This window comes from Xenopus laevis, chromosome 6L (genome assembly GCF_017654675.1).
Source record: "Xenopus laevis strain J_2021 chromosome 6L, Xenopus_laevis_v10.1, whole genome shotgun sequence".
In the NCBI taxonomy this organism is placed as follows: Eukaryota; Metazoa; Chordata; class Amphibia; order Anura; family Pipidae; genus Xenopus; species Xenopus laevis.
This window is the reverse complement of record NC_054381.1, coordinates 65,569,011-65,713,189: the sequence shown is the minus strand read 5'-3', so window position 1 is coordinate 65,713,189 and position 144,179 is coordinate 65,569,011. Positions and strand designations below refer to the sequence as shown.

At 38.9% G+C, this 144,179-nt stretch overlaps 7 protein-coding genes and 1 long non-coding RNA gene across 11 annotated transcripts in view; 4 read left to right on the top strand and 4 right to left on the bottom strand.

Moving 5' to 3' along the window:
- The window catches only part of velo1.L (velo1 protein L homeolog), a 13,142-nt gene extending 3,935 nt beyond the window's left edge, over positions 1-9,207 (bottom strand). Inside the window, 3 exon segments of the mRNA NM_001089216.1 lie at positions 1-1,361; positions 4,506-4,664; positions 9,188-9,207. The exon segment at positions 1-1,361 is cut by the window's left edge and continues 538 nt beyond it. Of these exon segments, the coding sequence (NP_001082685.1) occupies positions 1-1,361; positions 4,506-4,656 (1,512 nt within the window). The 5' untranslated portion in view covers positions 4,657-4,664; positions 9,188-9,207.
- A 35,967-nt stretch (positions 9,208-45,174) lies between these two features.
- On the top strand, positions 45,175-70,116 carry LOC108719006 (kelch repeat and BTB domain-containing protein 2). 2 transcript variants are annotated; one of them, XM_041566138.1, is made up of 5 exons: positions 45,175-45,537; positions 56,273-56,390; positions 63,872-64,305; positions 65,430-65,595; positions 67,011-70,116. In XM_041566138.1, exons 3-5 carry the CDS (start codon positions 64,136-64,138, stop codon positions 68,541-68,543), a joined length of 1,869 nt encoding a protein of 622 aa, XP_041422072.1. In that variant the 5' UTR covers positions 45,175-45,537; positions 56,273-56,390; positions 63,872-64,135; the 3' UTR covers positions 68,544-70,116. The 2 variants fall into 2 exon arrangements, with proteins under 2 accessions (XP_041422072.1, XP_018123078.1); XM_018267589.2 differs by lacking the exon at positions 56,273-56,390.
- A 16,185-nt stretch (positions 70,117-86,301) lies between these two features.
- avl9.L (AVL9 homolog (S. cerevisiase) L homeolog) lies at positions 86,302-129,332 on the bottom strand. Its single transcript, XM_018267588.2, has 16 exons — positions 128,796-129,332; positions 117,873-117,993; positions 113,912-113,997; positions 113,022-113,093; positions 109,374-109,463; positions 108,967-109,033; positions 107,745-107,785; positions 99,861-99,899; positions 99,329-99,398; positions 98,665-99,170; positions 96,332-96,466; positions 91,846-92,065; positions 90,835-90,952; positions 89,742-89,795; positions 89,568-89,656; positions 86,302-86,792 (listed from the first exon to the last, which is right to left on the bottom strand). Exons 1-16 carry the CDS (start codon positions 128,898-128,900, stop codon positions 86,686-86,688), a joined length of 1,920 nt encoding a protein of 639 aa, XP_018123077.1. The 5' UTR covers positions 128,901-129,332; the 3' UTR covers positions 86,302-86,685.
- A 40-nt stretch (positions 129,333-129,372) lies between these two features.
- Positions 129,373-130,189, top strand: LOC108719005. The gene is made up of 2 exons (XR_001936127.2): positions 129,373-129,577; positions 129,845-130,189. It is a non-coding gene; the product is annotated as an uncharacterized LOC108719005 (long non-coding RNA).
- Positions 130,190-131,247: 1,058 nt separating this feature from the next.
- On the bottom strand, positions 131,248-132,792 carry LOC121394639. Of its 2 annotated transcripts, XM_041566136.1 has the most exons (3): positions 132,318-132,792; positions 131,836-132,090; positions 131,248-131,745 (listed from the first exon to the last, which is right to left on the bottom strand). In XM_041566136.1, the coding sequence occupies exons 1-3, from the start codon at positions 132,790-132,792 to the stop codon at positions 131,513-131,515; spliced, it is 963 nt and encodes a 320-aa protein (XP_041422070.1). In that variant the 3' UTR covers positions 131,248-131,512. The 2 variants fall into 2 exon arrangements, with proteins under 2 accessions (XP_041422070.1, XP_041422069.1); XM_041566135.1 differs by having other exon boundaries at positions 131,248-132,090.
- Positions 132,793-132,967: 175 nt separating this feature from the next.
- On the top strand, positions 132,968-134,967 carry LOC121394640. The gene is made up of 2 exons (XM_041566137.1): positions 132,968-133,435; positions 134,388-134,967. The coding sequence occupies exons 1-2, from the start codon at positions 132,968-132,970 to the stop codon at positions 134,841-134,843; spliced, it is 924 nt and encodes a 307-aa protein (XP_041422071.1). The 3' UTR covers positions 134,844-134,967.
- Positions 133,458-135,799, bottom strand: LOC121394638 (protein ANTAGONIST OF LIKE HETEROCHROMATIN PROTEIN 1-like). The gene is made up of 2 exons (XM_041566134.1): positions 135,046-135,799; positions 133,458-134,343 (listed from the first exon to the last, which is right to left on the bottom strand). The coding sequence occupies exons 1-2, from the start codon at positions 135,484-135,486 to the stop codon at positions 133,543-133,545; spliced, it is 1,242 nt and encodes a 413-aa protein (XP_041422068.1). The 5' UTR covers positions 135,487-135,799; the 3' UTR covers positions 133,458-133,542.
- A 3,873-nt stretch (positions 135,800-139,672) lies between these two features.
- Positions 139,673-143,351, top strand: lsm5.L (LSM5 homolog, U6 small nuclear RNA and mRNA degradation associated L homeolog). 2 transcript variants are annotated; one of them, NM_001093718.2, is given in 5 exon segments: positions 139,673-139,730; positions 140,381-140,476; positions 141,307-141,334; positions 142,441-142,513; positions 143,030-143,328. In NM_001093718.2, coding segments are annotated over 5 exon segments (276 nt in total). In that variant the 5' UTR covers positions 139,673-139,684; the 3' UTR covers positions 143,063-143,328.
- Positions 143,352-144,179: the final 828 nt, after the last annotated feature.

Here is a 144,179-nt window from a genome sequence, read left to right as displayed (position 1 = left end):
GTTGCAAGATTGTTTCAGAGGTATATCATCTTCCTTTAAAGAACCACTGCTTTTAATGGTTTCCTTCTCCAAATCCTCTGTGGTTTTTCGGAAAGTATACAAACCTTTCCTAAGAATATAATCAGGGACAAAGTAAGATACAGAAGCACTATCCAAAGAAGATCCTTCATCCCTAGATGAAAGTTCTTCTGAAGTAATGCTTAAGACACTTGTCTGTTTTTGCTTCCTTTGCGAAGAATAAACATCATAATCATAGTTCGCATCTATATTTTCAAAGCAAGCCAGCCATGTCGGTGATGGCATAAATTTCTCTATGGAATCATCGGTCCACATGTTACTTTTGTTAGCCAATTTCACCTCTCCATTACAGGTTGATTGATTTGCAATATCTTGCTGCTCTGGACATCCATCTGAGCCCTCTATAAGATCACCATTTGTAATGAGATTATGTTCATCAGAATCCTCAGGTACACTTACTTGTGGATCATCATAAACAGGACTAACTACTTCAACATGTTCCGTCACCATGGTTGGCGATTCTGCCTCCATTGTGGCCTTAACTTTCATAACTTGTTTTCCCTGTTTGCTGGTTTCATATCGGGGCTCCCTTGTTTGAACTATTGTGGTTTGGGTTTCTGTTTCTTGAACAGCATCAATACACAGTTTAGGAGGAAGTGAATTTTTACATTCATCTTTGTTTGAAAAGGCAACGCTCTGCACAGCAAGCTCCTCGCCTTCTGCATGAGGGCCATATAATACACCCTCACAAAAAAGATCACGCTGCACTACATTTTCTGGTAATTCTTTAACAACTGCCACATCGTATATTGGTATGGTTTCTTTATAAGACTTCCACATTTGTATGGCAGCAGGTGAACCACTTCCATACTCTATTCTTACCTCCTCTTTCTCATATGCATAGCTTCCTGGAGGCATGTTTCTGTATTGGGCTGAGTTGCAAGCATTTTTATGAAAGTCTCTTTCCTGTGTTGATGTTGCAGGAGACATGGACATCTCAACATTCTCCAGGTTACTTTCGTTTCCGGTGCTGCTAATGCCAGAAGAAAGATAGACTACATTTCCTCCATCACAGCCTTTACCGTCTGAACTATGTTGCTTTTTAGAAGCACATTCTTGTTGCCGTGGATCAGTCTGGGTTTCTTTGGTTTCAGTTCTTCTCCCAGGACTGCTGTAGTGCCTAAATCTTGTAGCATGGTAAAACATTGGGGAAGGCGGATGGGGGTTAAAATGAGGTCTTCTACTCATCCTAGTATTCATTTGAGGCTGGGGAACAAAATATCCAGGGTACTCATGGAGAGCAACAGAGTAGTATGGAAAATAGGGATTTCCACCTCTAAAGCCTAAGGAGAAGGGAGAAAAAAAAAAGCATTATTAATTAGATTTAAAAAAAAAAAACAAAAAAAAAAAAACAGTAAAGCCATAAAATAAAGCATTTAGTTGTTTTACCAGGTAGCACCTTGCCAAAATGCTTCTCTTTTTAGTATTCAAAACAACGCAAGGATGTTGGCAAAACATAAGATTTCCAAGTTAGGCATCAGGTTAAAGTATACAAAAAATTGAGGGGTTGTGGGTTAACTCTAAAGGCTAAGTTAAAAGTATGTTTAAGTGTAATGGAAGGGCTACTTACAATGCACTTCCCTGGTCCCCTGTCTCATAAGTAATTCAGTATAAATGCAAGTGCATAGGTTTACAAAACAGGGGTTTTTAATTACAAAGTTATGATCATAAAGTTGATAAGCCACCATACCACGTCAAGGTAAATCCCATATGGCAGTCCCTAACTTGTTTACCTCTGGTCATAGTATAAAGTATTTTACTTCTCCGCATAGTAGCATTACTTGTAATCAGTGTGTCTTGAACCTTGGTTTTAGTCTGAAGGCTAGATCCTCCCCTGCCAGTATGCGGCTTTTAAGAGAGAGATATTGCCCATCAGGTTAAAGTAAAACTGATGTAGGTCTAGAATTGTTAGGCAATTGTTAATCACAACTTGTAAGGAAAAACAGCAGCATTTCCTTAATTCTGACCAGGCTTATGTTACTCAAGTGCAGAGAGTCAGTTATGTAAAGCATGCTGGGCACCTGTGTTTCCACCTGTTATTTTGACCTTTACTACTTGGGTTATTACTTGGGGCTGTACAGTTTACAACAGTCTGTTCAGGATTTAGCATTGTGAAACCTGAAAAAAAATCCAAAAAACTGCCCAACACACTGCCTATGTCAAAGCCCCAACCCACGTCATGTCCCCACCCCATACATGACTGCTCCACCCCTTATGTCATCTGTCCACTTTTTGCCAAGGTCAAAGATAACTACTCTAATGTGCCAACAACTACTTAAGGGGACTGGTAAACACCTTTCAATAGCTTCACCCAATGAGATTTGCAATGAGATGATAGTGTGCTAGTAAACCAGCAGGTCTGCCCAGGGGTGCTTCGCCAATGAGGCAAGTTGAGGCTGTTGCCTCAGGCAGCAGCACCCCACTAGGTACCAGGGGCAGCAAAAATGCTGCTCCTGGTACTTTAAGAGCGAATTTTCAGGGGAGGGGGGGCAGCAGCAACTGCTGCCTCAGGTGGCGGAGGGGCCAGGATCGCCCCTGGGTCTGCCTAACAAAAGACAGGCCTGGTTCTTCTGTTTGTACACTGGAATGGGTTTATGAATTTGTAAAGTTACAGAGCACTGGGGTGGGGATAAAAAAAATCTGGTACCATATGTCTTGGTATATCTAGTATAGGTAAATCTAAAAACAACTGGACTTGCTGAGTAATAAATTAAGACATTTCACTACTCATCCGAGCAGCTTTTTCAGTTCAACATGAACTTATTACTCAGCAAGTCCAGTTGTTTTTAGATTTACCTATAGTAGCTATACCATGACCTGGATGAATGAAAATCTTCATAGTCATATGTCTTGGTAGTTTTAGTTCTGCAAGAACAAATGTGTTGTATTCTTGTTCCTGATAAAATGGTTTTGTATCTGCTTTTAGTTTGCATAAGTCTAGTACAGTGCACCAACATTTGCATTTAAAAACTGTGAGGTCAGCAAACACTGTCTGTGAGGTAAGCAAACACTACCTTTGTCACAGGCTGTTTTAGAACTATCACTATAAACCAGCAATTTTTTTTAGCTGTAGTTGAATAACCTGGATTATCAGAGTTAACATGTGATTTCAGTTCTTTGGCATGATTTATATGGCTTTTGCCTTTTTTCTATATCACTGAGGGTGTGTTAGTCAGTGTAAGAGGAGACGTGCCACACTTTCACAGGACTAACTGAAAAATTGACAAATTTAACATCCCAGAACTTAAACAGCAAAAAGGGGTGGTTCACATTTAAGTTAACTTTTAGTATGTTATAGAATGGCCAATTTTAAGCAACTTTTAAATTGGTCTTCATAGTTTCTTTATATATTTTGAATTATTTGGCTTTTTCTTCTCTTTCCAGCTTTCAAATGAGGATCACTGACCCCAGCTAAAAACTAATGCTCTGTAGGCTACAAATGTATTATCAGTACTTTTTATTGCGCATCTTTCTATTCACTCCCCTATTGATATTCCAGTCTCTTTCAAATGAATGCATGGTTATTAGGGTAATTTAGACCCTAGCAAACAGATAAATTGCAAACTGAAGAGCAAAAAAAAAAAAATTAAAATTGCAAATTCTCAGAATATTGCACCCTACATCATACTTTATTAACTCAGGTGACCAACCCCTTTAAGAATAAAATAAGGAAAAAATGCAAACTCCTGCAGATTTCCTTGCCTCTTCAAAAAGGTCCCTGCACAAACTGAAACATTTAGTCAAAGACTCATAAGACACATCACGTTTGTTAAATCATTCCAGGTGTGCCAGTTTTAATTCTACACCCAACTTAAGAGCAGTAAAATAAATTCCAGGAGGATGCTGGTTGTATTAATGCAAAAGTTATGTGAAAAGCTTAGGTTTTAGGAAAAAATGTTTCTATAAGAATGACAACAACATTACAGGAGAGTAGGGATGCACCAGATCCAGGATTAGGTTCGGGATTCGGCCTGAATCCTTCTGCCTGGCCGAACCCGAATCCTAATTTGCATATGCAAATTAGGGGTGGGGAGGGAAATCGCGTGGCTTTCTTACACAAAAAAGTAAAAGGTTTTCCCCTTCCCACCCCTAATTTGCATAGGATTCAGTTCGGTATTCGGCCAAATCTTTCAGGAAGGATTCGGCTGAATCCAAAATAGTGGATTCGGTGCATCCCTACAGGAGAGTGAAGAGAAATTTCTATAAACATTTCTATTAAAAGGAGAAACTGAATAGTGTATACACTTAGGCATTTCACCCAAAAACAAGAAATCACATTCTAAGCTTTCCAAAATGTTGTTAAACATGACTTCACCAGAGCCCCCATTAGAATGTTACCATATGCCATTTAATACTGCTCTTTTCATCAGATAGTAGATGTTGCCATTTTCTACTGTATAGCAAAAATACTAAGAATACAATCTTACCTGGTCCAGGAATGCAGTATGGATTGTACAACTGGCCAAGGTACCAAGGATTTTGGAAAGGTAGTTGTGCTGTTGGCTGTGCATAAAAGTAAGGCCTTGGCTGGTTTGTAGAATACTGTCCATTTTCTGGGGGAGGTGCCGTCGTGTTCATTTTTAAGGCTATGGAAGCAAAAAGTATATCTTTATCTTATTTTCAACTAGTACTAAAACATTTTTCTTCTGCTTTAATTTTTTTACCCATAAAATTAAGTTTTAAATACTGGTTTTGGATTTCTCTGCAGCAGCTCAGTAAGCCGGATCATTGATTTTCTAAATTGTTACAATTTGATACATTCATTTAAACATTTCTTAGAAGCAACTTGAGTTTGTTACATTCTCTTTATGTGCGGGGTTCCTAGAGTACCTTATGCTAAAGACAGAGAGGCAGGTTAATGAAACAGACCAGAATGTGCTAGGGTCCTGTAAGCTCCACTGGGTCAGGGACTGATAAAAATGATTCATTTCTAATGATAAAGCAAAATTTATACTTTGCATTGGAGCAATGGTCCAAAGATACTAGTCACCTGCTGGAAGTTTTCACTAGCTGCAAATAATCTCCTCAGAATAACTTTCCCTTGATGAACATTGAATTGCTGCATTTAAAACTCATGGTGCATTTGTTGCGGCTCGGTATCCCTCTGTGTTAACCTTATCATTTTACAAGACTCCAAGACAAGGGAGGTTCTACAGAATAACCAATTTATTTATTAGACAAAACATTGGAATCTTGGGAAGCTTGTCACAATGTCACACTTAGTATGGCACAGAGATCTTCAAATGTCATGCCCATTTGACCAAGTTTATATACATTTCACAGAGCACTCACTGTAAGGAAGATGTACACGAATTGCCATACATGGTCAAGAAAGTACTTACATCTGAGCAGCAGGGCCGGAACTAGGGGTAGGCAGAAGAGGCACTTGCCTAGGGCGCAAAGGCACAGGGGCGCCAGGCACGCTGACGCCTTCCCCTAGCTCTGACCGCTATGTTCAGAAGCTGTGGCTGAAGTTCTACGTAGTGTATGGTCTTCTGCGCACGGTCGCATTTTCTGCGCATGCGCACTCGCGATTCCTTGCCGCTCGCACACTTCTGTGCATGCACGAGCGGCAGGGGCAATGGACTTGGCCGGGTTGCCTAGGGCGCCCGACCGAGTAGGCCCGGCACTGCTGAGCAGGTGCAAGCATTACTGGAAAACATGTTGCACAAGTAACAGTTTTCTGTGCCAAACTGTTTGCAAGCCCTGTGGCCAACGCTACTAAAATATAACCAGATAGAATTGTATCTTATGTTCCTAATGGATGTTAACCCTTTCGCCTCTGGCAGCAGGGTCCTGGCGTTTGTGAACTCTGTTTGAGATCACTTTATAGGGGCCACAATTAACTCTCTTGCACCCACCTGGCTTAGGTTTTGTCTTATGCGTATTCAGGGTAGAAATTTGGTGCCATTATTTTATTTGTCCCTTTTTACAGACAATTTAGCCATTATTGGTGGTCCATTCTCCTTGTAAATTAAATTTAAAAAAAGAGAAAAAAACAACTATGGCTCTTGCCATTGGGTCTGAATAGCCTTGCCCCTTTTGCTTATATAGCTAGGTTGCTGCAAAGTTATTTAGGCTGTTACACATGGTGAATGGTCTCCTGTTTATCTGCCAATGCATTAAAATAATGAGAACTGTGCTTAGCTGCAGCATGTTATCATACCAGCCCAAAGTTACATAGGAGATTGCCAGGGGGAAAATTTCACAGCTCTATTCATTTTTTTTATTATTTATTTTTATATTATATTATTTTTGTTATTTATATAATCAAATTATAGTGTGCATTTTTGAGCGTTCCCTCTAAGTGTGCGCTCACACACAAATTGAGGCCAGTTTGTGAGAAAACATTTTGTATCAATCCTGACTTCACCGTTTTTAAAAATTGCACACACAAAAGTTTAAGAATTTTTTTGCCCACACAGCTGAGGAAGGGAACATTGGCAGCAATCCTGGGTTGCGTTTTACATGCATCAATTTTAAAGAATGTGAAGGGACAAATATTGTGGGGATCTTCCATTTCCAGCTGGAGAGGAGATTTCCTGATGGACGACAAAGCGACCTATGCCTTAATAGGCATAGTGACCTCAAATTAAAGGGGACATTTTGCCTTTTGCTCAGGGCCGGATTTACATAGTGGGCGCCCCTAGGCCCACTGCCGTTTGTCGCCCCTGTCCCCTCCTCTTTATTTGTGCAAATTTTCATCATCTGGACTGGAGCAATGGGGATTGCCGCACAGGAAATTTAAAAAATGATTGTATCTCCAGCCCATCCCCAGGATTTCTGAACTAATATGGGTGTAGTTGGGCAGCATGCCGCCCCCCTAAAATCCTGCTGCCCTAGGCCCGGGCCTAGGTGGCCTTTCCACAAATCCGGGCCTGCTTTTGCCAATCACCCTTATGTAGGTGTTTGTTCCTAATTTTGATTTGGGTATATGGTATGATGTAGAGCGATATTCTGAGACAATTTGCCATCGGTTTTCATTTTTTATTATTTGTATTTTTTAGTTATTTAGCAGCTCTCCAGTTGATAATTTCAACACTGGTTGCCAGGGTTCAAATACCCTAGAAACAATGCACTGCATTGAAAAAGAGACTAATATAAATAGGAGAGGGCCTGAACAGAAAGCGTAGTCCTAAGAAGCAATTACCAAAAATTTGTAGCCTCACAGAGCACTTTTTTTTTTTTTTTAGAAAATTTGTATACTGGAAAGAGTCAAAAGTAAACCACCCCTTTAACCAAAGCAAGCGTGTGCACTATACAAATTATAGATTGCAAGACTTTGGTAGAATTTGCAAAAACCACATACCATGCATAAAAAGTGAAGTATTAAGACAAAACAAAAAAAAAAAAACTATTGCTAAGCTAACAGACCAAGTCAATGATACAATCAGTATATAAAATGTACAATTATAGAAGTTAATGCATGCCTACACAAAATTGATATGTTGCAAAGTCAATGTAACATTGTATTCTAGTATATTATATAGAATGTCTACAGTAATTCTAAGTAACTTTTCAATTGGTCTTTCATTTTTTATATTTGCATCTCTTATTTCCCCCCCCAACTTTGAAATGGGGGTCACTGACCCCATCTAAAAAAAATAAACTCTGTAAAGCTACAGATGTATTGTTATTGCTATTACTCACCTTTCTATTCAGGCTCTATCCTATTCCAGTCGCCTATTCAAATCAATGCATGGTTGCTAGGGTAATTTGAACCCTAGCAGCCAGATTGCTGAAATTGCAGACTGCAGAGCTGCTGTATAAAAGCTAAAATAACTCAAAAACCAAAATAAAAACTATTGCAAATTGTCTCAGATTATCACGCTCTACATCATGCTAAAATGTATTAAAAAGGTGAACAACCCATTTAAAGTCCAAATAAAATGGGTATTAGGGTATTTGGTAGTATACAAGCTGCAAGCCTATGGCAAAAACTATTTGTCCAAGTTCATTTTGCTGTACAGGACTAGGGAGTAGTTTAAAAAAAAAAAAAAAATAACCAACTAGTTGAGCAACATGCCAGTTACTTTCCATTGTTCTTAGAAAAACAGCAAGGAAAATACATTAAAAAAAAATAAGTTATGCAACCTATTGCAAGTTTTGGCCAGTCTGAATATCTACCACAGCATTAAGATTCAAACAGACACTTCTACCCCCCCATATACTATAGAAAAGATCAGACGGCACACACTATGGCAATTGTGCTAATTTATTATCTTGATATATTGAGATTTACAACGTATGGAGGTCTCAATGAATCACAATAATGATTTAGCACAATTGCCATAGTGTGTGCCATCTAATCTTTTCTAAGGTATATGGATTGTTGAAGCTTTTTTGTGCAGCAGTTTCCAGATTGAGCACCACATTTAGTTACACACAGAACCTTGGACTTTTATACTTTGGTCACTTCTACCCTCCATGCCAATTCCCTGGTTATACCCACAAGCTACGTACCAACATGTTTTGATGCATTTAGCCTGATGAAATGTACCAATCACAGAATACACAAAAGATGCACTTTTAAGTCATTAGTTAAATAAAATCTAGATCTTACAGGTCTAATAAGCTGATGCACAGCCATTCATGATTTTTTTTTTCCAGGGCATTTGGTATACACCAAATATCACTGCTTACTTCACAGGCTCAGAATCCATATACTTAATGGAATGGTTATTGGTACTACCAAGATCAAGGACAATACATTTAATTAAGTATAGGTACTACACAGTTCAAGCAGCAAACAAAAGCACATTTAAAAACGACTCCTATTGGCATTACACAGGCTAAATGAGCATACAATTAACATATCTACTACATGTATGCCACAGGAAGCAAATCTATTTAATAGAGCCACTGAATGTGTTAAACAGGCTCAGGCACAGTAGTTAAACAACTAATAAAAGGTATTGCACAGGGAAATGTTTTATAGAACCACTGCAAGTGCTGTAAAGACTTGGGAACATACATTTAATGAAATCACTACAAGAAAAACCACATATCCAATGACCATGTGCTTACTAACAGTGCTTATGGTTTTTCATAATCAGTATAAATAAACAATCTTCAAACACACATAATCCTCTCACCAAGCACCACTCACCTGTTCATTCAAAGCACAACTAACTTTCCACCAACCCACCAGGCACCTGTTACACATTTATAAATTGCTGAACCCTTCATGAAAACCAATCAATTGCTTAAAGGGGGAAGGGGTAGGAACTGAATGCCAGATATGGGATTGGTTAATCAGATGCATTGCTTGGTGCTTGTCATAGAAAGAAAGAGCTTGAATATGTCTGTGCTTTCTGTATTATAGTATATTACTTTTTTAACAAAAGTATAGAAGTTTTCTTTTTTAAAGAGGAATTATATGAAGCAGTAAATTCTGAGAGATACATTCAACAAAAAAACCCCATTACAAAACAGTAAAATAAATCAGGTCACCAACTTATGCCATAAAGCACACTTATGTATGCATGCCTTCATAGGTTTCAAAACTGTTTTTATACATACCTCATTCTGTAAGTACACATATTTTATTAATATTTTTATTATTACTGTGTTTTTAAAGGGACAACATATTCCACAATGTTGTACAATAAAAGGGTTCATACAAAAAACATACAGAATTACATACATAGCAACCAGTGACCAATACAAAAGGTGAACAGGACCCTGCCTAAAAGAGATTACAAACTAAAAAGGAGACGAGGGTTGAGAAATAAGGGGTTAGTATCTTGGCAAATTTACTACAGAGGGGTCATTTATAAGAGCCCTTATATAGTGTTTTCCTTCATCCCTTTGGGTTGCGTTATTTTGAAGCAGCATATGACCACATGTTTGCATTTTTTTTTCAAATTTTGCCATACAAACAACTTGTAGTTACTAACAGAAGCAGGCTAACAATAGATTTCTTTGTTTGGAGGGCGGTCTGCAGTCCATGTGGCTTGTCCTATATAAAACAATGCAACCTTTTCAGCCTGTTACAAGGAATTAGGTTCATGTTGCTCTTCTGGCATCTGTTTTCAGGCACTTCATACAATTACGATTACATGTAGATTTCATGTGTAGCTATGGCTACATAACAAGAATTACTTGCAGGGGCATTTATTGCTATAAAGCAAAAAGCTGCAATTGCAAATGCACAATTGCGCTCTATGCACTAGCAACAAGGGGGGAAATCACTAACATTGCCCCTGATGCTAATTACTTGCAGCAGGGATAGATCAGTTTATGGTTTTCGATGGGTCACGACATGTGGACAAAGAATTGTAGAGCAGGCTGATAAGAACAGCACAATTTATTATTTGGCTTCTGCCAGACTGGCTGATTTTCGGCCTGTGTATAAACACTCCATACTGTGTCTGAACTGCGAGGCACAGCGTTGGCCTGGGTGCCATGGCTATGCATGAGGATGCATGTAGACAGTTACAGCAAATTGAAATTGTATTAAGAATATAGTTGGCACTAAATTACTGTAAAGTATGTCAAATTCACAAAAGCCTTATTTTTATCTTCATGAATATGGCTATTTTGTACACTTTGTCGTTTAATTATCATTCATGGTGCCATTTTAATAACTGTGGCCTATCAAATAATTTCAGAAAAATGTACAATTTGAAATTTTTGGCCAATAACATTTTCTGGTACATAATAATAATATAAATGCCATTAAACAGGCAAAATGTTTACTCCAACTTTTGATTTGGTGGTATAAATATATATATATATATTACTCTTGGCCAAAGTATATTTAGCAGGTGCTGTTTAAAGGAACAGTAACACCAAAAAACTAAACGTGTATAAAGTAATTAAAATATAATGTACTGTTGCTCTGCACTGGTAAAACTGACAAGGCTACTATTGTTTTTATAAACAAGCTGCTGTGTAGCCCTGGAGGCAGCCATTCAAGCTGGAAAAGATGATAAAAGGCACAGGTTATATAGCAGATAACAGATAAAACACCATTGTATTGGACATGGCTTATCTGGTATGTGCGGTGTAACCTCTACCTTTTCTCCTTTTTTTCCAGCCTGAATGGCTGCCCCCAGGGCTACACAGCAGCTTATTATAAAAATTAAAGTAGTCTTTCTGAATCAAACACTGCTTTTATCAGTGCATGCTAACTGTAAATTATATGTGAATTACTTTAAAACACTTTAATTTTTTGGTGTTACTGTCCCTTTAAGGTTCAAGTGAGGGTGTGTTCATGTAATAGTTTCAATCATTGCAGAGGTTCTGGACCAAGGAACAATGACCTTGGGACATTGCACTGGTTTACACACTAATGATGTGTGGGTTGATTCATTTTTGACTCACACTCAACCCTTACTCGCCCTAACCCAACCCAAGGCTGACACAGCCAACTGCACTCGTCCTATACCCTTGCCCTCTTTATCTCAGATATCATTGAAGGGGACAGGGGAAAGTGGTATTCTGTCTGTGTGTGTTTGTGGTTCCCCTTCAAAGTAATGCATGAATTAACACAGACCTTTGTCCCTTTGTCTTTTGCCCAACGCATCAAGTCCAACACTTGTTTGTGCTCAAGTGGGCTTTAAAACCAAAAAGGCGTTTGTGAGGAATTGCACTTGGTAAGTACCCAGTGTAAATATGAGTGCATGTGGATTTGCTGGTAGTGTGTGTCTTGTCACATGTATGTGGAGCAGCAGTTCCATGCAGTATTTACATGTGAGAGATGTCGGTGGGTTTTCATCTTGGAATCTGAACTGCAGACTCTAAGGGTGGAACTTGCAGGTCTGAGGGCAGCGGCAAACTTGGGGAGGAAAGGAAGCTTGCGGAGCAACCACTGGCAGAGGCTAGTGGAGTGGGGGGAGGAGAAGGGGCAGTGGAGGCTAATGAGGGAGGAAGGATTGTGACAGTCAGGAGGGGAAGTAGGGGGCACAAGGGTAGGGGGGCTGACCACAGCTTGTCCAAAACAACAGACTCACCATTTTGGCTGAAGATGCTAGAGAGGAAAGCTGTGAACTGGCATATATTGAGCAATATATTATATATATATATATATATATATATATATATATATATATATATATAGACAAATACAAGATTCCTCTGCACTCAACCCATTATCAATATATTTAAGACAGCGACATTTTTATACAAGAGCAGTGACCAGCTCCATGTTGTAGCTCCCACCCCCTCCAACTATAGTCAGGTGATCCCACTGGTGTCTAATAAAAGGGCAGCCAAGTTTGGGAGTTTTACTTTGAAAGCAGCTAGTAAGTTGCAGGTAAAACGTATTCGTCCCTTTTATAAAATGTATAATTAAACCATAGAATTCTTAATGAATCAGATGAAAATTGAGCATAGGACTGGCCAGATATGGGATGACTTTGACGTAGTTGGCCAGCTTAAATATATTGCAATATATGGACAAACAATCCCTGTTTTGTTTAAAGGGTAAGGCATTTTTTAGTAGCAGTATGCACAAAATGTCGCTGTCTTAAATATATTGATAATGGGTTGAGTGCAGAGGAATCTTGTATTTGTCTATATGTATTTTGTGGTCACACCCTCATTGCACCCCCGCCTAATGATTTTAAAAACTAGTGGTGAGCACAACTTTCCCCTGTTTGTTATAGTTATATATATATATATATATATATATATATATATATATATATATATATATATATATATTATATATATATAATATATAATATATATATATACTATTAATATATATATTAATAGTAAAAAGATGCAGGTTGAGAGTGTTGCTCCATTAAATAATGACACCAGTATGGTTGTAACAGATACAGAAAAGGCAAATGGGGTGTAATGGGTGATCACACATGTTTAATAATCTGCTCAAGAACTTTGTTTTTGGACCAGTAACTAATAATGGTCAGGGCACTTATCTTTCCTGGTATCCCTTTCATATATCTTGTTGTCATTCCAATGGGCTCTGGTCGTGCTATTTATGGTGGAACTGCTGTGGAGTAATAGCCAATAAAGGTAAACTATCTGATGCAATATGTGGGTGTGCAATACTATGGCAATAGGTATAGACAAATCCCCCGCGTGGCTTGCCTAATTTTTACCCAAGGAGGACATGTCCACATGCTAATGCGTCATTTTTGCATTTGTGCTATGTACAATGTGATTTTGAAAGTTATATCTTGAACTTTTGGTGCTTCCTGACTGGCTCTATTTGGTGTGGTTGTGGTGCTAATGTTTGTAATAGTCACTTTGACACTTGATTCATGTCTACACTATGTAGCATTTCTGCTTCGCATACTGACATTTTTTTTTTACACCCACTGATGATGTCATCAGGTGCTTGTACTTATTGATATATTAAGGACATTGAGAAATGTTGTGCCTTAAGCTTAAATGCCTTACCCTTTAAACAAAACAGGGATTGTTTGTCTATATATTGCAATATATTTAAGATGGCCAACTACATCAAAATCATTTATAGTCTGGCCAGTCTTAAGAATATTTCATTAAGAAATCTATTGCTTCATTATACATTTTACACAAATTTTACCTGCAACTTACTTGCTGCTTTCAAGGTTAAAACTCCCAAACATGGTTGAACTTTTATTGGCCACCACTGGGATCACCTGACTATAGCTGGAAAGGATGGAAGCTATAACATTGAGCTGGCCATTGCTCCTGTATAAACTATAACAAACAAGGGAAAATTATGCAAGTACAAGAGGTCCTCTGCACCTAACCCATTATCAGTATATTAAGGACGTTGAAACATTGACCTCCCCTTATAAGAAAACAGAGATTGTTTGTCCATATATTTCAATATATAGCTGGCCAAATAGCTATTTATATTTTATATTGTATCTATGTAACCTCAACACAATTATTACATTTTATAATTAATTAATAGGTTTATTGTGACATTGTTGCTAGTTCCTGATGCTTGCTTTGCCTGGTATACTTCTATATTACTGATTACTTTGTATATGGTTTCATGTGTCTGTAGCCTTATTACTCTGTCACCTAGCTTTCAAACATTTGGTTTTTCTGTATTATGTCTAGATGAGGTCTGATTCCTGTATAAATTGACACTTGTAGTTGTAATATGCATCTCTACACGTTACATTTTTAGCTCTTCTGGGTGGTACTGTGTTCTCTATTTACTGGCTTCTCCAACAGGTTTAGGGCATCTAGATATTTATTTATGTATGCATTTGTGCCAATGTTCCCTATTTGCATCTGTTTATCTGTTATTTCTTTTTTAGCTTCTCTGAGTTGTTCTGTATTATGTGCCCACTGTTTTTCTCTCACTCACTAAGGGGGCTATTTATCAAAGGTTGAATGTTAGTTTTTTACACCTCAAATGAACTCACAACTGTAATAGTTTCTTATTTAAGAAAAAAACTTGATTCCGCGAGTTTGGGTTGTGAAACCCAAAAACTAGAATTAATCAAGTTTTTGGAGAATAAACCTCGAATTGCTTTACTCATTCCAGATTTTGGGCAAAACCCTCTGAAAAAACTTGAACATTGTGCAGGCTATTAAAATCTTCAAATGGTTCAAGGGACCTCTGCCATTGACTCCTACATGACCTTGACAGGTTTTAGATGGTGTATTTTGTGATTGAAGCTATTTCCAGGGATGGGTAAAAATTCAAGGTTTTTTTAACCTGAAAATGGGTGTTTTGACCAAAAAAAACCCTCGAATTTTCATGGGAAACACAATTCGAAACCTTAATAAATCTTCCCCTAAACGCTAAATACTCCAATTAACTGCAGGAAAGTTCTTGGAAATCAGCCTAAATGCATTTTGAAAATTTAAATACTTATCATAATCAATCAGTTTCTATTTCACCTGAATACATCAGATCATTGCCAGACCAAGAAGTGTTTGCTTTGCTGTAAATAAGTTCCAGGAATGTTAAAACCTGAAAGTGAAATTTCACCATGACTTTTAATATTCAGAGCACAAAATAAATTACAATAAAACTGCTTTCACAACTAGGGATGGGCGATTTTTTTCACCTTGTTTCGCCACGGAAATTATGCCCATAGACTTGTATGGCGTCGTGTGTCAAAAAAAAAAGATGTGTGTCATAAAAATTTTGCCGCGCGGCAACATTTTTTTTTAATGCCCATAGACTTTAATGGGCGTCAGCGGCATTTCACAGCGCCGAATTTTTGGCGAAACAAAAGGGGTCAAATTCGCCCATCCCTATACACAACACATCTCCCTATACACAACACATCTGTGCTTTAAAGCGCTTCAAGTCATATGCAGTACTGCACCTTGAAAAGTAAATCATAAGGGCTAAAGTAGCTACATAGTAACATAGTAACATAGTAAGTAAGGTTGAAAAAAGACACATGTCCATGGAGTTCAACCTTTTTTTTTTTTTATTAACTGCCAGCTAGAAGGAAATGAAAGGACTATTCAGACTTTCATGGAACTCCTGAAAGTGTTCCCTTTTTCTATTGTTATACATTCCCTTGAGTTCTAGAAGGCAAAGTTTATATGTATGCATGCCTATTTAAACCTCTAACCATAGCAAAGGCATTGGTTGGCTTAGCATTTATTACAACATATTTATGTAAACAATGCCTTTATCTCAATAGCAGAGGCCATTTTAAAGTATCTTACAGTATGTAACACAGCATTTTTCAAGATTTTTTTTAATATACCTGTATTTTTAAGTGGGTACAGTATAATTTGAATTTTGGCTTGTTTACCCAAAATATCGTATTTTTATTAAAACCACCAGTTACATAACTATAAGGTGCCAGGCTGCCTCATAAAAATATCTTCAGAGGGGCCTAGAGCACACAGCAAACCCTCCCGTATCAACCTCACTGAAGTAGGTTAACAGCTGGGGGTATCATTGAGGAATCAGATAGTATCTGCTTCCTTTATAGTCCACCAGTGAAAGCCACTGTATCTTTGGGGTTGCAGCTGAAAGTAGCCAGGCTGGTATGGACATTCATAGAGGAAAGCAGGCAGGAACTCTTTCTGATGCTCTATATGTCTGGGTTCTAGATTTGTAGCCCCAAGATATGGAAGGAAAAATTTCCATCCCCAGGATATCTGGTATGGCACATCATACTGTACATTTCGAAATTGCATCAGTAAAGAGTAGAATAAGAAAGAGAAAGGAGGCAATGATGGTATTGCCTGTTGCAGAAGTGTGTTGACTATGAAAAGCAAGCCTTGTGAATTCATTATTTTTATGAGTGTTCTACAGTAATCTTGCTTTGCCAGGGAAATGCAGATTTGATGCATGAGGCTTCTTACCAAGTTTGTAGCTATTGTTTTTAGAGTATATACATTTTTCAAATTTATTTTCCATTCTCTGGTTAAATTCTGCCACGATAAAATATAGAGATAGAATTGCTTTGTGGGATTTATAGAACACTGGAGATCTGAAAGAATGATAGCCTTAGTTCTATAATACATTTTATGCTACTATTGCACAAGAGGAGCATAATATTGCTTTCATTATTTAGAAGGAAAGAAACCTAAAAAGCCTTTTTGAAAAGCATTTACACAAAATGTGTTTGCTGGTAGTAAAATCTAATCTCAGTAAATATAGTCTCATGGAATTTATATACTGGGAATAAAATGAAAGAGCTATGTTACTTCTTACTTTCACCATAGGTAGCTGGTCATTAATTATTAATAGGAGCCATAAAACATGATGTAAAATAATATAGAAGAATGTAGGCATTGATTCTTCCATCCCTTATGTTCCTTTACTTACAGCAAGTCCAGTTGCTTTAGATTCACTTCTACTAGATATACCATGACATGGATATATACATTCATAGACATATTCTCTTGCCAAACTTAGAAGTTATTGAACATCACAGCAAAATCTTTGGAGGCACGCAACTCTTACATCTTGATAAAGATTATCTGTTTTTTAAATATATCTTTGTATTCCGCACCAAGCTGGAGCTAGATATAACCTGCTCAGCCTGGTGGCTACTGGTTATATATATATATATATAATAACAAACTCCCAACAGTATATATCACATAGCTGATCAGCCTTAAAAAGACTAGCCAATGAAGTTCAAACTTTGTCCTAGTGTAACCTGTCTTTTTTCTAGTAAAATAAGTGCTTAAGAAGAAGAATGACCAATTGTTGCCTATAGAACAGCATCAATTCTTCTTGGAATCCTGGTATAAGCATTGAACTGGATGCATTTGAATGCTGGGCCATCCTTACAGAAAAACCCCCCAGAATTTTCCATAAAGTTTCAGTGACGTTTACTTATATTTTTAATGCAGCATTAAGCCACACATTCTATACTTGCAGTAGGGTTCTTAGTGGGGTTCCACAGGGTTCTGTATTGTGATCACTGCTATTTAATTTTTTCATTAATGATTTAGATGATTGTATTTTAAGTAATTTATCAATGCTTGTAGATGCAGCCCAATTAATTCCATCCATGATGTGGCATCCTTGCAGCCGAGTTTTGAAAAACTGGCAATCTGGGAAGCTAAGTGGCAGATGAGTTGATAAATATAAGGTTATGCACATGGGATATAAAAATATGTAAGACACTTATAAGTGTTACACTGTGTTAGGCAAATCCATTATGGGGAAGGGCCTAGTAGATAAGCAATACCAATAAGCAGCTGCAAGGGTAAACAAGGGTTTGAGCTTTTTTTATCACCCGTCATTCTTTCCTTTTTCAAAGCACTGGTAAAGTCCCATTTAGTATATGCCGTACAGTTTTAATCTCCAGAGAGAGTCAAATGAAGGGCAACTAAGCTAGTAAAGGGTATGGAAACTTTCAGTTATGAGGAAGACTGACCAAGTTGTTGTTGTCTATGCTTGTGAAGAGTGCTTAAAAGGAGACATGGTAACTGTGTATAAATATATAAAGGGAACAAATATTATACTCTTTAATGCAGCAGACACAAGGGTATCCTTTTTAATTAGAAGAAAGAAGGTTTAATCTTAATACTAAGGGATGGTTTTTCTACAGTGAGAGTTGTAAAGTTGTGGAATTCTCTCCCTGAAGTGGTTGTACTGGCAGATACATTAAATAGTTTAACAAAGTGGATGAGAAAATCTAGGGTTAAAGGAAATTAGCCCAATTTTGACCATGAAGTGCAAGTTACCAAACAACTTACATATGTCTGATCTTGTAAAAAAATTCCATAACAGCAAAACTAATAACTAATATTCAACAGGTGATATTAAAAAAGTCTTTAAAAAGAGACTTGTAGAGATCATATTAATACATAGTTCAGAATGCCACTATACCACTATTAGAACTGCTAATACAGTTATAGAACCAGTTATCCAGAATGCTCAGGACCTGGGGTTTTCCGGATAACGGATCTTTACATAATTTGTAAAGAAAAATCATGTCAACATTAAATAACTACACAGAAAAAGGGAATCATCTTTAAAAAATTTAATTTGGATAAAATACATATAATAAAATAAGTCTATGGGAGACTGCTTTCCGTAATTCGTAATTTATGTATATTATAAAATCTAAAAACAATGTTTTCAGAAAAAATATGAAGTAATTATTAGCTACTTTTTAATATGCATTGTTTCAATGATTTCACTGGTTTTAAAGTTATTTACATATGTGTTTATCCCTTTAAGCTCTCTGCACTGGTTCTGTTTCTTGAAATATTTTTCATGCTCAGACATGCTTTATCTTTTATTAAAATTAAAAAAACAGTTTTCCTCTCCCCTCAGTTTCTCCTTTTTTTTTTACCCATCAGGGTGCCCCTTTTCTCCATGACTATTTAATCTGACTCTTGATCCCTTCTTGCGGATACTGCTTGCTTCCCCAGCCCTTCAAGGGATACAAATTGGCCCTAGCCAATTTAAACTAACTGCCTTTGCAGATGTTGCTATTCATGACTAACCCATCAGAGGCAATCCTATATCTTTCAAGCAGCATCAAAACTTTTGGTAGGGTCGCAGGATTTCAAGTGAACATGGCCAAGACAGTAACCATGCTCCTTAACCCTAACCTGAAAAACACATGGCGAGGCCACTTTCCTTACAAATGGGCTACAAAGGCAATACAGTTATTGGGAATGCAGATCCCCTCCTGACTTCATGCATTATATAGCTTAAATGTCACTCCCTTACTGAACAAATTGATTCAAGAACTCAGTGCATGGTCAAAGCTACGAATGAACTATTTAGGAAAATGCCATCTAATCAAGATGATATGGTTTCCCCGTCTGTTATATCCGCTACAAATGCTTCCATTATTTATTACACGCAAGGATCTGACAAGGTTGAACAAAGGACTTAGCCAATTTATCTGGGGATGTAAACATTCTCAGATCAGCAGGAATAAACTCCAACAATTAAAATCCCAAGGTGGAATAAATTTCCCAGACATACAGACATATAAATTGGCATTTGACTTTGCTCTTACAAATCCCACAGGTAGTAAAAGATAACTAATTGATATATACCACAATTAGAGCTTGGCGTGCAGCACACCGTAGACTCTCTGTCTCGCCTTCATTGTCTCCCTTTTTACCCTTTGTAAGCAACCCACAGTTTCTGAATAACCATATTGGAAACCCATTTCTTGTTTGGGCAAAACAGGGCATTACACAAGTTAGACACTTAGGGGCAAATTCACTAAGAACTTCGCCGCTCTTTGCCGCACTTTGCCAGGCGAATTTTCGCCAGCGCTCCGCAAATTCACTAAAATGCGCACAGGGGTAGCGAAAGGTTGCGGAGTTGCGCTAGCGTTGTTTCGCTATATAAAGCGAAGTTGCGCTAGCGAAGGCTAATTTGCATACGGCGCGAAATTCTAATTTCAATGGAGGAACACGTATCTGCACTACAAATGCCTAGAAAACCTTCAAATCAGCCAATAAAAATTTTATTTTGCCCTACACATGTGCCCACTGTCTAGGTAAGTTGCCATGAGTCAGGAAATGTAGGGGGGAGGAAGGGGAGCCCCAAAAAATTTTCAATCTTTTTCAGCCTATCACCCGTCATGTAGAAAACACGCCAGGGGTAGGGATTGTTTTTTTGAAACAATCCCTATCTACTCTATTGCGCTTCGCCAGGTCTGAGGTGGCGAAGGAAGTCTAGCATAAAAGGTAGCGTTCGCTACACTGCGCAAGTTAGTGAATTTGCGTAGTTTCGTCGCTAGCGAAGATTCGCCTGGCGTAAGGTTGCGAAGTAACACTAGCGAAACTACGCCAGCGTTCGTTAGTGAATTTGCGCAGTAGCGAAAATGGCCAACGCTAGCGAATTAACGAATTTGCCCCTTAGGGAGTTATGTATTAAAGTCTGAATTTATCTCAATATTTTCTGCTAGAAACTCCGATCAAATCGGCTCTGTTTTTTTGCATTTTCCCGAGAATTTGCTCTGCAGGAAAAAAAATCTGATTTACGCGTTTTGTGTCAGATCTTTCATCAGATTTTTGTGATTTTTTTTTGTGATTTTTAACCCAAAAACTCAGATTTTTGCCCAAAAACCCCGGGGTATTGCACGAAACCCAGCGCACATCAAAAAAACATTGGGACTTCTCCGATTGACTTATATGCAACCTTGACAGGTCTGAGATGCCGGATTTTCTGATTCAGACTTTTCCATCCTTGGGGTTTAATAAATTCCAAAAAATTCGTGATTTTTTAAAAGTCAGATTTTATAAAAATAAAATCGTGAATTTTTTGTGATATTTGGAGTTTAATAAACAACCCCCTTTATCCTTAATGTGCACTCCCACAGATCCTTACTCCCTCTCCAAACTCAAAGAATGATATCCCTCATTGACCTGGGATTTTTTCTCATATTTACAAGCCAGGCACTATGCACAAACTGTGAATTGCACTATTCCAGCTCAGGACATAGACAACCCAATGGATCGCCTATTTTGATCAGACACAATACTACCCTCCACCCTCCTTTTGGATAAAATCCATTGTCCGACAGGGACTTTGACAGAGGTATAGGTAAATGGCTACAACAAATTTCATATCTCACAAGAGACAAACTATTTACTTTACATGTTAAATCGTTAACACTTCTTAATTCAAGCCACTTCCATGCTATGTTTTTAAACATTTTGCACAGGGGGAAATTCTCTCCTGATATACGAAAAAAGTGGGTTGGTCCGACTCTGCCACCTGTCCAAAGTGCCAGGCCTTGAAAGCTGACATTTATCATGATTTAACAGTTTTGGAATGTGGTCACCATCTATTGTAAACTCACATTACACATTTGGATATATTTTACACCCACGTGGGCAATTTTTAGAGACACAGCAAAAGTGCCAAAGGTAGACAAGAAATTAGCAAACATTGTCTCGGCTGTTGGTAGGAAAGCTATACTGTAGTGCTTGAAATCATGCTTACTAAACTCTATTATGCTTACCATATGGATTGGCTGGAAGCCACTCTTAACAGAGAGCGAAGAGTTACACTACCTCATGTTAGACAATAAGAAATTGCCTATGTGTTCAGATTCACTACTTTGTATATGTCTGAAGAACTAGCAGGGAGAAATACTCTAATGGAAACTCCAACATGCGAGAACACCTAATTAACACCTTGATAGTTTTTCATATGACGCAATCTTTGGTGGAATGGTGTGAGGCTCCAGGGTGGGAGGGAAGTCTAATCTGTTTAAGGTTCAGAGTGATGTGATGCTTAATGTACACTTCTGATCACTGGACGGTCGAAGAATGTGTAGATCTACTCTAGTTTATATCTGTGACCATCATCTACAATTGTATTGGCATGTTGCATTTTGTTTGTTAACGTGGATCTGCTTGGTGCAAACAATAAACAACATTTTAAAAAAAAAAAACAAACAGTTTTTGCTTTGAGGACCCCTTTAAATAAATCCTCACACGTTTTGCCAGCGGCATCAGGGCTGGATTTACATGGCAGTGACCCCTAGGCCTGATTTAGCATAAATGTAATTACTATGTTGCTCCAGGATGTGCTGAAATGCGATGCCAAAACCCACTGTTCTCCTCCTGCAGGTATAGGCTGTTTGGGAAGATTCTAGACAGAAATTCACATTGTGGTTGCTATTGTCATTCACTGACATCAGTTGATAAGCTTTTAGCAGAGAGCTTAGCTCCTGCACTTATTTGTAACTAATAAGATAAACAGGTCTCTTGGGGGATCTAAGACTTGCAGGGTAAAAGGCAATTTCACCTTCATTAGGGATGTAGCGAACGGCGGAAAAAATGTTCGCGAACATATTCGCGAACTTGCGTCCAAAAATGTGAACGGTTCGCGAACGTCGCGAACCCCATAGACTTCAATGGGAAGGCGAATTTTAAAAGCTAGAAAAGACATTTCTGGCCAGAAAAATGATTTTAAAGTTGTTTAAAGGGTGCAACGTCCTGGACAGTGGCATGCCAGAGGGGGATCAAGGGCAAAAATGTATCTGAAAAATGCATTGTTGACACAGCGCTGCGTTTTGTGCTGTAAAGGGCAGAAATCACACTACGTCACTCAGGTGATGTTTCTGGACACGGAATGTGAAAAAGCTCACACAGCTAGGTGGCACTTGGTTAAAGACTGGGCAAACAATGCCTGCAAGGGCAACGTATACAGTAGTGGATACGGAATATATTATTGCTGCTGTAAAAACATCACTCAGGTGATGTTTACGGACACGGAATTATTATTGTTATTTAGACAGAATGTGAAAAAGCTCACACAGCTAGGTGGCACTTGCATACCTCCCAACTGTCCCTCTTTTGACCACTCAACCCCCTGTCCCTCTTTTGTACTGGAAAGTCCCTCTTTTCTCTGCACTGAACAGCCAGAAAAAAAACAGTTTCTAACTTAATTAGCTTTTGGCAGAGAGCTCAGAACAGCTAACAGGTGCAAATAAGATACTTTGTAACAATTTTGACTCTGGTTGGTGCTGGTAGTGGTGAACTACTAGGAGGAGCAGCACACCAGTCCCTCTTTTCTCTGCACTGAACAGCCAGAAAAAAAACCAGTTTCTAACTTAATTAACTTTTGGCAGAGAGCTCAGAACAGCTAACAGGTGCAAATAAGATACTTTGTAACAATTTTGACTCTGGTTGGTGCTGGTGGTGGTGAACTACTAGGAGGAGCAGCACACCAGTCCCTCTTTTCTCTGCACTGAACAGCCAGAAAAAAACCAGTTTCTAACTTAATTAGCTTTTGGCAGAGAGCTCAGAACAGCTAACAGGTGCAAATAAGATACTTTGTAACAATTTTGACTCTGGTTGGTGCTGGTAGTGGTGAACTACTGGGAGGAGCAGCACACCAGTCCCACTCCCCAACACAGCTAGACTAATAGCACTGGGCTCTTACAGTAGCAAAGTAAAAAAAACAAAAAAGAAAATAAAAGCAGTCCTTACAAGGACTATTGGGTTACAGGCAGCAGTCAGCAGATGAGAGATCAGCAGCAGGACAGCTGCCCACAGCAGCTACATACAGAGCACTGCAGTAGAAGGTAGATTACTAGCCAGCAAAGCTACCTAACCTAAAATGTCCATCAAATCCTTGCAGAGTTCTGTAAAGGGCAGAAATCACACTACATTTCTAAACTTCTGTAATAAACTGCTTTAAAACGTCCGGCGTCTACATGCCAATCAAGTCGTGTAAAGGTTACAGCCTGTTCACACGCAAAGACAAAACGCGGCGCTTACTGCAACGCAAAAAAACGCAAAGAGCTTTAATGAATGATACCGTCAAGTGAGCAAATAATAGTTTTTAATTACTAGTTGCTTGTCACCTCCAGGATGTTCGTCCTGTTGGTGGCAATATTTCTGTAGTGGTGTGTTTAGCAGTCACCGTGCTTGTGCGCACGTGCACGGTCAGGCAGAGGTAATTCAATGTACAGTGAAGTGAACCAAAAAACACTGATTCTGCAGTGTGGGCCCAGTTTTGGTCTACTTTATTGATCACCTGCGGTGACCATAAAAGATGCGATTTTGCCACTGTTGCAGAACCCTGAAAAATTAGGCATGTGTACTTTCCTGAAAAATTATGTTTTTTTTGTCGCAGCCACTGAAGCACAGAGGCCAGAAAAAATATGCCATATAAATGCTGAAAATATTAATTTTTTTTTGTCGCAGCCACTGAAGCACAGAGGCCAGAAAAAATATGCCATATAAATGCTAAAAATATAAAAAAATTTTGTCGCAGCCACTGAAGCACAGAGGCCAGAAAAAATATGCCATATAAATGCTGAAAATATATATTTTTTTGGTTGCAGCCACTGAAGCACAGAGGCCAGAAAAACTCAGGATTTACCTGTCCAAAAAGTTTTGCTTAAAATGAAACCAGTAGGGTTTGCACCCTAGTTTGTAACGGTGGCGGATGGAGGAGGATGCTAAAGGACAGCTGTGTGTGGAGTCATGCAGCGTGCAGAGAAGGACAGCTGCATGGGGAGTCAGAACAAGTCTTCCGGCGTGCAGTAACCCTCCGAGATCCTTGCCTCATTCATTTTAATAAAGGTCAGGTAATCCACACTTTTGTGACCTAGGCGAGTTCTCTTCTCAGTTACAATCCCTCCTGCTGCACTGAAGGTCCTTTCAGAGGACACTTGAGGCGGGGCAAGACAAGAGGTTCATGGCAAATTGTGACAGCTCTGGCCACAGATCAAGCCTGCGCACCCAGTAGTCCAGGGGTTCATCGCTCCTCAGAGTGTCGATATCTGCAGTTAATGCCAGGTAGTCCGCTACCTGCCGGTCGAGGCATTCTCTGAGGGTGGATCCAGAAGGGTTCTGGCGCTGCCTTGGACTGAAAAACCTTTGCATGTCTGACGTTACAGAGTGGCCAAAGTGCATTGTCCTTGCAGGTGCGCTCGTGGCAGGATTACTGGCACCTCTGCCCCTGGAATGTTGATGAGTTCCTGAAGTGACATCACCCTTAAAAGCATTGTACAACATGTTTTGCAGGCTGGTTTGTAAATGCCGCATCCTTTCGGACTTGTGGTACGTTGGTAACATTTCTGCCACTTTATGCTTGTACCGAGGGTCTAGTAGCGTTGCGACCCAGTACAGGTCCTTCTCCTTAAGCCTCTTGATATGGGGGTCCTTCAACAGGCATGACAGCATGAAAGACCCCATTCTCACAAGGTTGAATGCAGAGGTATCCATCTCCGCTTCCTCGTTATCAAGGACTACATCATCCACGGTCTCCTCCCCCCAGCCACGTACAAGACCAGGGGTCCCCAAAAGGTCACCACAAGCCCCCTGGGAAGCCTGCTCCTGTTGGTCCTCCTTCTCCACAAAGCCACCTTCCTCCTCTGACTCCACTTCTGACACCTCTCCCTGCATTGCAGCAGGTGCCTGGGCTCGTTCTGGTGATTCCGACCAGAAATCGTGCGCTTCCTGCTCCTCGTCACGCTGGTCTACAGCCTCATCTGTCACTCGTCGCACGGCACGCTCCAGGAAGAAAGCAAAGGGTATTAGGTCGCTGATGGTGCCTTCGGTGCGTCTGACCATGTTTGTAACCTCTTCAAAAGGGCGCATGAGCCTGCAGGCATCGCGCATAAGCACCCAGTAACGGGGGAAAAAAATCCCCAGCTCTGCAGATCCAGTCCTACCACCCAGTTCAAACAGGTATTCATTGACGGCTCTTTGTTGTTGCAGCAGACGTTCAAACATGAGGAGCGTTGAATTCCAGCGAGTCTGGCTGTCGCAAATTAAACGCCTGACTGGCATGTTGTACCGCTGCTGAATGTCAGCAAGGCGTGCCATGGCTGTGTAGGAACGTCTGAAATGGGCCGACACCTTCCTGGACTGCCTGAGAATGTCCTGGAATCCTGGGTACTTCGAGACAAAACGTTGGACTATTAAATTCAGAACATGTGCCATGCAGGGCACATGTGTTAAATTGCCCAGTCTCAGTGCTGCCAACAGATTGCTTCCGTTGTCACGCACCACTTTTCCGATCTTCAGTTGGTGTGGGGTCAGCCACCGATCGGCCTGTGACTGCAGAGATGACAGGAGTACAGATCCGGTATGGTTTCTGCTTTCCAGGCACGTCATCCCCAAGACAGCATGACAACGGCGTACCTGGCACGTCGAATAGCCTAGGGGGAGCTGGGGGTGCACAGGTGTGGAGGAGGAGGACCCAGCAGCAGAGGAGGAGGAAGCAGAGGAAGAAGACGAGGTAGAGAGCGAAGGAGGAGTAGAGGTGGTGGCAGAACCGCGTGCAATCCGTGGCGGTGACACCAACTCCACTGTTGTTGTTGAGCCACGAATTCCCTGCTTCCCAGCCATAACCAAGTTCACCCAGTGGGCAGTGTAGGTGACATACCTGCCCTGACCATGCTTGGAGGACCATGCGTCAGTAGTCATATGGACCTTTGCCCCAACACTGAGTGACAGAGATGCGGTGACTTGGCTCTGCACATGGTGGTACAGGTGTGGTATTCCCTTCTTGGAAAAAAAATTGCAGCTGGGTACCTTCCACTGCGGTGTCCCAATTTCTACAAATTTGCGGAAGGCCTCAGAGTCCACCAGCTGGTATGGTAAAAGCTGGCGGGCTAAGAGTGCAGACAAGCCAGCTGTCAGACGCCGGGCAAGGGGGTGACTCGCAGACATTAGCTTCTTACGCTCAAACATGGCCCTCACAGAAACTTGGCTGGGGGCAGATGACTGGGAACTGGTGGTCAAGGTGGAAGGCGGAGTGGAGGGTGGTTCAGACGGGTCAAGGACAGCAGAGGTAGAGCAGTAAGATGCTGGACCAGAAGGAGGGTGGCTTTTAGTTTGTCTGCTGCCTTTGAGGTGTTGCTCCCATAGTGCTTTGTGCTTGCCGTTCATGTGCCTTCGCATAGAAGTTGTACCTATGTGGGTGTTGGGCTTCCCAAGACTCAGTTTCTGACTGCACTCATTGCAAATTACAACACTTTTGTCAGAGGCACACACATTAAAAAAATCCCACACTGCTGACCTTTTTGAAGCTGGCAATCTGGCGGTAACAGTAGAAGTTGGCGGCAATGGCGGGTGCGTTTGCCGGCTGACCACAGGTGCCGATACATGTTGTTGCCCTACTGTTCCCTGTGAGCTGTCCTCCCTGCTTCTTCTAAGTCTTATTCTCCTCCTGCCTCTCTGACTCTCCGTCTCTCCATCTGAACTATCCTCCTCTTGCTCTCTTCTACTGGGCACCCACAAAACATCAATCTCCTCATCATCATTCTCCTCAGATGCATCAATTTCTTCTAACAGCTCACAGAAGGAAGCAGCAGCGGGGACCTCCTCATCACTCATTATGTCCATCTCTGTTGTGTTGTCTGCCAGAATTATATCTGGTGTAACGTCCTCATCACCTTCATCTTCTTCTGCCAATAATGGTTGCGCATCACTCAGTTCAAGAAACTCATGTGTAAATAACTCCTCTGACTCCAGTGAAGAAGGGGCGCCGGTGGTGGAGGAAGTGTTACGTGGGGTGCCCATAGCAGAGGAGGATGAGGATGTTGTGGCAAAGTTAGAAACGGTAGAGGATGGGGTGTGCTGTGTAAGCCAGTCAACTACCTCTTCAGCATTTTGGGAGTTCAGGGTAATTGCCTTTGTAAAACTGGGCAATTTCCTAGGGCCACAGGATAGCATAGCAGCACGGCCCCTAGTGCCTCTGCGTGGCGGCCTGCCTTTGCCTGGCATTTTTTTTAAAACAACAACAACAACTCAGGTGATGTTTCTGGAGACGGTATTATTATTGATATTTAGACAGAATGTGAAAAAGCTCACACAGCTAGGTGGCAGTTGTTTGAAGAACACACTGGGCAAACAATGCCTGCAAGGTTAACGTATACACTACAGCAGTGGATACGGAATATATTATTGCTGCTTGGAAAACGTCACTCAGGTGGTGTTTCTGGAGACGGTATTATTATTGATATTTAGACAGAATGTGAAAAAGCTCACACAGCTAGGTGGCAGTTGTTTGAAGAACACACTGGGCAAACAATGCCTGCAAGGTCAACGTATACACTACAGCAGTGGATACGGAATATATTATTGCTGCTTGAAAAACGTCACTCAGGTGGTGTTTCTGGAGATGGTATTATTATTGATATTTAGACAGAATGTGAAAAAGCTCACACAGCTAGGTGGCAGTTGTTTGAAGAACACACTGGGCAAACAATGCCTGCAAGGTCAACGTATACACTACAGCAGTGGATACGGAATATATTATTGCTGCTTGAAAAACGTCACTCAGGTGGTGTTTCTGGAGATGGTATTATTATTGATATTTAGACAGAATGTGAAAAAGCTCACACAGCTAGGTGGCAGTTGTTTGAAGAACACACTGGGCAAACAATGCCTGCAAGTGCACTACTATTGGTGCACTACTATGAAGAACAGCAAACAGCACTGGACACGTTAAAGAACAGTAAGATAAGTAAAATAAAAAAAAATATATATATATTAAAAAAAAAATTACTCTGGTTGGTGCTGAACTACTAGGAGCAGCACACCAGTCCCACTCCCCAACACAGCTAGACTAATAGCACTGGGCTCTTATAGTAGCAAAGTAAAAAAACAAAAAAGAAAATAAAAGCAGTCCTTACAAGGACTATTGGGTTATTACAGCAGTCAGCAGATGAGATCAGAAGCAGTGCCCACAGCAGCTACATACAGAGCACTGCAGTAGAAGGTAGATTACTAGTCAGTAAAGCTAACTAACCTAAACTCACTGTCCCTCAAATCCCTGCAGAGTTCTGTCCCTACAATACAGAGCAGTATCAAGTAGATTACTAGCCAGCAAAGTTACTATCAACTGTCCCTCAAATCACTAAACAGCTCTCTCCCTACACTAGCTCTTCCAAGCACACACAGGCAGAATGAAAATGCTGCCAACAGATTGCTTCCGTTGTCACACACCACTTTTCCGATCTTCAGTTGGTGTGGGGTCAGCCACCGATCGGCCTGTGACTGCAGAGATGACAGGAGTACAGATCCGGTATGGTTTCTGCTTTCCAGGCACGTCATCCCCAAGACAGCATGACAACGGCGTACCTGGCACGTCGAATAGCCTAGGGGGAGCTGGGGGTGCACAGGTGTGGAGGAGGAGGACCCAGCAGCAGAGGAGGAGGAAGCAGAGGAAGAAGACGAGGTAGAGAGCGAAGGAGGAGTAGAGGTGGTGGCAGAACCGCGTGCAATCCGTGGCGGTGACACCAACTCCACTGTTGTTGTTGAGCCACGAATTCCCTGCTTCCCAGCCATAACCAAGTTCACCCAGTGGGCAGTGTAGGTGACATACCTGCCCTGACCATGCTTGGAGGACCATGCGTCAGTAGTCATATGGACCTTTGCCCCAACACTGAGTGACAGAGATGCGGTGACTTGGCTCTGCACATGGTGGTACAGGTGTGGTATTCCCTTCTTGGAAAAAAAATTGCGGCTGCGGTGTCCCAATTTCTACAAGGGGGTGACTCGCAGACATTAGCTTCTTACGCTCAAACATGGCCCTCACAGAAACTTGGCTGGGGGCAGATGACTGGGAACTGGTGGTCAAGGTGGAAGGCGGAGTGGAGGGTGGTTCAGACGGGTCAAGGACAGCAGAGGTAGAGCAGTAAGATGCTGGACCAGAAGGAGGGTGGCTTTTAGTTTGTCTGCTGCCTTTGAGGTGTTGCTCCCATAGTGCTTTGTGCTTGCCGTTCATGTGCCTTCACATAGAAGTTGTACCTATGTGGGTGTTGGGCTTCCCAAGACTCAGTTTCTGACTGCACTCATTGCAAATTACAACGCTTTTGTCAGAGGCACACACATTAAAAAAATCCCACACTGCTGACCTTTTTGAAGCTGGCAATCTGGCGGTAACAGTAGAAGTTGGCGGCAATGGCGGGTGCGTTTGCCGGCTGACCACAGGTGCCGATACATGTTGTTGCCCTACTGTTCCCTGCGAGCTGTCCTCCCTGCTTCTTCTAAGTCTTATTCTCCTCCTGCCTCTCTGACTCTCCGTCTCTCCATCTGAACTATCCTCCTCTTGCTCTCTTCTACTGGGCACCCACAAAACATCAATCTCCTCATCATCATTCTCCTCAGATGCATCAATTTCTTCTAACAGCTCACAGAAGGAAGCAGCAGCGGGGACCTCCTCATCACTCATTATGTCCATCTCTGTTGTGTTGTCTGCCAGAATTATATCTGGTGTAACGTCCTCATCACCTTCATCTTCTTCTGCCAATAATGGTTGCGCATCACTCAGTTCAAGAAACTCATGTGTAAATAACTCCTCTGACTCCAGTGAAGAAGGGGCGCCGGTGGTGGAGGAAGTGTTACGTGGGGTGCCCATAGCAGAGGAGGATGAGGATGTTGTGGCAAAGTTAGAAACGGTAGAGGATGGGGTGTGCTGTGTAAGCCAGTCAACTACCTCTTCAGCATTTTGGGAGTTCAGGGTAATTGCCTTTGTAAAACTGGGCAATTTCCTAGGGCCACAGGATAGCATAGCAGCACGGCCCCTAGTGCCTCTGCGTGGCGGCCTGCCTTTGCCTGGCATTTTTTTTAAAACAACAACAACAACTCAGGTGATGTTTCTGGAGACGGTATTATTATTGATATTTAGACAGAATGTGAAAAAGCTCACACAGCTAGGTGGCAGTTGTTTGAAGAACACACTGGGCAAACAATGCCTGCAAGGTCAACGTATACACTACAGCAGTGGATACGGAATATATTATTGCTGCTTGGAAAACGTCACTCAGGTGGTGTTTCTGGAGACGGTATTATTATTGATATTTAGACAGAATGTGAAAAAGCTCACACAGCTAGGTGGCAGTTGTTTGAAGAACACACTGGGCAAACAATGCCTGCAAGGTCAACGTATACACTACAGCAGTGGATACGGAATATATTATTGCTGCTTGAAAAACGTCACTCAGGTGGTGTTTCTGGAGACGGTATTATTATTGATATTTAGACAGAATGTGAAAAAGCTCACACAGCTAGGTGGCGGTTGTTTGAAGAACACACTGGGCAAACAATGCCTGCAAGGTCAACGTATACACTACAGCAGTGGATACGGAATATATTATTGCTGCTTGGAAAACGTCACTCAGGTGGTGTTTCTGGAGACGGTATTATTATTGATATTTAGACAGAATGTGAAAAAGCTCACACAGCTAGGTGGCAGTTGTTTGAAGAACACACTGGGCAAACAATGCCTGCAAGGTCAACGTATACACTACAGCAGTGGATACGGAATATATTATTGCTGCTTGAAAAACGTCACTCAGGTGGTGTTTCTGGAGACGGTATTATTATTGATATTTAGACAGAATGTGAAAAAACTCACACAGCTAGGTGGCGGTTGTTTGAAGAACACACTGGGCAAACAATGCCTGCAAGGTCAACGTATACACTACAGCAGTGGATACGGAATATATTATTGCTGCTTGAAAAACGTCACTCAGGTGGTGTTTCTGGAGACGGTATTATTATTGATATTTAGACAGAATGTGAAAAAGCTCACACAGCTAGGTGGCAGTTGTTTGAAGAACACACTGTGCAAACAATGCCTGCAAAGTCAACGTATACACTACATCAGTGGATACGGAATATATTATTGCTGCTTGGAAAACGTCACTCAGGTGGTGTTTCTGGAGACGGTATTATTATTGATATTTAGACAGAATGTGAAAAAGTTCACACAGCTAGGTGGCAGTTGTTTGAAGAACACACTGGGCAAACAATGCCTGCAAGGTCAACGTATACACTACAGCAGTGGATACGGAATATATTATTGCTGCTTGAAAAACGTCACTCAGGTGGTGTTTCTGGAGACGGTATTATTATTGATATTTAGACAGAATGTGAAAAAGCTCACACAGCTAGGTGGCGGTTGTTTGAAGAACACACTGGGCAAACAATGCCTGCAAGGTCAACGTATACACTACAGCAGTGGATACGGAATATATTATTGCTGCTTGAAAAACGTCACTCAGGTGGTGTTTCTGGAGACGGTATTATTATTGATATTTAGACAGAATGTGAAAAAGCTCACACAGCTAGGTGGAAGTTGTTTGAAGAACACACTGGGCAAACAATGCCTGCAAGGTCAACGTATACACTACAGCAGTGGATACGGAATATATTATTGCTGCTTGGAAAACGTCACTCAGGTGGTGTTTCTGGAGACGGTATTATTATTATTGATATTTAGACAGAATGTGAAAAAGCTCACACAGCTAGGTGGCAGTTGTTTGAAGAACACACTGGGCAAACAATGCCTGCAAGGTCAACGTATACACTACAGCAGTGGATACGGAATATATTATTGCTGCTTGAAAAACGTCACTCAGGTGGTGTTTCTGGAGATGGTATTATTATTGATATTTAGACAGAATGTGAAAAAGCTCACACAGCTAGGTGGCAGTTGTTTGAAGAACACACTGGGCAAACAATGCCTGCAAGGTCAACGTATACACTACAGCAGTGGATACGGAATATATTATTGCTGCTTGAAAAACGTCACTCAGGTGGTGTTTCTGGAGACGGTATTATTATTGATATTTAGACAGAATGTGAAAAGCTCACACAGCTAGGTGGCGGTTGTTTGAAGAACACACTGGGCAAACAATGCCTGCAAGGTCAACGTATACACTACAGCAGTGGATACGGAATATATTATTGCTGCTTGAAAAACGTCACTCAGGTGGTGTTTCTGGAGACGGTATTATTATTGATATTTAGACAGAATGTGAAAAAGCTCACACAGCTAGGTGGAAGTTGTTTGAAGAACACACTGGGCAAACAATGCCTGCAAGGTCAACGTATACACTACAGCAGTGGATACGGAATATATTATTGCTGCTTGGAAAACGTCACTCAGGTGGTGTTTCTGGAGACGGTATTATTATTATTGATATTTAGACAGAATGTGAAAAAGCTCACACAGCTAGGTGGCAGTTGTTTGAAGAACACACTGGGCAAACAATGCCTGCAAGGTCAACGTATACACTACAGCAGTGGATACGGAATATATTATTGCTGCTTGAAAAACGTCACTCAGGTGGTGTTTCTGGAGATGGTATTATTATTGATATTTAGACAGAATGTGAAAAAGCTCACACAGCTAGGTGGCAGTTGTTTGAAGAACACACTGGGCAAACAATGCCTGCAAGTGCACTACTATTGGTGCACTACTATGAAGAACAGCAAACAGCACTGGACACGTTAAAGAACAGTAAGATAAGTAAAATAAAAAAAATATATATATATTAAAAAAAAAATTACTCTGGTTGGTGCTGAACTACTAGGAGCAGCACACCAGTCCCACTCCCCAACACAGCTAGACTAATAGCACTGGGCTCTTATAGTAGCAAAGTAAAAAAACAAAAAAGAAAATAAAAGCAGTCCTTACAAGGACTATTGGGTTATTACAGCAGTCAGCAGATGAGATCAGAAGCAGTGCCCACAGCAGCTACATACAGAGCACTGCAGTAGAAGGTAGATTACTAGTCAGTAAAGCTAACTAACCTAAACTCACTGTCCCTCAAATCCCTGCAGAGTTCTGTCCCTACAATACAGAGCAGTATCAAGTAGATTACTAGCCAGCAAAGTTACTATCAACTGTCCCTCAAATCACTAAACAGCTCTCTCCCTACACTAGCTCTTCCAAGCACACACAGGCAGAATGAAATAACGCTGCAGGGCTTCAGTTTATATATGGAAGGGGAGTGGTCCAGGGGGTGTGGGGGTGGTCCAGGAGGGAGAGCTTCCTGATTGGCTGCCATGTATCTGCTGGTCTGGGGTGAGAGGTCAAAAATAAGCGCCAGCTAAGGCGAACCCAAATTGGCGAACGTCGCGCGGCGTTCGCGAACATTCAGCGGACGCGAACATCCGATGTTCGCGCGAATTAGTTCGCGGGCGAACAGTCCGCGACATCCCTAACCTTCATTAGCAAAACTGTAATAACACATAAAACCCCAGAAATGTGTTCAAACTTTTCATAGCCTGGCAAACTTTGTAAAGTGGACATGGTATTTAGGGGTGTGGCCCCAAAATGGGCATTGTCAAAAACTTTGCACCGTTAGATTCAGTAGATCATTTTGTCCCTCTTGCTATTCTTCAAATGTTGGGAGGTATGGGCTAGGTTATAATTGGCTACTCAGAGCACAGAGGATGGTAGCGTGGGGTAATGTTGAAGGGTTAGGAGGTAGCAGAGCAGCGCTGGCGTCATCGGAATGGTGGGCGCTTGCACAGAATGCAAGCAGCCTGAAGTGGAAGTGGGCTTATGCCAGGATTTATTACAGGTATGTATCCGACTAGGATATGTTAAGCTCTGCAGGCACAGGTCCTGCTAGGTGGTGAATCGGTTGCCTAATTCGACATGCCCACTGGACCCCTCAGGGTTGGATGGCCAGCATGATAGGTAACCCAAAAAAAAAGGTGTTTGTGGCGCTTGTGGCAAACATTTTGGGGGCTGTTTTTTGGTATTGTTTCCTAAACGTATTTGGTTAAAGAGACTATTATGGGTTTTGTTACTCATGTTATTCATGTATTCACTCTAAACATACAAATTGTTTATTAAAGCTGTGACCTTCATCAATCCCCAAACCTCTCTCTTTCTCATTTTGTTATGTAGTGGCTTAAATGAAAGTAATGGGAAGTTGAGTAAAGTACAGTTCGGACCATAAATATTTGGACAGACAACTTTTTTTCTAATTTTGGTTCTGTACATTACAACAATGAATTTTAAATGAAACAACTCAGATGCAGTTGAACTGCAGACTTTTAGCTTTAATTCAGAGGGTTAAACAAAAAGATTGCATAAAAATACAGTATGAGGAACTAAAGCCTTTTTTTAAAACAATCACTTCATTTCAGGGGCTCAAAAGTAATTGGACAAATAAATAAAATACTTTGAGAAAACATATGTTTGAGTATTGTCCAAAGCAACTAGAAATTCACGGTAAATAATATTGTACATTACACATACTGTACAAATCATGAGAGAAATGTATTAATTATCAATTTTAAATATTAAAACAGTTTAGTGCCATAATATTCACAATATGTCCCTTCTGGCAATAAAACTGTGATGGAGATGACAGGATTAACATGTAAAGGCTTGTGTATTTGTACACATATAGAGAACAGAAAGTTTGCTTTTTATATATAAAGATTACCCTTGCTGAGTTATTTTTGGCAAGTAATAGATTTTTTTATTTGCATTAACTGTCCTCTGTTCATGACGCCTGTGAAATGAACAGATAGTTTAAAGCCCTAGTTCAAAAGATCTGAGCAAAAGTCATTTGCACAGTAATGATTTTGCTTAGGCGCCCATGGGTGTAACTACTGTCTAGAATATACACAGGGGCGTAACTACAGAGGAAGCAGACCCTGCGGCTTCAGGGGGCCCCAGATAAATATATAATTTAACAATAAATATTGGTAAAACAGGGCAACCTCTGGATATTTTGGGAGCCCTGACATTAATTTGCTGTGGGGCCCAGTAACATTTATTTACGCCACTGAGTGTACCCGTAAGATGAACTCAGTGGGACAAAGAAACAAAATTACAAGATCTTTCCTTGGTCGGTTTGCAGTGTTTGTGATGTACGGTTAATATGTTGTTGGCTCTGGATTTGTTTGCAATTTGTAATGGGTTTGTATTTGGCGTCATCTAGTGGTAGAATTACTTTGTGCCACAGATACCTTTAGAAGTATTATTTTAACAGAAGTAGGGATTCTTCTATTTGCTAGAATTCTAACACTATCCAATGTATCAGCCAGCACAACTGCTTCAGGTAGAGAATTCCACAACTTTATAGATCTCTATGGTATATTATACATTCACTAAACTATAGTGGATGAATAGCAGATCGTTTTGTGCCTAATGCTTATATAATAAAGCAAATATAGCAAATTTAACTCTGATTTGTGCATTTTACAGCTGCTGTTGTATGATGAATATTGGTTCAACTGATGGAAAAACCACTGTTTTACATGAAGGAAAAGGGAACATAACCAAGAAATTTCATGGGTTGGGCCAATAATAATATTTAGTAATATTTAGTTGATCTCTCCTCCACATTATTGTTGGGGATTCATGTTGCATAGTTAGATACAATAGGAAGGATTAAAAAAGCTAATTACATTGTGCTCAGAGAGAATTTGCAAGTTTTGATACAGTCTGTGGCGGTGACATACAGTATACAGTTGGAAGGGATCATTAAACTGGATTTATTCGGGGCTGACCAGTCGATCTCAGAACAGTTTCTTAAAACTTCAGTATGTTAAACCTTCTGTCTTCTAAAGGCCCAGAAATTCATGCAGAAATCCTCCAGGCTACCCAAACATACTGTACTGTGCTCTAAGTTTAAAAAAGACCATGAGAAAAATCTGCTACCCATTTAAGGAAACTGAAACAGAACAAAAAGCAACTTGGACACTGCAAAGAAAGGTATAATGACTTAAGCGTGGAACAACAATATATATATATATATATATATATATATATATATATATATATATATATATACTGTATCATAATATTGCCTTTGAAAGCTACATATAACTTTGCCATAAAGTATTTGCACAATGCTTTTACATTACCTGTCTGATGCCCCATGTTCCTGTATGAGGGGGCTGCCATATTTGTGCAGCAGGAGTCCATTAGCGTTAGAAAGTTTAATTGACAGGCTGAGATGGGACAGTCAGGTTGGCAAAACAGACAGATTTAGAAACTTCAACTATCAATTGCTTACAAAAACAAACCTCTCAGCAAAAAACTACAACATCACCTATAGTTAACTTTTAATGTACATTCATATTTTATAAAGTAATTTTTTAATGTCAGTATCACTTTTGTAAACAACCCCAACTCAGCCAACTTTTCCTCCTAACTGAAACGTCCCTTACCCTTTACTCCAACTTCTTTGGACTCTCAAACTTGTCACAGGCAGTCATCATCTTGGAAAGTGTGAGCGACATTCACATGCTCAGTGGGCTCTGAACAGTTGTTGAGAAGTTAAGCCTAGGGGTCCTCTCAAATTTTTAACGGACCAGTAACATCAAAAAAATTTTACAAAAAATTCGTTAGTATACAACGAAAAATAAACACCTTGACAAATTAAACTTGTAAATTTCAAAGCCTTTATTTAGAAATAACTTACTTCCTGTCTTCTTCAAAACAGGCGATATGGCGACCATCCATCCTGCAGTGCTCGATTTCTCGTCCCTGGCTATTCTAGTGACAGCTGAGGCTCCGATCTTGAGTGCTGGCTGGTGGAGCAGGGTTTGTAGTGGGGTTCCCGATGTGCTTTGTGCCTGCCAGTGCCTGAGTGCACCTCACTTTCCCCGCTGCCTCCCACTCTGCCCTGCTGCTGCCGACGCTGATGTTGCGCTGCTGCGGGCCCTACATCTGCTCCCCAAAAAGACCGACTTCAATGTGGTGGGAGAAGAGGACGAGACGCGGGCAGTGGAAAAAAAGGATGGGGAGCTGCTGATGCTGCTGATGCCCCGCTCCCCTCACTGCTCCTCTTCTAAAGACCACGATCACAATGTTCATCCTGCAGAGGCCCAATAAGCGTCTGACCCTCAGCGAGATCTGCGACTTCATCAGCAACTGCTTCCCCTACTACCGGGATTAGTTCCCCGCCTTGCCGAACTCCATCCGCCACAACCTGTCCCTCAATGACTGCTTAATCTGGACGCTGGACCCGGAGTCGGCTGACATGCGGGGAGCGGATGCTGCTGATGCCTTCCCTCCCCACATCACCGGAGAGACAAAACCCTGTATCTCTGCTGTGAGCTGTGTGCCGGACCCAGAGCTCACACTACAGGCGCAAATCGTGGTGGGGAACTAATCCCGGTAGTAGGGGAAGCAGTTGCTGATGAAGTCGCAGATCTCGCTGAGGGTCAGATGCTTATTGGGCCTCTGCAGGATGAACATTGTGATCGTGGTCTTTAGCAGAGGAGCAGTGAGGGGAGCGGGGCATCAGCAGCATCAGCAGCTCCCCATCCTCTTTTTCCTCTGCCCGCGTCACGTCCTCTTCTCCCACCACATCGAAGTCGGTCTTTTTGGGGAGCAGATGTAGGGCCCGTAGCAGCGCAACATCAGCGTCGGCAGCAGCAGGGCAGAGTGGGAGGCAGCGGGGAAAGTGAGGTGCACTCAGGCACTGGCAGGCTCGGAGCACATCGTGAACCCCACTACAAACCCTGCTCCACCAGCCAGCACTCGAGAGCGGAGCCTCAGCCTCCTTCACAGCTGTCACTAGAATAGCCAGGGAGAAGAAATCGAGCACTGCAGGATGGATGGTCGCCATATCGCCTGTTTTGAAGAGGACAGGAAGTGAAGTTTAATTTGTAAAGGTGTTTATTTTTCGTTGTATACTAATGAATTTTTTGTAAAAATTTTTTTGATGTTTCTGGTCCTTTAAGCAGAAAATGAGGATGGCCTGTAATATAAGCTGCTGCTACAAGGCTGATGCTAGTTGCACTGGTTTCTGTGCTGCCATGTAGTAATTATCTGTTAATTACTAATCAGCCGTATATTGCGACATTTACATTCTATTTGTACTTTATATTTTGAGTCTGTCCCTAAGCTCAATAACATACTGTACAAAATTAGAGAATGTTTTTGTGCACCTTGTAGGCCAATCATCTAAATAATTATCTAGTATGGGTAAATCTAAAAACAACTGGACATGCTGAGTAATCAATGATAGATATACCATGACCCGGATGAATGAAAATCTTCATAGTCACATCTAAAAAATTCCTCATCCAGAGCTCTATGATAGCCACCATGGAAAATAATGCCCTGTTATATATATTGCACCAAAGCTCTTCAAACAGCCCCATGTGTCATTACAATTAGGTATAATGTTACACTGTATATGTTGTGTGTGTGTGTGTGTATATATATATATATATATTCCAGTAAATGGACCCGCACTCTTTCATTTTGGTGAAATAAATCAATGTGCTTTATTCACAAATTCATCTCCAACGTTTCAGTCCTCTCTGGGACCTTTTTCAGAGAGGACCGAAACGTTGGAGATGAATTTATGAATAAAGCACATTGATTTATTTCACCAAAATGAAAGAGTGCGGGTCCATTTACTGGAATATATCATAAAGCCTTGACCAACGCACCACCATCGACAATCTAAATCCAGGAGGAGTGCGCTCACTGTACTGATATTATATATATATATATATATATATATATATATATATATATTTTTTTTTTTTTTTCAATAAATCTTGATTTTTTTCACAAGAATTCCCGTTGAGTGCAGCACTATGTTACTTTATTTACCTTATTTACCAGCACCCAGGCAAGTTGCTAAACACGTTTAGAATGTGTTCTTCCATGTATATATATATATATATATATATATATATATTTATATATATATATATATATATATATATATATATATATATATATATATACACACTGTATATATATATGTTTTCCATTAAAACCTAAAACCCACAGGAACAATCGCTCACCCATAGCGGCTCCACTCTGCAGCTGAACAGCACAAACAGGGGATACATGGAGTATTATCACCAGAATGCCCCTGCAAATTAGATTATCTACACTGGTAATTGGTAATTTACCAATGCACAGCGTGTCATTACCTCTCAATAGATGAAAGGACAGAAAAGACCATCTCCTCCTGCAACATCACACCATACAAGGAAAAGACCCATCAGGCCTAAAAACCTTGGTTCCAAGACCAAATATTCGAAGGTCTCTACTAGCCCAATGGCAAAGATGAAACTAGGTTCCACTGTATTGTATTTAATTACTTTGAATGTATCCTGGTAAGTAATGATATGGAGAAATATGCCACATTAAAGGGGTTGTTCAACTTCCAACGTTTTTTTGCAGTTCAGTTGTTTTCAGATTATTCACCAGAAATAAAAACTTTTTTTAATTACTTTCTATTTCCTATTTGTGGCAGTTTTTCTAATACTGAAGTGTAACGTTTCATTTTTCACCTTCTTATGTCTTTCTGAAGCAGCTCTGGGATCATCATCATCAATAATACCATCAATGATGTAATCATCCCCATCATTAATATCATCAACAATAATGTCATCAGTATCATCATTAATATCATCATCATAAATAATATAATCCTCTTCAATATCATCTCCATCAATAATATCATCATCAATAAGTACCATCATCAATAACTTAATCATCAATATCATTATCATCATCATCAATATAATCAATATCATCTAAATCATCATTATCATCATCAATATCCTTCTCACCATCATCATTATCAATATCATCATCAATCTTTGTTTATTATCTAAGTCAGAGGACAATGCAGTATATTTAGCACAAAAACTAATTTAAGATTGGAATTTTTGTCCTTCCTTCTGCAAAAAAAGAATTGACAGACAATACACATCATTTTACACATTACTGAGGTGTTTTTGACTAGGTCGGGAATACTCAGAGGGTTCATTTAGGTTAAAGAAATGAGCAATATCTAAAACCCTTGCTAAACCCTGTTGAAAGATTACAGTATTGATTTTACTTCTAACATTTAGGAAGATTTTATGGCAGCAGGAATTAGTGACAAGAACTTTAAGAGTCATGACATACAGGTATGAGATCGGTTATCTGGAAACCTGTTATCCAGAAAACTCATCAAAATCATCATCATCTCCAATAGCATCATCAATCTTTGTTCATTATCTAAGCCAGAGGACAGGGCTGTATATTTAGCACAAAAACAAATTTAAGATTGGAATTTATATCTTTGATTTAGAGGAAAAACAGATCTGTACACAGATATTTTGATTGACCAAGAGAGGGATCTGACTTATGTCAGTGTGTTCAGAATTAAAAAGAGGAGAGAAAGATATCCCTTCTTGGTCACCTAAACAATAAGGACAATGATTAAGTCCCAAAGTGACGTAAGCGCAGCGACCTCCATGCGATGGGTCTTTTTGAATTCAAAGTTCGAAGTTTTTTTAACTTTGATGAATATGCCCCCAAAAGTTTTTGTAAATGTAATATGCAAATTTGCGTTCTGATACAGTTAAGTAAAATGAGGAAGTCTCAAAGCTCTTGGCCTCTTCTCACCTTACCATCTGCCCGCTTGATCCAATTCCCTCAAATCTTCTCTGCAATACCAATCCTTGTCTAATCAAAGCCTTAACTCACCTATTTAATCTTTCGACCTTAACTGGACTGTTTCCTTATCAACTAAAACATGCTCTTGTCACCCCCATTCTGAAAAAACCCTCTCTTGATCTCTCCAATCTTGACAACCTCCGACCTATCTCTCTGCTACCTTTCATCTCTAAACTACTTGAGCGCCTAGTCTACAACCGACTAACTTCATTCCTCTCTGACAATAACCTGCTGGACCAACTACAATATGGTTTTAAGCCACAACACTCCACGGAAACTGCCCTGACTCGACTAACTAATGACCTTTTAACCTCTAAAGCCAACAATCATTTCTCACAACTAATACTGCTTGATCTCTCAGCCGCATTCGACACTGTAGATCACCCTCTCCTCCTCCAGTCCCTCCAGTCGCTTGGCCTTCGTGACACAGCCCTGTCCTGGTTCTCTTCTTACATCACCAATCGTTCCTTCAGTGTCTCCTACAACGGAGTAGCATCTTCTCCCCTACCTCTTTTTGTTGGGGTTCCGCAATGCTCTGTCCGGGGACCATTACTATTCTCCCTCTATACTTCCTCCCTCGGCAAACTAATCAACTCGTATGGTTTCCACTATGACCTCTATGCTGACGATACTCAAATCTATCTCTCATCTCCTGATCACAACCCAGAACTCCAAACTCGTGTCTCCTCCTGCCTGTCCGCTATCTCTACCTGGATGTCGCAACGCTACCTTAAATTAAACCTCTCTAAAACTGAAATGGTTCTCTTTCCTCCAACTAACACCAGTAACATCCCCGAAGTATCCATCATAGCTAACAATTTCACTATCAACCCCTCTCCCCAGGCCCGGTGCTCTGTCATTCACTCCTCATATCCAGTCACTTATTAAATCATGTCACTTCCACCTAAGGAATGCATGTGTATAGAAAACGGATCCGCACACACACTGGTTAATGCAGTCGGGGAGTATCCCCTTTTATTCAGCCACCAAACATTCAACGTTTCAGGGGGGACCCCCACACTTCATCAGGATGGGGTGGGTGTTGGGTAGGTGTTCCTCCCCGAAACGTTGAATGTTTGTTTGGTGGCTGAATAAAAGGGGATACTCCCCGACTGCATTAACCATTGTGTGCGGATCCGTTTTCTATACACATGCATTCCTTAGGTGGAAGTGACATGATTTAATAAGTGACTGGATATGAGGAGTGAATGACAGAGCACTGGGCCTGGGGAGAGGGGTTGATAGTGAAATTGTTAGCTATGGGCTAAGGGACCCCGCAAAGTCAACGAAAAACCGCACCACCAGTTGCAGGATTGGTGAACTACAGGTGTATAGGAGAAATTACATTGTACTTCCACCTAAGGAACATATCCAAAATACGATCATTTATCACACAAGATGCTGCCAAAATTCTTATTCACTCTCTCATCACATCACGGCTAGACTACTGTAACTCTCTTTTAATTGGCCTTCCCCTCCAGAGACTGTCACCTCTCCAGTCCATAATGAACACTGCTGCGAGGCTCATACACCTCAGCAACCGCTCCTCCTCTGCCACGCCATTCTGTCAATCCCCTGCACTAGCTTCCGCTACATTTCAGAATCAAATTCAAATTAATGACCCTGACATTCAAAGCACTTCATAACTCTGCCCCACCCTACATCTTTGAACTCATATCTATATACTCACCCAACCGCTTACTACACTCCTCTACTGACCTGCTACTCAACTCTTCTCTCATTACCTCCTCACATGCTCGCATTCAAGACTTTGCAAGGGCTGCACCCTTCCTCTGGAACTCTCTCCCACGGTCTGTCTGACTTTCTCCCAACCTTTCTGCTTTCAAGAAATCTCTTAAAACACACTTCTTTCGAGAAGCCTACCCTCACTCTGCTTAACTACCATACGCAACACCACATACAGTACCACATTTCTCACCCACTTAATTCGATCTTGCCCACTCCCACACCTTGTGTATTAATCCCTTCCCTTTAGAGTTTATGTTCCTTTGCATAGGGCCTTCATCACTTTTTTTGTACCTGTATTGATTGAGATGTATGTAACTCCATATGTTCTATGCATTTAATTCATGTGATTTAGTTCTATAATCACATTTACTTTACAGTGCTATGCAATATGTTGGCACTATATAAATACATGTTAATAAAATAATAATAATAATAATGGTGGCAAGTACTTTTTACAACTCAATTAAACATCTGGGTACCTCTTATACTGCTGTAAAAAAGGGAATAAAAACTAAAGATTAATGTTGGTACCCATTAGATTCTCCTAAATTAGCCCATATATTGTCCTTACATTGTGAACATACCTCCCAACTGTCCCGTGTTCAGAGGGACAGTCCCTCTTTTGACAGCTCAACCTGCCGTCCCTTATTTGTACTGCAAAATCCTGATTTTCTCTGCACTGAACAGCCAGAAAAAGAAACAATGTTTCTAACTTAAATGGCTTTTTGCAGAGAGCCCAGAACAGCCACAGCAGATAAGATACTGTCACGGTCAGCACCCTAAATCTAGAACCAATGCTAAGCACCCTGTTCTCGGCTCTTGCTTCTGCCTTTAACAGCCACCTTTCACCTCGGGTGGAGCCCTCAGCTAATCGGATGCCGCCAGGTCTTATTAAGAGAGGTGCCAAGCGAAGGGTTCTGGACGAGCAAAGGTGCACGACGGTAAAGCAAAGTCTTTCGGGCAGAAGGTCACAGTACATAGCGTACGCAGAAAGCGTAGTCAAATCAGGCGAGGTCGGGGCAGGCAGAGTGCAAGCAGAGTCAGGCAGGGGTCAACCCAGGAGATCAATCAGAAGGGATACGGATACAGAAGAGTTACCAAGCAGGGTCAGGATTACAGAAGTCAGAATCGTCAAAAGCAGGCAGGGGTCACAACAGGTTTCAGATAATAGACAGACTTATAGCTCAGAAGCAGCAGGAACTCACAATATATGATCCTTTAACGGGCAATGAGAAAATCCAACCTGGCACTTTAAATACTTTAAAATTTGCGCCAATGCGCACTGGCGACACTACGCCGGCGCGCATGCGCCAATAAGTATGAGGAATGCGTGCAGCACGCGCCTTAATTAACAGGCGCAGAGGAAGAGGACGCCACACCACTAGACCACCAGGGTGAGTTGTTGCAGATACTTTCGTAACAATTTTGAGATAAGCAAATAAGTAATTGTAACAATATAAGATAACAGGTCCCTTGGAAGAAGTTAGACTCACAGCTTAAAGGGCAATTCACCCTCATTAGCAAAACTGGAAAAACTGGAAAAAAAACCCCAGAAATATGTTCAAACTGCCAAATTTTATAAAATACACCCTTTGTCCCTCTTTTTATTTCCAAAATGTTGGGAGGTATGTTGTGAAGAATGTTTCTCTTGTCATAAAACACTGAATAAGACTTCAAAATAACATCAATAAAGCATGGGTTACAGCCGCTGTGGACTAACTCCTTCATGAAACAAGGGAGAACCCTGCCAGGACTGGTCTTCACTCATGCCCATTTGTGGCCCCCGGAACTTTGCTGTGGAACTGACAGGAAACCTGCACCATCAGCGTCAGGACCAAAGGAAATAAACAGATTACTTTTGGTCAACTTCACCTATTGCCTTCTCCTAAATAAGCCAAATAATAATACTGGAACCATCAATGTAAAAAAAAGATGAGAATTAAACCAGGTCCTAGTTTGCAAAATACTCTTTCCTTTCGAGTCAACGTGACAGAAAAGGCAAGTGGGTACCACAAGTCAGAAAGCAGAAAAGTTGTTGCTCTAACCAGAAATTGCATAGATATGATTTATGAAGAAACAGAGAGAGCATGCTTTACAACAAACACACAAGAAAACTCTTTTTCCTTTTATTTACAGTAATTTATTCTGTAACAAAAGCATGAAGCGCGCGTGAGCACTGAGCAGAGGAAACCACATTGTGAACAAAGCAACAACCACATTCCGGCCGTTTCCGATTGTGTAACTAATAAATTACACAGTCTCTGCTGACCACGCCTACAAGGCGGCTTCGTTATGCGTCATTGCGCTTACGTGTAGTCGTGACGCCAATCTCGCGTGATGAGACTTGTGTCGTCGAGATTTTCTGAAAGACAGGAGGAGGAAGCTTGCAGTTAACTGCTTTGCGGGAGGTGTTAGTAGCGATCCGGCACTGCGGGCTGTTTTAGGAAAAGGGAGACTGGTGGGCTTTGTGTGATCACTTGGATTTGAGGGTGGAAATTCAACTTTCCCCTCCAGCCCATCCGGTTTCTATACGGCTCTACCGGGACGAAAACTACGACAAAGCGAGCAGAACAGGAAGCTGTGTAAGGGAAAGAAGATGCAGGCGCCCTAGCAACAGCCCTCCCTTCTAAAGCCTGTGGCTTACTGAAAGCGGGAACCCGGTAATACAAGTAAGTAGCGCTACAGCCGGCCCTTCATTTAGAGGCCAAACCCACGAGACCTGGAACGTATGTCCCCCCGTCTCCTCCTGATGGCGGCCCTGGGGAGGATGAAGGCAATTGTGTAATAGACGGGGTGGAAGTGGGCGCATCATTTTTAATCAGCATCGCAAAACGTGCTACTAGTGCCGCGCTGTCAGTAGTGTTAGTATAAAGATTCCGGAACAATTCCATAGCTTTCCCTGATTATTGGCTGAAGAAAGCAACATAGGAAAAACACATGGTGTGTGTGTAATGGCAAAACACGTGTATATCACGTCTGTATGACTTTTGCCTTTTGTATTTGTAACTTTCTCTAAAGGAGTGTGTAACAATGTATAGATTATATTTTATATAGTACCCCTATTGTGAAATATGAGTATTTTATTAGTCATCTAGGAGTTCCATGACCATATACTTCGGTCTCATGCTTTTATACAGTTCATGGAATTCCGGGGGGTTACTTCTAATATCCTCTTACTTTCCAACAAGGGGTACTTTATTATAATACACAAGTTTTAGGAGTCACGTGACAAAAATGACATCACTACTCGTCGTTTATAACTGATGACATCACTAGTCACCTTTTATATGGATATAATTTACAGGATATTCATGGCTTTGGTGTATTATATTATATATATATATATATATATATATATATATATATATTTGTTTTTTATGGTATTTAGTAGTGATAGCTCTAAAGCAACTGGATTTGTGAATTAGTTTTAACTGAAATGGACTTTTTATAATTTGCAGCTTCTGGATAACTGGTTTCCATTTAAGAAATAACTTACCTGTGCTAGATACTGGATATTGCCACCTGGCCGCTATTTTACTGGCCTGGCCGGTAAAAATGTTGCTGGATGCCAAAGTTATTTATAGGGAAAAATCACATAAATATAGGAATTCTGGTATTTTTTTCCCATAAAAGGTGGCATCCCTACCACCTTAATGAATGAACCTTAATTGATTTATTTCTTCTTCTAATTTTGGGATTTTCAAATTGCTAACACCTCCATAAAATAGATGGTCTTTTAGTTAACTGTACCTGCATGCAAATTTGCATATAACATTTTGAGGTGGAAAAATAGCATTTTACTTTGAACAAAATTTGTTCCCTTAGTTGTCAACAGCTTCAAAACTTTTGGGGGCATATTTATCAAAGGTCGAAGTTAAAAAAACTTCGGAATTCAAAAATACCCATCACATGGAGGTCAAAGTGGGTCGAATTCAGCCTACTTCGAATCGTACGATCGTACTTCGATTGAAGTTTTTTTTACTTCAACTTTCGGTCTCCCAAACTCCCCCCATTGCCTCCATACAGGTTATAGGAGGTCCCCCCATAGGCTAAAACAGCACTTCGGCAGCTTTTAGGTGGCGAATGGTCGAAGTTTTAAAGAGACAGTACTTGAAAAAAATTAGAATTTCGAGGTTTTTTTTCAAATTCGAATCGAAGTTGGACTATTAACTGGTCAAAGTACCCTAAAATTACTTCGAAATTCAAAGTTTTTTAACTTCGAAAATTCACTTCGATCTTGATAAATCTACCCCCAAATGTCACCCAGCATGTTTTGATCTATGCCATGCCGTGTTTACTGGCAAATTGTGGAATGGCACATACCCTCAAAACATTCTTTGTATGCAGTGTGTTGAAATCTATGTTTTACTGTAATGTGTGGCATATATAAAAAGAAAAGTATCCCTGTTGTAATATATAAGGGTATTATTAGGTGTCAAATTGGCCTTCTGCCTCTTCAATTTTAGTATATTATAGAACGGCTAATTATAGACTTAAATTGGCCTTCTTTTTTTTTTTTTTTTTTATAGTTTTTGTATTCTCTTTCAAGCTTTAAAATGGGGGTCAATGACCCCATCTAAAAAGAAAGAAATGCTCTCTAAGGCAATATATTTATTTCTATTGATACATCTTGCTATTCAGGTCATCTCCTATTCATATTCCAGACTCTAATTTAAATCAGTGCATTGTTGCTAGGGTAATTTGGACCCTACCAACCGGATTGCTGAAGTTAGAGAGCTGCTGAATAAAAAGCTAAATAACTCTACAAAAATGTAAAAAAAAAATGAAAACCAACTACAAATTGTCTCAGAATATCACTCTCAGTCTAATTTAAGGGTGAACAACCCCTTTAAAATGGTCAGTGATCATGGAAATTCTTGGTGACCTTGTAACATTATTTGTACATTTTTACAGATCTATATGAAATCAAATGGATCTGTAACTTATTTTTTGTTGTATATGACTCTCTCCATACTGTTGATTGTCTCTTCTTTTGATTCCTTTCAACACTAGTTCTTTCATTGCTGGAAATGTCTATTTGGCTATTGACATAAATGTACAGTAGAAGAGTTAACACATATATTGTAGCATTTTCCATACCACAAATATTTAATACTGTTAAAAATATAAATACTTTTTGCCCTTTACGTTACCTTATTCCTTGTGTATTGTAAGTTCAAGCATGTATACTTGCCAAATTTCTCACCATCAGAATATTGATATATTTCAGGCCTTTGCTTAGAAATGTATAAAGAGCTCTGTTTTAATACTGATATATAAAAGACATCACACGTTGAAGCACTTTCTGTCCAGATGCTGCATCAGGATCTGATATCACATTAATATTTAGGGTACGTTTATCAGGAGTCCACATTCTGTCATTCATTTTTTAACTGTCCATATATTTATTTATGAGCTCCTTTTTTCCATGGCTGCAACCTACACATTCATGAGTCACAGACCATTCACCTGCTCTAACTGGCCGATTCCAGCACGATTCATCAATTTGCAATGCACAACTGACACATAGCATATGAATGTGTTCTACTGCAAACAAATGTTAGGTTGAGGTAGCACCCTAATAATAAACCATTTAAATTCAAAAACATAATAGGCGATTTGTGAAAAATAACTCTACCACATCACTACAATTTTAGAGAAATTTTAATAATTGAGGCTGTTATTTAAGAGGAGATCACACAAACTCTACTTACAGTTGTAAAGACTTGAATTCCCTAACTTGGCTGAGCTGTGTATTGATAATTGTAGTCCATGTAACTGTTTATACATGTAGTTAGCCTTCCACATGGGGCAGTGCACCCCATTTTAAAATTGCTAAATAATTATGGATTTTGAAAGCATACTTGTTGCTTATTGTTTTAAATCCATAGTATGTATGGAATTAGGTCCTTGCAAACTATAGATTTTGTGAATAAAACAATAGGCAAAAGTATGTTCGGCCTTTCTGTTTTCATATTGTCTGCACCCAAAGTAAGCTAAGTGCCCTCCATACAATGGCTTTTGTAGGTTCTTGTATGCTTTGCCATTCAGAGTCCAGGTGATTTGTTATTTAAAATTAAATTGCCATTTTTAACAAAGAGAGATTTTGGCAACATTAAGAATTGGTATACCCAAGTACACAAGAGCTTACTGATATTTGTGGTATTGTGCAGCTCCAGGAATTTATTTTATCTTTTACGTCGCATGTTAACCAATAAAAGACACAGTCATAGACACATGCAAATCTGCACCAACTGCCTGCTCAGTCACTTTGTCAGTATGTTTTATTTATGATTCTCTATGACTGTCACACCAAGCAAAGCACAAAATTTGCCCTTTCTTTGAACTGACAGTCAGATGACTTTTCTGTCAGTATGAACTGGTAGTGATGGATTCCTATTTTCTCTGGCACCAGAGAAACCATTAGTGTGACATTTGCCTACATGCATATAGGTAACAGTTGCTAAAGGGGTTTTTCACCTTTAAATTTACTTTTAGTTTGATGTAGAGAGTGATATTTTGAGCCATTTTGAAATTGATTTTTATTATTTGTAGTTATATTTGGCTTTTTATTCAGCAGCTCTTCACTTTGCAATTTCCACAATCTGGTTGATCGGGTACTCTAGCAAGCATTTATTAACTTGAATAAGAGATAGGATTATGAATAGGAGATGGCCTCAACAGAAAGATTAACAATACATTTGTAGCTTTACAGAGCATTTGTTTTTTAGTTTGGGGTCAGTGACCCCCATTTGAAAGCTGGAAGGAGTCAGAAGAAGAGGGCAAATTAATCTAAAACTACATATAAATAAATAGTGAAGACCAATTGAAAGGTTTCTTAGAATTGGATATTCTATAACATGATACAATTTATCTTAAAGATGAACCACCCCTTTAAGCAAAAAGCACTGTTGCTGCCTGGAAATCTTATTTACAGTTACTGTACATTTAGACAGGAGGGGGTATTCAATGTGTGTATATATATATATATATATATATATATATATATTGTGAGAGAAATGCTGGATTAGAGGTGGAAGGTGTTTATATTTCTCCCAGATTTCTCTCTTATATATACTAAGCTCCAGGGAAAGTATGTCAGCAGTGAAAGAGTGTTCTTTCACTGCATTTGGCTTTTGGAAAAGCCGGTAAAAAGGGCCCTGGAGTGAATGGAAGTGAGCGGGTGGGACTTCCATTCACCAGGCTATCCAGGTTTTGGTGAAGCCTGGCTAATTAGTGGCCTCGTTAGACTTCAGGGGAAACCCCTTTAAACAGTGTGTCTCAAAGTTACTCTCTCTCTCTCTTCCTGGGGAACTGCCTGCATGCAGTAAGGGGAGAGCCGGACACAGTGAGTAACCAAACAAACAACTGTTTTTTGTAGAGTTGGATGCTAGATCCTCTCTATTGTATAGAGAGGGAGCGGACTGTATGTTAGTTAGAGCCGGACAGGCTAGGATTTCTTTTTATGTTTTGTTTTCCAATATGCTCCTGTGTGCCGGTTATATGTGAATAAAGCTGATTGCGGTCAGCCTAAAACTCAATGCTGAGTGTGAACTGTGGTTTTCTGAGACCAATCCGATCCCTGCAATCTACCTAAACCCCCCGAGACGGCACCGTTTGGACGAGTGACGTTACATATGGTGGAGGAGGCTTTGGCAATTTAAAAAAAAAAATATATATTTTTTTTTTTGTTTGGTTTTTTTTTTTTTTGAAGATTTAAAGGGCCAGAAACCCAGTTCCAGCTGTGCATTATAAAGTGTTTTGCTGCAAGGCATTATGGACGACGTTCTCAAGGCCCTGATACAGGCTACGGCTGCTCAGCAAGAGGCAACCAGAGTCCAGCAGCAACAGCTGATCGCAAACCGAGAGGAGCAGCGACAAGACCGGGAGCTCCTCAAAGAGGTAGTGCAGCAGCTAGCTGCAAGGAGTGCTGCAGCACCCCCTACAGAAACTGCTAAACCAACTGCTATACGGGCTAGCTACTATCTGCAAAAGCTGACAACAAGTGATGATGTTGAAGCTTACCTTTCCACATTTGAGAGGACAGCAGAGCGAGAGGACTGGGCCTAAAGAGGCAGTGGGCAGGCCTGGTGGCACCCTTTCCTCTCTGGGGAACCACAAAAAGCCTATTTTGATCTGGATCATGTTGCCGCTAAAGATTATGACAAACTAAAAGCTGAGATTTTGGCCCGGCTGGGGGTCACCCTCTCGGTCCGTGCCCAGCGTGTTCATCAGTGGATGTTTATGGCAGAAAAGCCTCCACGCTCCCAGATGCATGACCTAATTCATCTAACTAAAAAGTGGTTGCAGCCGGAGACCCTAACAGGGCCACAGATCGTGGAGCGGATAGTGATGGACCGGTACCTTAGGTCTCTGCCTTCACCTTTGCGCAAATGGGTAAGCCATGCAGACCCAACAACTGCAGACCAGCTTGTGGAAATGGTAGAGAGGTACCTTTCTGCCGAAGAGCTACTCAGTTTTCAACAAGTGGAGCACACCCTAGCTCCCAAAGGGAAACTTCCTGGCATATCCAGCAAACTCCCTGCATGGAAAAAGGGACCTACGACCGAGAAGAGCATGCTCCAACGTGGAGAATCTACAGGCACTAGACCCAGAGACTACCAAAATGTGCCAGGAGGGACCCCTCCTCGCAGAGGACCCAATAAAGACTTGGTGCGGTGTTACCGGTGCCATATGCTGGGACACTTTGCTGCCGACTGCAGCCTAACTGATGAACCTATGCAGTGTGATACTGCCTTAACAAAGAGACGTATGTCAATGTATGCTCAGGTTTTATGTACTGCCCTTCCAAAGACAGGGAAGGATAAGTACCTGTGTGATGTTGTTGTGGAAGGAAAGCTAGTAAATGCATTATTAGATTCTGGTAGCCAGGTTACCCTGATGAAAATCTTTGTTGATTGAAACGCCTCAGTATGGGCCTGAGACGGTAGGGGTCACATGTATTCATGGGGATACTCGCGAGTATGCTATGGCTGAAGTGGAAATCAAAACTGCCTACGGGACATTAAGGTACCCCCGTAGGGTTGGTTCCCACTTTACCACATGATATAATTTTGGGGAGGAACTTCCCCCATTTTTGGAAATTGTGGGAAACTGACAAGGTTATGGACCAATCCTACTCAAAGGGAAGCCGCCCTGATTCCGGTAATAAAGTGTCTGAGGGTGTACCGGAGGGTGAGGTTACGACAGATTTTCCCTTTTCTGTATTAGCAGGGGAATCTGATGAGGTACACCCGTTGGAGGAAGACAATGACATGCCTGACTTGGAGATTAGGAGGGATAATTTTGCTTCAGAGCAGTTAAAGGATCCCACACTGTCTAGAGCAAGGGCCAATGTAAAAATGATAGATGGGAAATCTATAGATTCTGACTCTAGACCCTCTTGTCCCTACTTAGCCCTCCAAAATGACCTACTATATCAGGTAGTAGAAAAGGGAAATGACCGGGTAGAGCAGCTGCTTGTCCCAAAACCATACCGGCGTATGGTACTTGACCTCGCACATAAACATGTGATGGGCGGACATTTAGGTGTAGAGAAGACCAAAGAGCGAATTTTGCAACGGTTTTTCTGGCCAGGAATACATGGTGAAGTCGAGCAATACTGTAGTTCCTGTCCAGACTGTCAGTATTCGGCTCCTAAGCCGCATTTTCGGAGCCCTTTGGTCCCTCTCCCTGTGATAGAGACACCATTTGAGAGGATAGCCATGGATTTGGTGGGCCCAATAGTAAAGTCTGCACGGGGACACCAAACATATATTAGTAATAATGGATTATGCTACCCGATACCCCGAGGCCATTCCTCTACGTAATACCTCCTCTAAATCCATTGCTAGAGAGTTGGTACATGTCTTTAGCAGGGTAGGAATCCCAAAGGAAATACTCACTGACCAAGGCACCCCGTTTATGTCCCGGGTCATGAAGGATCTGTGCAAGCTGTTTAAAGTAGTCCAACTTCGCACTTCAGTATACCACCCCCAGACTGATGGATTAGTGGAAAGGTTCAATAAAACGCTCAAAAATATGCTTAAGAAGGTGGTAGACAAGGATGGGAAAAATTGGGATTACCTGTTACCCTATTTGATGTTTGCCATAAGGGAGGTCCCTCAATCCTCTACGGGATACTCACCGTTTGAGTTGCTATATGGTAGGCACCCTAGGGGCTTGTTGGACATAGCAAAGGAGACTTGGGAGGGACAACCCACCCCCTTTAAAAGTGTCATTGAGCATGTATGCCAAATGCAGGACAGGATCACCGCGGTGATGCCCATAGTAAGAGAGCACATGGAGCAGGCGCAAGAAGCTCAACAGAGGGTGTATAATAGGGGTGCCAGAGTACGCAATTTTTCCCCTGGTGATCGTGTACTTGTGTTAATACCCACGGTAGAAAGCAAATTTTTGGCAAAGTGGCAAGGACCCTTTGAGATCCTTGAAAAGATTGGTGAAGTAAATTATAAGGTTCGCCAACCAGGTAAAAGAAAACCAGAGCAAATTTACCATGTCAATCTTATAAAACCCTGGAAAGAAAGAATGTCATTGTTCACCAAACCTACTTCATCTCTAAGGCAGAACCCTTAGTGCCAGAGGTTAACGTATCAGACTCCTTGTCAGACACTCAGAGGAAAGAAGTACAGACCTTTGTAACCCAGAATAGGGATGTTTTTTCTGAGAAACCTGGACGAACCTCTTTGGTAAAGCATGACATCATAACTGAACCTGGGGTAAAGGTTAACGTAAAACCTTATAGGGTGCCTGAAGCTAGACGAGAAGCCATATCTCAGGAAGTTAAAAAGATGTTAGAGTTGGGAGTCATTGAGGAGTCGCATAGCGAGTGGTCCAGTCCCATTGTTTTAATACCTAAACCGGATGGGAGCTGGCGCTTCTGTAACGACTTTTGAAAATTAAATACGGTCTCCAAATTTGATGCCTACCCTATGCCTCGTGTGGACGAGTTAATTGAGAGATTAGGGACGGCTAGATACCTGACAACCTTAGATTTGACCAAGGGCTATTGGCAGATTCCCCTGACGGATCAAGCCAAAGAGAAAACTGCTTTTAGTACTCCTGAAGGTCTGTTCCAGTATGTAGTGTTGCCGTTTGGGTTACATGGAGCCCCGGCAACCTTCCAACGTACCATGGACCAAATCTTAAGGCCCCATAGGCACTACGCAGCAGCGTACCTTGATGACGTCGTTATCCATAGCTCGGATTGGCAATCCCATCTACCTAGGGTACAGGCCGTGCTTGATTCCATACGAATGGCCGGTTTGATGGCTAACCCAAAAAAATGTAGCATAGGCCTGGAAGAAGCCAAGTATTTGGGGTATAACATTGGTAGAGGGCTAGTTAAGCCTCAGCTTAACAAGGTGCAGGCCATTCAAGAATGGCCTAGGCCAGTCACAAAAAAACAGGTTCGAGCTTTTTTGGGGATCACTGGTTACTATAGACGGTTCATAGCTAACTTTGCTACTATAGCTGTCCCTCTGACTGACCTTACAAAAAGGGACCAAGTCCATAATGATCAAGTGGAACTCTGAGGCAGAGCAGGCCTTTCAGACCCTGAAAAAAGCCTTATGTAGCCAACCAGTACTGATAACCCCAGACTTCACACAGACATTTATTGTACAGACTGATGCATCCGATGTGGGGGTCGGAGCAGTACTATCCCAAATCAGAGAAGGTGCAGAGCATCCTATAGTTTTCCTGAGTAAAAAGTTGAACATCCATGAGAGAAACTATGCTACAGTAGAGAAGGAATGCTTAGCAGTGAAGTGGGCTCTGGAGGAGCTTAGATACTATCTGTTAGGCCGCCAGTTTACATTAATTACTGACCACGCCCCCCTTAAATGGATGTGTGAAAATCGTGAAAAGAATAGAAGGGTGACAAGATGGTTCCTGGCCCTTCAGAACTACAAGTTCACAGTGGAGCATAGACCGGGGTCCCAGCTGGGAAATGCAGATGCCTTATCCCGGGTACACTGTCTTGAGGCTAATTGTGTTCCGACCCCTACGTCGAAACAGAGGGGGAGGGTGTGTGAGAGAAATGCTGGATTAGAGGTGGAAGGTGTTTATATTTCTCCCAGATTTCTCTCTTATATATACTAAGCTCCAGGGAAAGTATGTCAGCAGTGAAAGAGTGTTCTTTCACTGCATTTGGCTTTTGGAAAAGCCGGTAAAAAGGGCCCTGGAGTGAATGGAAGTGAGCGGGTGGGACTTCCATTCACCAGGCTATCCAGGTTTTGGTGAAGCCTGGCTAATTAGTGGCCTCGTTAGACTTCAGGGGAAACCCCTTTAAACAGTGTGTCTCAAAGTTACTCTCTCTCTCTCTTCCTGGGGAACTGCCTGCATGCAGTAAGGGGAGAGCCGGACACAGTGAGTAACCAAACAAACAACTGTTTTTTGTAGAGTTGGATGCTAGATCCTCTCTATTGTATAGAGAGGGAGCGACTGTATGTTAGTTAGAGGCCGGACAGGCTAGGATTTCTTTTTATGTTTTGTTTTCCAATATGCTCCTGTGTGCCGGTTATATGTGAATAAAGCTGATTGCGGTCAGCCTAAAACTCAATGCTGAGTGTGAACTGTGGTTTTCTGAGACCAATCCGATCCCTGCAATCTACCTAAACCCCCCGAGACGGCACCGTTTGGACGAGTGACGTTACAATATATATATATATATATATATATATATATATATATATATATATATATATATATATATATATATATAATCAATAAGAAAAACCTCAATCCTTGAAAGTAATTAATGCCTCCTATTCAAACAATCAATGTGGATATTTTATTGAAAGCACAGGTAGCTATCTGGAAACCCATTATCCAGAAAGCTCAGAATTATGGAAAGACCATCTCCCATAGACTCCATCTTATCTTACATGGGGCTAGACATTTTGTCAATTTCCCAGCTGTCCTTGGTCATGTGACTTGTGCCTGCACTTTAGGAGAGAAATGCTTTCTGGCAGGCTGCTGTTTTTCCTTCTCAATGTAACTGAATGTGTCTCAGTGGGACATGAGTTTTTACTATTGAGTGTTGTTCTTAGATCTACCAGGCAGCTGTTATCTTGTGTTAGGGAGCTGCTATTTGGTTACCTTCCCATTGTTCTTTTGTTTGGCTGCTGGGGGGGAAAGGGGAGGGGTGATATCACTCCAACTTGCAGTACAGCAGTAAAGAGTGATTGAAGTTTATCAGAGCACATGTCACATGACTTGGGCCAGTTGGGAAATTGACAATATGTCGAGCCCCATGTCAGATTTCAAAATTTAATATAAAAAAATCTGTTTGCTCTTTTGATAAATGGATTTCAGTGTAGAATTCTGCTGGAGCAGCACTATTAACTGATTCATTTTGAAAAAATTTTTTTCCCGTGACAGTATCCCTTTAAGCTCTTCGGGGAGCTGCTGATTTGTTGGCAAGATGTACACAATATGCAGTGTCTTCCCTTTCCATGGAATCTTAAGCAGTTAAGCAATAAAGGACCTCCTTCTGACTGTAAGATCCACTGTGCTTCATTCCCACAATGGCAAGCATACATGATAGGTTGCATATATGATCATATATGTGATTTCTGTTCTGTTGATTTTATCAGTTAACATTTTTACATGCATTTATTAGTGTTGCATTATGGGGATTACCTCATATTTACTGTGTTTTTCCTTTTATTTTCATAAATTAACTTCAGATGATCAATCAATTTGTTCTCTCATCTGCATTAGTGTTATAGGCTGAAGGCATAATGGGTGATTTTGGCAAGTGAAAAACTTTGACTTGCCCCCTGCTTTATCCCAATGAATTGAATGCATGACCTGAAATACTCACTTGAACTGGTGTCTTCAGGTGTTTACTATACAAGTCGGTGAGAAAAGGCAGGGGGTGATCATCCAACTGAAAAGCATGCTGTGTGCCATCAGCCTTAAGAATGATCATTTATTAATTTATAGTTTTATAAGAAAATTCATACTTTGTTTAGCTTTTCTTCCTAAGACAAGGGTACTCTTATGGTAGAACAATGCTTCTCATTCATATGCTTATGTTTTGGCAAAGCCAAACAACCTTTGCACCATTTCCCTGGTCACTAGGATGCACTTTCCATTAATTGTGAATGTTTACCCTGTCCAACCATGGATTGTCTCACTTATATAAATCCATGAAATAAGATTAACATTGCTTCATCTATATTTTTAAAGCAGTGGTTCACCTTTTAGTTAGCTTTTAGTATTTTATGGAATTATTGTAAGCAACTTTTTAGTTGGCCTTCATTTTTCTTTTCTTATAGTTTTTTAATTATTTGCCTTTTTTCTGACTTTCTTATTTTCAAATGGGGGTAACTGACTCCATGAACACATGCTCTGTAAGGCTACAAAGTTATTTTTGTACCTTCTTTGTATTACTCCTCACCTATTCATATTCATGATGTCTTTATTGAATCCTTTGTGTCTTACAAATGAGTCAAGTGTCTCCCAACAGTCCATTAAGGGGTGGTTTAGCTTTACATGAACTTTTAGTATTTTCTAGAAAGGCCAATTTGTCTTCATTATTTATTTTGTATCAGTGTTTAAATATTTGCCCTGTAAGACTACACATTTATTGTTAATGCTACTTTTTGTGACTCATCTTTCTACTCCGGCTCTCCCCTATATTCCAGTCTCTTGTTAAAATAAATGCATGGTTGCTAGGGTAATTTGGATCTGGAGAGCTGCTGAATAAAACACTAGATAACTCAAAAAACACAAATCATAAAAAATTAAAACCAATTGCAGAGTGTCTCGAATATCCCTCTCTGCATCATACTAAAAGTTAATTTAAAGGTGAGCATCCCCTCTAAGGAGTCTAAATTGACTGTAAATGTGAACTGGAGTGGTTACAATGAATGCTTCCATACTTCTCGCCAGTGGCTTATCTATTTTGCCTTACATTTTCTGATTGGAATACATCCAGATATACATTCATTGCTTAAAGCACAAAGTCGCACATATAGCCTACAAGAATTTGGAGTAAATGTAAATGTTGACCATGAGGGTAATGACACGCTACCACACATTGGCTGTTTTTAAGTAACCCAAAGCTTGTCAGATAATAGTTGTGTGAATATTTACACTGTAGCATTGCCTCATGGCACAAATGATTTCTGTGTAAGTCTCTGTCCACTGTTTCAGAAACTTTGGTTCGACATTTTAAGGCTACTTAAATATGTGCAAATAAACATAAAACAAGGGGCGTGCACCCATTGTGTAAAATTGTATCAGCACCTTTATTGAGATAAAACTATATTGCACTTACAATGTAGCAAAGATTAATCACTTATCAGAACAGTCAATTCTATGTGTTCCTAATGCAATTTGTCTGTGTCTCAACTTTCTCAAGGGTAGTGGAGTGCTTTATCCTAAAGGAGACATAAAGGATAAATTAAAAAAAAACAACTAATTTTGTAGGCAATTATAAGTAATATATGGTGTTGCTTTTACATGGTGCTAAAAATTTTAAAAAAATTTAAAAATTCCCCTTTATTGGAGCTCCCTATATATATATGTTCTCTGGTCCCTGTCAGTGTTTCAAATGAGGGGTGGGCCTGTCCTAACAGTCCCTGCCTGAAGCACAGTAGAAGGGGGAACAGCCAATCACAGCCCTGCAGTCACACAAGCACAGACAGGTTTCCATTTCCTATCAGGTCCTGCAATCTGCTGATTGGTTCCTGTTTTACAGTACAGTGTGCTGAGAGCAGACAGCTCCCCTGCACAGCCTGGGAATTCAGGGAGCAGGAAGTTGAAAGGAAGGGAGGGATTATTAGGGTTTTTGCAGAAATATTCAATAAATCAGCCTAAAATACTATTTTTTAAGCATAATTCTTCTATACCTAAATGAGTGGTACATTCTTATTTTTTACACAAAATGTCTCCTTTAAAAACTAAAACTTAAAAATGTGGCAGTTAAAGTGCCCAAAAACCCTTGTGCCTTTTTTTTTTTTTTTTTTGCCCTGCAGTTGAAGTAAGAAGCTACTCCTCTTTGCCGACAACTGGAAAAAAGAGAGCACACTTTGAATAGTATATATCAAAAATACTTGAACATGTAAGATGCTCTTAGGAAAATGTATTTTTTACATTCCGCAAATGCTAAGGTTTGGTCCTTTGTGAGCAGATTGGCAGACCATTCAGCAGTTTGTGTGTCAAAAACATTGGCTTGACAAACAAAACAGTTGGGTTTTGACTGGTCAGTCTTGTTGGGTTTTCAGAATATAACACATTTGCAGGTGATTACATTCATTTCTTGTGGCCCCAGTTATTATAATTCTCACTGCCACATTGCACAATTTGAGATTAATGGCTTTCAATGATGAAATGTGGCCATGTATTTGCCATGTATGATCTCCTTTTATAAATAGATTCATTAGATACATATTTAGGGTAGTGGCAGACAGGGAGATTAGTTGCCCAGCGACAAATCTCCTCTACTGTGGGTGACTAATCTCCCCCAACTGCCTTCCCGGCAGGATCGATTCGGATTTCTGAAGTCGCCCGAACTTGAATTTGCTTTTTTTTTTTGTTTCCTGTGACTTCAACATATGTTATTTTTAGGGCAAATGTCTTGTCTACAAGACAAGCCTCTCCATATATTTGACCTTGGTGAAGTAGAATATCTTTATATTTTATAGTAGGGAATAGATTTTCTTGGTAAAATGTGCAATCAGTCATATTAGAAATATAATTTGATTGCGTGTTCTAAACAATAATATATATCAACATTAGCCTAACTATGTAATATCATTTATTTTCCTGCTGACTTCTGTCTACTCATAGTTTTTTTTTTAACCTATTATAAGTGTATTTTAATACTTACAATAATTTTACAGTAATCTGATAAAGAATGGGTATTTAAAACCAATTAAACTAACACCCTAAAAAATTACATTTTAAAATATGAATGTATATTAAAAGTTACCTACATGTCATGTTGGTTGTTTTTGCTGAGAGGTTTGTTTTTTTAAATTGTTGTTAGCTGAAGTTTCAACCTGACTGTGCCATCTCAGCCTGTCAGTTAAAGTCTCTAATGCTAACTGACTGCTGCACAAATATGGCAGCCCCCCTCATACAGGAACATGGGGCATCAGACAGGTAATGTAAAAGCATCAGGCAAATACTTTATGGCAAAGTTATAAGTAGCTTTCAAAGGCAATATTATGATAGATGTAAAAAGGAGTTTAATTTCTGGTGTCAGTATCTCTTTAAGACAGAACTTACATTAGGGGCAGATTTATTAAGGGTCAAATTTAAAATTGAATTTTTGAAATTCTTTTATTGTTAAATTTGACTAGGGAATTATCCAAACTTAATTCAAAAATCTAATTTGGTTTTTTTGAGATTTATCATACTCTCGGCTATTCGCCACCTAAAACCTGCCAAATTACTGTATAAGTCAATGGGAGAGGTGCAGTGACCAATTTGGAATTGTTTGTAGCCTTCCTGACAGTCGAGTTTTTTTCGGAGAAAAATTCGATTTGAGTTTTTGAGTCCGTAAAATTAGTCCAAGTTTGACATATTAGATATTTTAAATAAATTATAGATATTCAGATTTTGAGTAAAATCAAATTCATATGAGTTTAAAAAAACTTGCATGAATTCGAAATTCAACCCTTATGCCTCTTAAGGTGGCCATAACACATAACAATTACGATCTTTCTTAGAAAAGATCTTTCCAAGAAAGATTGTTCATTCCAATACTCGCGTGTAGAGCTGAATCGTCTGATACAATAAACAAATAGAATTCTACCTGTATTTGACAATTCAGGCACCCAATCAAAATTTTCAGTCCGATCGACAAGCCGACCAATATCCAAGTCCTCTGCCGATATCGGTCTGGTCATTTCCCACCATACATGCACCGAATATTGTACGAAAATTCATTTCATACGATATTATCTGTGCGTCTATGGCCTTTAATCTTACGTCATCCTGTGCCCTTTGTTCAACTGTTAAAGGGGTTGTTCACCTTTAAATTAAGTATGATGTCGAGAAAGCTATTTTGAGACCATTTGCAATTGGTCTTAATGATTTATTATTTGTGGATTTTTAGTTAGTTCACTTTACAGCAGCTCTACAGTTTGCAATTCCAGCCATCTGGTTGCAAGGGCCAAAATGATCATGGCAACCATACAGTGATTTGAATAAGAGACTAGATTATGAATAGGAGAGGGTCTGAATAAAAAGATGATAAATAAAAAGTAGCAAGAACAATGCAATTGTAGCCTTGAAGAGCATTTATTTTATAGATGGGTCCCACTTGAAAGGTGGAAAGAGTCAGAAGAAGAAAGTAAATAATTCAAAAACTATAAAAAAAAAGAAAAAAAAAGGAAAAATGAAGACCAGCTGAAAAGTTGCTTAGAATTGGCCACCATAAAGGTGAACCACCCCTTTAATCGCAGGAGTTTTAAAGCATTGAGCTGTGCTAGTACTAAATGATGGAGAATAGGGAATATATAAAATGAGACATAGTTGAGGTGGATAAAGGGGGAGGGGATGGGATGGTTCAGGCCCATACAGTCACGTACTTGGCTGTTCTTTAGCCAGGAAGTGAATGGGAGTGTGTGTGTGGGAGAGAAGATCCTGCATTACATCTCCTCCCTGACATTTCAATGGATTGTTTTATTCTGTTAAAAGCTTCATCTCTCTTACATAGCTTCACATAAGGGGAGGCATTTAAGGACACAGAACTATGTTTATTCTATATAAGGATTGTGTGATCTGTGCGGTCTTTTAAGGACACTGTGGCATGCCTATGCTTTGGTGCCACAACACTAAGTTGAAGGGCCATGTACTGATTAAAAGTATTTTAAGAACAGAAAGCTTCTTGCACATGAATAATTATTTAGTCTTGCGTTTTGAATTTAAGAATGTATGAAATTAATTTTCTTCCTTTTCCCATACATTCAGTAAGCTAGATCATGTCAAACTTTCCCTGTGTTCACCAACAAAATATGCAGATGAGTAAATGAAAGATTAACTTCTAAAGGACCAACATATCCCACACCGTCTTACAATGGAAAGGCGTATTCGTCAGTCAAATTTACAGTTTCTTGTGAATGACTATATACACTGTGCTGGCCTGCAACTAATTTGCTTGAAGGATAACCTGAGCTTAATATGAGGCATGATGGCATCAAACACCAAGATAATTTAATGGATAAAATACTGCCCTTTTGCTATGTGTTGCCTAATAGGGCACTATTCAAGCTTAATGTATAATTATTTTTAATTTGCTTTATTTCTGCTACAATTCAGTAAAGACTGACTCAGTTTTAGCCTGACCTAAGAGCAGCTTTAGTTTTACTGGAAGACTGGTCACCAGCTCTTTATCACCTCTTGCAGGACATGGTTTTCAAGGTGGTACGGAATAAGGTTACTTGCTGTAAACTAGTCAAATAGGGACATAAATGACATTCTGCATAGCAGGGAAAACAGCCTGGCTAAACAGATACCAACTTGTGTGTGTGTTTATATATGTTTTCATTTATATAGTGCTACTTAAAGGGATACTGTCATGGGGAAAAAAAAAATTTTTTCAAAATGAATCCGTTAATAGTGCTACTCCAGCAGATTTCTGCACTGAAATCCATTTCCAAAAGAGCAAGCAGATTTTTTTTATATTCAATTTTGAAATCTGACATGGGGCTAAACATTTTGTCAATTTCCCAGCTGCCCCTGGTCATGTGACTTGTGCCTGCACTTCAGGAGAGAAATGCTTTCTGGCAGGCTGCTGTTTTTCCTTCTCAATGTAACTGAATGTGTCTCAGTGGGACATGGGTTTTTACTATTGAGTGCTGTTCTTAGATCTACCAGGCAGCTGTTATCTTGTGTTAGGGAGCTGCTATCTGGTTATCTTCCCATTGTTCTTTTGTTTGGCTGCTGGGGGGAAAAGGGAGGGGGGTGATATCACTCCAACTTGCAGTAAAGAGTGATTGAAGTTTATCAGAGCACAAGTCACATGACCAGGGGCAGCTGGGAAATTGACAATATGTCTAGCCCCATGTCAGATTTCAAAATTGAATATAAAAAAATCTGTTTGCTCTTTTGAGAAATGGATTTCAGTGCAGAATTCTGCTGGAGCAGCACTATTAACTTATTCATTTTGAAAAAAAATTTTTCCCATGACAGTATCCCTTTAAGTACGCAGCAGGAATTTCCGATCAGAGCTCAATATGCCTAACACTTGCCTTAGATTGCATTTCCTTACATAGTAATTGGGTTGAAAAAAGACCATCAAGTCCATCAAGTTCCACCCCTCCAAATGAAAACCCAGCATCCATACACACACTCCTCACTACTTTCACATAAATTATGTATTCCCATACCTATGCTAACTTGTAGACTTGTGACCCTTCCCATTGATTTCAGTGGGAAGAAGCTCCTGCATTGAGTTATTTATCATTTAGTCATTTATTAATTCCAAGTACCAGCCATCTGTCTGTGCCATTGCCCTAACATGCAATATTTTTGGATTAAAAAGGCCTGCAAAATTTTAACATACCCCCTGCCCCTCTAGGATAAGAAAGGGCTAAAGAGTTTAAAAATCAACATCCTTGTTTGTGTAATGAAAAGTCACATGCTTTTAAGGCTTCTGATCAGCCAGGCCCTTCGACTCGGGCAAATCCATATCTGGAAAAGTGTCAATCATGGATTTGTTGTGTGCTGAATTATATGTAAATACTGTTATGGCATGTCCAATTTCTAGTGTTCTTGGCCATTTGAGAACATTCAGAAGCAAATTCAGTAGCAATTACAGTTTAAGGGGGGGGGGCACTTGCTATAATATTTTTATCTTAAATGTAGATTTGAATGGGAAGTATCACTGGGCTTTTGAAGAGACGCAATGCCTCATTTAGCTTCATTGGGTCTTGGGTACATTTGAATTGATGCTTTGTTTCACAAAATGTTTCTCTTTTCATGAAAAAAAACTTCACAGCTTCTGCTGTTGTTTTTCAGGTTCTGGGAATATTTTAATGGCACAGTCTGGATTTCAAGTAGCCTCTGTCAAGGAGCACTCGGCCAATTAACGCTCAGAAATTACAGGCACTCACTGGATTGTGGAATCTTTTATGTATGAAGTACTTTGTTGGCTAAATATTTGAAGGCACTTTTACTAACTGTGCCACGGTCAATTACATTTTTTTTTATATAAATTTTTGCCATCTACACAACGCTCTTCTTTTGCTTTTTGACCAGTGGAGGTATTAATGGAATGCAGTCATGTCCACTCAGGACGAAACACAGATCAATACTGAATATGCAGTTTCCTTACTGGAGCAGCTGAAACTGTTCTATGAGCAACAGCTACTGACTGACATAGTATTAATTGTTGAGGGCACTGAATTTCCATGTCATAAAATGGTTCTGGCAACATGCAGCTCTTATTTCAGGTAAGTTGAAATGCACAGATAAGCACAGATAAGGGGTATAGACTGTGAACATTCATTGTAGAATATCAAGCTGATAGCCTTGATTATTAAGGCTATAGAAATATTTGGATGGCTTGCTTCTAAGTAGCCGAGATCATGAGCAATTGTATTCACTGAGAAGGGATCCACTGAGGTATTAAAGCCATACTGACACATTTCTATGAAAATCCATGGGAACATGTCAGTATTGCTAAAGAATTGAGACATCAGCATTGATGAGTGAATTTATTTTGCCAGCCATGGATTTGCAAATTTTTTTGCAAAACCAGTGCAATTTTGCAATGAAAAAATGCCCTTTGACTTTAATGCATTTGGAGAAAAAAAAGTCACCATAAGAAAAAATGGTTATTGACTTTAATGCATTTGGAAAAAAATGTTGCGCATGTAACAATTAGTTGCATTTAAAAACGCCTATTTGCATTGGCCTTCATTATTTATTTATTTTTTTATAGTTTTTGAAATGTTTTCCTGCTTTTTCTGACTCTTTCCAGCTTTCAAATGGGGATAACTATTAAAAAGCAAATGCTCGTTAAGGCTTCAAATGTATTTCTTTTACTACATTTTATTACTTATCTTTCAATTCAGGCCCATCCTATTCATATTCCAGTCTCTTATTCAAAACAATGCATGGTAGATAGGGTAATTTGGACCCTAGCAGCCAGATTGCTGAAGTTGCAAACTGGAGACAGCCTTTCCTGTATTTCGGAGCTTTCTGGATAACGGGTTTCCATATTACATATCCTATACATGTAAAAGGAAATCATTTTTAAAAAATGTAAAATTCAATTTCATTAAAATGGAGTCAGTCACCTTCCTGTAATTCTGAGCATTCGGGATGTACTCCCGACCTACATAGTTTTTTTTAGGTGGAATAAAAGTCACAAAGCATAAAATATAGAAAAAAAACAAACAAGCACTGAATGAAAATGAAGTCCAAGACTGGTACTTAAAGGGTTAAACATATATTACGTGTAGTGGATAATTCCGCAGTACTGTTTATTGCTGTAGTGAAAGATAAAAGTATTATAAAAGCAAGTGTGATCTCCTGGTGACCTAATTTTCTATGTGCTTGGTTTCTTTTTCAGGGCTATGTTTATGAGTGGACTGAGTGAAAGTAAACAAACACATGTACATTTGAGAAATGTGGATGCAGCTTCCTTGCAGATCATTATAACGTATGCATACACGGGTAACTTGGCAATAAACGAGGGCACTGTGGAACAGCTATATGAGACTGCATGCTTTTTACAGGTAAATATGTAAATAACTGTAATGTATATGTAAATCAGAAGTCTGAAGCTGGGCTCTTGAATCTGTTTTCATATCACTAGAAGCAGGACAAAGACAACTGAAGTTTGGTCAGTTATGTAACCAGTGTCAGACTGGGGTGTGTGGGGACTAGCAGGACTACCACCTCAGGGCCAATCCCCACCCATTGAGTACTCTCCTACCTGTCGCGAGCCCCCCACCCCAGATGTGAGATCCTGCGAAATCAACCTGCCATACACTACCACACATGTGCCCATCTCCTCATGTTTTACCATTAACTTGCCACAATCAGCAGTGGGGAGGCACCTATATTATCCAGCACAGAGAAGGCCTGGGTCAGCTGGGACCCACCATGTTTTTTCCCGCCATCCCACTCTGACCCTGTGTGTAACTATAGTGGATGTGGACCCTACAACTGCTCATGTCCCAGGATGAAAAGGGGGGTTAGTGGGACATTCTATGTGGTTATAAAATGTTTTATTATCAAAGCTTAGAGCCTAAAATTATACCATATATTATACCATTTTTTTTTTTTTTTTTTGCTTTACTTTGGCAGCAGTTGTCCCGGGCTAGGGATTTTCAGTCCTTGGTTACATTGCTTAAAATGCAAGAACAAAAACCGATTCCTAGTTTTATATTTTTCCTTTCACCCGTAACTTCATGTAAAATTTCTGTTTAAGGAAAACCGTAATATTACAAACTGCACGTTAGGTTTTCATGACTAAAGTGGGTTATTGCCATACAGAAAGTTCACCGTCTTGATAACAGATATATGTTAACCTTTGGCTGTTGTTAAGAAACACGTCTATCCTTAATAAATGTAGTTGTAGTGGGTGTTCACATCAGCAGTCTATATCAACCAAGGGCACATGCATATACTTGTACAGATATGGGACCTGTTATCCGGTATGCTTGGGGCCTGGGGTTTTCCAAATAATGGATCTTTATGTAATTTGGATCTTTGTACTTTAAGTCTACTAGAAAATCATTTAAATATTAAATAAATGATTTCCCTTTTCTCTGTAATAATAAAACAGTACCAAACTAGTAAATAATCCTTATTGGAGACAAAACAATTTTATTGAGTCGATTTAAGGTATGTTGATTCAAATTACCAAAAGATCCCCTTATCCATAAAACCATAGGTCCTAAGCGTTCTGGATAACTGGTCCCATACCTGTATTGGCAGAGTTTACTTTTGAAGTTTTTTATTTCTGTTCTGAGCACTGCAAAGCAACCTATCACTGAGGCTTCTTTAGTTGTGTAATCCTTCTGCATAAACTACTATCCCATTTGTTTTTCATAAGAATATTATTTTTCACAAGAATACACCTATGTAGTGTGGTGACATAATGCACTGCAATATTTTTGTAATTCATTGTCCTTTTTCATTGCAGGTGGACGATGTATTGCAACTCTGTAGAGAATATTTAATTAAAAAGATCAATGCCAAAAACTGTGTGCGGCTGCTAAGTTTTGCCGATCTGTTTAGCTGTGAAGAACTAAAACAAAGCGCCAAAAGAATGGTAGAGCACAAATTCACAACTGTGTATCACCAGGAAGCTTTTATGCAACTGTCCAGTGAGCTCTTGATAGAACTTGTTAGCAGTGACAATCTGAATGTGGAAAAAGAAGAGACAGTCCGAGAAGCTGCAATGTCTTGGCTTGACTACAACACTGTGTCCCGCTCACAGTACTTGTCTACTGTTCTGAGCCATCTCCGTATAGATGCATTATCAGAAGTGATACAGAGGGAGTGGTTTCAAGGTCTGCCCCCAAATGACAAGTCTGTAGTGGTTCAGGGACTCTACAAATCAATGCCTAGATTCTTTAAACCCAGACTTGGCATGACAAAAGAGGAGATGATCATTATAATTGAAGCTGCTTCAGAAAATCCTAGTTATTGCTCCACAGTCTGTTATAGTCCGCAGGCTGAGAAAGTGTACAAGCTTAGTAACCCTCCCGCTGAGCTGCACAAGGTTGGGACAGTAGTAACTCCAGATAATGATATTTACATAGCCGGTGGGCAAGTCCCTGTAAAAACCACCAAAAGCAATCATAGCAAACCAAGCAAACTACAGGCTGCTTTCAGGACTGTGAATTGCTTCTACTGGTTTGACGCCCAGCAGAATACTTGGATTCCAAAGACCCCCATGTTGTCCGCTCGTACTAAGCCTTCTTTGGTGTGGTGTGATGGGTACATCTATGCAATAGGAGGAGATAATGCTGGTGGTGAACTAAACAGAAGGACCGTGGAAAGATACGACTGTGAGATAGATGAGTGGACAATGGTGAGCCCTCTTCCGTGTGCATGGCAGTGGAACGTGGCAGTAGTAGTCCATGACTGCATTTATGTTATGGCATATAACCTGACATACTGTTATGTTCCAAGGACTGGCGGTTGGGTTGAAATGGCAATGAGACAAACAAGTAGATGCTTCGCTTCTGCAGCTGCCTTTGAAAACAAAATATTCTACCTTGGAGGTTTGCATATCGGCAACAATTCTGGAATAAGGCTCCCTTCCAACACGGTGGATGGCTCTTCTGTCACAGTTGAAGTATATGATGTGAATAAAAATGAATGGCAGGTGGGCGCTAGCATTCCTGCCAAGCGTTACTCTGATCCCTGTGTTCGAGCCGTTGTTATATCCAATTCCTTGTGCGTTTTTATCAGAGAAACTCACATGCATGAAAAAGCGAAATATGCCATCTACCAGTATAATATGGACCTCAATCAGTGGTTTCTGAGGCAGCAGATATCTGAGCGTGTTCTTTGGGATTTAGGCAAAGAGTTTCGGTGCACTGTAGGGAAGCTCTACCCATCATGCCTTGAAGGATCCCCATGGAAACCTCCAACTCATCTGTTCTCTCCTGATGGGGCTGATGAATTTGAACTTGACAGAGACATGGTTGCATTACCATCTGTATAGCTGGATAAAGACCAGACACTTCATGTATGCATGGATCTCAGTTCCTCAGTGAGAGTTCTTAAGAATTGTGCTGTTAAGGAATCAGGCTGGAAAAAAAAAGTTTGCTTACTTTACAGGCATAATTTGTATGCCACATACTTAACATATTTGTAGCCTTTAATGCATTTATATAGGGGAGATGCTTCCATTATCCCATGACCAGCTAATGGAAAGAGCAAAGCAAAAACTGTATATTATGCGAGCCTTTGCATCCAGTTTACCAAAAGCATTTATATATATATCTTTGTGATTTTTCTTTCTTTTTTGTTTTTGAGATTTTTTTTTTTCTCCTTGACATAAAATTTCACATTAGTGACCCAACTATTCCTTGTATTATAAGTAAAAGCGCTTTCTGGGAGAATCTTCCATTAGCCTCAGTTACATCTAGTTAGCGATCCTACTTATGAGCTGGACTATACGTGCAAATGTGCAGTGTTCACCCAATCTCCGTGCATACCTCTAAGGATAAAATCATCGGTCTAATTATTCTCTTTTTTGTTTTTTACCTTCCAGGTTGTCTTGTAATCATTTAAAAAAAAAAAAAAAATCTAGATTCACATACTGTGTACGCTTCAGAATGTTAGAAATACTCAGACAGAATCCCTTGCTGTGTGACATCATCTGATGTAAATGCTTTGCAACAAATTAAGTGTCGTTTCAAAAAGTGTGGCTTTGGAAGTAAAGGAAAATATGCAGTTCATCTGCAGTTTATATTTTTAACAAAGTGATTTTTTTTTTTTCACCAAAGTCCCACTTTAACACACAATCTATATGATATATATATAATTTTTTTTTGCTAAATTCAATCTTTCCTGCTGTGGGAACTGTAGCATTTGATTTAATAACATGCAGGTCAATAGATGACTGCAGGCTCAGTCAGACTGTGCAATGCACATGTTTCTGTTGTCAATAAACCTGTAGCTTTGTTTCAGTACAGGTCTTCCAAAAAAGGGCCTTGTAACGTCTCTGCAGGCGTAATTGGGCATCTCATGAACTGCCAGCCCCTCATAGTACGGGTCCCTGTGGAACTTTAACCCCTAACTGTTTCATTGCAGTAAAGGGATTAAATAACAGAGCCTTCACATTCTGTAATACACCTGTGTGGGCTCACTCATACAATATTCTGCTGCTGATGTCTATTTCTTTCCCTACACCCATTTGTACAAACATTGTTTTAGAGTGGAATAACTAGGTCTGTATCATTTTTGTTAACTTAACAAGCATTTACTGTAGTGTGATTGTGTATTGGTATACCCTACTTTGTCTCTTTCGCTTTTTTTTCTCCCCTCATATGGGGAAGGGAAAAATACTGTTCAGGAATACATTTACACAGCACTCTGCACAAGAGAGCACATCCCAGTGCTGCTCCGGCATTAATAACAATCCCAGGAACCACTAGCAGTAGAGGGGCACCGCCGCCAACTTAACATGAGCACAGGTGCTTCATGACATATCCTACTAGCATGTTCAGCTGCATTATGTTCTGGCACTGTATTTTGAATGACATTAATTTATTAAAAAAAAATTAAACTGACAATTTGTGCATTTATTTTCTTTGTACATTTTTATTTTAGGAGTTCTTTATAAAAACAACTGTTTCAAATGGTCTGTGTAATACAGGTATGGGACCAGTTATACATAAAGTTTCAGATTACGGGAAGGCCATCTCCCATAGACTCTATTTTAATCAAATGATTAATATTGTTAAAAATGATTTCCTTTTTCTCTGTAATAATAAAACGGTACTTGATCCCAACTGAGATATAAATCCTTATTGGAAGCCAAACAATCCTATTAGGTTTAATTGATATTTAAATATTTTTTTAGCAGGTTTGAGATATGGAGATCCAAATTACCGAAAGATCCCTTATCCAGAAAACCTCAGCTCCCAAGTGTTGTGGATTACAGGCCCCATACCTGTATTGACTTTTATCTGTTTGTTGAACAGGAGAGTATTGGTCCTGCCATAATACACCTTTCCTTTTACTATCCCATTCCTTTAACTACGGTAGTACATCCTCTTATGCTTTCTCATCCTCTCATACAGTTGCCCTTTGTTTTAACCCCTTTTCGACCATTCCCTGATTTACCCTCTTTGTATGTGCCATTGTCACCGTCGTTCCCACTCTCCCCGTTTGAATTTTTCTCCTTTGCTACTGTTCCTTGTGCCATTGCCCTCTCCTTGCCTCTTTCTGACATTCTTAATCTTACACTCCCAATTTCTTCTTCCCATTTACAAGAACCTAGTTGGAATGATTTTATTGTGGTCCATGAATTAACAAATAATAAACTCATCTTTAGCATTTGCGTGGGTGGGCATTTAGGGAATTATGAACTCTACAAAGGGGTAACTAAAACCCTAAATTTTAGAAGTTCAAACTTTGGCTGTATAAGGGCATCTCTGCAAATACACTAACTGGGAAAGTCTTTTCACAGGGTTAAACAGAAGGAAATGGGATTCTTTAAAATGTTGCTTAATAAATATTCATGTTGGTATATTCCCTGAATAGAAATATGAATAATAACAAGTAGCAATAACAATACAATATACAGTAGTATAAATCTTGCGCAAAAATAAAACACTGGATGCGCAAAGTACAAAGGGATTCCGCCCCTAAAATAAAATTAAAACATTTGGTTTGGTATGCGCTTCCGTTTACAAAATAAAATACATCAACTTTTGTGTCCCCAAATGTCTCAAAGATTCCCTGTATTCCACAGGGATCTGGAGTCAAAGGAAATGTCCCAATGTTGTATTCACAGCCGGCGATCGCTTCTTATCTTTAAAACAGAGGGAAGACAAAAACCGCACCAATGTGAAATATCGTAGAAGCCGGTATCAGGGCCCTGCTTAGTTAATACTTACAGGATTTCCCGGACACGGGTACAAGTAGATACAGATCCGCATTGTGGTAAGGTTCAGTCTGTCCTTCTAAGCGGTGTCGCTGATCTCGACACGATTTCACGATATGCTGCGCTCGCTATCTTTGCGATCTTGCTCCTGGACACACTAGTTGCCTCGTGTCCCACAGTCTCGGCGTCCTCTCATCCACTTCCTAGTTCAACCAGGGTCAGGTCCTCACGGGGTCAATTAGCGGATAAAGGATGCCTTGTACTGGGGAATTGTACAAGCAACAAAGGGAAACTCTTGGCATAATTGGTTACCTCATTTCAATTACTAACGAATTTCATTCAAAAAAGGAGATAAAAAAGGAAAGTATCTATTCCTTTTTTTATCTCATTTTTTGAATGAAATTCGTTAGTAATTGAAATGAGGTAGCCAATTAGGCAGACTACAAAGGAGTGACCAAGTAAAGTGAATTTTAGCCTCTGAGGAAGTGATTGACTCAAGAAACGCGTTAGGCAGAGCATTCTGAAGTGTAAGTGATTACTATGTTTATAAATAAAAAACATTAAAATATTTGAGTTTCCCGAAGAAGCGATCGCCGGCTGTGAATACAACATTGGGACATTTCCTTTGACTCCGGATCCCTGTGAAATACAGGGAATCTTTGAGACATTTGGGGACACAAAAGTTGGTGTATTTTATTTTGTAAACGGAAGCGCATACCAAACCAAATATTAGCAATAACAATACATTTGTAGTCTTGCAGAGTGTTTTTTTTTTAGATGGGGTCAGTGACCCCTATTTGAAAGCTGGAAAGAGTTAGAAGTAGAAGAAGGCAAATAATTAAAAAAAAAAACTAGGTGGAATGGCTACACACAAGGTTAGCATAAGCGTTTTATTCAGTGAGCCTGAGAGAATGTACTCCTGAAATTCCCACAGTGAATACCTCAATGTATTTTCAAATTATATTGTAAGAGGGTGAGGATAATAGTTTGCTCCAGACTCCTCCTTTTTAATGAAATTACATGAAACCTAACTCATAAGGGGCAGGTTGAGACTGAAATTTCCTTTGAGAACCTATTTTTACAGGAACAAAACAAGACCATGTGGTCCTTAATGACGCCATCTGTCATTGTGAGCCCCCAGGTTATCAAAAAATAAAGACAAATTGAAAAGTTGCTTTAGAATTGGCCACTCCAAAACATACCAAAAGTTAACTGAAAGGCGAACCACCCCTTTAATAAAGTGTTTGTGTTGAGTTTGGTAAAAAAAAAAAAAAAAAGCTTACTTTTAAGGCATTCAAGTTATTTAAGGCAGCTGTAACTTTCAGGCACAAGGAGTCCAATAAAGCATGTAAAAAAGCTAGACAAGCTAAAATAGAGATGGGAAGGGATATTGCAATGAGTCCAAAATTATTTTTTAATGTAAAAAGCAAGAAGGGGTGGGATGCTTATTATCTTGGGGAGGTCAGAAGGTTGATGAGAACAGAGAAAAAGTACAGATTCTGAAGTGAGGAACCAGCTAATGGAGGTTTCCTTTATAATAGGCCTTATGATCTACCGATGCATGAGTCACTCAGGAGAAAATTCAAGAGATTTGAACATATAAAGGTTTAACACCAGATGGTATTCCCCACAGAGTACTAAGCTTCCTTAACCCTGTGATCACCAAACCTCTTTACTTAATTATTCAGATTCATTGAGGTCTGGCATAGTACAGAGACACTGGTGAAGTGGTAATTTGGTGTCCCTATTTAAAAAGGGATTCTAATCTCAGCCTGAAACCTATAGGCCTCTTAGGCTGAAATCAGTGGTAGGTAAGCGTTTGCAAGGGGTAATAAGGGATAAAATACTTGACTATATTGCAAATCACAATACTATGAGTTTTTGGCATCATGGTTTTATGCATAATAGATCTTGCTAGATGTTATTTGCCTTTTATGAGGAGTTGAGCAGGAACCTTGACACTGGGATGGCAGTGGATGTAATCTACTTAGATTTTGCTAAATCACTTGATACAGTACCACACAGAAGGTTAATGGTTAAATTTGGGAATATTGGCCTGGAACATAGTAAAGGTATGGGATCTGCTATCTTGAAACCTGTTATCCAGAAAGCCCCAAATTATAGAAAGGCCGTCTCACACAGACTCTAGTTTATCCAAATAATTCACATTTTTAAGAATGTTTTCCTTTTTCTCTATAATAATAATAAAGCAGTACCAAACTAAGATAAAATGAATCATTTTTGGAAGCAAAACTAGCATATTGGGTTTATTTAAAGGAGAGCTAAACTCCCGCCCCCATAAGAAAAACCCCTACCCTCTCCCCCCCCATCTTCCGGCTCATCTGATTACTTTGTGAGGTGAGCACCGCATTGGCGCATGCGCAATCTGAGCAGTCTTCCAGTTTGTAGCAACTGCGCATGCGACAAAAGTACTGAACCTGAATAATACAGGAGAGCCGGAAGATGGTGCCCATGTGCTCCACTGCGCTTACTCTGCTCCGATACGTGAGTACAGTGTCGGGCACTTTCAGGGGTAATTAACTATGCAGGGGAGAAGCAGGGAGGGGCAACTATCTAGGGTAGTAGGTAGGGACTTTTCTTATTAGGGGGGTTTAGTGCCTTTAATGTTTACATGATTTTCTAGTAGGCTTAATGTATGAAGATCCAAGTTATGGAAAGATCAGTTATCCAGAAGATACCAGGTCCCAGGCATTATCGATAACATGTCCCATACCTGTATTTGTACTTGGATAGAAAACTGGCTGAAGGGTGGTAAATGGAACATTTCTAATTGGACCAGTGTTGTTGGTTAAGTATAGCTACCATCTATAATTAGTCCTTTGCTTTTTAACTTGTTTATTAATGACCTGGAGGAGGCATTGAAAGAAATGTTGCTATTTTTGCTGATGATACTAAATTGTACAGAACTATAAGTTCCATGCAAGATGCCGGCATTTTTCAGAGTGATTTGACTAAATTGGAAAACTGGGCAACAAATTGGAAATGAGGTTTAATTTTAATTAATGCAAGGTTATGCATTGTTAGAATATATATACATGTGAATTACACACTAAATGGCAGTGTGTTGGGGGTTTCCTTAATGGATCTGGGATTTTTGTAGATAACAAGTCTAATTCCAGGCAGTGTCTTTCTATGGCTACTAAAGCAAATAAAGTGCTGAGAACATAATACTACGTGAACCCTTAACAAACTTATAAGTAACTTGACAACAACAGATGTCAAACTTACTGGCTAATAATTGCCAGACTGAGATTGTATGCCTTTTATGAATACTGGAATTACATCAGCTTCACTCCAGTCCATTGGTACCATACCTGATGAAATGGAGTTTGAGAAAATCAGAAAAAGTGGCACCAGGGTGTATTCTATCACATCAGGCACTGATCTCTTTACATATTAATTTTGCTTAGACATTTAAGTACCATGTACTATGCCAGTCCCTGTCAACTTGTCAGCACAATTGCTTTTTCAGATACACCTATAACCAAAATATATCAGTTTTTAATGGAGCCACACTCTCAACCCACATCTTTTAAATTCTGATATAGAAAATTGAGGCAGTCGTGGGTCCGTAATTGACCGCAGAGACCTGCACTAATTCAGGACCAAATTATAGCAGCTCTTATAGGGTTGGCAACAGTACAGACAGGAGCACTGGAGGCTAAAGGGTTGCCCCGTCCGGTTACGACCTAGATGGCCTGGATTTTTGTAAGAGCTGCCTGGGTCAAAACTGCCTGCCCAGTTTTCCAAATTTGTTAAACGGGGCAGGATTCTCCTAGACTGACATGGCGATCAACCAATCGTCATAGCCCCACCTACAGGTCCTCAGTCCACTCTGTAACGTCATTGACTCACCCCTTGCCTGGACCCTGCTGCTGGAAAAGTTGGCAACTGTAGGAGGCTAGCTCTTTAATATTAAAGATTAACTAATGAATTCTTCTCCTCCTAACACATCTATTCCTTCAAACAAAGTCTCCAGTGGCAACTGTAGTGCATAAATTCACTAGCAAAGTGATTTAGCTATTTCAGGGGGCCTCCTTGCCGCTTCACCTCACTCTAATACAAAATACATATTTCTCATGATAAGATTGTATGTTGCTTACAGTCATAAAATAATAATGTGAAAAACTGCTGGATTGAAAAAAAATAAAACTTCTTTGTGGACAAGATTCTTAACTTATTCAGAATATACAGTACAACAGATCCCAGAATGCTGGGCCCAGTTCTTTAGAAATGTGGAATGCAGCCCATGAATGATGAACTTTGAGTTTAATCGTATTTGTTCAACAGCATTATGAATTTCTGTTTTTAATTCTAATCATGTCCTTACATAGCATGCACACGGTATAGATTTCTGGGCCTGTGTTATTTAATGTAACCAGCTGTAACCAGACAGCAATTTAGCTGTAAGAAACCAGCCACAAAGTCAAAATTAGTTTTTGGACAGGATCCAAAGGGAAATAGAATCAATGTTTTCCCTGGAGCCAAGAACCGTTGAAGAAAACGAGGCATCGCAAAGCATGACTGGAGAAGTCCTGATAATATTGTTTGATTAGCGGAGATTGCATTAGCAGAGGCTGCTGGCGTAAATCATGCAGAAGGTTATGTGAGGACATGAGCCAGTGTGGTGGGCAAGGGAGTTCACATTTCTACTCCAGTTTCTTTGTGACTTCACTGCAGTAGGTTCAGTTTGGCTTGTAGCCCAGGGAGAACTACAAAAAAGAAAGCATTGGTGTTTGTAGGCACAATAGTGGTGATTCCTTTGAACAAAATGCTCTGAGCCCACGTTTTCTTACACCAGTGACTATTATGCACTTGCTAAAACAGAATGTAAATGGGTTGTACATACTTTTGACTTGTTTTCATTATTTAGATAGTTTCTAACTCCTGACTGTTCTCTTAAATTTATTTTTAGTGGTACAGGTATGGGACCTGTTATCCAGAGTTCTTGGTACCTGGGGGTTTCTGGATAACAGATCTTTAAGTCTACTAGAAAATCATGTAAACATTGACTAAACTCAATAGGTTGGGTTTGTTTTTATGAATTTGGATAAAATGGAGTCTATGGGAGACAGCCTTTCTGTAATTCTGAGCTTTCTGGATAAAGGGTTTCTGGATAACGGATCCTATTCCTGTATTAGAGCTTTCTGAAACTCAATTTCTCTAAAACAAAAAAAAGTTTTTTTATTAGAGTTTTTCATAGTTTTTACACTTTACACATTTATATTTTTTGAGTTTTAAAAAAATTAAAAAACAACTTTTTTGAGGAAAAAATATGATTAGTAAAAAAAAGGAATTCCAAATGGCCCCTTGGACTGGAGACATGGAGGACTATTTATCAACATTCTCGTTTTAAAGGTTTTTGAAACCACAAATAAACAAATTTTCTCTAAAATCACGAATGTCAAATCGCTGAACAATCCAAAAAATAGAGGAGTACCTCTAAAAATGTGAGATTTTCATACAATTACTAGCAAAAGAAATTAAAAAACTGTCCTAATGTCTAGAAAAAGGTCCAGTAAGATCAGCGCAGCTCCTGTTGACATCTATAGGACCTTGACTGGTTTTAATAGAAATTCAAATGTTAGTAATAGGCCCCATGGTAATCACTGTCCCTATCAGGCAAACCATACTTGCTCAGGCAGATATGTAACCAGGCAAGCTTTACTTGGTGCTACTGCCAGCTGCAAATGCCCTGCTAAGAGCTGCCATTGCTTGATATATGCATGAAAATGGATAAGGGAACTGTTGCACCCTGAGTAGTCGTGCAACTCTGGATTTGCCAAGCCAGAAAAAAAGTCAGCCCACATATTAAGTGGGGAAAGCCTGTTGGTGCCAACAGATTGCTGAGAAGGGGATATTGAAGAGTAACTTGATCAGTTTAGAAATGGAGCAGAATTTTTAACTGATTATATTTTTAAAAAAAGTTCCTTACTTACATAACATGGAACTCATATTACATTTTCATGTTTTTTCGCCTTTAACATTAACTTGCAACCCTGTGTTGTGATAAGGCCCTCTGCTGGCCCATTTAAACACTAGTTCTTTTTGCCTGGAGAGTAGGCAAGATATCTAGTTTGTGCTTGTGGATAAACTGAATACTAATGTCCTTTTTTTCCATGAAGCTGTAGATAGGGAAGAAGCACACTAACTTACACTGGCTTATGCCTTTATCATATTTATTGCAGCAATTGTAGCACAATGCTACAACGTCTGCAATACATGATAAAGGCATAAGCGTGTAAATTGTTGTGCTTCTTCCCTATCTACAGCTTGAATGCTAATTGACTTGGAGGAAGTCAGGGAATTGAATGCAGCCCATGAGCAAGTAAGTGGTGTGCGACAGATAACCTTTTTTCTGCTGGGCTTTTTTTTGCTGAGCCCTTTTCCAAATGATGTCTTGCCATGTCTGCGGTATGTGTATAATAATAGGGGATAAATAGAACCAGGTAAAACAAATAAAACATTTGCCAATATTTAATGAAAGTGGGCTTTATAATGAATAATTCCTAAATCCTCCACCCTGACCCTTCTGAAACATGAAGGGTCCTAGTCACTAAACACTAACTAAACAGAGAGGCACCCCTAAAGAGAGCCATCTAAATTAACAGTTTGTGGTCTGATTGGTTGGCCCTACATTTGGGAACCTCATCCAAGACAGGTGCAAGTGAGACACAATCACTGAGGGCAGTGAGCATGACTAGTCTGGTTAAGTCCATCTACTACTCCTAGGATGCTGGGATTTAGCATGATATACTGTATATCCTTTTCCCTTAGGCACCATCTGCTGTGAAATCAGGATAAAACTGTAGCATTGCATTGAGGTATTTCAGCAGCAAGCAGGATTATTTTTATTATTATAATTTATATAGCACCATCGTTCAGTTATAGTTGTATATACAATAGGGGGAGAGTCCTGCTTACAAGAGCTTACATCTTGCATCATGGTCCTTGTAATTGAGGAGATGCAATATAAATGGGCCTGTCTCGTCTGTATCCTATTTGTATGCTCTATAGTCTATAACATAAGGCTCACAGAGAGTGATAGGGGCAAAGATAATGTTCTCGTGTTTCGATAATGCTTTCTGGGATTTGCAATTTGGTTTTAGACGCATGGTGGATTGTTGGGACAGGCCAGAATCTGCAGGAGTAGCACTGGCAGCCATGTCTCCTATGGAAGCAATACACCAGCTGGCGTTGCACCTTTGTCCAAGATGTTATGTGTTTGTTCCTGCTTTGGTTTAGAAGTAGCCTGTGAGTCTCATTTCTTATGATGCTTGCTTTCTCTTATCTTTTTTTGCACCTCCAGGCTGTGAGTCACAAAAACAACTGGTGCAGGAAAGTATCAAGATGGCTACAGCATGGAGCTCAGACCAAACACGAGACACAATTGTGCAACTTCTTAGGCCAGTGCTGTCCAAGTTCTGTGGTACAGAGGGCCAACATTTTATTGGCCTATGTGGAGGAGGGCCGATAATGGAAGTCAGTGTTGGCCACTCCCCCTTTTAAACCACACCCACATTACCACAAGAACTTTTAAGATCATATCCACATTAACGGTGGTAGCACACCAAAAAACCAAATGGTTGGTGCTCACTGCAGAGAAATCCCTCATCACTCATATGTGAAAAATTGAAGTCATGTTAAAAACATACCCTTAAATCCATATGCCTCATCCTCCCCTGTGGATAATACAGCAACCCCTCAACACATGATTAAACACCTTAGGGGCCCTTAACAACAATTTCCAAATGCTAACAAATCCCAAGAACAAACCCCTAACAGGCTTACATTCCACAGGTAGCGTAGGGCAAGCAGAGAATGGCACAGACAAGCAGCACTGGGCAAGGCGAGAATGGCACACAAGCTGCACTGGGCAAGCAGAGAATGGCACACACAAGCAGCACTGGGCAAGCAGAGAATGGCACACACAAGCAGCACTGAGTAAGCAGAGAATGGCACACACAAGCGGCACTGGGCAAGCAGAGAATGGCACACACAAGCAGCACTGGGCAAGCAGAGAATGGCAATGGCACACACAGGGAGGCAGGGCAGGGCCAAAGTACTTTTGCACCCTAGGCAAGGATTCAATCAATGCCCCCCACCCAGTCCTGCATTACCATTTCCCACCTTACCAGTCATATAGCCCCCTCTACCTGTGCCAGCACCTATCATATTGCCTCCATTTGTACCTATGCCAGTCAATCCCCCAGGCCCCAATCTGTACCTGTGCCAGCATAAACCAAAACATCCATCATATTTTTACCCCCAATCTGTACCTATGCCAGCGGCAACCAAAAGAATCCATCATATTGCCCCAATTTGATCTGTTCCAGCAGTAGCCAAAAATCCATCATATTGCCCTCAAACATCTGTGTACCTGTGCCAGCAGCCCCATATTGCCCCATGTACCTGAGCCAGCAGCAGCCAATCCCTTATATTGCCTCCAATCTGTACCTGTGCCAGCATCAGCCAAAAAATACACACTATTGCCTCCATACATGTACTTGTGCCAGCAGCAGCCAAATATCCATCATATCATCTGTTTACCTGTGCAAGTAGCAGCCAAGATATTGCCCACAAATATGTACCTGTGCCAGCAGCTGCCAAAAGGGAGCCGGGGAGTGATTCTGTCTGGAACAGGGGATTTATAAAGTTGAAAATCTATTAAAGGCCAAGCAAATCAGGGTTTAAAAAAGAAAGAAAGGAAATTCCCCTTAAAAGTGTGCCCCCCCCATGATTGTGCCCTAGGTGGGCGTCTATTCTGCCTGCCCCTAGTTCCAGCCCTGCAGGGAGGGAAGGCAGAACAGAGCGGGAGACAAGGAAAGCTCTCAGTCTAATATGTACTACATACAGTGACACAATGCTGGTGCCCCATTAGCATTATGTATAAAGTGTGAACAATGTGGGCAGTTTCAGTCTGGGTCTCAGGTGTGAACAGTACAGGCCTTTAGAATATAAACAATAGAGGTGTCACAAGTGTGAACAATACAGGGAGATCACAGGTGTGATACAGGGGATTAGAGTCTGAATTTGAGGTTTAAACAATGCAGGGTGCAGTTTATCTCTACAGTGATACCTTTTAAAGTTTACATATGGTAAACAGACACAGCATCTGGGGGGCCAAAGAAGGGGGGGTAGCGGCACGTGGGCCGCCAGTTGGACAGCCCTGTTTTAGGCTGCCACCCATTGACTCTTTGAATTTGCTATTTTCAGATTTTGACGTTTGGAAAGTATTTTCTTCTTATATAAACAATATTGAATCAACAGTATTTAATATAATAGTGATGTTTTTGAACAAAAACAAACCAATAAAAAAGGTGTCATTTTCTTTTGTGAAAAAAGTATACCCTTGTCAATAATACGTGGTATTAAGCCCTTTAGCACAAACAACCTCAAGTGGGCATTTCTTATAATTGTCAACCAGTTTCTAACATTGACTAGGATCATTTTTTCCCCATTCTATGCAGACTTTTTTCAGCTGTGTGATGTGTGAAGGTCTTTATCTTTGCCTCTTCTGTCCAGACCACATTGTTCAACTGTCATTTATAAACTTTGAGTAGTGCAGAATGATATTTGCCCCACATGTGTTTATATTTATAAAGCTGGGCAAGATTGGTGAATTTAATATGCACACATATTCCATATTTATTCCCTCTGCTTTTTAAATGGCATAATCCAATTTGCACATATTAATGCACATATTCTACATTTCTGTTATGCTATGACTTTGGTGGCAGAAAAAATATTTGCTGATTTAGCAAATTAGATTTCCATTCTCAAAATTACCATAGACGCAATATTCACAAATAAACACGCAGCTCATTTGCACAATACACATTTTGTGTAATTCTCAAAGGAAAGGAAAGATGGGCGCAGCAGTGCAATATTTAAGTGTTTAAGGGAAAACATTTGCAAAACAACCACATGCAAAAAAATATGTGCTGCACAAATTTAATAAATAACCCTCTTGACTTTGCCCAGGTGTTCATGGCAGTTTTAGTTCTTTCTGGCACACTTTTGTGTTCTGAGCTCAGGCTAAATTTACTAGGATGGCATTGCATAGGAAGTTGGCATTTCTTCACTTGTAGACTTATCTTCTCCATAGTGGAATGACTGATGTCCAATTGTTTGGCGATCTTCTTGAATACCTTCCCAGTCATAAACATGTTTAACCTTGTATCTAAAGGCCTCAAAGGGCTCACTTCAACAACAAAACAACCAAACTAAGGGGTCTGTTTACTAACATTTAAATTTCTATTTGTTTTTCACAAATCACATTTTTTTCTCTAAAAATGTGTTTTTTAATTTTTCTAAAACTCTAAAAAAAAATAAAGATTTATAAAGTGTCAAAAACACGTAAACCACGAATAAAAAAAGCCTTGGCACAGAAACATATCAATCTCAAATATCACTGATAGGGCCAAAACGGTTTTCAGATATTTAAAACTGATACACTTGATTAAAAAATATGATTATTTTTTTCTGGTTAAAAGACATTTGTCTTTGATAGGGTTTCCTGTATATTAAATCACTGTAATTCATATATATGGGCCTGTCTGGTCTGTATCCTATTTGTAGAGCTGCACCGAATCCAGTATTTTGGATTCGGCCGAACCCTGAATCCTTTGCAAAAGATTCAGGCAAATACCGAACCGATTAGGGGTGGGAATGGGAAACATTTTTTACTTCCTTGTTTTATGAAAAAAAAACCATGCAATTTCCCTCCCTGTCCCTAATTTGCATATGCAAATTAGGGTTTGGATTGGCCGGGCAGAAGGATTCGGCTGAATCCGAAAACCTGCTGAAAAAAGCCGAATCCTGGATACGGTGCATCCCTACCTATTTTCATGCTGTATAACATAAGGCCTCTAAAATATATGAGCCTCTGAAAAAAAAAAAAAAAAGACACAAACCAGGGTCAACAAAGTTAAGGAGAAAGGACTACATGCTGCCCCTATAGGATATTTGATTATTTATTTGTGAGTTCCTGATCTAAACATTAGTTGACTTCAGCAATTTCCAATGCACCACTAACAAACAACATGGGAGAATTGGAAAGAGGTTAGGTTGAGAAAGCACACTAACAACCCATTTATATCCTAATAAATAGAAAAAATCTACAGGCAGGTTATCCAGAATTTTCAGGACCTGGTGTTTTCCATAATTTGGATCTCCATATCTTGTCTATTAAAAAAACGTTAACTAAACCCAATAGTATTGTTTTGCCTCCAGTAAGGATTAATAATATCTTAGTTAGGATCAATTACAATATTTTATAGCGATGCAACGAGCCCTTATTATGGGATTCAGTCAAATCCTGAATCCTTCATAAAACATTCAGCCAAAACCCAAATTGAATGGTTACAAAGATGTTTACTTCCTTAATTGTGTGACAAAAAGTCATCTAATTTTAAGGACATTAAGAACAAGTTACCAAGGCCACAAGTTGTTGAAATGCAATTATTTAACCACATTGTACACAAATAGAGTATATTTATGATTACAACAGGTCTTTCAATACTTAGCATTTTACTCACAACTCGTACATTTTTCCACTTGAACAATACACATATCATAAAACATTAAATAACAATTTAAAACTAATCTTTTTTTTTTGCAGCTAATAACAGATTCTCGTGCCTGCACTAAGGAAAAAAATTTTGTTTCTGCCTAACATGTATCTATATAAAATGGGAGCTAAAATCTTAAAGGCAAACACCAAAATTAGTAAAACAATTAAAAACAAAACCATTCATCTTTTTCACTAAAAAAAAAAACCCAGAGCCCTGAAAATGAATAGCAGCTGTCCCAGGTAACCACAATAGTCTTTGTTTCAGAAGGAATGTTAAGTATATAACAGATCATGGGTTCAGTGTGATCATACCAACCAACCAATCAAATATTAGTTTTCATTACACAAGTAACAGAACATTTATGATTGGTTGCTATGGTTTACAGAATTAGTGCACATTTCAGTAATATTATATTAAAAATCTACTACATAAATTTTAATGTACTGAGGAAACAAAACACATTTGAAGGGAAACTAGTGCACAATGGATCCCCCAATGGATCTGGTCTATTCTATATAATAATATGATTATTTCCACACCTTTGGTGTTATACTTGACACACTTCTGGACAATTAGTGATCAATACAAAAGGTTTCAACATGAAGGGAGATTCTGCTGCCCAGCAGTTTGACTGTCTCCTATTGAAGTTCTCAGCACTGGAACTCAGCTCCCCTCCCAGCAGTGCAAATGATTTGCTTACGAGGGCCTTAACGGTGCAGCCAGGGTTCAATCACTCTCATGCTCCAATAAGGAAGAGCTTTAATACATGCTCTGTCGGGGGTTCTGCATTAAGCATATTGGCCTGAACTAGAAAACTAAAGTGGCCAATTTTATTATTTTTTTGCATAATGATGGTAAATCAAAGCAGCTTTAGAATATACATTAATTTAAAATAAAAAAATATTTAAAGATATATATATATATATATATATTTATATATATATATATATATTCGGCTAAAGGAGGGACAAGCCTTCTCCAAACCCCCAAACAGTTGCCATAATATGAGAACTGCATGGATGAGAAACTTATTGTATTTTCTAGTCTTAACGATTACTTTCAATGGACCCAGGGGCCCTAGCCCAAGCCATGGACTACAACCCCAGATCATTCATCTTCCTCTACCAAACATTACTCTCAGAATTATGCATTCGGGCAGGTAGTGTTCTCCTGGAATCCACCAAATCAAGGCATTTATGTTTGTCAAATGATATTTATTACATCAGAGGATGTAATTACAATGGTAGTGACCTTAACACCACACTAGCTCATAAGAAGAGAAGGGAGAGTAACGAAAGGGAAGGGCAAGGGAGGGGGGAGTGACGGAGGGAGGGGAGAGGGATAGAGGGGAGACCAGCGTGGAGCGAACCACATGGACTAGGGGTAGGCAGAAAACTTTTGAACAGGTAGCTGCCCAGCACGCCTACATCTTTGTGCCCTAGGCAGGTGCCTCTTCTGCCTACCCCTAGTTCCAGCTCTGGTTAGGTACACAAGTGATTACAATTTTTGGGAGGTTTCACACATAGAGGACTCATCATAGTAGTAAATCTACTCCTACAAAATAGGGCAGTAAATATTTTCTGCATCACACCTCCATGTATAGGCAGATTCCTTTATTCTTTCTATTTTGGTCAGCAGCTGAAAGCTTTCAGATAGTTTCCCAAACTCCCTAACTCCTGTGGCATCATCCCCTTTTAAGATACTGTCATTAAGGATGCACTGATAAAATAACGTGTGGTCGAATACAAAAGCAAATGGGAGTTTAATTACTAAATTAGAGAAGTGATGTTGTTTTATACATCATATTTCTTTGCTGTGTTCATACTCAATACAAAGGTTAAGGATTGTTTGAGTGGAGCTCCAAGAAGAGTTCCAATAATTCAATTAAATTTGAATTGATGAAAAAAACCCTCACAATCACCAAAATTCAAAGCCAACCCCAGTATCTATTTCCCTTCTAACCAATATAGGGCTATAATCGGTTAAATGCCAGTACTTCCAAGCCATGAATATTGTATGGAAAACAATGGGAAGAAAATCGTAAGCATAGGGACTGAGGCAATATTTCCCCAAACATGATGTAATAAATCAATATTCCAATGAGACTGTAATTATTATTTTGTCCTTATAATTGACACATAACATACTCTAGTACTAAACTGAAGTCCAGCTGTTTAAATATTTTTTATAAAGGCCAGTGTTAACCAATGCTTTAACAAGAATTTGAACTCATGTAGAGATACTAAAAGTGGATAAATCCAATACATTGTTCCCATACACAAAAACAAATAAACTAATGGCAACATTGGATTTCTGACAAAAGATCAGTTTGTGTAAGCATTTATCTACCCACACCAGCATTTCTGTTCTCCAGTGTATCATCTGTCATGAGGAGGGGCTTTCATTTGCACAATCACTTGTAGGAGTCATTGTTATTTGAGCACACAAATGCTTAAAGGGTTTGCTCACCTTTGAGTTAACTTTTAGTATGATGTAGAGAGTGACATTTTGCAATTTTTTAAATTCAATTTGCAATTTCAGCAATCTGGTTGCTAGGGTCCAAGTTAGCCTAGAAGACACACAATGATTTGATTTTGAGACTGGAATATAAATAGGTGCGGGAATTTAATTAAAAGATGGCTAATCAAAAGTAGCAATGACAATATTTTTGTAGCTTTACAAAGGATTTGTTTTTAGATGGCATCAGTGACCCCCATTGAAAGTTGGAAAGAGACAAAAGAAGAAGGCAAATATTTAGAAAACCTATAGTAAATAAATATTGAAACGTTGCTTGGCCATTCTTTACATACTAAAGGTTAACTTTAAGGTGAAAAAATCCCAAGGCACACAGGATCAATGCAAGCCAGCTGCCTTGCGTGTTTATTGCGAAGTGCACTTCACAATAAAACCACATGGCAGCTTGATTGCGTTGATCCTGTGTGCCTTGGGATTTTTTCTACGGAGCATTGTATGTGAAGCGGCCAATCCTCTACCCTAGTGCACCAGATATCGCTACTTTAATTATTTACAGGGTGTGCGAGAGACATAGTTGATTCTAACTCTAAAGTGAACTACCCGCCTTTAATGACTGTCAGTGACAACTACAACCTACGTTTTCTTTTGGAGAATGGAAATGCACGGTAGACAAATTTTTTTTTGAACTGTAAATTATGCCAGGAATTTCAGTGATCCACTAATTTAGAAATATCAGCATAATTTTTAAGAGATATACATAATTTGGAATGTAAAGAATGTGAAATATTTACATATTTTTTTTCTGCTGGATGTCCCCTCTTTATTGTAAATCTGTTTGATAACATTGGCTAAAGCATGTCTGCTATGTATATATCCAAAGAGAAACATAACCTCGTTAACCGTTTTTGCTGCTCTTTTTAGACCAATTCAAATAAAAGATATTGCAGAATGTAAACTAACAAATAAAATACATGTTCATCAGCTAGTGCTTTTAAGCCTTAATTTTTTAAACAAAAGCGGAGCATCTCTTCCAGTGTCAATGTATCCGATAAGCACAAAACTGGTCTTTATGGACCCTCGAGTGTCTCTATGGAAACGTGAGCTGCAGTCATGAGGCATTATAAAACAAAAAAAAAAAAAACAATGAAAAGCCACAAAGCAAAAGGATCTTTTCTGATTCACTGCTTCTCTTCCTGTGGTTCCAAGGCTGATTGCTGAGTGAACGTGGAGAACCATGATGACATAGCAGATTTTGCACTGATTAGAGCTCCTCCAACAGACTGGCCTGAAAAAGTTGCACAAAAATGAGAAAACCTTGTTAACAGTAAGTTAATGTGGTCACATCTGCAAAAGCATTATCACAACACAGAGTTAAAATCCGGGCCATTTATTATCCTTGTATATGCTTTTATAATCGATGGCTTTCCCAAGGACAGGCAAACTGCAGCTATTAAAGGAGATTGGTTTAAAGTGAACTCGTATCAACATAGAACTGAAAAACATACCTAATCCTACAGCCATGCCACTGTACTTTTAGCTGTATTGCCTGGGTACGTATTTATTTTGCTTTTTGATTTATTTACAGCTGTAGAAGAACAGCTTCTAGTAATCCTTCAATTCAATAATGGATAGGCTAAGTCTATAGTTCCTTAAAGGAGAAGGAAAGTCTTCTTGCACTTTGGGGTGCCAAATGTTAGACACCCCCAAGTGATTGCATTTACTTACCCGTAACCCCCGGGGCCGGTGCTCCTATCAGTAGAAAACTGCACCGGCCCACGGGTTCTTCCGGTGAGCACCACGGAGCGATTCTCTTCCTGCTTCTTCTATCTTTGTGCGCAGTAGAGCGAAAAGCCGAACTTTAGCCAAACAGTCGGCTTTTTCTTTCTACTGCCCATTCCCCAGGAAATTTGAAGAAAGAAGAAGACGACTGAAGAGGATCGCTTCATGGTGCTCGCTGGAATAATTTCGGGTATGTTTTTCAGCTCTATGTTGATTGATACGAGTACACTTTAAACCACCAAATGACTATACATTAAAATCCTTAGTAAAACACCACATATTTTTACTACAGGTATGGGACCTGTTATCCAGAATGCTCGGGACATGGGGGTTTCTGGATAACGGATCTTTCCGTAATTTGGATCTTCATGCCTTAAGTCTACTAGAAATTCATTTAAACATTAAATAAACCCAAAAGGCTGGTTTTGCTTCCAATAAGGATTAATTATATCTTAGTTTGGATCAAGTACAATGTACTGTTTTATTATTACAGAGAAAAAGGAAATCATTTTTAAAAATTTGGATTATTTGGATAAAATGGAGTCTATGGGAGACAGCCATTCCGTAATTTGGAGCTTTCTGGATATCGGGTTTCCAGATAAGGGATCCTGTACCTGTACTCTACTTATCATTCTGAATTGAGTAAGCCTGTCAGATGACGAGCGAAAACACCTTCAAGAAAAAGTTATTACTATAGATATACTATGACCTGGATGAAAGAGAACCTTCACTAACTTTGCGTATCAATACTATTACCCATTACATGTAGTTAATTTTAAAAAAAAATACCTGATTGAAGGGTACTGTAATTATGGTTTGTATTCATTATATGTAACAATATTAACGTTTTAGTCACATTAGGGTAAAGCCCTTTCAAAAGGTTCCTAACCTTAATTAACTGGATAGATAAAAAATGTAGAGATTTGTGTAGCACCCCATGTCCAACCAATCAATTGAAATTCTATCTCCTTCATTAAAATTGGGATCTGACACACGTCAGTGTAAGGATTAATTTAACTCAGATTTAGAAAGAAAGAACCCCAATTATATCCGGTTGCAATTAAACACCGGTTATTTATAACAGATCTCTCTCAAATATTTGTATAAATTCACTGTGTAGGATAATTCATTAATTTACTATAAATTAAGTTAAACAAACAATTCATTCACTGTTAGTCCTCAGGATTTATTCAATCACATTAATTCAAGTGCAGTGCAATAAATTAGAAATTCATTAAATTAATTAAAAAGAAAATGAATTCCCAAACTTTCTGTGATTCCCACTTAATCAATTGATTGTTTTTTGTACTATAGTTAATTTTGTGGTAAGTATGCTTAATAGCTAAAATAAAGTGCAGTGCAATAAATAATCACTTAATTCAATTCACTTAAATAGATTCACAGTTCATGGTATCAAATTTAAAAATCAATTAATAACCGGTAAATTGATTTATGAATAAATTATTTAGATTAACTGCTTGCAGGACATCATGTCCTGCAAACAGTTGATCTAAATAATTTATGATTTTCAGTGCAACGGTGTCTGATTTGTATTGAAGTGCAAGCAAAATTGTGCACATTTTTAGCACAACCTTGTAATTGTTATTATGCTGCAGTTATGGTACAATCTGCAGCATTGTGGGTAAAATTGTTTTTTGCACACTGTGCTTGTTTTGGCTCGTAAATGAGTCCCATCTGTGCTGCCTACACCAACCATAAGGACAAGGGACAAACTGAAGAACTACTATATAAAAAGCTAAATAATTAAAAAAACACAAATAAGTAAAGACCAGTTGCACGTCTCAGAATGACTCTCTACATCAGACTAATAGTTAAGTTAAAGGTGAACAACCTCTTAAAGTTTATTACTATAACATGATTGTTGACGTTGGAAAAAAAGCATGTGCATTAAATCCTATTGCACACAGTTTTCTGACCCAACAGCACATGTGCTAAACTGTACCAGTGTAGCTGCCAGTAGCAGCCAATAACCATTCAAAGTTAGAGATTGAAAGCAAGACGTGACTGGAGTCTATGGACATGTGGTGCACTTTGGCATCTATTTTAGTAAAACATCCTCAGTGCATTTCTGTATAAGACAATATACCCATCCAGTGCATCTCTTACCTACAGCTTTTCCTGTCTGGATACTAATTTATTATTTTTGTTTATAAGACAATATACCCATCCAGTGCATCTCTTACCTACAGCTTTTCCTGTCTGGATACTAATTTATTATTTTTGTTTATAAGACAATATACCCATCCAGTGCATCTCTTACCTACAGCTTTTCCGGTCTGTACCATACTTCGGCTTGTTGTAACAACAGCATTGCCTATTTTCTTTCCTCGATCACTATTCTGTACAGAGCTAAAAAAGATACAAAATTAGGTCAGAATACTGGGCACTCTAAAATACACTCTAGAATACATTTCTAGTGTGAATAGATACTTACTGTGAAAGTCTCAACCTTACATCTGTTACACTGTAATGGCCTTGGAATGGGTGACTAAAAAATATAACAAAATCTTTGATAATGGTTACCACAATACAGTAAAGCTAACCAAAGGTTATTTTTTTAATTCAACCCACTGTTTGTTAATAAAAATATTTAAAAGTCATAAAGAAAACTTTAAAAAAAAAAAAAAAGAGCTTTTGTGTAGTAAAACAAAGGCTATGAAATGGGACCCCCTTATATTGCTAATATAGCACAATAACAGGGTGTGAAATATGTATAACTTTATTTATAAAGCACTGTAAGGAGATGCAGCGCTGTACAGTCTTACAATATAAAAGTACACACAAGGGGGACAAAACATAATAAATACAATAAATATACATAAATACACAGAGCATAAGTGCCCGGCTGTAAGAGAGACCGTAGGAAGGAAGTTCCTGTCCTGTAGAGACTAAAGTCTAAGTATGTACAAAGGTTTAAGAAAGTTGTACACTAACTTGGACACCTTGGAAGCACTTTTGACCATATTCACATTTGTGTACACAAATGTGTAACAGTACTACAGGAAAATAGGTGCTAATATTTTGTTTATAATGGCACTACATTATGCTTCTGCTCTTACTGGTATTTACCAACTTTATAAAAGAAAACCACAGGAGAAAAAAAATACAAAAATACATACATTTGGTGCAAAGCAATTCTTCATTTGTATTAGTGTATATACTATGTAGGGAATGTAATAAAAGGTCTTAAGGCTCGTACATTGCCCTAGGTAAGCCCACCCTTCCCCGATCACCCCAAACTCCCAACCCCTCATTACTGCAAGCTGTTTGTTCCTAGATGTACACAGATGATATTTTCAATAAAATCACCCGTATGTTATTCAAAGTTTTTTTTTTCCCTACACTTATTTTCATATTATTTAATTCTAGGAATGTTAGATTATTTACTACTAGTAACACATATATTTTCCTGATAAAGTGGGGATTATATACAATGTAAGGTGAAAAAAAAATAAAATGCCCAAACTGTAGCACCCTACAGTAGTGTGTGTGCATTAAAGGATCAGTATTGCTCAATGTTTCCTTACCTAGGATTTACCTCCGCTAGAGCGGGATGCTTGTTGCTGTTCCACACCCTATAACTGTGAGAAATTTTCCATGCTCCAACGAAGGCAGAGCCATAATCTGAAAGCATTTTTTCATTATCTAGAAAAAAAATCCAAGCATCATACAAATGTACAGTATATATTTTTTACATTGCATTAAAACACATTTACAAAACATGAGTAGAGTAGGCTACTTTGATGACTGTGGCTATGGGGGGTGCTGTAGATGAAATAACATGTGGATTAAAGGGATAATGTCATGTTTTTGATCGTGTTGTTTTTAAAAATATATGACTCTGTGATCCTTGGAAATAATTAATTCTACCATTTAAAATTTAATTTTCAAACTATTTTTAGCTTTGCATTTTAATAATGGTATGTGGGCAGCCATTTCCTTTCAGTATGCATCCAGCACAGCGTAATGCAAGTCCATCTCTGCCTCAGATATTCAATCCCGGTCATATAAAACATTTATTCTCGTACTGGTTGGTATTCTTATATCTTGTAATAAGTGGCACGATGATGCAGTGCAGACCATTTCTAAGTTGATTTTGGCATATAGCATGCTAAAACATACGCCAGCCTTCAGGTAATCTGCTTTGGGAAGGTAAAGCTAGTGCCACACAAGGTTTTCATCCTGTGCAGGCAGTAGCTTCTTATTTCTTTTCCATCCAGAACCATTGGCTCTGGCATGAACATGAGTCTTTAATCGGCCTGATGGATGTCTGGGCACAGCCAAGAAGATGCTACACAAAGTGCAGAAAGTACCATGGACTACTGCATATTTTGGAGTCCAGGCCCTGGAAAGAAGGTTAGTGATTAACGTCACTTGGGTGTGCCTAACATATAGGCACCCCTCATTAATGTTTGTATTTATTCTCATATAAGACATTAACAGATTAAAATAACAGATTCACTGTAATCCCTTGTGTGTGGGTACCTTTGATTCTATTTTACTGCCCTAAATGTCCTAAATTTATAGTTAAAGCTTACCTGGTTGTACACTGGCAGACAGCAATGAATGGAGATAGAGTGCAAACTGTGCTCTGATCCACTCATCTCCTCCCTCCCAGCCCGTTCCATCCAGAAATACATCATCTCTGTTTTCCATGACATGCTTTACCAGATGGTCAGTGAATCGAAGATCGGCTGTTGTTGGGTTAAGGATCTTCCTCAGTTCAGGATCATGAACCTGGATTCGGGCTTCATCTACCTGAGATTTAAAGAAGCATTTAGTGTAGCATTACACTAAAGTACAGAGATAAATGTATTTTTTATTTAGTCAAAAATAATATAGAGAAAAAAACCTTTCAACCTTACAAGAGTCTTCTACAGGTGAAAGTATAAAAATACAAACAATTCAAATCTTCTAACAAATTCCTAAAGTATCTGCACTCTAATGAATAACAAAACAGGGTGCACAGTCAAACAGCCATCAATTTCAAAATTACCAATTCCAGGACCAGCACTCACTTTGATATGTACAGTGGTGTGCAAAACTATTTGCCCCCTTCCTGATTTCTTATTCTTTTGCATGTTTGTCACACTTAAATGTTTCTGCTCATCAAAAACCGTTAACTATTAGTCAAAGATAACATAATTGAACACAAAATGCAGTTTTCAAATGAAGGTTTACGTTATTAAGGGAGAAAAAAAACTCCAAATCTACATGGGCCTGTGTGAAAAAGTGATTGCCCCCCTTGTTAAAAAATAACAACTGTGGTTTATCACACCTGAGTTCAATTTCAAAGGTTATAAAGCCATTTATAAAGCTTTGGGACTCCAGCGAACCACAGTGAGAGCCATTATCCACAAATGGCAAAAACATGGAACAGTGGTGAACCTTCCCAGGAGTGGCCGGCCGACCAAAATTACCCCAAGAGCGCAGAGACAACTCATCCGAGAGGCCACAAAAGACCCCAGGACAACATCTAAAGAACTGCAGGCCTCACTCGTCTCAATTTTGCTAAAAAACATCTCAATGATTGCCAAGACTTTTGGGAAAATACCTTGTGGACCGACGAGACAAAAGTTGAACTTTTTGGAAGGTGCGCGTCCCGTTACATCTGGCGTAAAAGTAACACAGCATTTCAGAAAAAGAACATCATACCAACAGTAAAATATGGTGGTGGTAGTGTGATGGTCTGGGGTTGTTTTGCTGCTTCAGGACCTGGAAGACTTGCTGTGATAGATGGAACCATGAATTCTACTGTCTACCAAAAAATCCTGAAGGAGAATGTCCGGCCATCTGTTTGTCAACTCAAGCTGAAGCAATCTTGGGTGCTGCAGCAGGACAATGACCCAAAACACACCAGCAAATCCACCTCTGAATGGCTGAAGAAAACCAAAATGAAGACTTTGGAGTGGCCTAGTCAAAGTCCTGACCTGAATCCTATTGAGATGTTGTGGCATGACCTTAAAAAGGCGGTTCATGCTAGAAAACCCTCAAATAAAGCTGAATTACAACAATTCTGCAAAGATGAGTGGGCCAAAATTCCTCCAGAGCGCTGTAAAAGACTCATTGCAAGTTATCGCAAACGCTTGATTGCAGTTATTGCTGCTAAGGGTGGCCCAACCAGTTATTAGGTTCAGGGGGCAATTACTTTTTCACACATGAAAATGTAGATTTGGATTTCTTTTCTCCCTAAATAATAAAAACCCTCATTTAAAAACTGCATTTTGTGTTTACTTGTGTTATCTTTGACTAATAGTTAAATGTGTTTGATGATCAGAAACATTTTGTGTGACAAACATGCAAAAGAATAAGAAATCAGGAAGGGGGCAAATAGTTTTGCACACCACTGTAGGTGTATATTTATCAAAGAGTGAAGTTAGAGATAACCAGTCTGCTAGAGTGCAATTCCAAATTCCACCACTCTACATTTATTTCTATGGGATTTTGAAAGTCGTATTTATCAAAGGAGGAACTTTCACCCATTGATAAATACTCTTTTAAAAACCCCATGGAAATGAATAGAGAGTTATGGAATTTCACTCTAGCAGGCTGTGGCGATCTCTAACTTCATTCTTTGATAAATATACCCTGTAGTGTTTTAGCACTACAGGGTATATTTAGTCCTTGCTACCTTTCTCAAGGATAATATATAAGGATGTGAGTTGGCCAAACCTTAAAATAGCTAAAACAATACAAAAAGGTGCAAAAATGACGTCATGTATGTACACACGCACACACAGGTTACTGCAGAAATTGACAGCGCTCCAAGGACGACTTTATAACATAGTCAAATATGCAAAAAGTGTGGATGTTTATTAGTGGTCCAACGTTTCGGTTCTGTACAGGAACCTTCATCAGAAAAAACAACACAGTGCACTAGTGAGCGTTTTTTAAATAGAGCTAAATGGCACCAAAGAACTGTTACAAAGCGGTTGTGTCAATCATATATATATATATATATATATATATATATATATATATATATATATATATATATATATATATATATATATATATATATATATATATAGTAATTGGATAAGGACCCGCACTCCAATGTTTCGTGAAAAACAAGGGTTTTTATTTCAACTTGTGCATCCAACGTTTCGGCCCATGCCTGGCCTTTTGACCCAGCACCCACAGTAACTCCAAGACTGGATCAGAGTGCGAGCGTTTGTCTATATATATATATATATATATATATATATATATATATATATATATATATATATATATATATATATATATATATATATATATATATATATATATATATATATATAAGCCCGGGGGGGGGGCGAAACTAAAAAGAGTGTGGTTCTGTGTGACAAATATATTTCTTGTATAATCAAACAAACTATTGCATAGTGTTTATCTTTATTTCACATTGATATAAAGGTGTGCTGATCCTGGGCTAATCTGTTTACATATAGACATACACACACACACTTGCTGAGATATTGTACCACATGTTTACATCTTTAGACCAATAGTTTTTAAAGGAGCATTCTGAACTGTAAAACAGTAGTTCTGTTAGCAGTAGGTAGATGTGTCTGTTCACTGATTACATTTTTTGTTCAGACAAAAGGTCCTTTCCTACAACAGCCCATGAATCTATATGGGATAAACAAACGGCAGAGCAAATTTCAGAACCTTTGAAAACCTCTGGACCAGGCCTGGACTGGCAATCTGTGGGTTCTGGCAAATGCCAGAGGGGCTGCTGTATGGTTCCATAGAAAGTTACCATATAGTGGGCTGGTAGGAGGCTGTTTTGGGCTGGTAGGGGGCTGTTTGGGTCTCTGTGTACTTGGAATGGCAGGGCCTATTTTGACTCCCAGTCCAGGCCTGCTCTGGACACATATTTTGTTATATTTAATGCTACCATACAGAAGGTTGAAATCTTATTGGTCAGATAATAGGAGGGCCACTGTTGACAGGGTACCCATATTTTATCAACAAAAAGTAGCAACTAGGGGCTGGAGATACGAAGGGACATTACATGAAGGAGCCCATTTTTTTTAACTCAAAGCAGCTGCTGACCTATTTTTGGATGAGAGGAGAGTCCCTGAAGAGTTTTGTTGTATTTGGTCATACCATGTCAACAAAAAGGTCACAAATGTACAAACTTAAATCTCTCTCTATAGCCATGCATCCATCTAAGTCTGCACCCCCTCAGAAAGCTAGAATTACAAGAAGGCCTTCTCCTATAGAGTGCATTTTAAGCAAATAATTATTTTTTACCATTATTTGCTCATTTGTAATAATAAAACACTACCTTGTAATTGATCCAAACTGAGTTTCATACATCCATATTGATGGCAAAACAATCCTATTGAGTTCATTTTATGTTTTCTTAGTAGACTTAGGGGCACATTTACTAAGGGTTGAAGTGAATTTGAAGTGAATTTTCAAATTCAAAAACTTCAAATTAATTGTTGGGTACTTTGACCATCGAATAGGCCAAATTCGACTCAAATTGAAAAAACGTTGAAAATCGAAGTACTGTCTCTTTTAAAAAACTTCGACTTCGACACTTCGCCACCTTAAACCTGCCGAATTGCTATGTTAGCCTATGGTGACCTCCTAGAACCTATAGCCAACATTTTTAGAAGTCAAAGTTTTTTTTGAAAATCTTTAGATCGATCGATTAAATTGTTCGAATCGAAGGATTTAATCGATCGAACAATTTTACTCACATATGGCCATATTCGATCAAAAAACAACTTCGACTATCGTACTACTGCAATTTGATGGTTGAATTTCGAAGTTTTTTCACTTTGAAATTCGACCCTTAGTAAATGTGCCCCATAGGTATGGAGATTCAAATTACAGAAAGACCCCTTAACGGGAAAGCACCAGGTCCCAAGCATTTTGGATAATGGATCCTATACCTGTGCATATGTATATGTATGTAGCTGTACATGATTATATTTCAAACCAAGTACATTTAAGTAAAAAAAATGCAGTACTACTACCCATGGGCCTGTAGTTCAACAGTTCAGTTCAAACGGCAATTACACACACCTCAACAATGGCATCACTTAGGTGCTTCTGCTGTCTGAAGAGAATATTTGTAGCTCCAGCTACAAATCCACGTACACTGACATCAGAGAGGAGGTGATGCTGTTGCAGAGCCATGTATGGCATACACAGATAGCCCTAAGATGAGAAAGAGCAGGTTAAGAACAGATAAGAAAGAATGCTCAGCATATACAATTAGCTGTGTCAGTGCTACACACAATGCTTCACTTCATTTCATCACCCAGGGGATGCCAAAAATCACAAATAAGGCATATCAGAACATATTTTATAGGCTGTACAATAGACACTTAGCTTAGCACAGCATGTAGTAGTAACTTTATTTTACTTCTCTAGAACACAACCATTGAGACATAAGCTGAATGTAGAAAATTTTTTTTAAATTCTTTTTTTTTCTAGGTTCAATTTTTGTCACTGTTCCTACAGATCCACGGTGATCAAAAAGACTCATTAGCAATGCACTTTTGTAAAGAATCATTTCTCATAATCACATTCTATACATTACTATATGCCAGATCTAGATTTTATAATGAAACATTTACATATATATTCATGTTTTTGGATTAATCTGATGTGGGATACTTCTGACCAGATATTATCAGAAATTACTCTCTGGTTCAAACCTCCTTCGATTTTCTACTTATAGTCAGTCCCCCCTGAGACCATAACATTTTCCCTATAACAGAAATATACATAGATGGATAGTTTAACGTATGATCTCTAATATATCTTTATATTAGAGATCAACAAAGCATTCCATAAGCACATAAAAGTTTTTATACAGGTCATGGAATTCACAGGTGGCTTCTAATAATCTAATAATTACCAATAAGGCGTACATACATTTTTATAATACAGGCATAGGATCCATTATCCGGAAACCTGTTATTCAGAATGCTCTAAATTATGGGAAGGTTGTCTCCCATAGACTCCATTTTAATTAAATAATTCAAAATTTTAATTGCATTTTTCTCTGTAATAACAAAAACGTACCTTGTACTTGATCCAAACTAGGATATAATTAATCCTAACTGGCGGCAAAACAATCCTATTGGGGTTATTTAATGTTTAAATTATTTTTAGTAGACTAAAGGTATGGACATCCAAATTACAGGAATACCCCTTATCTGGAAAACTCCAGGTCCTGTGCATTCTAGATAACAGGTCCCATACCTGTATTATACAGCCATAACAGTGAGTTGCGCAATACACATTACATTGCTAAGCACTGATTATAACATCACCTTTTAAATGGATACATTTTATAGAATATACATGGCTCTTGTGTATCACATAGGTATAATTTATTGGAAACAGGCAGTGCTGCGTTGAAACATTTTCAGTCTCACAGTTGCTCACTTTTGCAACATTTACATGGTCAGGGTATAAGAAAAAAGTACCCACTGTAAACAGTAGAAAGAAATAGTAGATAAAATATCCAAATGGTGATGTTTAGATTAAAGTGTATACTTGCCTGCTTCAGAGCCTACACTCTCTCCTTTGTGCCCCATTGACAGTAAACTTTTGTGACTCAACCATGCCCCTATCGGGGGAAAGCCCCACAGTCTGAGAAACATTGCAATCAGTGGTAAATGTTCTAGCAGTACTGTTCTGGATAACTGATCCCATACCTGTACAGGATCCCTTATCAGCAAATTTAAGATCTGAACACTGTCAGCCACAACCATGTTCTGCCCTTTGTGCTCAAGTACAAGGAGCATGTACAAATTCTATTTTTAGATGCAAAAATATAATTTACCCTGCTCCAGAAAATCCAGTTCTACTAATGAAAGCAAACATTTAGGGGTAGATTTGTCTAAGGTCAAATTTCGAATTTATTTGAATTTTGTTTTACTCCCAGTTCAATGTACTCATAAGTCAACTGGGAGGTTATTTATAAAAAATTGGATCGTCTAAAACTTGATTGAATGGGAACGACCTAAAAAATTTGAATATGAACAAAATTCAAATCGAATATTCAAATTAGAACTGTTTCCATGGTAGAGATGTGATAAATCTCACAATCAAATTTACATTCTAATCGAGGGATTAAAATTAGAATGTGTGAATTTTGACACCATTTTTTTTCCCGAAAATTCTAATTTACTATTCGACCGTTAATAAATCTGCCCCTTAATTTCTATGGGTTACTGAACTGAAGCAAACTTTTCCCATTGTATGAAATATCTACATTCATTTAAATTTACATAAAGCTCTACTTTGTTAATGTTGCAGTCCTTGGTTAAACATGTGGACAACTTACAAAAGAAAATGTTTGTGCAATACTGTATTTATTATTCCTGTCACAAATAACTGACCTTGGTAAAAATGGCCAAGGGCATTCCATACTGGTCTTCTTCTAATCCTGATACAAGGCCTGGAATGTATACAGACTGTCCTGTGTTTGACTGCGGCTGAACTGTTATGGGAGCACTGTCTGAGTTAATTGTATCCGTAGGAAGCAAGTCTGGGTGCTCTGGTGCTGTACTCCAAATTTCCTCTTCATCCCGTGTAATACATTCCTCCAATATGCTAGGATCCAAGGTTTCCCAGTCACTCTCAACAGACTCTGGAGATGTATGTGAGGGAGGCTTCAGTTTTTCAATACTGCCATTAGTGTCGGCCTCATGCTCACAAAGTAATGTATCTATCTTGCTATTCTCTGTATTCTTATTGTATTCTTGGTTTTCTTCTTTAGCATTTAACCCTGAGGCAGCCAAAGTACAGTCCTCTGAATTCGTAACTAACGGATATCCTACGTCTTCTGACATGCTCTTCCGTGGCCTGTAGTGGGAACTGTCTGTAAGGCCATGCTCAATCATCCCTACATTAAACAGAAAACAGTTTAACATTGAAATAAATATTGACTATGAACCTGACTAAACAAATTATTTGTTAGCAGTGAAGCCATAGCGATCCATCTATTTTTTATAAATAATTATGAGACGTTAAGTTGGGGTTCAAGTTAAGTAAGCATCTTACCTGGAAATAGAGATAAGACAGTCATCAGTGCACCAACTAATCTATTCACTGGCGAAACATAAAACAGAACCTGAAACAGTAACAAACTAGAATTATTATTAAGTAATGATATACGCTATGAGATGCATATGCAGGTTCTACACACAGATTTTAAAATACCTAGACTAAAGGGCAGATTTATAAAAATGTGAGATTAGTGTTCACCACAGAAAAATCACCCACTTTTATTCATTCCAATGAGGTTTTTCAAGTGTATGGGTCAAAGTTAGAGTTCACCATTTGATAAATACACTTCTAAAAATCACATAGGAATAAATACAAAGTGGGTGAGTTTTTCTGTGGTAAACTCTAAATAAACATTTGAATAAATCTGCCCCTAATATGAGCTATACAACTGACTGGGACAAATTCCTAGTTCTACATGCCCTGCCTTTTCTGGCAAGCTTTATACCTATACATTAATACATTGGGGTGAAGTAATCACATTGCCAATCCAAGGTTATTATGTTGAAACAGGCTGAGCATTTCTTACCTTTTTCTCAAGCAGGATCAATTTAAACAATATTAGAACCTATACAAAAATAAGCAAATGAACAGGTGGTCAATATAGAACAATGGCATCCCAGTGTACATTATGCTGTTAAAACCAAAATGCTTTAAATTTCCTTATAGCAGGGTTGCCACTAAAACTTTTTACTTTATCCTTAACATACAGTTAATAAAAAATGAAAGTAAAATTGTTAAAAAACAAAAAACACATGCACATCAAATTAAAGGGGCATTTCACCTTCAAGTTCATTTTTAGTATGTTATAGAATAACCAATTCTAAGCAACTTTTCCTTATCCAGCTATTAAATGGGAGTCACTGACCCCACTTAAACAACAAATGCTCTGTAAGACTACAAATGTATTGTTTCTGCTACTTTTCATTAGGGTTGCACTGAATCCACTATTTTGGATTCGACCAAACCCCCGAATCCTTCGCGGAAGATTCGGCCGAATACCGAACCAAATTCTAATTTGCATGTGCAAATTAGGGGTGAGAAGGGGAAAATATTTTTTACTTCCTTGTTTTGTGACAAAGTCACCAGGTTTCCCTCCTGCCCCTAATTTGCAAATGCAAATTAGGATTCGGTTGGCCTGACAAGGCCAAATCATGGCCGAATCCCGAACCGAATCCTGGATTCGGTGCATCCCTACTTTTTATTACTCGTCTTTCTATTCAGGCCCTCTCCTATTCATATTCCAGTCTCTCATTTAAATCAATGCATGATTGCTGGGATTTTTTGGACCTTTTTTTGGCTGAAATTGCAAACTGGAGGGGCGCTGAATAAAAAGCTAAATAATAAATAAACAAAAACCATAAATAAAAAAATACGAAAACCAATTGCAAATTGTCTCTGAATATCACTCTTCACATCAAACAACTTCAATCTCACTATGCGCCGAAAATACGCTAGAGATGCCTTTGCAGCACTTTGCCAGACGAGGTTTCCCAGGGCGCCGCTAATTCACTAAAATCCGAAGTTGCGCTCAAGGAGGCGAAAGGTAGCGAAGTTGTGCTAGCGTTAATTCGTCAAGCAAAGCGAAGCGATGCCTAATTTTCATGCGGCGCCAAGTTACAGTACAATGGACGTATATGTAGCAGCAAATACATTACACTACACAAGCCTGGGGAAGCTTCATAAAATAAAATAGAGTTGTTATTTTGCCCTATACATGTGCCCACTGTATAGTTTAGGTGCCATATGTTAGGAAATGTAGGGGGGAAGGAGGGTGCCCCCAAAAAAATGTACAATATTTTTCATCCTATCAAGTAAAAGACGCCAGCATTTTTTTGGACTTAGAAAAAATATCTACTCTATTGCCCTTCGCCTGGTTTGAGGTGGCGAAGGCAAGTCTGGCGCAAGAGGTAACATTCAGTAAAATCTGCAAGTTAGTGAATTAGTGTAGTTACGTCCCTTCACCATAGCGCAACTTCGCCTGGCGTAAGGGTGCGAAGTAGCGCTAGAGTAGGTCCACTTCGCTAACGAATCTACGCCAGCACCTGTTAGTAAACTGGCAAAGAAACGAAATGACGTTGCGCTGGCGAATTTGCACTAGCGTTAGCCGATTCGCTCTTTAGTAAATTTGCCCCTAAAAGTTAATTTAAAGGTGAACCACCCCTTTAAAACTCAACTGCATCCTTCCGAATGTGTAGTTGAGCAAAAGGAGTAAAAACACAAACCAGACACATTCTGAAATCACAACCGGTGCCCAGATGAACATTGCACGGCCTGCATTAGTATCTGTAGCCTTGTATATGTCACATGCTCAAAAAGACATTTTTTATACCCCGAATTACAGAAAAGCCTTCTCCCATAGACTCCATTTTATCCAAATAATCCAGTTAAATGCTTTCCTTTTTCTCTGTAATAATAAACCAGTACAGGTACGGGATCTGTTATCCAGATTGATAATAATAATATAATAATATTATATGATGTGGAACACTGCTCACTCCTTTGCACTATTGCACTTTTCAAAGCCATATGAATTGTATTGTTATAAGATATATTTAGTTCTTTCTCTGATCTATAAATTTTCTGGACGCTGTATTTGTGTATATGTTTGGGGCGATGTAAACAATAGGGTTACAGGTATAGGAAGTTGCTTAGCAACGAGGTTAACTGGTGCGCATGCTCCATCCTTGAATGTAAACAAATAATGGCACATGTAGAGGAAGTTGCCTAGTAACGGTATAAACAAATGCGTGTGCCTCCTCCTTGAATACGCGCAGTATAGCGCCACGTCACCAAGCCTGATGATTCATCGGCGGAAGTGACGTAGGCGGAAGTGACGTCACGTATACCGGAAGTGTAGGTAGCGCGCGAACGAAGCGTCCAGCTGGTGATTGAACAGGGTATTTATACCTCTAGTAAACTTGGTAAGCATCAGAATCCCCTTGACAAAGGCCTTGGTGCCGAAACGTTGGGGCAGTCAATGTGTTGATTTCTCATTAGATGAAGTTACCCACAGGACTATTTGTCTGCGCTAACTTCATTTTGAGGCCTCTAAATGCCAGATACTTTGGTAAACCTATGAACAATGGCCACCAAACTGTTTGGAGGAACCCTGGCAATCATATTTAGGGTGCTTTTTCTTGGTGCGTAACGATACATGGGTGATATGATGCTGAGAAGTTGAAGCTTTGAGGCAATTTTCAGATATTTCACCAAAACCGACAATTGTGGGAAAGCCTTGCGACTCAGTAGTTTGGAGCAGAAAGGCATGGGTACCCATTTTAGATTCGGTAGAATGTGTACTTTCCAAAAATATATGGGTTTTGGGGGTAAACATATATTTCTGTGTTTTTACCCCACAAAAATGCAGTCAATGTGTTGATTTTTCATTAGCTGAAGTTACCCACGGGACTGTTTGTATGCGCTAACTTCATTTTGGGGCCTCTAAATGCCAGATACTTTGGTAAACACACACCAGGTGCTTATATTGCAGCAGCCAGCGCGTCAGCCGTGAAAATGTATATACACTATTGTCATTTGGGGGTCTCTGTGCGCCACATAGTTTGGTATATCTATGCATATTGGGCATCATTATATGCCCCACATTTCGTAACTTATCAGCATAAAACATCCTAAATATGAACGCCAGGGGTCTACTGAACACTTTGATGCCCAATATGCATAGATATACCAAACTATGTGGCGCACAGAGACCCCCAAATGACAATAGTGTATATACATTTTCACGGCTGACGCGCTGGCTGCTGCAATATAAGCACCTGGTGTGTGTTTACCAAAGTATCTGGCATTTAGAGGCCCCAAAATGAAGTTAGCGCATACAAACAGTCCCGTGGGTAACTTCAGCTAATGAAAAATCAACACATTGACTGCATTTTTGTGGGGTAAAAACACAGAAATATATGTTTACCCCAAAACCCATATATTTTTGGAAAGTACACATTCTACCGAATCTAAAATGGGTACCCATGCCTTTCTGCTCCAAACTACTGAGTCGCAAGGCTTTCCCACAATTGTCGGTTTTGGTGAAATATCTGAAAATTGCCTCAAAGCTTCAACTTCTCAGCACCATATCACCCATGTATCGTTACGCACCAAGAAAAAGCACCCTAAATATGATTGCCAGGGTTCCTCCAAACAGTTTGGTGGCCATTGTTCATAGGTTTACCAAAGTATCTGGCATTTAGAGGCCTCAAAATGAAGTTAGCGCAGACAAATAGTCCTGTGGGTAACTTCATCTAATGAGAAATCAACACATTGACTGCATTTTTGTGGGGTAAAAACACAGAAATAAATGTTTACCCCCCAAACCCATATATTTTTGGAAAGTACACATTCTACTGAATCTAAAATGGGTACCCATGCCTTTCTGCTCCAAACTACTGAGTCGCAAGGCTTTCCCACAATTGTCGGTTTTGGTGAAATATCTGAAAATTGCCTCAAAGCTTCAACTTCTCAGCACCATATCACCCATGTATCGTTATGCACCAAGAAAAAGCACCCTAAATATGATTGCCAGGGTTCCTCCGAACAGTTTGGTGGCCATTGTTCATAGGTTTACCAAAGTATCTGGCATTTAGAGGCCTCAAAATGAAGTTAGTGCATACAAATAGTCCTGTGGGTAACTTCAGCTAATGAAAGATCAACACATTAACTGCATTTTTTGTGGGGTAAAAACACAGAAATATATGTTTACCCCCAAACCCATACATTTTTGGAAAGTACACATTCTACAGAATCTAAAATGGGTACCCATGCCTTATTGCTCCAAACTACTGAGTCGCAAGGCTTTCCCAAAGTTGTCGGTTTTGGTGAAATATCTGAAAATTGCCTCAATGCTTCAACTATCCAGCATCATATCGCCCATGTATCATTACGTATCACAAAAAAGCACCCAAATTGTGATTGCCAGGGGTCCTCCAAACAGTTTGGTGCCCACTGTGCATAGGTTTACCAAAGTATATGGCATTTAGAGGCCCCAAAATGAAGTTAGCACATACAAATTGTCCTGTGGGTAACTTCAGCTAATGAAAAATCAGCACATTGTCTGCATTTTTGTGGGGTAAAAACACAGAAATATATGTTTACCCCCCAAACCCATACATTTTTGGAAAGTACACATTCTACAGAATCTAAAATGGGTACCCATGCCTTTCTGCTCCAAACTACTGAGTCGCAAGGCTTTGCCAAATTTGGCGGTTTTGGTGAAATATCTGAAAATTGCCTCAAAGCTTCAACTTTCCAGCATCGTATTGTCCATGTATCATTACCAGCATAAAGTATCCTAAATATAAACATAGGGGTCTACTAAATAGTTTGATGCCCAATGTGCATAGATATACCAAACTATGTGGCGCACAGAGACCCCCAAATGACAATATGTATAGACATTTTCACGGCTGACGCGCTGGCTGCTGCAACATAACCACCCGGTGTGTGTTATGCGACATTAGACCACCTAACAGTACAGAGACCCCAGAAAACCATATATTTTCAGAAAGTACACATTCTGACGAATCCAATATGGGTAAATAAGTGTTTCTACTACAAACTGCCAAACTGCAAAGCAATGCTGAACATAACGTTTTTTATCAAATTTCTGAAAATCGTCACAAAGCTTGAATTTTACCCCATTATATGCCCCACATTTCGTAACTTATCAGCATAAAACATCCTAAATATGAACGCCAGGGGTCTACTGAACACTTTGACGCCCAATATGCATAGATATACCAAACTATGTGGCGCACAGAGACCCCCAAATGACAATAGTGTATATACATTTTCACGGCTGACGCGCTGGCTGCTGCTGCTGGTGTGTGTATTATGCGACATTAGACCCCCCTAACAGTACAGAGACCCCAGAAAACCATATATTTTCAGAAAGTACACATTCTGACGAATCCAATATGGGTAAATAAGTGTTTCTACTACAAACTGCCAAACTGCAAAGCAATGCTGAACATAACGGTTTTTATCAAATTTCTGAAAATCGTCACAAAGCTTGAATTTTACCCCATTATATGCTCCACGTTTCGTAACGTATCAGCATAAAACATCCTAAATATGAACGCCAGGGGTCTACTGAACACTTTGATTCCCAATATGCATAGATATACCAAACTATGTGGCGCACAGAGACCCCCAAATGACAATAGTGTATATACATTTTCACGGCTGACGCGCTGGCTGCTGCAATATAAGCACCTGGTGTGTGTATTATGCGACATTAGACCCCCCTAACAGTACAGAGACCACAGAAAACCAGATATTTTCAGAAAGTACACATTCTGACGAATCCAATATGGGTAAATAAGTGTTTCTACTACAAACTGCCAAACTGCAAAGCAATGCTGAACATAACGGTTTTTATCAAATTTCTGAACATCGTCACAAAGCTTGAATTTTACCCCATTATATGCTCCACGTTTCGTAACGTATCAGCATAAAACATCCTAAATATGAACGCCAGGGGTCTACTGAACACTTTGATGCCCAATATGCATAGATATACCAAACTATGTGGCGCACAGAGACCCCCAAATGGATATATAGTAGATAAAATTTACAAGGCAAAACAAAATAAGGCAGTAAAGAGTGAAATGAAAAAAAATCCAATAAAACCACAAAAATCAATGTTTTTTTTCCAGAATAATGTTATCGGCCGTCAGAATCACAGTTTGAATATTTTAGCTGGGCCAAACAGGTTATACGGCTAGAAACAAGTGAACACAACATATGCAGAGCTGAAAATGCAATAAAATGGCTAAAAATTCAATAAAATGGCTAAAAATGCACCAAAATTGCAATATAATCACCGAATCACAGTACGGTTAGCGAATACGCTATTCGTAATGGCAATAAAACATTTTTTTCAGCCAAAAAAAGAGACGATGCAATAAGAAAAAAAAAAGCCACAATGCCATGTATGTGCGTGTGCGTGTGTACAAATGGTAAATTACATGTTATGTGCGCGTGTGTGCGTGTGCACGTGTGCACGTGTGTGTAAGTGCAGTGAGTGTAAGTGACCCCCCCAATCCCCAAAAATGTATGTGTAAGTGTGAATCTAAGTGTGTATTACTGTAATAAGTGTGTGTTGGTGTGTTTGTGTGTGTAATTGTTGCACTAACCTGAAAAAGTCGCTGAAGACTGTTGCACGCGATGTGGAGGGGTCCCAGGAAGACATCTGCGACGATCTGCGTGTTCCTGTGCTGTGGGGGCGGAGATCAACGGCGCAGTGCAGGCTGCAGCAGCAGGACACGTAAGTAACACGTGCCTGCTGCTGCTTTTGGGCCCCTGGGCGATCGCGCCCCAGGGGCCACTCGATCCCCTGCTCTGCTCGTTGCCTAGGGGCAGGGGATCGAAGTGGAACGGAGTGAGCGGCTCTAACAGCCGCTCCTCCGCTCCAGAACCCGGAAGTGCTGCAGAACGTAGAATCTACGTTCTGTGGCATTTCAAGTTACTTTTCCACAGAACGTAGATTCTACGTTCTGTGGCACTTAAAGGGTTAAACCACCCTTTTTGCCAAATTGTTTTTGTTTTGAGTGTGCAAACATGCAGATGAATCCAGATTGATCAGGACCTGGGGTTTGTACTTTGGATCTTCACTGCTTAAAGCTGGCCATAGATGCAAAGATCCGATCGTACGAATCATCGTACGATCGGACTTTCCCATCTCCCGACCCGCCACTAACCATTCAGATCAAAGTCTTACCAGTCAGATCAAATAAAGTAGTTAAAGAACAGATCAGCAATGTTCTGCCCCTGACAGCAATCGTACGATATCTATGTCCAACCAAAGCTAGTGACAGTCTCCCACTGAAAATCGTACGATCGGCAATATACGCAGAGATATTATCGGCAGCCGACAGAAATTTTCTAACCTGTCCGATCGACCAAACGACCGATCTCCGCCGGACGAAAAATGTCGTGACTCTCCACACACGGTCCGAACATCGTACGAATCCTCGATTCGTACGATCAAATCTTTGCGTCTATGGCCAGCTTTAGTCTACTAGAAAATCATGTAAACATTAATTAAGCCATTAGACTGGTTCCAATAAGGATTAATTATATTTAAGTTTGGATCAAGTTCTGTTGGGTGTATTTAATGTTTAAATTAGAAACAGCTCTAGTAGCTAATAGTAGGAGGCTAGGAGCAGCAAACAGCAATGTCACACTACAAGGCCATAAAGCAGAAGGCTACACTAGAAACTTAGTTTCATCATCACCTTCATGATTTTTCCATTTGTGTCGTTAGTGGTTATTTACGATATTATACAATGTCCAGAACCCACCTGGGGTTCAGTTACATTAATAAGTGACTGACACAAAAACTGCTGTACAATTCTTATTTGTTAGTACATGAAGATAATATGATATAATGATGCATCACCTTGTGCCTGAAATGTAGGACTAGATCTCTTGGAGATAAACCTAGAATACAAAAAAAATTAGTTAGTTTACGAAAATGAAAAGAATCAATGAAAAGTCTACTCTTACTTGCTACTATACTACTAAAAGGAAGATATGCAAACTGCTAACTAAGATGTTCATTTTTAGATAGCTGAACCAGAGAACATGCCACACACTTCCACACAGCACAGATAACCGGATGTTATGCTAATGCAAAGAAATCCTTCTCCTAGACCCAAGTGGGATTATTACACTAGTTGCCTAGAAGCACCTCGCAATCAAATTCTGAGCCCCTGAAGAGGGGAAGCAACACACAGTAAATTTGTTTCACACACATTTTCCAAATGCAACCAACACAATTTGTGCAGTGAGATGCTCATGGATTTCACTTGCTGTCTGATTTCAATATGATCCAACTAACAAAAATCATGGCTAAATTGTCTGCAGTCTGCACAATATGTCAGTTTATGAATTTACAAATACTACTACAATACTAAAACTTTTGAAGACATCTATAATCAAAACACTTGTTTTGTGGCATGAGCAATTATCTCATCAATACATATTTGTTAGTTAAAGGTATTGACGGTCATAGGAAGTTGAATTGCGATTCCATACATGCAAATTACACCCATTATAGTTTCCACATGTTGAGATTTAAGATGCATTAGAAGTAAACTGTTTTTCTGCCAGTAATCTGGCAGTTTTAAATATGCTTTGGGGACGGGGCAGTTCACCTTTATATTATTGATATTTAAAGAGGAATATTACTATGAAGATTTTCATTCATCCAGGTCATGTCATATCTAATATAAGTAATTCAAAAAAGAAGAAACGCTTTTTTTTGTCCCTTTTATTGATTATTTCACACATGGGTTTTCTCCACTAGCGGAAACATCTTCCATTTTTTTTTCCCTCTTCTTCTGTGAGAATTGACAGGAACTTCATCTACCTGTCAGTGCCCACATGGACAGGTATCAGACTGAAAATGCACAGGCAGATGCAATTATGAAAGTGAAGGATGAATGCTGTTAACTTTTTTTTTCCATCTATTATTTTTTCATCCTAATTAAAACAATATACGTGCAGTTCAACATTTTGGGTATGGACACTCAACAGACATATTCTCATGGTATACTTTATAGTAGTTCACCAAGTGCCTGAATATTTCTGAGCCACCAGGTAAACTGGATTTTATTTACCAAGATAAAGCTGTGATCCTTCTATTGCACTTCCTCCTAATGAGCCATTCATGTGTTCATAAAGTTCCTAAAACACAAAATATACATATATATGTAAATAAAACCAATAATTTAACAGAAACAAAGAAACCATAAGGAGAGGAATAAAAACATTTTTATAAATGGGCATTCCACAGCCTTTCGGCCCTTACCACAAACAACCATTTTCTCTGTTTCAAATAAAAGTTCAGTTCCTCAAGTCTACTTAAATGGTGTTTTGGTCCTTTTCTATGTGAAAAAAAGATTCCCCACTATCTGTCTAAAATGTCCTCTAATACTGACATCACCTTTAACAGGCCTGCTGTACTGATGTTGGCATTATTTCCCATTTCTTACACATATGGACTTATTCAGTGCATGCACCATACCTTAAGAATTGAGATTTGAGAGAAATCTTTCTCTTCAAAATATGCATGAGTAATCAGTTGAAGTTTTGCTTGAAGAAGACCGTATAGAGGCTTGACAAGACAAAAATAAAATACAAAATGTTAAACAGGAAACAATTACAGAAAGGCATCTATGTAATAATTAAACTGGCGGCCCCAACAGGATTTGGTTGCTGGGGTCCAAATTACCCTAGCAACTATGCATTGATTTGAATGAGAGACTGGAATATGAATAGGAGAGGGCCTGAACAGAAGGATGAGTAATAAAAAATAGCAACAACAAATATATTTGTAGCTTTACAGAGCATTTGTTTTTGGATGGGGTCAGTGACCCCATCTGAAAGCTGGAAAGAGTCAAAAGAAAAAGGCAAATAATTGCTTAGAGATTCTATAAAATACTAAAAGTAAACTTAAAGGTGAACCACCCCTTATAGTAGAAAAAGATGCAGCTGGAACATTTAAATAATCAACTGAACTTACAAATGCTTTATCAAGCCGAAAGAGTGTATAATGAAAATAAATGTATTTATATCCTTTTACTATCTGAAGTGCTGAGGGAGACAATGATGCTATAAAAATGATAATAATCATCATAAGGGCAAACATAGGGAAATTCTCAAAAGTGAGGCTCACAGTAATAGGCTATGTATTACAGCTAGTATCTCATGAGTGTAGTTTTTAATGGTGTCGTTTTTAATACTATATTAAACTGTGTGCCTTGCACATAATTCATTCTATCCTTTAAAATGTTGTTTTTAGTCTCAGATCATAATGCATGTAGATGTGTTTGCAGCACAGCCAGTACAGAATGATGCCTTTTCTTATCTCCTATTCTCACATCTGCCACAAGGTGTTGCATGGATACATAATAAGCAGTTTAGATGATTTCTCAGTTATTTTCCACCAACATTTTAGAAGGGTAAGGGGTGCCTGGAGTATTAGGACATATCAGGAGAGATATTTTCTGAACAATATATGCTTGTTTTAAATCTGTACACAAGAATGAAGCGCTCACCTCCGTTTCTTATCCCTTGAGGACCAGGTGCTTAGCAGTCAAAATCCCACTCTGCCATGGGTATCAATCATATGCAAATGTCCAACAAACCGCAGCACACTGACACGTTGTTTCTTGTGAAAAAATCTTTTGTGATTTATTGGCTCAGTAGACAAAAAAATGCCATTTTTGGCAAAAATGGCATTTTTTTGTCTACTGAACCAATAAATCACAAAAGATTTTTTCACAAGAAACAACGTGTCAGTGTGCTGCGGTTTGTTGGACATTTGTTTTAAATCTGTAGTGATATACTGAGACAATTTGCTGAGACAATCGGTTTTCATTTTTTATTATTTGTGGTTTTTCAGTTATTTTTTATTCAGCAGTTTGCAATTTGAGCTATTTGGTTGCTAGGGTCCAGATGAGAGGGCCTGAAAGATGAGTAGCAATAACAATATATTTGTAAACTTAAGGTGCATTTGTTTTTAGATGTGGTCAGTGACCCCCATTTAAAAGTTGGAAAGAGTCAAAACAAGAAAGCAAATGATTAAAAAATATATAAAAAATAATAAAGTCCAATTGAAAAGTTGCTTAGAACTGTTAACTGTATAACATACTAAATGTTGTGAACCACCCCTTCAACAACACTCTGTATGCGTTTAGGAATTGAGGAGACCAATTGCTGTACTTCTGAAAGTGAAATGTTGCCCTGTTCTTGCCTGATATAGAAATTTAGCTGTTGAACAATTTGGGGTCTCCTATGTTGTATTTTTCATTTTATAATGCACCAAATGTTGATGTTGTAGTTGGCTGATAGGTCAGGACTACACACAAGCCAGTTTACTCTTTTACAAAGAAGATTAACTGCTGTAATACGAGTAGAATGCGTTTGGCATTGTCTGACTAATATAAGCAAGGCCTTCCCTGAAAAACCATCATCTGTGTAGCAGCATATATTGCTCCAAAACCATATTGTAAACCTATATACCCATGCCATGTGCACGAATGCTCCCCTATGCCATCAAAGATGCTGACTTTTGAACTGTGCGCCGATAAGAAGTCCTTCTCCTCTTTAGTCAGAGAATGTGACATACTGTATATATGGTTTCTTCTTTGCATAGTAGAGTTTTAACTTGCATTTGTAAATGCAGGATGAACTGTGTTCATAGACAATGGTTTTGGAAGTATTCCTAAGCTCATGCAGTGATTTACACTACAGAATTGTGTTTGTTTTTGATGCAGTGCTGCCTGAGGGCCCTAAGATCATGGCCATCTAGTATTGGCTTTTGGCCTTGTATAACAAGATTTCTCTAGCTTTTCTGAATCTTTTAAAGGGAATGTGAACCCAAAAAATAATATTTTGCTTAATAACAGAAAACATAATTCTGTGCAGCTGTGCAACATTTTCTATGGTTTTGAAATTATTTGTACATGTATGGGATCCGTCATCCAGAAACCCATTATCCAGAAAGCTCCGAATTACAGAAAGGCTGTCTCCCATTGTATACAAATAATCTATATTTTTTCAAAATGATTTCCTTTTTTCTCTCTAATAATAAAAGAGTACCTTCTACTTGATCCAAACTAAAATATAATTAATCCTTATTGGAAATTCAACCTATTGGGTTTATTTAATATTTACATGATTTTCTAGTAGACTTAAGGTATGAAGTTTATGGAAAGATCTGTTTATCCAGGAAAACCCCCCAGGTCCCAAACATTCTGGATAACAGATCCCATACCTGTATATGTATTGCTATTGAAAGCAGTGTTTTGCTGTCCCTTCCTATTCTCTGCCCTGATGGTTCAGACTGTTGATACAATGTATAAATCAGCTGATTAACACACCTGTCTGATGGAGAACCAAGACTTTTGCAACATTGTTTAAAAGTAACAACTGGGAGTTAAGCAAGTGCTGTTTTTAATAGCAATTGTTTTTACAAATATCTTTAAAAGCACTGAAAACTTTTAAAAAAATGTATATTGGAAAGTTGCTTAGAATTATTATTTTCTTTTATTAGGCACATTTTTATTTTGGGGTTGACTTGCCCTTTAAACATATTATATACTGAAGATAAAAAATCCCAAAATTATTCTTAAATTATTTTTAAATTGTTCAATATTTGCCCACACACTACTTTACAAATTCAAAATGAGAATATATTTTAAAAAATGATTAACATTTCATATGTTGTCTTTGTCTTTGTGCTATTTACAATCAAATATTGGGTTTAAGTGATTTTCAGATTATCCCTTTCCATTTTATAGTGCCCTAACTATTTTGAGAACAGGGTTTTATGTACGTTACTATTCTCTCTATAAGTATTTGCATATAGTGACAGCAGCACCAGTGCATTCATTTTGTTTGACTTGAATATTAATATTTTTATAATTCAAAATATCCATGTATCTGTATTTATCTACTCATATATACAAAGAAAGCATAAATGTTCAAAGAAATATTCAATCCCTTTGTTGATAATGACATTCATGAAATACAAGTGTCTTTTAACAGTTTAAAGTAAAATTAAAAATACATAAATCAATAAAACTACAAAATATTAAAAACAAACACTTAGTAGTAAGCTAATTGCATCCATTTGCTTAATCAAAGATGTACAAAAGCAGTATCTTACCAGTTGGCTAAGTACACAAACACTTTTCTGCACTGTTTCTCTGGTAACATCAGCTTGACGCACTTTTAAGGCCTGTAAAGCACATTTATTTATTTAATTAATGTATTAGCACTATTTTTCTAACAATCATATAAACTCATTTTGAGCAAAACCTTTAAAATATAAACAAAATTATGCATGGAAGACTCCAAAGTTATTCCTCGTGTGTGGTGACTTGAAAAAAGACACATTTCAGCCAAGTAGAAAATTATTGTTTGGTTTAGTTTTGGTTACTATAGTGATGCAAATTAGAATTATTAAATTGAGTGCCATACTACAAGCAACCTTTAATAAATAGATAAAAAAGTTTGACAATTGAATAAGTCATGGTAGTGTGGTCCCAGCACAGCTCCCATTTATGTGTGATATACATTTGTACCTAGTTTGTTTCAATTTTTGTTTTGGTATTATATGAAATTTTGCTTATTTGCGGATAAACGGTAGCAAGAGTAACAGTTTGCTCAATTTTCATTTGAAATATTAGTATACAGGCAGTTTCCAAGTTACAAACATCCAACTTACATCCAACTCGTATTTACAAACAGAGGCAGAGGTACAGTAATGCACAGTGATTTGCTTGGCATTTATTAGCATTTTTCTTAAAAACCACCAGCACAAACCCCCTCTGTTGTGTGTGGTCTACTGCGGAGCGCCCCTACACCTCTCTTGCTGCCATGTATCTTCACTCAGAATGCATAGAAATATATACAGTACTTTGTTAAGACAAACAGCTAAATTGCATTTAATAGGTAAATTGTACCTGTTCCAACTTACATACAAATTCAACTTAAGAACAAACCAATAGAATCTTGTGTGTAACTTGGGAACTGCCTGTAATTAGAGAACTGTACCTTAGCTTCAATCTGCCTGTAACAGGAAACACCATAAACTGTTTTCTGGTCTCCACATCTGGGTGGAAGATGAAAAAACACTGTGTCTGGAGAGAATGAAAATAATTGTAATTAAACACAAAGACAATATAAAAATGACATGAACAAGATGGCTCTTGGTTCTATTGTAATCATGCTTCATAATTAAGTTCATGCTTCATAATTAAGTTAATCTACTTGCTATTCTGATCCTGCGGATACAGAGGCTAAACTAACTTTGGAGGGGAAGATCATTTTTACATACAGTTTGGAAATGTGCAAGGCATTCTAGAAATAATAAAATGTGTATTGTATATGCATATTTTTTATTATTATGATGTACATAATATACAAAAATATTTTATTTACTGTTTTTGGATTTAGGGGCAGATTTATCAAGGGTCGAATTTCGAAGTACAAAAAACTTTGAAATTCGACCATCGAATTGAAAAACGTAGAATTCGAATATCGAAATCAAAGTTTTTTCACCGAATTTGGCAAGCCTACGATCGAATAAAATCGGTAAATCGAACGATTTTAGCGTACGATCGAAGGATTTTTATTCGATGTGTAAACACTTGTAGTTTGTAGAAGGTCCCCATAGGCTAACATCGCAATTCGGCAGGTTTAGTTTGGCGAAGTATTGAAGTCAAAGTTTTTTTAAAGAGACAGTACTTCGAATGTTTGAATATTCTAAAGATTTTTACTTCGAATCGAAGTCGAAGTAAATTAAAAGTCGTAGTATACTATTCGATGGTCCAAGTATCCAAAAAATTACTTCGAAATTCAAACTTTTTGTACTTCAAAAATTCACTCGAACCTTAGTAAATCTGCCCCTTAGAGTAAGACTACATTTTATGGATTGCCAATGTAAAATTTCAAATGGTATAAAAAATAAAGGCGTTTTTTGAAAAAAGATGAGGTGGCAGGGGGTCTGGAGGGGGGTGTGAGGGCCCCTAAAGTAGCAGCCCTCATAATGGTAATTTGTACAAAGTTAAATTTGATCTTCTGTTGCAATTAAGCTGTACTGAAGGAAAAAACTGCAATATTCATTTTAATATAGTACCTTAAATGCATTTCTTTATTTACTTACAGATTTTCATGGTTGCATATAGCACATTTTTTATTTCCAAATTTTATCAGCATCATTTTTTGTACAGGGAGTCCCTGGGTTACAAACATTTGACTTAAGCTGGCCATAGATGTTGAGATTTTTAAAAGATCCGATCGTCATTGTGAGACGATCGTACGAATTGTCCAATAACTAAAAAGACCAATTTTGCCAGGAAAACAAAGGGTAGCTGACTGCTTGGCCCTGCAAACATAGATAGATTGCACTGGGGCAGACAAAGATTTTTTAACCTGGCCGATCAATTTCCTGACAGATGTCAACCGAAAAATCGTAAAATGTTCGATCGTTCGAATCTCACTAACCGGACTATAATTTCAAAGGACTGGTCGGACTTCGCTAAAATCGGTCGTTCGGCAAGAGAAATCTTTCAGTCTATGGGGACCTTTACATACAACTCACATTAACAAACAGAGGATTACTGTAATGTACTGTTGTTTGCTTTGCCTTTATTAGCATTTAGCTTTTATAAACCACCGCCTCAACCCCCTTTGGCATGTGTTGTCTACTGCAGAGCACAGAAAGATAAAAATAAATACTATGTTAAGACAAACATCTATGTTGCATTTAAAATGTAAATGTACCTGTTGCAACTTACATACAAATTCAACTAAATAAAAAACCTACAGACCCTATCTCGTAATTAACCAGGGGACTGCCTGTAAAACAGGGAATTATTTATAGATGTATGTTAACTGGCTGGGGCTTAAAAGCTCCTTGCATTTTCCATATAGCCCCTGAGTTATGCTATTAGATAGTGTTGGAAGGGAATTATTCACAGGTGTATGTTTGTTGGCTCGGGCTTAAAGGCTCCCTGCTTTCTCACTAGAGCTCCCGAGCTAAGGGTAAGTGCACTGTTGGTCTTAATACTCAGTCAAATTGGTCGCTGGGGGTCTTGATTTTAAATGCACTACAATGCTCACAAATAGTGTAGAACTCACGTACAATGAGGGGCCTTGATGTGGCACGTGAGCTCACATATTTTGGCCAAAGTGTGGTTCTAACACCTAATTTTTTGTAACAATTATTTTTGAAGGCAAACTGCACTGGCAATCTTTCTCTTTGTCTGTGTGTGTGTGTGTGTGTGTGTATACACAAATTATGTGGTTAATTAGGGGTTAACCTTGGATTTGGGATTGAAAGGCACACCTGCACGGGTTTGCCCTCTACTTAAGGTGGAGGTGGGGTCTGCACAGCTCACCTGACGAAGGGGTACGCCCCCGAAACGTTGTTTCCTGTTTGGCATTGACAATAAACACGGGTTATGAACCCTTAAGCATTCGTGTGCTGGAGTTTCGTCTTATTGAGCATTTGTTGGAGGTGCCGTCCTCCTTTAACCCCAAGCACCGGTGAGGATACTGAGAGACCAGGTGTGCTACTGCTTCTATTTTGCTTGAACTGTATATATACACACACACACATATATAGTTTGACCTGTATGGGTTACAATTATGTAGTCAACTCTGATGTCACTTCCTGATAATCTCTCTTTAAAACCACCTGACCACCTGTAAACTATGTGTAACTTTGGCTTGATAAAGGGCACGATGCATGCCCGAAATTTTTAATACACGATGAAGTGAGTGCTGCCTTACCGGTGTTTTTATATATAGGGCAACAAGAGTGTGGAAAGAAGGTATTCCAAACTAAATATTTTAGTCACAAAGCTGTTTTATGAGCTAGTGGAAAAAAAGACCTTGTTGTTTCATGTAATCTTGTGCTTTTGTATATTTTAATATTGAATAGAGCAGAGAGTAACCAGTCTTCATACTGTATATACTACAGGACACTTCTATGTACCCTAATTTAACCACAATAATGTGTAAAGTATAATGTGTGCACATAAAATCAGTATGCAGAAAAATGTGCAGTTTCGGCTTCAAGATACAGTGCCCACAACAGGACTTTGGACAGTGATGGATTAAGATGGACTTTGATGGACATGTGAATTATCCAATCCTGAGTGGAAGGAAGGGACCAAGGGCCTTTAAATGTCCATACAATTTGTATGCTTTGGGCAGTTGTGCCCAAAACTTGTCGCAACACATCAATAAATAAAATAAGCAGCATAATGTTGTGCATTGTTGTGCTCTTTACACATGTAGAATTTCTTTGGATATAACACATTGCTACTGGTGGAAGCAAAAATTGAAGTTGTAGGATAAAATATTTGACCACCTGGAAAAACATACAAACTACAAATTTGAGGGTAAAACATTCTAAAGCATTATAAAGTAAGAAATGACCTGTATCTTTTCGACTTTTAATGTGCACTAAATGGTGATACAGTAATAACAAAGTTATAATGCTGATGAAATAGCAACATTGTAGAATACAGAGTGAACTGCACACAATTATTTGTTTCGTTTTACAGAAGTGCTGTGTTTTAATTCTCTTAAATTAAAACAGCATTACAATATGCATACAGTACTTGAGAGGTATACAGCTCAGTGGTGGACACACTAAATATGTGAGTATGTAAGCAGAGTTAACATGTCCTATAATTTGGATAACACCTTGATGTACATCTTATGGGGGTTACATGGCCGTTTTTTTTATATATGTATGTTCTATTTTACATATATGTTGGCATTGCTGCAATTTTCTTTGCTGCAAGGGAGAGAAAGAATGACAACCCAAAACTCACACTGATCTGCTACAGCAAACCACTATACTTTCTAAAAACTAGTATGCTAGTGCTGTAGACAGGTACAATTTTTATTAAAATGTGAAACTCCTTATTTATGGTGTACTACAAAGGGCATGATATAAAGTTCTGTACTAGTGCCTTTCTATTATACATTATTAACATACCTTCTTGGAAATTGTGTGCTCCATCGGGCAAAGCAAGAAATGGCAGATACTTCCATTCCTCAGGTAAAATGTGACTATCATGTTCCTCTCCTGGTATTAAAGAAGGATAAGAGAACTCCACCTGTTAAGTAAGAATTGTTGCCGTTATAAAAAATTCAGAAACCTGTTAGTAACCATAACATACTAGAGAGAGTTGTTATGTTTCATTCTTCCAGTCTTATTGAGAGTCATGGAGGGATGTTAGTTGTTTATGAAGAATCTTTGTTGTTCATTTGTGGACGGGGTGATTCAAAGATTTTGTCTATATGAGGCATTAAAACCTGGTTTGGCACTTCAGTAAATGAGGCTGGAAGATAGAGTTTGCCAGCAAATACATTTTCAGGTCTTGTTCGTCATCAGCATCTTGGATCTTAGGCAGTTTGTTGGAGGCCACTGGTTTATGGACAAACAGAGACACTGTGCTGGTAGTCGTTTGGTTCCCCCCCCCCCATGTGATTTTGGGATTATCGAAATTCCCTACATAAATTGATACATTTCTGAACAGAAGCTTCTGCCACTACTGATCATGCAAAGCAATTGCAAAAAGTCACTGGACATAGCTCATAGAGCAGAATACCAACACTATAAGGGTTACATCAGCCGGGATAAAATTTGGGGTAAATGATAACTTTCATTTCGGAGTATACATTGACCATTATAGAAAGGTGACTGTTTACAATAATTTGTTATATAGCTAAAATATTTATAAGTTAAAGGCACCTGAACAACCCTTGGGCTGCAAATTAGTGCTTGAGGCTGATTTGACATAAAGCCATTGGCATATATCCACAGATTGGACATTAAAGGGTAGATTAACTCTGGAACTAAACCTGTTGGAAATTGCTTGCTTTCATTATATTAGTCATATATAATCATTCAATGTAGTGATGTGCAGTTGACCCGCACCTGACCTTAACCAGCCCCCCAAGAACCTGCACCCGACCCTAACCTGCGGTACGCTCCCAATTATATACCAGCCCCAACGTCACAGAAGGGGGCATGGGATAGAAGTGGGGCACCCGCCCGTGGCCCACAAATTTTGTGCGGAAGTGAACCTGCAGGTCCTGCAAGCTTCAGGCTGGCCCAAACATCACTTATTCAGTGTAATATTTTAAGCAGGGCACGTTCTCAAGCAACTGGAAACACTGCAAGGATTGCACACTGATTACACACAAAGTCGAAGGAGGGGATTCAGATATTTGGCAATGGCCTAGCCACACGCCAGTAATGAATCCAATATATGAAAAGACAATTAATACCTGTTTTTGCAGCAAACGGGGTGATCCCAAATTTATTCCATGGTGCTATTAACACTTTACATTGATCAAACATTTCGGGACTGCATGGCACTATAGAAGGGCCATGCAGTCCTGAAACGTTTGATCAATGTAAAGTGTTAATAGCACCATGGAATAAATTTGGAATCACCCCGTTTGCTGCAAAAACAGGTATTTGCTGTCTTTTCATATATTGTACACTGGTTAAACATTTTTTTTTTTATTAGAACATGGTAGTGCCTTTCTTGCATAGATTTACAATTTGTTACAGTGGAGAGAACACCCGGAGTTGAGCAGAGGAAGAGCGGCAGAGCGCTTGGAGTGCGCAGCAAATATCACAAGGGGGCTCATTTATAAACACTGGGCAAATTTGTCCCTGGGCAGTAACCCATAGCAACCAATTAGTGATTAGCTTTTTTCAGCCAGCTGCAGGTTGAACACCGAAAGCTATCATCTGATTGGTTGCCATGGGTTACTGCCCAGGTGCAAATTTGCCCAGTGTTTATAAATAACCCCCAAGGGGTTGAGCCTCAAGCTCATTTTTTTTTTACTATTGATTGTGTTTTCGTTTGTGTACAAATGTCCATACAACTGTGAGCTTGGAGTTCGCCTTCATAGTATTGAACAATACATCACCACATAATTCAAGCAGGCTGCAAACTCACACAGAACACAAGCCTGTCATTATCTACAAAACAGCCTGCAGCAGAGCAGAGGGAATGCGGGAAAGTGCAAACAATGCAGCTAGGGCAGGAGTCTAATTTCAAGACAGGTGACATGCCTAAAAAAACAACTTGGTATCCTTTGCACCTGCTACTACAACCTCCTGGGAATCTCAACAAAAGATCTTTATATACATCCCTAACCCAACCAAAACACATTTGGAGTAGATTTAATTTTGACAATAGCACCTGACCAGCACTTCCATAGTAAAGGTGTAGGATCTGTTATCCGGAAACCCGTTATCCGGAAACCAGTTATCCAGAACGCTCCGAATTACCGACATCTTTTATAGACTCCATTTTATCCAAATAATCCATTTTCCTTTTTCTCTGTTATAATAGAACAGTATATTGTACTTACTCCAAACATAATAATTAACAATTAATCATTATTGGAATCAAAACCAGCCTATTGGGTTTATTTAATGTTTACATGATTTTCTAGTAGACAAGGTATGAAGATCCAAATTATGGAAAGAGATGTTATCTGAAATACCCCAGGTCTCGAGCATTCTGGATAACAGGTCCCATACCTGTACCAAACTGCCATTATTTTTACAATAATGTACTAGCCGAGTTTGAACATTGGTTCATTGGTCTAAAAACTGGTTAATTGGTTAAACTGGTTAATCTCCTGATATCTCCAGCAGTGTCGACCTTTATAAGAAGCTATTGCAGGTACTGGGTCACATAAACACTAAATGTAAAGTGTATTGGGGTTTTAAGATGGAAAATAATTTGCAAAGACGTTCACTAACTTCCATATACAATTACAGCCCGTATGAATAAGATAAAAAAATACCAATTGCAGATTGTCTCACATTCTACATTATGGCAAAATATAAACTACTCCTTAAAGGAAAACTATACCTCAAAAATGAATACTTAAGCAACAGATTTTAAAATGGAATTTTTCTATTATGATTACCCAATGGCCCATACTACTGAAAAAGTGCATTATTATGAAAATGGTTTAATTACATGAAGCAGGGTTTTACATATGAGCTGTTCTATTCAATATATTTTTATAGAGACCTACATTGTTTGGGGGTATAGTTTACCTTTAACAAATTATGTTAAAATTGATCAAATCTGGTGGTAATTTGAGCCACTTTTATTCTGTTAGGGAATTTTGCTTACAACTGATCATATATTATGGATCAAACTGGGGAATCCAGAAGCATTTTGCTATATATATATATATATATATATATATATATATATATATATATATATATATATATATATATATATATATATATATATTATATATATATATATATATATATCTATCATCAAAACTTCCTGATAGTCAGGAAAGCTTTTAACAAATTAACACAGTTATCACAGCTTATACCTGTGGGAGAGCGTGTTCCAATGCTTTGAGTGGCCAAATGCCAGTCTTTTATACGTGTTAATGCTCAGTGATGAAAAGCATTAGAACTTAGAAATACCATTTGTTGGTATCCTTACTCCTCCATGCACATTGTAAGCAGGAAAAAAGGATTAGGCCAATTATTTTTAGCACTGAAACTTGTTTCTTTAGCTATTATAAACTGTTAAATCCTAAGAATAATAGTAGAGGCCAGCAAGACTCAGGCCCAGATTTGTGGCAAGGCCATAAAGGCCTGTGCATGGAGCGGCAAGCTGCCCAGCCACATTCCAATTTTGTTGAAATCACTGGGGATGTGCTGTTGTTTAAATAGCCTGTGCACCTAATCCCCAGTGGTTGCATGTTTGTGAGGGGGCACTTGCAAGACAAGGGGGCACTCTCACGAGAGGAGGGGGGTCGTTCGGGTGACACACTTGCCTTGGGGAGGCCCAAATAGAAATTCAGCCATGGCAAAACTACAAAATGTTCAAGCAATAACAGCCTGATCAAACAATGTATCTGCAGATCTACATGACTGAATGAAAAAGTGCACTTGGCTGGAGTAGCAAGTAAGCAACTAGAATCCCTAAGGGATGCATATCAACTCAGAACCCTCCGTGATTCTAACTTTTGTTCACCTTTAAAACCAAAAATAATACACACTTTCTAAACTTTACTTACAGAAGGTCACGCTAGAATATGAGCTATATATGTAAAATATGCTGTGGCAGTTGCCCTTCTAGTGGTGCTATAAAAAACTATAGATAAAACACAGTTTGCATAGAAAGAAGAGAGATGCAAAAAAACCTTCAGTTTGGCAAATAAAAACAACTGACACAAAGTATATATCATCAAAATGCAAAGACAATGACAACAAATACTAATAGCCACGCCAAAGTTAACATTCTAGAACCTTTCATGGGCTTATAGCAATTATGACTCAAACCTTTTGGCACTGTAGCAAGGACTGATTCATTTACATAATAAAATTTGCAATTTGTGCTCATACCTGCAGTGGGGCACAAAAAGGGATTGCAGCCATTCCATTTTAATGACTTGTGCTTAAAAACGACTGTCTTTTACAATGACAGGAACCTGTGACGGTCTAACAGTTATTGTATAAAGGGATGGCGTGGTGCAGTTGCTTCGTTTATACTATATAAAGGAAAATGTTAAATGTAAAGTAGGCATGAGATTATTTTACTGTGCTCAGTCATCAGAGTGTGTGGCTCATTGACTCATTTTTGTTAAAGCAGAACTAAAGTTTAACTAAAGAATAGGCAGAAATGTTGTACAATATGTTTTGAGCTTCTATACCAGCCCAAGGCAACCAAAGCCCTTTAGCAGTAAAGATCTCCAAAGATGCCCCAGTAGCTCCCCATCTTTTCTGCTGATTCACTGCACATGCTCTGTGCTGCTGTCAGTTTCTGAGTTTAGGGACAGTACACATAGAATATAAATGTCACAATGTAAAGCTGATTAGTAATTAATACAGATAATTGGCAGCCCAGAAACCAGTGCAATTAGCATCATAATTTAATAATCAGCCCCATAGAATCAGTGAGTGGCGCAGACACTTTACAAGATGGTGACCCCCTGTGAGAAGTTTGAAAGTCCTGGATCATTGCTGGTATTGAGAAGCTGAAACTTTAGTCTGGTACAATATGTAAAATATGGCATTTTTAGCCATATTCATTTTTAGGGTTTAGTTCTCCTTTAAAGTAATTCAAAATGAGTGCCTAGGAATGGCTTATGGTAACCTAGTGTTTTTGAAAAATGTGAAGCCTTAATGGGGATCTAAACCCTGAAATATGACTTACTCGGAATGATTCTCTGACCACTTTTACCATTTACATTCATTTTCTACATTTCTTTTCAGAAGTTTATGATATATTCACTGTTTTATACTGCAAGGAAGGCTTTGCTCAACAGTTCTCGTTAAAGGCCCAGAGTGTCAGAGTGTCTGTCTTTGTTCTAGCATCAGTGGATGAAGACCCAAAACCCTGGTACATGTATGGGACCTTTTATTCAGAATGCTCTGGACCTGGGGTTTTCTGGATAAGAGGTCTTTCTGTTATTTGGATCACGGTACATTAAGGGTAAAACTCCAAGTGCACTTTTGACAGACGGTGTCAGATCAACAAAACGCATCTGACAAGTCAAATGTAGTTGCGTGGGTCAAAATATACCAGAAAATGAAAATCTGATTTTTAAACTACATGTAAAATTTTCCATCTGACGCGGCACGACTGTTGAGATGTAAAAGCTGCATCTTAAAAAACTGATTATTTATCAGATAAAAACTGATGGTGTCGGAAAGACTTTTTCATGATTGAAATGCAAACTGTTAGATGCAAACGCATAAACAAACGACTCCATCGTACATTATCTGATCTGACTTTACATTACAGCTGTGGGGGTTCAGATTTTGTAGCATCCTAAAAAATCTTGTGCTGATGCGTGGTATTGCATGGCACGATGAGATAAAATCTGACCTACAAAATCTGTTCAAAAATGCTTGTGGAATTTAGCCCTAAGTCTACTTAAAATTCATTAAAATATTAAATAAACCCAGTGGTTGCCTCGAATAAGGATGCATTATAGCTTAGTTCCAAGGCACTGTTTTAATTTTACAGAGGAAAAATAAATAATAAATAAAAATGTGAATTATTTGATTTAATTGGACAATGGCCTTCTCGTAAATCTGGATCTTTCTGGAAAATAGGTTTACCTACCTTTACTAAGTTAAAATGGTGCGTTAAACTTGGGTGGATAAATAGATTTTCACCACTTCAACTGATGCACTGCAATTGAACTGAATTACATAGTGCATACTGTAAATATTCAATTAAAATTTCTGGTGGCTAAAGATATTGTGACACCTGATTTCCAAAGCCTGTGAATGTTCAAAACAGGTTGGTCAGAAGCCACACTAAGCAATGCTTTGATTATATAAAAGTAGCCATATAGGCATAGTCCAATGTGAAGTAACCCCTGTGCAAATATACATTTACATAATAGCCAGAACAGATCTATACAACAAGTGAAACAGGGCTAAACATTTCCTCCATTATAATTTCAAATGCATGATAAGAGAACGGCTTCATGGCCCTGGTTTATAATTAACAAAAGCAATGCCAGAGTCAGACCTGCCCTTTGTAAATATTTTGAAATGAGGGCAGTTGTCAATAACTAAAACCCTTGGGACAGTATATCTGTATCTGACTCTACAAGGGATCCAGGGTGAGCCTTATAGGCTGATACTGGGCACATATGCTAGTATCTGAATCACCTATTTAAGGTAAAAAAAATCTAAATGTATGCACAGTAGGACTAAGCTTTTCTGGTCAACAATATATAGATATATATTACCTGTATATTTTAAATAATATGTTATATTGTGCTAGGGAAATAGTCCTGTGAGGGATGCTCACAAATTGAATTGTGCCGGTAAATAAGTTGAGTTAGCAGGTGGAGACTAGTTGGCAGCTGTGGGCATGTCAGTATGTAACAAAATGCACGTGATCCCCAACCCCAAACTATTTTACCTGTGATCAACATTCAGATGTTAAAAGAGTTGGGAAGCAACACAAGCATGAATGTTCCTGGGTGGTGGAAAATAAGGGCAGTACACCTGGTTTTTATACAACCAACATTTGCTTCCAAACCAGTAATTCAAAAATAAGCACCTGCTTTGAGGTCACTGGGAGCAACGTTTAAGAGGTTGGTCAGCAACATGTTGCTCAAGAGCCACTGGTTAGGGATCACTGCTTAGGGTATTGGGGTACACATACAGCATATGCAAATGGTAGCACAATGGCCCTCAGTGGCAAAACAATCCTATTGGATTTATTTAATATTAAAATATTTTTTAGCAGACAAAATAGGGTGATCAAAATTACAGAAAGGCCCCTTATCAGTAAAGCCCCATTATCTATGGATAATAGCTTCTATACTGAAACTAATGAAATGCTTACACAACACAACATAATGCAGTTATATACACACACAAGATAAATACTGTATGTACTAGGAGAAAGTATTAACTGAAGTATTAAAGACAAACTTATAGCATAACAGCTATAGTAGTTTCTGAAAGGCACATGCTTGTTCTGTTCTGTCATATATGTATTTATATCATTATTAGTGCTACTTGCATATGTAAACACATTAATACTAATTACAGACAAAGAAAAAATCATGGGCAAAGATCAATTGCCATGTGTTAAGATACAAGAGGATGGAGGTTATTACATGGAGATCTTCTTAGTGGTCACAACCAACACAAATAGGAGGGTAATAAGTTCAAATAAGTGCTAATATTCAAAATGTTTAATGTACTGGCCATAAGTGCCAGGAATGAATAATTCTACCACATCATGAACTTGGATAAAATGAACCCACTCTAAGCACATAACTAGGGTGTCATAACTGAATACATAATACAATTTGAGACAAATTGCCAATGTATAAAATAAATAAATGAAACAAAACAATAAACAAAGCACACAAAAATAAATATAAATAAATGCATAATATATAGGTGGGACCACAAAACAACAATGTAAAATGAGGGGATGTAAAATGGGGGTTCTACTGTACTTGGTTACCTTTGATGGAAATCAGAGGGAACAACTGCTGTGTTGGGCCTAATCATTTATTTATTAAGCTTCAAAGATATATTACACTGGTGTATACCACTATTCTGAGCATATGATACACATACAAAGTGGTAAAAGGTGAATGGATATACGAGCCTGACTAAGCAGAGCACCTGTTCCTCTGAGGGGCCTGAGGACAGATTTGGGAAACAAAGCAAATCCAAACAGGTGGCAAATTAGTAAGAAAACATCACTGTACTGAATGCTAGGTTAATCACCATTATTACTAGAAGTTAGGCAATATATATATATATATATATATATATATATATATATATATATATATATATATATATATATATATATATATATATATATATATATATATATATATATATATAAAAGTTCTGGTTGTTTCTGAAGGTTTCAGCACTTGAAAAGTGATTAAATAATGCTTAATACTTTTTTTTTAAGAAAAAACATCAGATAATGGAAGGACATTTTTCTTACAATAATTTGTCATTAAAATATAAATAAATATAAATATTTTGCACAATGTCACATTTACTCTAGAGGTGGCCCTAACTTTAATTCAGCCCACCATGTCATATGTATCAAATTCTGATGATCAGATCACAATAAGGAAATTTATACTGAATAACAAAAAGCAAAGGGATGACTGTTCCACACAGTCAGAAGATCCTTAAAGATCTTTGTTAAAGGTGATATAAAGTCAGACAGACTTTTTAGAGTACTTTCCTAAATACTTTGGGCAGCTTACTGTAATTTTCTATTCTGACTAATTTAACCATATAAAAGTTTTTAGCTATAAGCTGATTGGCAGATCTGGTGGCCTGCGAATGTTCAGTAAATTGGGGACTTGGAGTCTTGGGTAATACTGAAGGTTGGGGTAGGTTTATACAATTGAAAAATTTCATTATTCGTTTTTGCAATACTGACAATCCTATATTTCGCAGGAACATGTTAGTATCACTTGATATTGTAATTACATCAGCAAGTTGTGCAAGTAATGAAAAGAATGCTCACTTAATATTAACAGAGTTAATTTGGTTTGCACTGTAACAAACAGAACCTATCTATGTAAACAGGTCATTCCTGTTGACTTCTCTTTATCTCCCTGGATAACTACAAATTAAACATTTAATAGCATGCCTTAAATGGAAACTGTGAAAAAAACCCTGCATTAAAAAAAAATGTTGCTATTACATATTATTACATATTACCATATTTTAATACACTTTGTACAAATGCTTTTTCTTTTAAAACTTTTTTCTATAGCTATACAGCGAAGCTGCTTTCAACCTAAAAAAAAATTGCAACCAAACATTTTGTTTTTACCTAACAGGCAGTACGAGTGAAAAACTGGAAAGCCAAGATGCCCAGTTGTTATGTTGTTTTGCACAGTGTTAAGGCCTGCATAATCAATGCATTTACATGGAGATGCAGAGCTGACATTTTTTTACAAACAAATCTAACCAGTTAAATGTTATTTCCTATGTACGACTTAGTGCAGTTCATAAGGAGATCTTCACATTTACTTAATTTTCTCTTTGTTTAACATTTAAATCCATTTTGGGTTTATGGCAGGCCCCTTTTTGTCATACTGCAGATCTGAGGAATGAAGTTAAAATCATGATCACCTCCTTGACAGCCCTAATTTGAATTATCAGGTCAGGGAGGACTGTGTAAAGCTGGCCATAGACGCAAAGATCTGATTGTACGAATCGATGATTCGTACGATTTTCGGACCATGTGTGGAGAGTCCCGATATTTTTTGTCCGACAGAGATCGGTCGTTTGGTCGATCAGACGGGTTAAAAGATTTCTTTCGGCTGCCGTTAATATCTCTGCATGTATTGCCGATCATACAATTTTCAGAGGGAGACTGTCACTAGCTTTGGTCGGACATAATTTTCTTATGATTGCTGTCAGGGGCAGAACATCGGCTGATCTGTTCTTTTGTACTTTATTTGATCAGTGGTTAGTGGCAGGTCAGGAGGTGGGAAAGTCCGATCGTATGATGATTTGTACGATCATATCTTTGCGTCTATGGCCAGCTTTAGTGTGAAAGCCATATACAAACCAACACTTGGTCAAACTGGTTTGATGTTTTCTGTAGAAAAGATTGTACATCAGTGCAGACTGCATTCATTTTAATTAAGCTGAAACAAATATTCACCAAGCACAAACACACTGATGATGGACAACGTCAGAAATGGCTGAACTGGGTCTGCAAGTGAGTACAAATGCTCAAAATGAAGCAAAACTGGTTTTGCAACAGGCAATAGATGAAAAGGATTTCAATAAACAGGATTGCTAAAATTTACATGCAATTATTTCTCAACTGCGTACACTTCTCCTTTGTGATAAAGGACTATTATTTGAAAGGATTTTAGTCACATGTACTGTATGTTTACAAAGTTATGCTACTGAGAGAGCTGCCTATTTTGATACCAAAAACCATTATATATTTGTGGGTTCAAATGCCACATGTAAAAGGGCGATGTATGCAGAAGAAAGGGTGATGAATATGCAAATCAATCAGGATCAGCAAATACAGTAGAATGGGCAAAATGAATATCAAGAAAACAGAGGTATGGACATCCCTGATACATGTCATGAGATTCTGGGATATTCTGAAAGTTAGGGGTTCACTGCAGCTAAGGGGTCTGTCACTTATTATCTGTAGCAGAAGGATGGCAGCTGTTAAACTACCATTACCAATATAGGTGGAAAATATGAGAGTTTCTACTGTTAAGGATGTGAAAAACACAGGTGTGTACATTTATTTTACACCACTAAAACTATTAAGAGACCAATGATATATTGTAGTGTTATTCCTGTGTAAGGATGAAAGTGCTATATTCTGAAGCAAGCCATTGCATTCCTCACCTGGCAGCCCTTTTTGTGGTGAAACCCCACCACCACTATGTGCAGTACAGGTCCCCCTTGCACCCTGCTGCCCCCAGCACTCTCCTCCACAGCCTGGGCATCCATACTTGGGGGTTAGTGACGGAGATGCCAGAGAAATGATCTTCTGTGTCCCCACCTTCTTGCCGTTCCTGCGGAGGGGATGGTCAACCCAGAACTGCCGTGGAACAAGTCATGGGTAGAATTTAATCCAGTTCAACACAGCACAGGAATAATACCGCAGCGGGGGAATGCAGCGCGTGGGGAACAGCCTCTCACTTTAAAAAACAACTCCCTTAATCCTTTCCTCCTCTCTTATCTTGTTTCCTTATCTTTTCCGCGTTCAGCCTCTCCCTTTGTTAATTTCTCTGCCAGGATCTCCTCCTCCGAAGGCAGAGGCTCACTCCCTTCCCCGCTCTCTTTTGCGTTCTACGCAATGTCTCAGGCGCCTTCTCTGCAGTCAGATGTCACTGTCAGCCCCGGCGTGACGTCACCGCCATGGCTACCTAGTTCAACCCACTTGAACAACAAGCGTGACTCGTCATCGACAAGTAGTCTCCTGATTGGCTGTTGCGCAAAACGGGGGACGCATAGCGATTGAGGTCATAGTTTAGCACGATACAGAAAGGTGTTTGGAAGAGCTTTAGATCCATGCGGTTTTACTCTATGGCCGGGCACATTGTACTAGTTGTTGCCCACGCTACCTCGGCGTATGTTAGCCGAGGCAAAATGTCGCATTTTAGCAGAAACTATTCGCTTCGTATGTCCGCATGTTGTAACAGCCTTCCTGGCATAATAGCAAAGAATATTCGCCTCACAGTATCTTAGTGTTGTAATTGAGACAAATCGTTACTACCCTGGCGTATTTGTGCAGACTTTTCTCAAATACTTTTCAATGCGTCATTCCCTGCCCTATAAGCGTCTAATAAAGTTAATTTCATTTGCATTGGATAAACTGAGTTAAGTTCCCATGGCAATTGTTGATATTTTCGACCTGCTGCATCAAAACAAACACATCCATTAGTTCTCAGATACCTAACATCCCTTTTGACCAACTGCTTTCACAGGGCCTGTTATCTACAAGAGCTATTTTGGACTGGCTGGGGGTTTTAAACTCATATTAGGGGAATGCATAAGTGGGCCCTAATTAGTTAGCAGTCGCTAGTTCACAGTAACTGTTACCAGTTTTCATACAGAAAACTTCTCTTTTTGAAGTGTTTAAAATTCTACAATTAATTTCATCAAAACCGTGAAAATAAAGCTGCATTTAATCCATCTAGAAATCCATTTCAGCAATAGAGGTACTGAGCATTCAGGAGACTCTGCGGCTGCATACTTTTCAAAAGTTATAGAAAAGCCCCCAGTCTCACAAAAATGCATGCTAGTGTAAAATGTGGATATTTGTGTAAAGCTGGCCATAGACGCAACGATTCTTCTTTGGTGAACGACCGATTTCAGTGCAGTCCGACCAATCCGTCAAATTATCGTGCGGTTAGTGGGATTCGAACGATCGTACATCTTACGATTTTTCGGCCGACATCGGTTGGGGAATTGATCAGGCAGGGTAAAAAATTTTCGTCGTCTAACGATGAAAATTGCCCATTGATGGGACAGACAGATTGCTGTCGTTTACAATTTGTAAACTGCGCATGTGTGGGGAGGTGCTTGTGTGACACTGGCAACGAACGATCGTTCTTATTACATTCATAAAACACAAAAAAGCAAATAGTACACAAAGTAAAAAATTTTTTTAATGTTTTTTTTTGCATGTTCAATAATAACAAGAACAGTCATATATATGTATGCAGTAAGCATTCAAAAGAACACATTGACATTGGAACAATCATGTCCATAGCACATTATATAACATAATATATATGTGCCTCTTTGTTAACACATAGGATGTTAATATATATATATGCACACACTGAGGATAGGTGAGTGCTTGGAGATAAAATTGAAAAAAAGGACAATCTTGTCCATAGCACATTATTGAGCATTATATATATAGGCCTCTTTTGTTAACATATAGGATTATATATATATATATATATATATATATATATATATATATATATATATATATATATATATATATATATATATATATATATATACACATATATACACAGAGGAGAGGTGAGTGCTGCTTCACAAAAGAATACTTGGAGATAAAATTGAAAAAAAAGGACAATCTTGTCCATAGCACATTATTAACATGCTATATTATGTTATCGAAAGAGGCATATAAAGAAGAAAGACTTGGAGATAAAATTGGAAAAAAAGAAAAAAGGACAATCTTGTCCATAGCACATTATTGAGCATTATATATATAGGCCTCGATTTTATATATATATATATATATATATATATATATATATATATATATATATATATATATATATATATATACAGAGGAGAGGTGAGTGCTGCTTCACAAAATAATACTTGGAGATAAAATTGAAAAAAAAAGGACAATCTTGTCCATAGCACATTATTGAACATCCTATATTATGTTATCAAAAGAGGCATATAAAGAAGAAAGACTTGGAGATAAAATTGGGAAAAAAGACAAAAGGACAATCTTGTCCATAGCACATTATTGAACATCTTGGAGATAAAAATGAAAAATGAACAAACTGGCCCATAGGACACAACATCCTTTCCTTAAGGTAAAAAGAAGAAATTTTTATGGATAATTATTTTTTTAGAGCTGCAACTTTACTTTGTATTGCCTCCACCATCTCTAAAATGGCACCTAAACCTTGCTTCAAATTAGTAATGGCAGCTTTGCATGTTTCAATTCTGTCAAGAATGTCTTGCACATTTTCTTCACCGACTTTATTGTCTGCTGCTGCATCCAGAAATAGCTGCTCTGTTGCTGGTACTGTCTGCTGCTGGGTGGGGCCATATAGCAGGTCAGCATGCTCCTCTGTGGGTAAAACAACATAAAATACAATTTTGAGTGCAAACTTGTAAATGTGTACAAGGTTAATGTACAAATAAAAGTAGAGATACATACCTGTACTTGTGACCGGGTAAACTGGACTATTTGGAGGCACAGAAAGCATTTGTTCATTTGCAGGACAAACAGGTACATTTTCACACGGATTTTCCTCTGCATCTAGCTCTATGTCCGACAGATCCACTACTGCTGTCTCTTTAATTGTGTCTTCATCATCAACAGCGATATTGTTATTAGCCTCTGGTATCATTTTCTTTGATGCTTGAGATCTCATTTTAAGTTGTGCAGTTTTCAAAACCCGTCGTTTGTCCTCTGCAATTAAATGGATGTGGATTTTTATAGATAATAGACTTATTAATAGATGTACTACATATACATACCCCATGCATAAAAATGTTCTTGAATATATATATATATATATATATATATATATATATATATATATACACACATATAACAGCATTTATATATGTATAGACACACACCCACAGATACAAAAAGTACACACAAACTATAATAGCACCTAAATAACGACTTACTTTTTTTTATGATCTTTCTTATTGCTGTCAGCTGCTCCTTCTCTCGTAATTTCAGGTCTGACCATCTTTTCCTCAACTGATCTTTGGATCGTGTGATGCCATATCTTCTCTGCAGACCTTCTATAACTTTCTCCAAAATGGCGTTCTTTCTTGTATTAGGTCTTGTGTAATGTGCCAGCCTGCAGTCATAGTCTTGCCTGTCAAAAGCAGCCACCATGTAGGTCATTTCAGTTTTGCTCATAGGTGTTGCCTTCCTCCTGTCTCTCTCCTCTTCCATCATTGCCTGCTGTACCTGCTCTTCTGTCTGAACGTAATGGAATCCGACCGGAAGTGGGAGGAGCCTATAGTTACCGTGGTATACAAACGAACGTTCGCGCGTTTGTTGCGCATTTCTTTTGTGTGCTGGCTGGTTCTCTTCGGTCGTCGACGTAGTTTTCCAGTTGTACAAACGAACGTTCGCGCGCTTGTTGCGCATTTCTTTTGTGTGCTGGCTGGGTCTCTTCGGTCGACGACGTATTTTTTCGTTAACACAAGAAACATCTGGTAAGTTTAGCACGAATGTTCTTTTGTAACGAACGTTTTAACCTCCCATTATTATTAGTTAACAAACATACTGTTTTCTTGTCTTGCAGACTGTGTGTTTGGACAATATGCCAAGTGACAAATTTCTGAAACCTGACTTTCTTCGTGAATTTATTGAATTGTACCAAACATTACCCTCTTTATGGAAAGTTAAGTCAGATGACTACTCCAACAGGAACAAAAGAGAAAAGGCATATGAACAACTTGTCACACTTTGCCGAACTGTCTGCCCAACTGCAGATGTACCTTTTGTCAAAAGCAAAATTTCTAACTTAAGAACAGTTTTCAGAAAAGAACTAAACAAAGTGCAGGCCTCAAAAAAATCTGGAGCCTCGGCAGATGATATATATGTCCCCAAACTGTGGTACTTTGATCTACTTTTGTTTACAGTAGATCAAGAAGTAGCACGGTATTCAAATTCAAATTTATCTTCAGTTGAAAACCACAATGAAACATATGTGGATGTTGAAGCACCAGCAACACAAACAACTGAGTCAACTGAGAGTACAGAGACCAGTACAGAGACCCAGTCTCAGGTAAAGACACACACACAAACAATTCATTAATAAATGCTCATTTATTATGTTTTATATATTTTTTATATATTATGGTTGTTGTGCCATAGTTCTTTTGTAGTATCAATTCAGATCATTGCATCTTGCCAATCCACTGCACCTTGTCCATTAAAATAATCTACATAGTTTTCCCTGTTTGTTTTAGCATCCACATTAGCATTACGTGTACCACCAGCTTGTAGTTGCAGCATTGCATTTGGGTCTGATCGCCAGTCCCCATAAACAAGAGAGCAATACTCAATGTCTTCTCTGTCCACCATGTTATTTGGCATATAAACATTTCCATTGGTACGCCGTAGGAAATTATGTAGAACACAGCATGTTAAAACCACAAGATCTACCTTGGCGGGTGAGAGAGTAATGGCTGTATGGAAGACTCTAAATCGATTAGCAAGAATTCCAAATGCATTTTCTACAACACGTCTTGCCCGTGATAGTCTGTAATTAAATATTCTCCTTTGCTTTGTCAGTGTTTTGACCGGGAATGGCTTTAGAATATGTTCCTGCAGTGCAAAGGCCTCATCTGCAACAAATACAAAGTTTAGACCTTCTGTAGTTTCATTATTTGTAGGTAGTTGTACTTCTTTGTTCTTTAGCTTCTGATAGAAGACAGTCTGTTCTATGGCTCCTCCATCTGATACTCTTCCATTTTTCCCAACATCCACCATTATAAATTCATATTTGGCATTTACTATTGCCATTAACACAATACTAAAGTATCCTTTATAATTATAATAGTAGGATCCTGAGTTGGCAGGAGGTTGTATTCGAACATGTTTTCCATCAATGGCCCCTCCACAGTTTGGGAAATTCCAATAGTCTTCAAACTGCTTTGCTATGGCTTTCCATTCTTCAGCACTTTCTGGAAACTGAAAAACACATGTAAAACCATTGTTAAATTATTTTTTTTCAGACAAGTGTCAACACCAGTTCTTTGGATTCTACACAACAGGCAAGCACTACAGAAGTTTCACACACACCCAACCGACCCAACCTTGGCGAAAAGGGGAAAAAAAGGAAAAGACTACAAACTGATGACAACACACAGAAATTAATAACTGATGCTGCTTCTCTTTTATCCAAAAGAACAGATGAACATGATGCATTTGCATTTACTGTTGCCTCTAAACTGAGGCGTATGGAAGAAGAACAGCGCTTGTTTGCTGAAAACATGATCACGCAAGTGCTACAGAAAGGCCTGATGAAAAAACTATCAGACTATACCACAATTAATGACCATAACCCGACATCAATACAATACCCACAACCATCCTGGTACTCCCCTGCTCACAGTTTTTACCCACCAGTGGCAAACTCCTCACAATACCCACCGACACCACATGAAAGCACACAGTATGAAAATTTGTAACTACTACTTATTTACACAACCAAACACTGTTTTGCACTTTTATTATTATTATTATTATTGGTATCTGTTTTTATATATTTATAGTTTTTTGTTATTTTAATGGTTCATATTGTTATTTATGTGTTCACATTGCAGTGCACTTGTAGTACAAAGTATTTTAAATAAACTGTTTAAAATAACGTTTTTTTAATTAATTAATTACCTTTAGATATTCCGCTTTCATTGCCTCAATAATTGCATTACATGTTTCCGGAATGATTCGGCCTAGACTTTGTGCAGAAATGCCGGTTGAAAACTTAAGATCCTCCAATGTTCTCCCAGTTGCCAGATAACGTAGTGTTGCTATGAGTCTCTGTTCTGGCGAGATGGCCTGCCTCATACACGTATTTTGTTTGGTAATGGCTGGTCGAATTGCTTCAAATAGGTGTTCAAAATTTGAGTCAGACATCCGTAGGTAATTTCTGAAATCATCTGGATTATTTTCTTTCAGTTCTTTCAGAAGTCCCATATGAGAAAATTTATGGCGGTGTAATAACCACTGTTTGCTCCAAATTGATCTTTTCCTCTTCTTCTTCTGCTTTATGGAGGTTAGTAGCAGTATAGCTAGTGCAGCCCTCCTGCTATCATCCATAAATATGCTCATCGTCACGAACGATCGGTGAAAGAGATCCGAATGGACTCAGCGCGTCGAATGAATGTAACACAAAGGAACGTTCGTGGAAAAGCAGTTTAACGAAAGCATACACGTCATATCCTCTTCCGGTTTGGGCTGTTGCGGGACGATATCGCACGTCATATCCTCTTCCGGTTTTGGGCTGTCGCGGGACGATATCGCTGAAAATGATCGTTTTCGCTGATGGACAGATCTTATCTATAAACGATCGTTTAACCAATATCGTCGGTCGTACGATTACAAAAAATCTTATATAGATCTGCAGGTCTATGGGGACCATAAGACTTACCTAGGAGTAGGCAGAAGATGCTGGAGTGCAGCACGATGCAATTGAGCTCCACCATTATCACTTAAACAGGATCAAGCAAAAATGTGCTGGACTAGGTATTATTAAAGCCAGTTGAACATTTCCAAGGGGGATATTGCTGCAAATAATCACATTTACAAACTTGTGGCAGGCACAGTGTTTTAGGGTAAGGACACACTGGACGATTTGTCGCCAACGTTTTTAAAAAGCAAATCGCGGGGACATATCGCTCGTTTTGTCTCTGAACAAAACCAAATGAAAGACGCCAGCTGTGCCCACAGCGCATTTGTGAATCGCCTGTAGCTCCAAAACGCACTGAGACCCTTTTCCGAGCAATTTATCAGAAATAGCATGTACTTAGAAAAGCACTGAAATCTCCTAGACACGCACACACATACAGATAAGTAGCAGCAATTGTATTCAAATTACAATGCAAACGCAATGACGCAAGAACGCAAAGACGCCAGGTTACAGCGGGAAGCACAAACCGTTTCCGGATTGGGTGGAGCACGTACCGCACAGAGTAATGGGATACAAATCACTCTGTGCCCATAGTCGCTGTGAATCGTCTGTTCAAAAAAGACGATCGTCTTGTCGCCGAGATTTACTTTTTTAAAACGTTGGCGACAAATCGTCCAGTGTGTCCTTACCCTTATGCCTAGGTATATTTTACAACTTATGGTAGCTTAAGGGTTAAAAAAACAACCACTTTCCCAGCATGTTTACAAATTGGCACATGAGACAGAGCAACTGCCACCCCCACTGATGTTGCTAATAATACCAGTCACCAAACCAAAAGTAGTTCTTAGTCAAATCAAGAATAAAGACAATCAGGTGTATAACAAGCAAGTTGGTAAGTCTGTAACTAATATAACCTGTTCTCTTAAGCCTTTTCTATTTTACATAGTAGATCTGTTGTGCATTCCTTAGGTAATTCATGATATTACAAACCAAAAGTTGTAAATACCCCAATCTATAAATTTAAAGGGATGCTGACATCCATAGCTGAAAATCCATGGGAACTAGTCAGTATTACCAAAAAGTTGTGCTAAAACAGTCTGCTTCAAGTTAGTAATATCTTTAAGTCTTAGGGAGGGGTTAGTTTATACAGAGAGTTTCTAAGTGGACTGGCAATTTGCATAGCCACTTCTAGGAACCAAGACATTGGTGTTGGTTCTGAAGATACGGCATTCAGACTATTGAGTTCTAGATTATTAAACAATTGGTTCCAAAACACTGAGTTTTAGGGCTCTTACACATGAGCGTTCTGACCTGCGCTCCCCTGCGTTCCGTTTTTTGGCGTTCAGCCGCAGGGGAGCGCAGGAATAGACGCAAGTCATTATTTGAAATGGGGCTGTACTCACTCAGGCGCGTGTAGGCGCCGAACGCAGGAAAAATGCAGCATGTTGCGTCTGAACCTGCGTTCGGCGCCTACACGCGCCTGAGTGAGTACAGCCCCATTTCAAATAATGACTTGCGTCTATTCCTGCGCTCCCCTGCGGCTGAACGCCAAAAAACGGAACGCAGGGGAGCGCAGGTCAGAACGCTCATGTGTAAGAGCCCTTAGAAAGCAAATGTAACACAGTGACCAGAAATTTTGATTTTGCATAGAAGTGCTACTTATAAAAAAAAAACTTTTTGTACCTTGTAGCAGTAAACCTGTAAATGCCCAATTTCTAAAGTTAAAATAAAAAACAAACCGTGATAAAGAGGTTAAAAATGTTTCTTATCCATAGCACTCTACACACTATGTTGTTCATGTAATGTTCAACACCTGGAAGAGCAGCCAAATGGTGTCATGCCTCTAAAGAACATAAACCCATGTACTAGGAATGTAGGTTAGCTACTGAAGTCACAAAGGGGTTCCTTACATATTGGGAATGTCCAGGTTGTTTGACTTTTCTTGTCCTGCAAGTTAAAAAAAGTATATATGCATTTTTAATTTAACACTACCCTACAAAAAATGAATACAGCGATACAGTATAAACTGGATATATTGGATAAAGTATATTCCCTTTAGATGCCAATTTTTAGGCACACCACAGTTTACATTTCAAATTTAAAAGGGAGCCTGGGGTTGTGCTGCACTTCCTGGATTAGCTGGGCCCCCCTTAAAGGGGATCTATAGCAAAAATGAAAATTTGATATAAGCTTCATCATAATGAAATGAGAAACGTTCTAAATGCAATTAAAAATTCTGTTTGTTTATGAAATAATCAAGTTTATCTTCACTATCCCTCTCTCGGCATCTGTTTCTCTTTGTTGTCTTCATGCAGGAGTTGGGTGTCAGATATTCATTGACAATTAGATCCAATATATCTTTTAGGGGGGCTCCTTTTACCTAGAAGATGTATTAGAGCTCACTAGTAATATCACCAAAAATCCTATCTCTCTACAAGCAGAATTTGTGCAAAAGGCAGTTATTTTGTTAGATTTTGTTTGCACTGGAATCAGGTCTGGACTGAGAATCAAAATAGGTCCATAGGCATTTCAGGTACACAGAGGCTCAATCAGCCCACACAGAGGCCCAAACAGCCCCCAGCAGTCCACTAAATACTGACATTCTTTGGCACCTTATAGCAGCCCACTGGCATTTGTCAGAACCCACAGATTGCCAGTCCGGGCCTGACTGGAATCAGTTATTTGAGTGAGTTTTAATTCATCTGCTAGGAAAGGAAGCCCCACCCCTAAGATATATTGGATGTGTCTTCATGCAGTGTCTTCTGCATGAAGACACTGAGAGATAGTGAAGATAAACTTGATTATTTCAGAAACAATGCAGAATTTTACATTGATTGTATTTAGAAATTTTCTCATTGCAGAATGATAAAGCTTGTATTAAATTTTTAAAGCAGGACACAGCCTAGGCCGCCAAAAGGAGCCAGAGCCACAGAAGAAGCTGCCAACTCTAAGACAAAAGAAGATTGCAAGTCAAACTTTAAATGTAAGTTGCACTGAAAAGCAATGTTTGCTTTTTAAATCTTCTATGGAGCACCTGACCACCAGTGTTTTTTTTTTATATTCTATGGGGCCCCTGACCACCAATTTTTTTTATTCTTCTATAGGGTTGCCATATTTTCTTGAAAAAATAGCAGCCATCCTATATATTTATCTTTTTTCCCTATTAATAACATTGGGATCAACCATAATCTTTACCGGCCAGGTGGCAACCCTATTCTTCTATGGGGTTTTATAAATCTTCTATGGAGCCCTTGACCACCACTATTTATTTTTTAACTTTAATGGGGGACCCCTGACCACCAATTGTTTTTTTAACTTGTAGAGGGTACTCTGGCCACCAATAGGTGCTCTGAAGTGGGGGTACCTTTGTGCCTCAGCCATTATGTTCCAAGATCATAGGTGCCCCAGAGCGAGGCGGATTTAAGATGGTCACTTGCAAAGCATAAAAACCTTGGAAAAAGTCATATACTTTGTATGTGCCTATCTAGGGATACCTAGGTCCCAGACTCCAAGCAACACGTTCTGCATTGGTCAGACGCATTGCATTAGAGATTTGCTTAGCGTCATTGTGATTGCAAGGGTCCACAACAACGCTGAAAAACGTCATCGTTTCCAGAGCTGTTGTCGATGCAATAGTTGACACAAAAGTCTGAAAGGGCAGTGCATCCGACCAGCTTCTTCAGAACTCTATCCTATAGGGCAGTACGACGCTTTTATTCTAGCCACGCCTCATATTACCAGCCCTCCTCCCGATCGTCTGTTGATTACTCTTCCCTAATCAGGAAGTTTAAGCGCGTGCGCTGCAGGAGAGCACAATTGGCTCGACAATCGATTGCGCTAGAAAGGTGACTGCGGGAGATTACGAAAGCACGCGGAAATCCAAAGCAAGGAATACTAAAGATGGCGGCTACCGTGCCTCCCAATTCGTCGCAACTTCTCCCGCTCGGTAAGCACGCTAGGGAATTTATGAGGAGTTTCCATGCAAGACGTTTTTGTTGCTTATTGGCTTTTATCTGCAATGGCGCTGCCCGAGAAGTATTTTATGCGACATGCTTTCTGCCAACTCAGGTTTGTAGTTTAGAATGAAAAGTGCCGCTCTATTTATGAGGCAGCACATTTAAATCATATATTGATACCGGTGGGCAAAATTGATATCTCATGGTAAAATCCAGAAGAAAAAAAAGTATATATATATATATATATATATATATATATACATACACATACAGAAAGGCGGCACTCACAGGGTTTTTTGTTCAAAGGTAAAGAATCTTTATTAATCTCAACGTTTCGATCCCCCACAGGGATCTTCGTCAGGAGTACACAAACAAAAACTTCTGACTAAGATCCCTGTGGGGGATCGAAACGTTGAGATTAATAAAGATTCTTTACCTTTGAACAAAAAACCCTGTGAGTGCCGCCTTTCTGCATATATGTACCTACCTAACTTGGCAGGCACCCAGGTATGTACCGAAGTAAACGGTGTGCACCTTTTGAACTGTGAATATATATATATATAATTTTTTTTTAAATAAAACCTTTTGTTTTCACGTGTATATTATTTGTATTCTTCATTTTTTATTTCCGATCTTGCAGAACTTGTGGACAAGTGCATAGGATCTCGCATCCATATCGTTATGAAGAGTGATAAAGAAATTGTTGGCACCCTTCTTGGCTTTGATGATTTTGTCAGTATCCTTTAAGTCTGGCTGTGTTTAGAGTTTTATTGCATCAGTTGTGCTAAGAATACAACATCCTGTAGTTTCCCACCAACTGCTGAACTATTGGAGTACTGCTGAGAGTTAAAGGAGAAATCAACCTGTGGGGAACCCACCCCCCACCCCAGGTAGACCTCCCTCCCTCCCTCCTCCCCCCAAGGCTAACTACCCTTCCCTGGGGAAATGCTTCATACCCCATACTTACCCCATGGCGCAGATTCTTCCATCTTCTGCGTCCTCGATAAGCTGACTGGAAGACCGTCAATTTCCGTGTAATTCCGCTCATGCGCAGTTGTGCAAACCGGCAAACTGCTCCAACTGTGCATGCACAGAAATACCGATCTCCCAGTCAGCTTACAGAGGAGCCTGAAGATGGACGCTTGGAACTTCGCTGGAAGAATCTGCGCAGAGGTGTAAGTATGGAGTATGGGGCATCTCCCCGGAGGGGGGGTAGTTAGTGAGTAGAGTCAAATTAAACAATTGCAGGTCCTGTGTCTTTCTCTCATGCATTTTGGCCGTTTGTGTGGACATAGAAGCTCATACTTTTAAAGGAGACCTATAGGATGGGTGACAATCTCTTCTAATCTTGTAGCAATAAATGATACTATGTGGTTTTACTCTGGTCAAAAAATGACCATTCTCTTTAATAATGGCCTCTTTATTGAAGCTCACCATAGATCTGCAAAGACAGGATTTAGTGACCTGTTAGGTTCACCTAGCTGCTCATTGGTTCCTATGCAGTGGCGTGCAGTGCACTCTTATTTTAATTGATATTTTCCCTTTAACCCTGATTCATTTCTTCAGACATGGTGTTAGAAGATGTTACAGAATTGTAAGTACATTTCCATGAGGATGCACTTTTTTATTATTCTTGACAACTGTGTAGTTTCAAAAATCAGAAGCCAAAGAAATGTTTTTTGTACAGTACTACAAAGTTCAGTTTAAGGGGTAAAAGGCTATGGCACTGGCCTAGCCATACGCCAGCAATTAATCCAAATTCAGAAAAAACGCCAATACCTTAGTATGCTGCAACAGGGGTGATCCCAATTTATTCCATAGTGCTACCAGATACTGCAGTTACAATCAAACTTTTCAGGACCACCTGTCCCTGAAGGTGTTCCCGAAACGTTTGATTGTAACTGCAGTGTCTGGTAGCACTATGGAATAAATTGGGATCACCCCTGTTGCAGCATACTAAGGTATTGGCGTTTTTTCTGCATTTTGTACAGCACTTACACACAAACATTTATTATACTGAAAGGTTCTCTTGGTGATTTGGTTCTCTTAAGCTGCTAAATCGGACAAAGAATTGTTTAATACTTGATCCAATAATTGCATACAATGGGATTTTGTGACTGACCTATTTAATATTTGATAGAAACCCAATTGACAAGGCAGTTGTATTGGGACAATATATGGGCGATTGGGAGGCTATATCAGCAGTTATTTTCTGCCTGTAATCGGACAACTGAATTCAACTTTATTGTATTTATATAGCACCAGAAATATATGCAGTACTTTACATTACAGTGTGGAGTTTCATTACACAGCTGGAATGAGATCCCTCCACTTAAGAGTTTACAATCTGAGGAAGAGGATGCTTGACAAAGGGGTTTACCCTGAAACATTGCATGCTGCAGTAAATTCTAAGCATGGGCTTTACCTTGCTACCATTACCTTGTGTGCCAGCGATATATTGTAACACGAAGTGGAGATAGACACATAGTGGGTAAAAGAACAATTGCATTAAGTAAAATGCATCTGAAATTGCGTGCGGTGCACTCAAACGTACTGGCATCTGTGAGACACTGATTGGAAGAAAGTTAATTTGCATTACAGAAAGCCTCAACTTGATAATTTTACTGAAATAATGTTTGTGTTGTAGAATTAAAATTATTTTGCTAGGTCTGAAACTGTCATTCTTGATTTGTTTGTTAGTGAAATCACACCGGAAGGAAGGCGAATTACAAAACTCGATCAAATATTACTGAATGGAAATAACATAACTATGGTAAGCTTTTACCAGGCAGTGATTGAAGCAAGTAAAAAATTATGTCATGTGGTTGCACTATGAATGCAGTTAACAAATATTTCCACAATTTGCTGCTACAACTTGAAACAATCGTGTTTCCCAATATATTTTGTGACCCCCCCCATGGGATTTTGCCAGTAAATGTGAATTTACTCATTACCACTGAAGTGTACATTTTTAGACTGAGATTTGCCCCATGGTCATTCAACGATTTATGTTTAAATTGGATAGGCCTGTTATCCATGATGATGTACAATGAAAGTAAATGCAGCATTTGGGAAGGCTAGCAAACCATAACTGGAGACATACAAACAACCTACTGATGTGCAGTTTGATCATTTGTGTAGATTCCTGAAAACATATTTGTTTATCTGACTTGCATCATGATAGATGCTTGACAGATGTGAAACAAGTGTGCTACAGTTATCTAGTGTTTTATGCATTATCTAGTGTTTTATGCATTCACCTACTGCCTTAATTTTATTTCTTTTACAGCTGGTGCCTGGAGGTGAAGGTCCTGAAGTATAAATGGATTCATTAGAAAGGATCAGCGTATCTATTTCTTTTTTTCTTTTTGTATTTCTTTATTTTATTATTTTTTTTGCATTGTTCTAAATGTAGCTAGTTCCTGCATTTCAATAAACAAAATGGCATAATGCAAGAAGCTAGAATTCTAAAAAAACAAAAAAAGTTTGTTTTGTAAACTTTACACCATTAAAAAAAAAATGTAAAATTGTTTGAACATGCATTGTAATTCAAATAATGATTTTGTTTTAGCCTTATAATTTGTTATTATAAAAAAAAAAAATGAAACTTGTTTTTTTTTTTTTTCTTTAAATCCACATTTCTCTCTGCCTGTTTTATTGAAAGTACGAAGTATATAACTATATCCTGGGCACTATACAGCTAATATTATGATCGTCTGTGTGTTCCCTTAGAGATTACTTGACAGGAACTAATGCAACTCTAACTGGTAAAAATGTAGGAACAACCAGGCTCTGACAACGTGATGTAACCTAGCTTGTATGTGTGTCCTTAGTTTGTATGTGTATTAGCACAGAGAATTATATGAGCCAGGGGTTGGTCCTTAGTATTTAAAATGGCAATTTTCACTTTAAAATTATCCAATGACACATACATCTAACAGAGTATATATTTTTTTTTTTAATGAAAATAATTTATTTAGTTGTGGTAGTGTTTTGCATATGGACTATTTTATGTAACCTGCAATCATGGGGCGGGAGCTGCAGCGACTACCTGCAGTGGGGCAATGCTGCCTGGTGTAGGGCTAAGCAGACAAAAGAGATCTGTGCCCCCATCATTGTGTCTCTTTCTTCTGCCTACCCCTAGTTCTGGCCCTGTCTTAGTTATAAATAAGTTCTTCCAAAAGTATTCGGACCCCCTTTACCAGTGCTCTCATCTTACTGATTTATATTACTAGTTATATATCTGGCACACCTGTTGCTTGAACTTTGGTCATTAAGTTCTGGCTTGGTTTCATCTAACCGCCATAACTTTTACCATATGCCTTGGCCACTCGGGACATGCTTTCATATGGGTCTTTTTAGGGGTAAAGTACAAAAGCACTTTAGCCATGTGGCAAATCTGTTTGGCAGATCCTGATTGAGGTGAAGTTTCAAATTCC

Coding starts and splice junctions, on each gene's coding strand:
- LOC108719006 (XM_018267589.2), top strand. CDS start 64,136: ATGTCCACTCAGGACGAAACACAGATCAATACTGAATATGCAGTTTCC. Junction 64,306..65,429: donor ACATGCAGCTCTTATTTCAG/GTAAGTTGAAAT, acceptor TTTCTTTTTCAG/GGCTATGTTTATGAGTGGAC. Junction 65,596..67,010: donor AGACTGCATGCTTTTTACAG/GTAAATATGTAA, acceptor TTTTCATTGCAG/GTGGACGATGTATTGCAACT.
- avl9.L (XM_018267588.2), bottom strand. CDS start 128,900: ATGGATGCCCAGGCTGTGGAGGAGAGTGCTGGGGGCAGCAGGGTGCAA. Junction 92,066..96,331: donor TAAGTGATGCCATTGTTGAG/GTGTGTGTAATT, acceptor TTTAAATCTCAG/GTAGATGAAGCCCGAATCCA. Junction 89,796..90,834: donor CTAGCGGAGGTAAATCCTAG/GTAAGGAAACAT, acceptor TATATTTTTTAG/TCACCCATTCCAAGGCCATT.
- LOC121394639 (XM_041566135.1), bottom strand. CDS start 132,792: ATGCGCAACAAGCGCGCGAACGTTCGTTTGTACAACTGGAAAACTACG. Junction 132,091..132,317: donor AAGAAAGATCATAAAAAAAA/GTAAGTCGTTAT, acceptor ATTTAATTGCAG/AGGACAAACGACGGGTTTTG.
- LOC121394640 (XM_041566137.1), top strand. CDS start 132,968: ATGCCAAGTGACAAATTTCTGAAACCTGACTTTCTTCGTGAATTTATT. Junction 133,436..134,387: donor GTACAGAGACCCAGTCTCAG/GTAAAGACACAC, acceptor ATTTTTTTTCAG/ACAAGTGTCAACACCAGTTC.
- LOC121394638 (XM_041566134.1), bottom strand. CDS start 135,486: ATGAGCATATTTATGGATGATAGCAGGAGGGCTGCACTAGCTATACTG. Junction 134,344..135,045: donor TGAAAGCGGAATATCTAAAG/GTAATTAATTAA, acceptor TGTGTTTTTCAG/TTTCCAGAAAGTGCTGAAGA.
- lsm5.L (XM_018266583.2), top strand. Junction 140,477..141,306: donor TGGCTTTGATGATTTTGTCA/GTATCCTTTAAG, acceptor TCATTTCTTCAG/ACATGGTGTTAGAAGATGTT. Junction 141,335..142,440: donor TTAGAAGATGTTACAGAATT/GTAAGTACATTT, acceptor TTTGTTTGTTAG/TGAAATCACACCGGAAGGAA.